This window comes from Electrophorus electricus, chromosome 12, assembly GCF_041902795.1.
Source record: "Electrophorus electricus isolate QZ-2024a chromosome 12, ASM4190279v1, whole genome shotgun sequence".
Taxonomy (NCBI): Eukaryota; Metazoa; Chordata; class Actinopteri; order Gymnotiformes; family Gymnotidae; genus Electrophorus; species Electrophorus electricus.
In genome coordinates this window covers 17,853,027-17,996,559 of record NC_137508.1, presented here as the reverse complement: position 1 = coordinate 17,996,559, position 143,533 = coordinate 17,853,027, and positions in this window count along the sequence as shown.

Genomic DNA, 143,533 nt, shown 5'->3' with positions numbered 1-143,533 from the left:
TGTTTCATAGTGTGAAAAAGGTAAAGAACAGAGTTTCAAAGTAAAGATTCTTCTTATAATGCATTCCCTTTTAGTCTAAACATGATCTCTTGCCCTGCAACAGTGTTTAAGGTGAATACAAAGCTGTTTCATAGTGTGAAAAAGGTAAAGAACAGTTTCAAAGTAAAGATTCTTCTTATAATGCATTCCCTTTTAGTCTAAACATGATCTCTTGCCCTGCAACAGTGTTTAAGGTGAATACAAAGCTGTTTCATAGTGTGAAAAAGGTAAAGAACAGAGTTTCAAAGTAAAGATTCTTCTTATAATGCATTCCCTTTTAGTCTAAAACACAATCTCTTGCCCTGAAACAGTGTTTAAGGTGAATACAAAGCTGTTTCATAGTGTGAAAAAGGTAAAGAACAGAGTTTCAAAGTAAAGATTCTTCTTATAATGCATTCCCTTTTAGTCTAAACATGATCTCTTGCCCTGCAACAGTGTTTAAGGTGAATACAAAGCTGTTTCATTGTGTGACAAAGGTAAAGAACAGAGTTTCAAAGTAAAGATTCTTCTTATAATGCATTCCCTTTTAGTCTAAAACACAATCTCTTGCCCTGAAACAGTGTTTAAGGTGAATACAAAGCTGTTTCATAGTGTGAAAAAGGTAAAGAACAGAGTTTCAAAGTAAAGATTCTTCTTATAATGCATACCCTTTTAGTCTAAACATGATCTCTTGCCCTGCAACAGTGTTTAAGCTGAATACAAAGCTGTTTCATAGTGTGAAAAAGGTAAAGAACAGAGTTTCAAAGTAAAGATTCTTCTTATAATGCATTCCCTTTTAGTCTAAAACACGATCTCTTGCCCTGAAACAGTGTTTAAGGTGAATACAAAGCTGTTTCATAGTGTGAAAAAGGTAAAGAACAGTTTCAAAGTAAAGATTCTTCTTATAATGCATACCCTTTTAGTCTAAACATGATCTCTTGCCCTGCAACAGTGTTTAAGCTGAATACAAAGCTGTTTCATAGTGTGAAAAAGGTAAAGAACAGAGTTTCAAAGTAAAGATTCTTCTTATAATGCATTCCCTTTTAGTCTAAAACACGATCTCTTGCCCTGAAACAGTGTTTAAGGTGAATACAAAGCTGTTTCATAGTGTGAAAAAGGTAAAGAACAGTTTCAAAGTAAAGATTCTTCTTATAATGCATTCCCTTTTAGTCTAAAACACAATCTCTTGCCCTGAAACAGTGTTTAAGGTGAATACAAAGCTGTTTCATAGTGTGAAAAAGGTAAAGAACAGAGTTTCAAAGTAAAGATTCTTCTTCTAATGCATTCCCTTTTAGTCTAAACATGATCTCTTGCCCTGCAACAGTGTTTAAGGTGAATACAAAGCTGTTTCATAGTGTGAAAAAGGTAAAGAACAGAGTTTCAAAGTAAAGATTCTTCTTATAATGCATTCCCTTTTAGTCTAAAACACAATCTCTTGCCCTGAAACAGTGTTTAAGGTGAATACAAAGCTGTTTCATAGTGTGAAAAAGGTAAAGAACAGAGTTTCAAAGTAAAGATTCTTCTTATAATGCATTCCCTTTTAGTCTAAAACACAATCTCTTGCCCTGAAACAGTGTTTAAGGTGAATACAAAGCTGTTTCATAGTGTGAAAAAGGTAAAGAACAGAGTTTCAAAGTAAAGATTCTTCTTATAATGCATTCCCTTTTAGTCTAAACATGATCTCTTGCCCTGCAACAATGTTTAAGGTGAATACAAAGCTGTTTCATTGTGTGAAAAAGGTAAAGAACAGAGTTTCAAAGTAAAGATTCTTCTTATAATGCATTCCCTTTTAGTCTAAAACACAATCTCTTGCCCTGAAACAGTGTTTAAGGTGAATACAAAGCTGTTTCATAGTGTGAAAAAGGTAAAGAACAGAGTTTCAAAGTAAAGATTCTTCTTATAATGCATTCCCTTTTAGTCTAAACATGATCTCTTGCCCTGCAACAGTGTTTAAGGTGAATACAAAGCTGTTTCATAGTGTGAAAAAGGTAAAGAACAGAGTTTCAAAGTAAAGATTCTTCTTATAATGCATTCCCTTTTAGTCTAAACATGATCTCTTGCCCTGCAACAGTGTTTAAGGTGAATACAAAGCTGTTTCATTGTGTGAAAAAGGTAAAGAACAGAGTTTCAAAGTAAAGATTCTTCTTATAATGCATTCCCTTTTAGTCTAAACATGATCTTTTGCCCTGCAACAGTGTTTAAGGTGAATACAAAGCTGTTTCATTGTGTGAAAAAGGTAAAGAACAGAGTTTCAAAGTAAAGATTCTTCTTATAATGCATTCCCTTTTAGTTTAAACATGATCTCTTGCCCTGCAACAGTGTTTAAGGTGAATACAAAGCTGTTTCATAGTGTGAAAAAGGTAAAGAACAGTTTCAAAGTAAAGATTCTTCTTATAATGCATTCCCTTTTAGTCTAAACATGATCTCTTGCCCTGCAACAGTGTTTAAGGTGAATACAAAGCTGTTTCATAGTGTGAAAAAGGTAAAGAACAGAGTTTCAAAGTAAAGATTCTTCTTATAATGCATTCCCTTTTAGTCTAAAACACAATCTCTTGCCCTGAAACAGTGTTTAAGGTGAATACAAAGCTGTTTCATAGTGTGAAAAAGGTAAAGAACAGAGTTTCAAAGTAAAGATTCTTCTTATAATGCATTCCCTTTTAGTCTAAACATGATCTCTTGCCCTGCAACAGTGTTTAAGGTGAATACAAAGCTGTTTCATTGTGTGACAAAGGTAAAGAACAGAGTTTCAAAGTAAAGATTCTTCTTATAATGCATTCCCTTTTAGTCTAAAACACAATCTCTTGCCCTGAAACAGTGTTTAAGGTGAATACAAAGCTGTTTCATAGTGTGAAAAAGGTAAAGAACAGAGTTTCAAAGTAAAGATTCTTCTTATAATGCATACCCTTTTAGTCTAAACATGATCTCTTGCCCTGCAACAGTGTTTAAGCTGAATACAAAGCTGTTTCATAGTGTGAAAAAGGTAAAGAACAGAGTTTCAAAGTAAAGATTCTTCTTATAATGCATTCCCTTTTAGTCTAAAACACGATCTCTTGCCCTGAAACAGTGTTTAAGGTGAATACAAAGCTGTTTCATAGTGTGAAAAAGGTAAAGAACAGTTTCAAAGTAAAGATTCTTCTTATAATGCATACCCTTTTAGTCTAAACATGATCTCTTGCCCTGCAACAGTGTTTAAGCTGAATACAAAGCTGTTTCATAGTGTGAAAAAGGTAAAGAACAGAGTTTCAAAGTAAAGATTCTTCTTATAATGCATTCCCTTTTAGTCTAAAACACGATCTCTTGCCCTGAAACAGTGTTTAAGGTGAATACAAAGCTGTTTCATAGTGTGAAAAAGGTAAAGAACAGTTTCAAAGTAAAGATTCTTCTTATAATGCATTCCCTTTTAGTCTAAAACACAATCTCTTGCCCTGAAACAGTGTTTAAGGTGAATACAAAGCTGTTTCATAGTGTGAAAAAGGTAAAGAACAGAGTTTCAAAGTAAAGATTCTTCTTCTAATGCATTCCCTTTTAGTCTAAACATGATCTCTTGCCCTGCAACAGTGTTTAAGGTGAATACAAAGCTGTTTCATAGTGTGAAAAAGGTAAAGAACAGAGTTTCAAAGTAAAGATTCTTCTTATAATGCATTCCCTTTTAGTCTAAAACACAATCTCTTGCCCTGAAACAGTGTTTAAGGTGAATACAAAGCTGTTTCATAGTGTGAAAAAGGTAAAGAACAGAGTTTCAAAGTAAAGATTCTTCTTATAATGCATTCCCTTTTAGTCTAAAACACAATCTCTTGCCCTGAAACAGTGTTTAAGGTGAATACAAAGCTGTTTCATAGTGTGAAAAAGGTAAAGAACAGAGTTTCAAAGTAAAGATTCTTCTTATAATGCATTCCCTTTTAGTCTAAACATGATCTCTTGCCCTGCAACAATGTTTAAGGTGAATACAAAGCTGTTTCATTGTGTGAAAAAGGTAAAGAACAGAGTTTCAAAGTAAAGATTCTTCTTATAATGCATTCCCTTTTAGTCTAAAACACAATCTCTTGCCCTGAAACAGTGTTTAAGGTGAATACAAAGCTGTTTCATAGTGTGAAAAAGGTAAAGAACAGAGTTTCAAAGTAAAGATTCTTCTTATAATGCATTCCCTTTTAGTCTAAACATGATCTCTTGCCCTGCAACAGTGTTTAAGGTGAATACAAAGCTGTTTCATAGTGTGAAAAAGGTAAAGAACAGAGTTTCAAAGTAAAGATTCTTCTTATAATGCATTCCCTTTTAGTCTAAACATGATCTCTTGCCCTGCAACAGTGTTTAAGGTGAATACAAAGCTGTTTCATTGTGTGAAAAAGGTAAAGAACAGAGTTTCAAAGTAAAGATTCTTCTTATAATGCATTCCCTTTTAGTCTAAACATGATCTCTTGCCCTGCAACAGTGTTTAAGGTGAATACAAAGCTGTTTCATTGTGTGAAAAAGGTAAAGAACAGAGTTTCAAAGTAAAGATTCTTCTTATAATGCATTCCCTTTTAGTCTAAAACACAATCTCTTGCCCTGAAACAGTGTTTAAGGTGAATACAAAGCTGTTTCATTGTGTGAAAAAGGTAAAGAACAGAGTTTCAAAGTAAAGATTCTTCTTATAATGCATTCCCTTTTAGTTTAAACATGATCTCTTGCCCTGCAACAGTGTTTAAGGTGAATACAAAGCTGTTTCATAGTGTGAAAAAGGTAAAGAACAGAGTTTCAAAGTAAAGATTCTTCTTATAATGCATTCCCTTTTAGTTTAAACATGATCTCTTGCCCTGCAACAGTGTTCAAGGTGAATACAAAGCTGTTTCATAGTGTGAAAAAGGTAAAGAACAGAGTTTCAAAGTAAAGATTCTTCTTATAATGCATTCCCTTTTAGTCTAAAACACAATCTCTTGCCCTGAAACAGTGTTTAAGGTGAATACAAAGCTGTTTCATAGTGTGAAAAAGGTAAAGAACAGAGTTTCAAAGTAAAGATTCTTCTTATAATGCATTCCCTTTTAGTCTAAAACACAATCTCTTGCCCTGAAACAGTGTTTAAGGTGAATACAAAGCTGTTTCATAGTGTGAAAAAGGTAAAGAACAGAGTTTCAAAGTAAAGATTCTTCTTATAATGCATTCCCTTTTAGTCTAAACATGATCTCTTGCCCTGCAACAGTGTTTAAGGTGAATACAAAGCTGTTTCATAGTGTGAAAAAGGTAAAGAACAGAGTTTCAAAGTAAAGATTCTTCTTATAATGCATTCCCTTTTAGTCTAAACATGATCTCTTGCCCTGCAACAGTGTTTAAGCTGAATACAAAGCTGTTTCATAGTGTGAAAAAGGTAAAGAACAGAGTTTCAAAGTAAAGATTCTTCTTATAATGCATTCCCTTTTAGTCTAAAACACGATCTCTTGCCCTGAAACAGTGTTTAAGGTGAATACAAAGCTGTTTCATAGTGTGAAAAAGGTAAAGAACAGTTTCAAAGTAAAGATTCTTCTTATAATGCATTCCCTTTTAGTCTAAAACACAATCTCTTGCCCTGAAACAGTGTTTAAGGTGAATACAAAGCTGTTTCATAGTGTGAAAAAGGTAAAGAACAGAGTTTCAAAGTAAAGATTCTTCTTATAATGCATTCCCTTTTAGTCTAAACATGATCTCTTGCCCTGCAACAGTGTTTAAGGTGAATACAAAGCTGTTTCATAGTGTGAAAAAGGTAAAGAACAGAGTTTCAAAGTAAAGATTGTTCTTATAATGCATTCCCTTTTAGTCTAAAACACAATCTCTTGCCCTGAAACAGTGTTTAAGGTGAATACAAAGCTGTTTCATAGTGTGAAAAAGGTAAAGAACAGAGTTTCAAAGTAAAGATTCTTCTTATAATGCATTCCCTTTTAGTCTAAAACACAATCTCTTGCCCTGAAACAGTGTTTAAGGTGAATACAAAGCTGTTTCATAGTGTGAAAAAGGTAAAGAACAGAGTTTCAAAGTAAAGATTCTTCTTATAATGCATTCCCTTTTAGTCTAAACATGATCTCTTGCCCTGCAATAGTGTTTAAGGTGAATACAAAGCTGTTTCATAGTGTGAAAAAGGTAAAGAACAGAGTTTCAAAGTAAAGATTCTTCTTATAATGCATTCCCTTTTAGTCTAAACATGATCTCTTGCCCTGCAACAATGTTTAAGGTGAATACAAAGCTGTTTCATTGTGTGAAAAAGGTAAAGAACAGAGTTTCAAAGTAAAGATTCTTCTTATAATGCATTCCCTTTTAGTCTAAAACACAATCTTTTGCCCTGAAACAGTGTTTAAGGTGAATACAAAGCTGTTTCATAGTGTGAAAAAGGTAAAGAACAGAGTTTCAAAGTAAAGATTCTTCTTATAATGCATTCCCTTTTAGTCTAAAACACAATCTCTTGCCCTGAAACAGTGTTTAAGGTGAATACAAAGCTGTTTCATAGTGTGAAAAAGGTAAAGAACAGAGTTTCAAAGTAAAGATTCTTCTTATAATGCATTCCCTTTTAGTCTAAAACACAATCTCTTGCCCTGAAACAGTGTTTAAGTTGTTCAATTTGGTTAAAAACAATATTTCTTGCTCTGAAACTATGTATAAGCCAATTATAATGCGTGGAAACGTTGCCTCCTTGTGGTTAGAGGTGTAAAAACAGAGTTGCAATTACTTTAATTGGTCATATTACAAACAACTTGATGTCCCCTTGTTATAAACTCTTTTCATTTGAAATATGTGTTTTCTTAACATATTGTAAGTTATTCAGTTTGGTTAAAAACAAGATGTCTAGCTCTGAAACAGTGTTTAAGGTGAATACAAAGCTGTTTCATAGTGTGAAAAAGGTAAAGAACAGAGTTTCTAAGTAAAGATTCTTCTTATAATGCATTCCCTTTTAGTCTAAAACACAATCTCTTACCCTGAAACAGTGTTTAAGGTGAATACAAAGCTGTTTCATTGTGTGAAAAAGGTAAAGAACAGAGTTTCAAAGTAAAGATTCTTCTTATAATGCATTCCCTTTTAGTCTAAACATGATCTCTTGCCCTGAAACAGTGTTTAAGGTGAATACAAAGCTGTTTCATAGTGTGAAAAAGGTAAAGAACAGAGTTTCAAAGTAAAGATTCTTCTTATAATGCATTCCCTTTTAGTCTAAACATGATCTCTTGCCCTGCAACAGTGTTTAAGGTGAATACAAAGCTGTTTCATAGTGTGAAAAAGGTAAAGAACAGAGTTTCAAAGTAAAGATTCTTCTTATAATGCATACCCTTTTAGTCTAAACATGATCTCTTGCCCTGCAACAGTGTTTAAGCTGAATACAAAGCTGTTTCATAGTGTGAAAAAGGTAAAGAACAGAGTTTCAAAGTAAAGATTCTTCTTATAATGCATTCCCTTTTAGTCTAAAACACGATCTCTTGCCCTGAAACAGTGTTTAAGGTGAATACAAAGCTGTTTCATAGTGTGAAAAAGGTAAAGAACAGTTTCAAAGTAAAGATTCTTCTTATAATGCATACCCTTTTAGTCTAAACATGATCTCTTGCCCTGCAACAGTGTTTAAGCTGAATACAAAGCTGTTTCATAGTGTGAAAAAGGTAAAGAACAGAGTTTCAAAGTAAAGATTCTTCTTATAATGCATTCCCTTTTAGTCTAAAACACGATCTCTTGCCCTGAAACAGTGTTTAAGGTGAATACAAAGCTGTTTCATAGTGTGAAAAAGGTAAAGAACAGTTTCAAAGTAAAGATTCTTCTTATAATGCATTCCCTTTTAGTCTAAAACACAATCTCTTGCCCTGAAACAGTGTTTAAGGTGAATACAAAGCTGTTTCATAGTGTGAAAAAGGTAAAGAACAGAGTTTCAAAGTAAAGATTCTTCTTCTAATGCATTCCCTTTTAGTCTAAACATGATCTCTTGCCCTGCAACAGTGTTTAAGGTGAATACAAAGCTGTTTCATAGTGTGAAAAAGGTAAAGAACAGAGTTTCAAAGTAAAGATTCTTCTTATAATGCATTCCCTTTTAGTCTAAAACACAATCTCTTGCCCTGAAACAGTGTTTAAGGTGAATACAAAGCTGTTTCATAGTGTGAAAAAGGTAAAGAACAGAGTTTCAAAGTAAAGATTCTTCTTATAATGCATTCCCTTTTAGTCTAAAACACAATCTCTTGCCCTGAAACAGTGTTTAAGGTGAATACAAAGCTGTTTCATAGTGTGAAAAAGGTAAAGAACAGAGTTTCAAAGTAAAGATTCTTCTTATAATGCATTCCCTTTTAGTCTAAACATGATCTCTTGCCCTGCAACAATGTTTAAGGTGAATACAAAGCTGTTTCATAGTGTGAAAAAGGTAAAGAACAGAGTTTCAAAGTAAAGATTCTTCTTCTAATGCATTCCCTTTTAGTCTAAACATGATCTCTTGCCCTGCAACAGTGTTTAAGGTGAATACAAAGCTGTTTCATAGTGTGAAAAAGGTAAAGAACAGAGTTTCAAAGTAAAGATTCTTCTTATAATGCATTCCCTTTTAGTCTAAAACACAATCTCTTGCCCTGAAACAGTGTTTAAGGTGAATACAAAGCTGTTTCATACTGTGAAAAAGGTAAAGAACAGAGTTTCAAAGTAAAGATTCTTCTTATAATGCATTCCCTTTTAGTCTAAAACACAATCTCTTGCCCTGAAACAGTGTTTAAGGTGAATACAAAGCTGTTTCATAGTGTGAAAAAGGTAAAGAACAGAGTTTCAAAGTAAAGATTCTTCTTATAATGCATTCCCTTTTAGTCTAAACATGATCTCTTGCCCTGCAACAATGTTTAAGGTGAATACAAAGCTGTTTCATTGTGTGAAAAAGGTAAAGAACAGAGTTTCAAAGTAAAGATTCTTCTTATAATGCATTCCCTTTTAGTCTAAAACACAATCTCTTGCCCTGAAACAGTGTTTAAGGTGAATACAAAGCTGTTTCATAGTGTGAAAAAGGTAAAGAACAGAGTTTCAAAGTAAAGATTCTTCTTATAATGCATTCCCTTTTAGTCTAAAACACAATCTCTTGCCCTGAAACAGTGTTTAAGGTGAATACAAAGCTGTTTCATAGTGTGAAAAAGGTAAAGAACAGAGTTTCAAAGTAAAGATTCTTCTTATAATGCATTCCCTTTTAGTTTAAACATGATCTCTTGCCCTGCAACAGTGTTTAAGGTGAATACAAAGCTGTTTCATAGTGTGAAAAAGGTAAAGAACAGAGTTTCAAAGTAAAGATTCTTCTTATAATGCATTCCCTTTTAGTTTAAACATGATCTCTTGCCCTGCAACAGTGTTCAAGGTGAATACAAAGCTGTTTCATAGTGTGAAAAAGGTAAAGAACAGAGTTTCAAAGTAAAGATTCTTCTTATAATGCATTCCCTTTTAGTCTAAAACACAATCTCTTGCCCTGAAACAGTGTTTAAGGTGAATACAAAGCTGTTTCATAGTGTGAAAAAGGTAAAGAACAGAGTTTCAAAGTAAAGATTCTTCTTATAATGCATTCCCTTTTAGTTTAAACATGATCTCTTGCCCTGCAACAGTGTTCAAGGTGAATACAAAGCTGTTTCATAGTGTGAAAAAGGTAAAGAACAGAGTTTCAAAGTAAAGATTCTTCTTATAATGCATTCCCTTTTAGTCTAAAACACAATCTCTTGCCCTGAAACAGTGTTTAAGGTGAATACAAAGCTGTTTCATAGTGTGAAAAAGGTAAAGAACAGAGTTTCAAAGTAAAGATTCTTCTTATAATGCATTCCCTTTTAGTCTAAACATGATCTCTTGCCCTGCAATAGTGTTTAAGGTGAATACAAAGCTGTTTCATAGTGTGAAAAAGGTAAAGAACAGAGTTTCAAAGTAAAGATTCTTCTTATAATGCATTCCCTTTTAGTCTAAACATGATCTCTTGCCCTGCAACAATGTTTAAGGTGAATACAAAGCTGTTTCATTGTGTGAAAAAGGTAAAGAACAGAGTTTCAAAGTAAAGATTCTTCTTATAATGCATTCCCTTTTAGTCTAAAACACAATCTTTTGCCCTGAAACAGTGTTTAAGGTGAATACAAAGCTGTTTCATAGTGTGAAAAAGGTAAAGAACAGAGTTTCAAAGTAAAGATTCTTCTTATAATGCATTCCCTTTTAGTCTAAAACACAATCTCTTGCCCTGAAACAGTGTTTAAGGTGAATACAAAGCTGTTTCATAGTGTGAAAAAGGTAAAGAACAGAGTTTCAAAGTAAAGATTCTTCTTATAATGCATTCCCTTTTAGTCTAAAACACAATCTCTTGCCCTGAAACAGTGTTTAAGTTGTTCAATTTGGTTAAAAACAATATTTCTTGCTCTGAAACTATGTATAAGCCAATTATAATGCGTGGAAACGTTGCCTCCTTGTGGTTAGAGGTGTAAAAACAGAGTTGCAATTACTTTAATTGGTCATATTACAAACAACTTGATGTCCCCTTGTTATAAACTCTTTTCATTTGAAATATGTGTTTTCTTAACATATTGTAAGTTATTCAGTTTGGTTAAAAACAAGATGTCTAGCTCTGAAACAGTGTTTAAGGTGAATACAAAGCTGTTTCATAGTGTGAAAAAGGTAAAGAACAGAGTTTCTAAGTAAAGATTCTTCTTATAATGCATTCCCTTTTAGTCTAAAACACAATCTCTTACCCTGAAACAGTGTTTAAGGTGAATACAAAGCTGTTTCATTGTGTGAAAAAGGTAAAGAACAGAGTTTCAAAGTAAAGATTCTTCTTATAATGCATTCCCTTTTAGTCTAAACATGATCTCTTGCCCTGAAACAGTGTTTAAGGTGAATACAAAGCTGTTTCATAGTGTGAAAAAGGTAAAGAACAGAGTTTCAAAGTAAAGATTCTTCTTATAATGCATTCCCTTTTAGTCTAAACATGATCTCTTGCCCTGCAACAGTGTTTAAGGTGAATACAAAGCTGTTTCATAGTGTGAAAAAGGTAAAGAACAGAGTTTCAAAGTAAAGATTCTTCTTATAATGCATACCCTTTTAGTCTAAACATGATCTCTTGCCCTGCAACAGTGTTTAAGCTGAATACAAAGCTGTTTCATAGTGTGAAAAAGGTAAAGAACAGAGTTTCAAAGTAAAGATTCTTCTTATAATGCATTCCCTTTTAGTCTAAAACACGATCTCTTGCCCTGAAACAGTGTTTAAGGTGAATACAAAGCTGTTTCATAGTGTGAAAAAGGTAAAGAACAGTTTCAAAGTAAAGATTCTTCTTATAATGCATACCCTTTTAGTCTAAACATGATCTCTTGCCCTGCAACAGTGTTTAAGCTGAATACAAAGCTGTTTCATAGTGTGAAAAAGGTAAAGAACAGAGTTTCAAAGTAAAGATTCTTCTTATAATGCATTCCCTTTTAGTCTAAAACACGATCTCTTGCCCTGAAACAGTGTTTAAGGTGAATACAAAGCTGTTTCATAGTGTGAAAAAGGTAAAGAACAGTTTCAAAGTAAAGATTCTTCTTATAATGCATTCCCTTTTAGTCTAAAACACAATCTCTTGCCCTGAAACAGTGTTTAAGGTGAATACAAAGCTGTTTCATAGTGTGAAAAAGGTAAAGAACAGAGTTTCAAAGTAAAGATTCTTCTTCTAATGCATTCCCTTTTAGTCTAAACATGATCTCTTGCCCTGCAACAGTGTTTAAGGTGAATACAAAGCTGTTTCATAGTGTGAAAAAGGTAAAGAACAGAGTTTCAAAGTAAAGATTCTTCTTATAATGCATTCCCTTTTAGTCTAAAACACAATCTCTTGCCCTGAAACAGTGTTTAAGGTGAATACAAAGCTGTTTCATAGTGTGAAAAAGGTAAAGAACAGAGTTTCAAAGTAAAGATTCTTCTTATAATGCATTCCCTTTTAGTCTAAAACACAATCTCTTGCCCTGAAACAGTGTTTAAGGTGAATACAAAGCTGTTTCATAGTGTGAAAAAGGTAAAGAACAGAGTTTCAAAGTAAAGATTCTTCTTATAATGCATTCCCTTTTAGTCTAAACATGATCTCTTGCCCTGCAACAATGTTTAAGGTGAATACAAAGCTGTTTCATTGTGTGAAAAAGGTAAAGAACAGAGTTTCAAAGTAAAGATTCTTCTTATAATGCATTCCCTTTTAGTCTAAAACACAATCTCTTGCCCTGAAACAGTGTTTAAGGTGAATACAAAGCTGTTTCATAGTGTGAAAAAGGTAAAGAACAGAGTTTCAAAGTAAAGATTCTTCTTATAATGCATTCCCTTTTAGTCTAAACATGATCTCTTGCCCTGCAACAGTGTTTAAGGTGAATACAAAGCTGTTTCATAGTGTGAAAAAGGTAAAGAACAGTTTCAAAGTAAAGATTCTTCTTATAATGCATTCCCTTTTAGTCTAAAACACAATCTCTTGCCCTGAAACAGTGTTTAAGGTGAATACAAAGCTGTTTCATAGTGTGAAAAAGGTAAAGAACAGAGTTTCAAAGTAAAGATTCTTCTTATAATGCATTCCCTTTTAGTCTAAAACACAATCTCTTGCCCTGAAACAGTGTTTAAGGTGAATACAAAGCTGTTTCATAGTGTGAAAAAGGTAAAGAACAGAGTTTCAAAGTAAAGATTCTTCTTATAATGCATTCCCTTTTAGTCTAAACATGATCTCTTGCCCTGCAACAATGTTTAAGGTGAATACAAAGCTGTTTCATTGTGTGAAAAAGGTAAAGAACAGAGTTTCAAAGTAAAGATTCTTCTTATAATGCATTCCCTTTTAGTCTAAAACACAATCTCTTGCCCTGAAACAGTGTTTAAGGTGAATACAAAGCTGTTTCATAGTGTGAAAAAGGTAAAGAACAGAGTTTCAAAGTAAAGATTCTTCTTATAATGCATTCCCTTTTAGTCTAAACATGATCTCTTGCCCTGCAACAGTGTTTAAGGTGAATACAAAGCTGTTTCATAGTGTGAAAAAGGTAAAGAACAGAGTTTCAAAGTAAAGATTCTTCTTATAATGCATTCCCTTTTAGTCTAAACATGATCTCTTGCCCTGCAACAGTGTTTAAGGTGAATACAAAGCTGTTTCATTGTGTGAAAAAGGTAAAGAACAGAGTTTCAAAGTAAAGATTCTTCTTATAATGCATTCCCTTTTAGTCTAAACATGATCTCTTGCCCTGCAACAGTGTTTAAGGTGAATACAAAGCTGTTTCATTGTGTGAAAAAGGTAAAGAACAGAGTTTCAAAGTAAAGATTCTTCTTATAATGCATTCCCTTTTAGTCTAAAACACAATCTCTTGCCCTGAAACAGTGTTTAAGGTGAATACAAAGCTGTTTCATAGTGTGAAAAAGGTAAAGAACAGAGTTTCAAAGTAAAGATTCTTCTTATAATGCATTCCCTTTTAGTTTAAACATGATCTCTTGCCCTGCAACAGTGTTTAAGGTGAATACAAAGCTGTTTCATAGTGTGAAAAAGGTAAAGAACAGAGTTTCAAAGTAAAGATTCTTCTTATAATGCATTCCCTTTTAGTTTAAACATGATCTCTTGCCCTGCAACAGTGTTCAAGGTGAATACAAAGCTGTTTCATAGTGTGAAAAAGGTAAAGAACAGAGTTTCAAAGTAAAGATTCTTCTTATAATGCATTCCCTTTTAGTCTAAACATGATCTCTTGCCCTGCAACAGTGTTTAAGGTGAATACAAAGCTGTTTCATAGTGTTAAAAAGGTAAAGAACAGAGTTTCAAAGTAAAGATTCTTCTTATAATGCATTCCCTTTTAGTCTAAAACACAATCTCTTGCCCTGAAACAGTGTTCAAGGTGAATACAAAGCTGTTTCATAGTGTGAAAAAGGTAAAGAACAGAGTTTCAAAGTAAAGATTCTTCTTATAATGCATTCCCTTTTAGTCTAAACATGATCTCTTGCCCTGCAACAGTGTTTAAGGTGAATACAAAGCTGTTTCATAGTGTGAAAAAGGTAAAGAACAGAGTTTCAAAGTAAAGATTCTTCTTATAATGCATTCCCTTTTAGTCTAAAACACAATCTCTTGCCCTGAAACAGTGATTAAGGTGAATACAAAGCTGTTTCATAGTGTGAAAAAGGTAAAGAACAGAGTTTCAAAGTAAAGATTCTTCTTATAATGCATTCCCTTTTTGTCTAAACATGATCTCTTGCCCTGCAACAGTGTTTAAGGTGAATACAAAGCTGTTTCATAGTGTGAAAAAGGTAAAGAACAGAGTTTCAAAGTAAAGATTCTTCTTATAATGCATTCCCTTTTAGTCTAAACATGATCTCTTGCCCTGCAACAGTGTTTAAGGCGAATACAAAGCTGTTTCATTGTGTGAAAAAGGTAAAGAACAGAGTTTCAAAGTAAAGATTCTTCTTATAATGCATTCCCTTTTAGTCTAAAACACAATCTCTTGCCCTGAAACAGTGTTTAAGGTGAATACAAAGCTGTTTCATAGTGTGAAAAAGGTAAAGAACAGAGTTTCAAAGTAAAGATTCTTCTTATAATGCATTCCCTTTTAGTCTAAACATGATCTCTTGCCCTGCAACAGTGTTTAAGCTGAATACAAAGCTGTTTCATAGTGTGAAAAAGGTAAAGAACAGAGTTTCAAAGTAAAGATTCTTCTTATAATGCATTCCCTTTTAGTCTAAAACACGATCTCTTGCCCTGAAACAGTGTTTAAGGTGAATACAAAGCTGTTTCATAGTGTGAAAAAGGTAAAGAACAGAATTTCAAAGTAAAGATTCTTCTTATAATGCATTCCCTTTTAGTCTAAAACACAATCTCTTGCCCTGAAACAGTGTTTAAGGTGAATACAAAGCTGTTTCATAGTGTGAAAAAGGTAAAGAACAGAGTTTCAAAGTAAAGATTCTTCTTATAATGCATTCCCTTTTAGTCTAAACATGATCTCTTGCCCTGCAACAGTGTTTAAGGTGAATACAAAGCTGTTTCATTGTGTGAAAAAGGTAAAGAACAGAGTTTCAAAGTAAAGATTCTTCTTATAATGCATTCCCTTTTAGTCTAAACATGATCTCTTGCCCTGCAACAGTGTTTAAGGTGAATACAAAGCTGTTTCATAGTGTGAAAAAGGTAAAGAACAGAGTTTCAAAGTAAAGATTCTTCTTATAATGCATACCCTTTTAGTCTAAACATGATCTCTTGCCCTGCAACAGTGTTTAATGTGAATACAAAGCTGTTTCATTGTGTGAAAAAGGTAAAGAACAGAGTTTCAAAGTAAAGATTCTTCTTATAATGCATTCCCTTTTAGTCTAAAACACAATCTCTTGCCCTGAAACAGTGTTTAAGGTGAATACAAAGCTGTTTCATAGTGTGAAAAAGGTAAAGAACAGAGTTTCAAAGTAAAGATTCTTCTTATAATGCATACCCTTTTAGTCTAAACATGATCTCTTGCCCTGCAACAGTGTTTAAGCTGAATACAAAGCTGTTTCATAGTGTGAAAAAGGTAAAGAACAGAGTTTCAAAGTAAAGATTCTTCTTATAATGCATTCCCTTTTAGTCTAAAACACGATCTCTTGCCCTGAAACAGTGTTTAAGGTGAATACAAAGCTGTTTCATAGTGTGAAAAAGGTAAAGAACAGTTTCAAAGTAAAGATTCTTCTTATAATGCATACCCTTTTAGTCTAAACATGATCTCTTGCCCTGCAACAGTGTTTAAGCTGAATACAAAGCTGTTTCATAGTGTGAAAAAGGTAAAGAACAGAGTTTCAAAGTAAAGATTCTTCTTATAATGCATTCCCTTTTAGTCTAAAACACGATCTCTTGCCCTGAAACAGTGTTTAAGGTGAATACAAAGCTGTTTCATAGTGTGAAAAAGGTAAAGAACAGTTTCAAAGTAAAGATTCTTCTTATAATGCATTCCCTTTTAGTCTAAAACACAATCTCTTGCCCTGAAACAGTGTTTAAGGTGAATACAAAGCTGTTTCATAGTGTGAAAAAGGTAAAGAACAGAGTTTCAAAGTAAAGATTCTTCTTCTAATGCATTCCCTTTTAGTCTAAACATGATCTCTTGCCCTGCAACAGTGTTTAAGGTGAATACAAAGCTGTTTCATAGTGTGAAAAAGGTAAAGAACAGAGTTTCAAAGTAAAGATTCTTCTTATAATGCATTCCCTTTTAGTCTAAAACACAATCTCTTGCCCTGAAACAGTGTTTAAGGTGAATACAAAGCTGTTTCATAGTGTGAAAAAGGTAAAGAACAGAGTTTCAAAGTAAAGATTCTTCTTATAATGCATTCCCTTTTAGTCTAAACATGATCTCTTGCCCTGCAACAGTGTTTAAGGTGAATACAAAGCTGTTTCATAGTGTGAAAAAGGTAAAGAACAGAGTTTCAAAGTAAAGATTCTTCTTATAATGCATTCCCTTTTAGTCTAAAACACAATCTCTTGCCCTGAAACAGTGATTAAGGTGAATACAAAGCTGTTTCATAGTGTGAAAAAGGTAAAGAACAGAGTTTCAAAGTAAAGATTCTTCTTATAATGCATTCCCTTTTAGTCTAAAACACAATCTCTTGCCCTGAAACAGTGTTTAAGGTGAATACAAAGCTGTTTCATAGTGTGAAAAAGGTAAAGAACAGAGTTTCAAAGTAAAGATTCTTCTTATAATGCATTCCCTTTTAGTCTAAAACACAATCTCTTGCCCTGAAACAGTGTTTAAGTTGTTCAATTTGGTTAAAAACAATATTTCTTGCTCTGAAACTATGTATAAACCAATTATAATGCGTGGAAACGTTGCCTCCTTGTGGTTAGAGGTGTAAAAACAGAGTTGCAATTACTTTCAAGGGTCACATTAGAACCATGTTAAAACAACTTGTTTCTCCCCTGTATAAACTCTTTTCACTTGAAATATGTGTTTTCTTAGGATATTGTAAGTTGTTCAGTTTGGTTAAAAACAATATTTCTTGCTCTGAAACGCTGTATAAGCCGATTACAATGCATAGAAACCCTGTTTCGTTGTGGTGAAACGTGTTCAAACAGAGTTGCAATTACTTTAATTGGTCATATTACAAACAACTTGATGTCCCCTTGTTATAAACTCTTTTCATTTGAAATATGTGTTTTCTTAACATATTGTAAGTTATTCAGTTTGGTTAAAAACAAGATGTCTAGCTCTGAAACAGTGTTTAAGGTGAATACAAAGCTGTTTCATAATGTGAAAAAGGTAAAGAACAGAGTTTCAAAGTAAAGATTCTTCTTAGAATGCATTCCCTTTTAGTCTAAAACACAATCTCTTACCCTGAAACAGTGTTTAAGGTGAATACAAAGCTGTTTCATAGTGTGAAAAAGGTAAAGAACAGTTTCAAAGTAAAGATTCTTCTTATAATGCATTCCCTTTTAGTCTAAAACACAATCTCTTGCCCTGAAACAGTGTTTAAGGTGAATACAAAGCTGTTTCATAGTGTGAAAAAGGTAAAGAACAGAGTTTCAAAGTAAAGATTCTTCTTACAATGCATTCCCTTTTAGTCTAAACATGATCTCTTGCCCTGCAACAGTGTTTAAGGTGAATACAAAGCTGTTTCATTGTGTGGAAAAGGTAAAGAACAGAGTTTCAAAGTAAAGATTCTTCTTATAATGCATTCCCTTTTAGTCTAAACATGATCTCTTGCCCTGCAACAGTGTTTAAGGTGAATACAAAGCTGTTTCATTGTGTGAAAAAGGTAAAGAACAGAGTTTCAAAGTAAATATTCTTCTTATAATGCATTCCCTTTTAGTCTAAAACACAATCTCTTGCCCTGAAACAGTGTTTAAGGTGAATACAAAGCTGTTTCATAGTGTGAAAAAGGTAAAGAACAGAGTTTCAAAGTAAAGATTCTTCTTATAATGCATTCCCTTTTAGTTTAAACATGATCTCTTGCCCTGCAACAGTGTTTAAGGTGAATACAAAGCTGTTTCATAGTGTGAAAAAGGTAAAGAACAGAGTTTCAAAGTAAAGATTCTTCTTATAATGCATTCCCTTTTAGTTTAAACATGATCTCTTGCCCTGCAACAGTGTTCAAGGTGAATACAAAGCTGTTTCATAGTGTGAAAAAGGTAAAGAACAGAGTTTCAAAGTAAAGATTCTTCTTATAATGCATTCCCTTTTAGTCTAAACATGATCTCTTGCCCTGCAACAGTGTTTAAGGTGAATACAAAGCTGTTTCATAGTGTTAAAAAGGTAAAGAACAGAGTTTCAAAGTAAAGATTCTTCTTATAATGCATTCCCTTTTAGTCTAAAACACAATCTCTTGCCCTGAAACAGTGTTCAAGGTGAATACAAAGCTGTTTCTTAGTGTGAAAAAGGTAAAGAACAGAGTTTCAAAGTAAAGATTCTTCTTATAATGCATTCCCTTTTAGTCTAAACATGATCTCTTGCCCTGCAACAGTGTTTAAGGTGAATACAAAGCTGTTTCATAGTGTGAAAAAGGTAAAGAACAGAGTTTCAAAGTAAAGATTCTTCTTATAATGCATTCCCTTTTAGTCTAAAACACAATCTCTTGCCCTGAAACAGTGATTAAGGTGAATACAAAGCTGTTTCATAGTGTGAAAAAGGTAAAGAACAGAGTTTCAAAGTAAAGATTCTTCTTATAATGCATTCCCTTTTTGTCTAAACATGATCTCTTGCCCTGCAACAGTGTTTAAGGTGAATACAAAGCTGTTTCATAGTGTGAAAAAGGTAAAGAACAGAGTTTCAAAGTAAAGATTCTTCTTATAATGCATTCCCTTTTAGTCTAAAACACAATCTCTTGCCCTGAAACAGTGTTTAAGGTGAATACAAAGCTGTTTCATAGTGTGAAAAAGGTAAAGAACAGAGTTTCAAAGTAAAGATTCTTCTTATAATGCATTCCCTTTTAGTCTAAACATGATCTCTTGCCGTGCAACAGTGTTTAAGGTGAATACAAAGCTGTTTCATAGTGTGAAAAAGGTAAAGAACAGAGTTTCAAAGTAAAGATTCTTCTTATAATGCATTCCCTTTTAGTCTAAACATGATCTCTTGCCCTGCAACAGTGTTTAAGGCGAATACAAAGCTGTTTCATTGTGTGAAAAAGGTAAAGAACAGAGTTTCAAAGTAAAGATTCTTCTTATAATGCATTCCCTTTTAGTCTAAAACACAATCTCTTGCCCTGAAACAGTGTTTAAGGTGAATACAAAGCTGTTTCATAGTGTGAAAAAGGTAAAGAACAGTTTCAAAGTAAAGATTCTTCTTATAATGCATTCCCTTTTAGTCTAAACATGATCTCTTGCCCTGCAACAGTGTTTAAGCTGAATACAAAGCTGTTTCATAGTGTGAAAAAGGTAAAGAACAGAGTTTCAAAGTAAAGATTCTTCTTATAATGCATTCCCTTTTAGTCTAAAACACGATCTCTTGCCCTGAAACAGTGTTTAAGGTGAATACAAAGCTGTTTCATAGTGTGAAAAAGGTAAAGAACAGTTTCAAAGTAAAGATTCTTCTTATAATGCATACCCTTTTAGTCTAAACATGATCTCTTGCCCTGCAACAGTGTTTAAGCTGAATACAAAGCTGTTTCATAGTGTGAAAAAGGTATAGAACAGAGTTTCAAAGTAAAGATTCTTCTTATAATGCATTCCCTTTTAGTCTAAAACACGATCTCTTGCCCTGAAACAGTGTTTAAGGTGAATACAAAGCTGTTTCATAGTGTGAAAAAGGTAAAGAACAGTTTCAAAGTAAAGATTCTTCTTATAATGCATTCCCTTTTAGTCTAAACATGATCTCTTGCCCTGCAACAGTGTTTAAGGTGAATACAAAGCTGTTTCATAGTGTGAAAAAGGTAAAGAACAGAGTTTCAAAGTAAAGATTCTTCTTATAATGCATTCCCTTTTAGTCTAAACATGATCTCTTGCCCTGCAACAGTGTTTAAGGTGAATACAAAGCTGTTTCATTGTGTGAAAAAGGTAAAGAATAGAGTTTCAAAGCAAAGATTCTTCTTATAATGCATTCCCTTTTAGTCTAAACATGATCTCTTGCCCTGCAACAGTGTTTAAGGTGAATACAAAGCTGTTTAATTGTGTGAAAAAGGTAAAGAACAGAGTTTCAAAGTAAAGATTCTTCTTATAATGCATTCCCTTTTAGTCTAAAACACAATCTCTTGCCCTGAAACAGTGTTTAAGGTGAATACAAAGCTGTTTCATAGTGTGAAAAAGGTAAAGAACAGAGTTTCAAAGTAAAGATTCTTCTTATAATGCATTCCCTTTTAGTCTAAAACACAATCTCTTGCCCTGAAACAGTGTTTAAGGTGAATACAAAGCTGTTTCATAGTGTGAAAAAGGTAAAGAATAGAGTTTCAAAGCAAAGATTCTTCTTATAATGCATTCCCTTTTAGTCTAAACATGATCTCTTGCCCTGCAACAGTGTTTAAGGTGAATACAAAGCTGTTTAATTGTGTGAAAAAGGTAAAGAACAGAGTTTCAAAGTAAAGATTCTTCTTATAATGCATTCCCTTTTAGTCTAAAACACAATCTCTTGCCCTGAAACAGTGTTTAAGGTGAATACAAAGCTGTTTCATAGTGTGAAAAAGGTAAAGAACAGAGTTTCAAAGTAAAGATTCTTCTTATAATGCATTCCCTTTTAGTCTAAAACACAATCTCTTGCCCTGAAACAGTGTTTAAGGTGAATACAAAGCTGTTTCATAGTGTGAAAAAGGTAAAGAACAGAGTTTCAAAGTAAAGATTCTTCTTATAATGCATTCCCTTTTAGTCTAAACATGATCTCTTGCCCTGCAACAGTGTTTAAGGTGAATACAAAGCTGTTTCATAGTGTGAAAAAGGTAAAGAACAGAGTTTCAAAGTAAAGATTCTTCTTATAATGCATTCCCTTTTAGTCTAAAACACAATCTCTTGCCCTGAAACAGTGATTAAGGTGAATACAAAGCTGTTTCATAGTGTGAAAAAGGTAAAGAACAGAGTTTCAAAGTAAAGATTCTTCTTATAATGCATTCCCTTTTTGTCTAAACATGATCTCTTGCCCTGCAACAGTGTTTAAGGTGAATACAAAGCTGTTTCATAGTGTGAAAAAGGTAAAGAACAGAGTTTCAAAGTAAAGATTCTTCTTATAATGCATTCCCTTTTAGTCTAAAACACAATCTCTTGCCCTGAAACAGTGTTTAAGGTGAATACAAAGCTGTTTCATAGTGTGAAAAAGGTAAAGAACAGAGTTTCAAAGTAAAGATTCTTCTTATAATGCATTCCCTTTTAGTCTAAACATGATCTCTTGCCGTGCAACAGTGTTTAAGGTGAATACAAAGCTGTTTCATAGTGTGAAAAAGGTAAAGAACAGAGTTTCAAAGTAAAGATTCTTCTTATAATGCATTCCCTTTTAGTCTAAACATGATCTCTTGCCCTGCAACAGTGTTTAAGGCGAATACAAAGCTGTTTCATTGTGTGAAAAAGGTAAAGAACAGAGTTTCAAAGTAAAGATTCTTCTTATAATGCATTCCCTTTTAGTCTAAAACACAATCTCTTGCCCTGAAACAGTGTTTAAGGTGAATACAAAGCTGTTTCATAGTGTGAAAAAGGTAAAGAACAGAGTTTCAAAGTAAAGATTCTTCTTATAATGCATTCCCTTTTAGTCTAAACATGATCTCTTGCCCTGCAACAGTGTTTAAGCTGAATACAAAGCTGTTTCATAGTGTGAAAAAGGTAAAGAACAGAGTTTCAAAGTAAAGATTCTTCTTATAATGCATTCCCTTTTAGTCTAAAACACGATCTCTTGCCCTGAAACAGTGTTTAAGGTGAATACAAAGCTGTTTCATAGTGTGAAAAAGGTAAAGAACAGAATTTCAAAGTAAAGATTCTTCTTATAATGCATTCCCTTTTAGTCTAAAACACAATCTCTTGCCCTGAAACAGTGTTTAAGGTGAATACAAAGCTGTTTCATAGTGTGAAAAAGGTAAAGAACAGAGTTTCAAAGTAAAGATTCTTCTTATAATGCATTCCCTTTTAGTCTAAACATGATCTCTTGCCCTGCAACAGTGTTTAAGGTGAATACAAAGCTGTTTCATTGTGTGAAAAAGGTAAAGAACAGAGTTTCAAAGTAAAGATTCTTCTTATAATGCATTCCCTTTTAGTCTAAACATGATCTCTTGCCCTGCAACAGTGTTTAAGGTGAATACAAAGCTGTTTCATAGTGTGAAAAAGGTAAAGAACAGAGTTTCAAAGTAAAGATTCTTCTTATAATGCATACCCTTTTAGTCTAAACATGATCTCTTGCCCTGCAACAGTGTTTAAGGTGAATACAAAGCTGTTTCATTGTGTGAAAAAGGTAAAGAACAGAGTTTCAAAGTAAAGATTCTTCTTATAATGCATTCCCTTTTAGTCTAAAACACAATCTCTTGCCCTGAAACAGTGTTTAAGGTGAATACAAAGCTGTTTCATAGTGTGAAAAAGGTAAAGAACAGAGTTTCAAAGTAAAGATTTTTCTTATAATGCATACCCTTTTAGTCTAAACATGATCTCTTGCCCTGCAACAGTGTTTAAGCTGAATACAAAGTTGTTTCATAGTGTGAAAAAGGTAAAGAACAGAGTTTCAAAGTAAAGATTCTTCTTATAATGCATTCCCTTTTAGTCTAAAACACGATCTCTTGCCCTGAAACAGTGTTTAAGGTGAATACAAAGCTGTTTCATAGTGTGAAAAAGGTAAAGAACAGTTTCAAAGTAAAGATTCTTCTTATAATGCATACCCTTTTAGTCTAAACATGATCTCTTGCCCTGCAACAGTGTTTAAGCTGAATACAAAGCTGTTTCATAGTGTGAAAAAGGTAAAGAACAGAGTTTCAAAGTAAAGATTCTTCTTATAATGCATTCCCTTTTAGTCTAAAACACGATCTCTTGCCCGGAAACAGTGTTTAAGGTGAATACAAAGCTGTTTCATAGTGTGAAAAAGGTAAAGAACAGTTTCAAAGTAAAGATTCTTCTTATAATGCATTCCCTTTTAGTCTAAAACACAATCTCTTGCCCTGAAACAGTGTTTAAGGTGAATACAAAGCTGTTTCATAGTGTGAAAAAGGTAAAGAACAGAGTTTCAAAGTAAAGATTCTTCTTCTAATGCATTCCCTTTTAGTCTAAACATGATCTCTTGCCCTGCAACAGTGTTTAAGGTGAATACAAAGCTGTTTCATAGTGTGAAAAAGGTAAAGAACAGAGTTTCAAAGTAAAGATTCTTCTTATAATGCATTCCCTTTTAGTCTAAAACACAATCTCTTGCCCTGAAACAGTGTTTAAGGTGAATACAAAGCTGTTTCATAGTGTGAAAAAGGTAAAGAACAGAGTTTCAAAGTAAAGATTCTTCTTATAATGCATTCCCTTTTAGTCTAAACATGATCTCTTGCCCTGCAACAGTGTTTAAGGTGAATACAAAGCTGTTTCATAGTGTGAAAAAGGTAAAGAACAGAGTTTCAAAGTAAAGATTCTTCTTATAATGCATTCCCTTTTAGTCTAAAACACAATCTCTTGCCCTGAAACAGTGATTAAGGTGAATACAAAGCTGTTTCATAGTGTGAAAAAGGTAAAGAACAGAGTTTCAAAGTAAAGATTCTTCTTATAATGCATTCCCTTTTAGTCTAAAACACAATCTCTTGCCCTGAAACAGTGTTTAAGGTGAATACAAAGCTGTTTCATAGTGTGAAAAAGGTAAAGAACAGAGTTTCAAAGTAAAGATTCTTCTTATAATGCATTCCCTTTTAGTCTAAAACACAATCTCTTGCCCTGAAACAGTGTTTAAGTTGTTCAATTTGTTTAAAAACAATATTTCTTGCTCTGAAACTATGTATAAGCCAATTATAATGCGTGGAAACGTTGCCTCCTTGTGGTTAGAGGTGTAAAAACAGAGTTGCAATTACTTTCAAGGGTCACATTAGAACCATGTTAAAACAACTTGTTTCTCCCCTGTATAAACTCTTTTCACTTGAAATATGTGTTTTCTTAGGATATTGTAAGTTGTTCAGTTTGGTTAAAAACAATATTTCTTGCTCTGAAACGCTGTATAAGCCGATTACAATGCATAGAAACCCTGTTTCGTTGTGGTGAAACGTGTTCAAACAGAGTTGCAATTACTTTAATTGGTCATATTACAAACAACTTGATGTCCCCTTGTTATAAACTCTTTTCATTTGAAATATGTGTTTTCTTAACATATTGTAAGTTATTCAGTTTGGTTAAAAACAAGATGTCTAGCTCTGAAACAGTGTTTAAGGTGAATACAAAGCTGTTTCATAATGTGAAAAAGGTAAAGAACAGAGTTTCAAAGTAAAGATTCTTCTTAGAATGCATTCCCTTTTAGTCTAAAACACAATCTCTTACCCTGAAACAGTGTTTAAGGTGAATACAAAGCTGTTTCATAGTGTGAAAAAGGTAAAGAACAGTTTCAAAGTAAAGATTCTTCTTATAATGCATTCCCTTTTAGTCTAAAACACAATCTCTTGCCCTGAAACAGTGTTTAAGGTGAATACAAAGCTGTTTCATAGTGTGAAAAAGGTAAAGAACAGAGTTTCAAAGTAAAGATTCTTCTTACAATGCATTCCCTTTTAGTCTAAACATGATCTCTTGCCCTGCAACAGTGTTTAAGGTGAATACAAAGCTGTTTCATTGTGTGGAAAAGGTAAAGAACAGAGTTTCAAAGTAAAGATTCTTCTTATAATGCATACCCTTTTAGTCTAAACATGATCTCTTGCCCTGCAACAGTGTTTAAGGTGAATACAAAGCTGTTTCATTGTGTGAAAAAGGTAAAGAACAGAGTTTCAAAGTAAATATTCTTCTTATAATGCATTCCCTTTTAGTCTAAAACACAATCTCTTGCCCTGAAACAGTGTTTAAGGTGAATACAAAGCTGTTTCATAGTGTGAAAAAGGTAAAGAACAGAGTTTCAAAGTAAAGATTCTTCTTATAATGCATTCCCTTTTAGTTTAAACATGATCTCTTGCCCTGCAACAGTGTTTAAGGTGAATACAAAGCTGTTTCATAGTGTGAAAAAGGTAAAGAACAGAGTTTCAAAGTAAAGATTCTTCTTATAATGCATTCCCTTTTAGTTTAAACATGATCTCTTGCCCTGCAACAGTGTTCAAGGTGAATACAAAGCTGTTTCATAGTGTGAAAAAGGTAAAGAACAGAGTTTCAAAGTAAAGATTCTTCTTATAATGCATTCCCTTTTAGTCTAAACATGATCTCTTGCCCTGCAACAGTGTTTAAGGTGAATACAAAGCTGTTTCATAGTGTTAAAAAGGTAAAGAACAGAGTTTCAAAGTAAAGATTCTTCTTATAATGCATTCCCTTTTAGTCTAAAACACAATCTCTTGCCCTGAAACAGTGTTCAAGGTGAATACAAAGCTGTTTCATAGTGTGAAAAAGGTAAAGAACAGAGTTTCAAAGTAAAGATTCTTCTTATAATGCATTCCCTTTTAGTCTAAACATGATCTCTTGCCCTGCAACAGTGTTTAAGGTGAATACAAAGCTGTTTCATAGTGTGAAAAAGGTAAAGAACAGAGTTTCAAAGTAAAGATTCTTCTTATAATGCATTCCCTTTTAGTCTAAAACACAATCTCTTGCCCTGAAACAGTGATTAAGGTGAATACAAAGCTGTTTCATAGTGTGAAAAAGGTAAAGAACAGAGTTTCAAAGTAAAGATTCTTCTTATAATGCATTCCCTTTTTGTCTAAACATGATCTCTTGCCCTGCAACAGTGTTTAAGGTGAATACAAAGCTGTTTCATAGTGTGAAAAAGGTAAAGAACAGAGTTTCAAAGTAAAGATTCTTCTTATAATGCATTCCCTTTTAGTCTAAAACACAATCTCTTGCCCTGAAACAGTGTTTAAGGTGAATACAAAGCTGTTTCATAGTGTGAAAAAGGTAAAGAACAGAGTTTCAAAGTAAAGATTCTTCTTATAATGCATTCCCTTTTAGTCTAAACATGATCTCTTGCCGTGCAACAGTGTTTAAGGTGAATACAAAGCTGTTTCATAGTGTGAAAAAGGTAAAGAACAGAGTTTCAAAGTAAAGATTCTTCTTATAATGCATTCCCTTTTAGTCTAAACATGATCTCTTGCCCTGCAACAGTGTTTAAGGCGAATACAAAGCTGTTTCATTGTGTGAAAAAGGTAAAGAACAGAGTTTCAAAGTAAAGATTCTTCTTATAATGCATTCCCTTTTAGTCTAAAACACAATCTCTTGCCCTGAAACAGTGTTTAAGGTGAATACAAAGCTGTTTCATAGTGTGAAAAAGGTAAAGAACAGAGTTTCAAAGTAAAGATTCTTCTTATAATGCATTCCCTTTTAGTCTAAACATGATCTCTTGCCCTGCAACAGTGTTTAAGCTGAATACAAAGCTGTTTCATAGTGTGAAAAAGGTAAAGAACAGAGTTTCAAAGTAAAGATTCTTCTTATAATGCATTCCCTTTTAGTCTAAAACACGATCTCTTGCCCTGAAACAGTGTTTAAGGTGAATACAAAGCTGTTTCATAGTGTGAAAAAGGTAAAGAACAGTTTCAAAGTAAAGATTCTTCTTATAATGCATACCCTTTTAGTCTAAACATGATCTCTTGCCCTGCAACAGTGTTTAAGCTGAATACAAAGCTGTTTCATAGTGTGAAAAAGGTATAGAACAGAGTTTCAAAGTAAAGATTCTTCTTATAATGCATTCCCTTTTAGTCTAAAACACGATCTCTTGCCCTGAAACAGTGTTTAAGGTGAATACAAAGCTGTTTCATAGTGTGAAAAAGGTAAAGAACAGTTTCAAAGTAAAGATTCTTCTTATAATGCATTCCCTTTTAGTCTAAACATGATCTCTTGCCCTGCAACAGTGTTTAAGGTGAATACAAAGCTGTTTCATAGTGTGAAAAAGGTAAAGAACAGAGTTTCAAAGTAAAGATTCTTCTTATAATGCATTCCCTTTTAGTCTAAAACACAATCTCTTGCCCTGAAACAGTGTTTAAGGTGAATACAAAGCTGTTTCATAGTGTGAAAAAGGTAAAGAACAGAGTTTCAAAGTAAAGATTCTTCTTATAATGCATTCCCTTTTAGTCTAAACATGATCTCTTGCCCTGCAACAGTGTTTAAGGTGAATACAAAGCTGTTTCATTGTGTGAAAAAGGTAAAGAATAGAGTTTCAAAGCAAAGATTCTTCTTATAATGCATTCCCTTTTAGTCTAAACATGATCTCTTGCCCTGCAACAGTGTTTAAGGTGAATACAAAGCTGTTTAATTGTGTGAAAAAGGTAAAGAACAGAGTTTCAAAGTAAAGATTCTTCTTATAATGCATTCCCTTTTAGTCTAAAACACAATCTCTTGCCCTGAAACAGTGTTTAAGGTGAATACAAAGCTGTTTCATAGTGTGAAAAAGGTAAAGAACAGAGTTTCAAAGTAAAGATTCTTCTTATAATGCATTCCCTTTTAGTCTAAAACACAATCTCTTGCCCTGAAACAGTGTTTAAGGTGAATACAAAGCTGTTTCATAGTGTGAAAAAGGTAAAGAATAGAGTTTCAAAGCAAAGATTCTTCTTATAATGCATTCCCTTTTAGTCTAAACATGATCTCTTGCCCTGCAACAGTGTTTAAGGTGAATACAAAGCTGTTTAATTGTGTGAAAAAGGTAAAGAACAGAGTTTCAAAGTAAAGATTCTTCTTATAATGCATTCCCTTTTAGTCTAAAACACAATCTCTTGCCCTGAAACAGTGTTTAAGGTGAATACAAAGCTGTTTCATAGTGTGAAAAAGGTAAAGAACAGAGTTTCAAAGTAAAGATTCTTCTTATAATGCATTCCCTTTTAGTCTAAAACACAATCTCTTGCCCTGAAACAGTGTTTAAGGTGAATACAAAGCTGTTTCATAGTGTGAAAAAGGTAAAGAACAGAGTTTCAAAGTAAAGATTCTTCTTATAATGCATTCCCTTTTAGTCTAAAACACAATCTCTTGCCCTGAAACAGTGTTTAAGGTGAATACAAAGCTGTTTCATAGTGTGAAAAAGGTAAAGAACAGAGTTTCAAAGTAAAGATTCTTCTTATAATGCATTCCCTTTTAGTCTAAACATGATCTCTTGCCCTGCAACAGTGTTTAAGGTGAATACAAAGCTGTTTCATAGTGTGAAAAAGGTAAAGAACAGAGTTTCAAAGTAAAGATTCTTCTTATAATGCATTCCCTTTTAGTCTAAACATGATCTCTTGCCCTGCAACAGTGTTACAAAGTGAATACAAAGCTGTTTCATTGTGTGAAAAAGGTAAAGAACAGAGTTTCAAAGTAAAGATTCTTCTTATAATGCATTCCCTTTTAGTCTAAAACACAATCTCTTGCCCTGAAACAGTGTTTAAGGTGAATACAAAGCTGTTTCATAGTGTGAAAAAGGTAAAGAACAGAGTTTCAAAGTAAAGATTCTTCTTATAATGCATTCCCTTTTAGTCTAAACATGATCTCTTGCCCTGCAACAGTGTTTAAGGTGAATACAAAGCTGTTTCATTGTGTGAAAAAGGTAAAGAACAGAGTTTCAAAGTAAAGATTCTTCTTATAATGCATTCCCTTTTAGTCTAAAACACAATCTCTTGCCCTGAAACAGTGTTTAAGGTGAATACAAAGCTGTTTCATAGTGTGAAAAAGGTAAAGAACAGAGTTTCAAAGTAAAGATTCTTCTTATAATGCATACCCTTTTAGTCTAAAGATGATCTCTTGCCCTGCAACAGTGTTTAAGCTGAATACAAAGCTGTTTCATAGTGTGAAAAAGGTAAAGAACAGAGTTTCAAAGTAAAGATTCTTCTTATAATGCATTCCCTTTTAGTCTAAAACACGATCTCTTGCCCTGAAACAGTGTTTAAGGTGAATACAAAGCTGTTTCATAGTGTGAAAAAGGTAAAGAACAGTTTCAAAGTAAAGATTCTTCTTATAATGCATTCCCTTTTAGTCTAAAACACAATCTCTTGCCCTGAAACAGTGTTTAAGGTGAATACAAAGCTGTTTCATAGTGTGAAAAAGGTAAAGAACAGAGTTTCAAAGTAAAGATTCTTCTTATAATGCATTCCCTTTTAGTCTAAACATGATCTCTTGCCCTGCAACAGTGTTTAAGGTGAATACAAAGCTGTTTCATAGTGTGAAAAAGGTAAAGAACAGAGTTTCAAAGTAAAGATTCTTCTTATAATGCATTCCCTTTTAGTCTAAAACACAATCTCTTGCCCTGAAACAGTGTTTAAGGTGAATACAAAGCTGTTTCATAGTGTGAAAAAGGTAAAGAACAGAGTTTCAAAGTAAAGATTCTTCTTATAATGCATTCCCTTTTAGTCTAAAACACAATCTCTTGCCCTGAAACAGTGTTTAAGGTGAATACAAAGCTGTTTCATAGTGTGAAAAAGGTAAAGAACAGAGTTTCAAAGTAAAGATTCTTCTTATAATGCATTCCCTTTTAGTCTAAACATGATCTCTTGCCCTGCAATAGTGTTTAAGGTGAATACAAAGCTGTTTCATAGTGTGAAAAAGGTAAAGAACAGAGTTTCAAAGTAAAGATTCTTCTTATAATGCATTCCCTTTTAGTCTAAACATGATCTCTTGCCCTGCAACAATGTTTAAGGTGAATACAAAGCTGTTTCATTGTGTGAAAAAGGTAAAGAACAGAGTTTCAAAGTAAAGATTCTTCTTATAATGCATTCCCTTTTAGTCTAAAACACAATCTTTTGCCCTGAAACAGTGTTTAAGGTGAATACACAGCTGTTTCATAGTGTGAAAAAGGTAAAGAACAGAGTTTCAAAGTAAAGATTCTTCTTATAATGCATTCCCTTTTAGTCTAAAACACAATCTCTTGCCCTGAAACAGTGTTTAAGGTGAATACAAAGCTGTTTCATAGTGTGAAAAAGGTAAAGAACAGAGTTTCAAAGTAAAGATTCTTCTTCTAATGCATTCCCTTTTAGTCTAAACATGATCTCTTGCCCTGCAACAGTGTTTAAGGTGAATACAAAGCTGTTTCATAGTGTGAAAAAGGTAAAGAACAGAGTTTCAAAGTAAAGATTCTTCTTATAATGCATTCCCTTTTAGTCTAAAACACAATCTCTTGCCCTGAAACAGTGTTTAAGGTGAATACAAAGCTGTTTCATAGTGTGAAAAAGGTAAAGAACAGAGTTTCAAAGTAAAGATTCTTCTTATAATGCATTCCCTTTTAGTCTAAAACACAATCTCTTGCCCTGAAACAGTGTTTAAGGTGAATACAAAGCTGTTTCATAGTGTGAAAAAGGTAAAGAACAGAGTTTCAAAGTAAAGATTCTTCTTATAATGCATTCCCTTTTAGTCTAAACATGATCTCTTGCCCTGCAACAATGTTTAAGGTGAATACAAAGCTGTTTCATTGTGTGAAAAAGGTAAAGAACAGAGTTTCAAAGTAAAGATTCTTCTTATAATGCATTCCCTTTTAGTCTAAAACACAATCTCTTGCCCTGAAACAGTGTTTAAGGTGAATACAAAGCTGTTTCATAGTGTGAAAAAGGTAAAGAACAGAGTTTCAAAGTAAAGATTCTTCTTATAATGCATTCCCTTTTAGTCTAAACATGATCTCTTGCCCTGCAACAGTGTTTAAGGTGAATACAAAGCTGTTTCATAGTGTGAAAAAGGTAAAGAACAGAGTTTCAAAGTAAAGATTCTTCTTATAATGCATTCCCTTTTAGTCTAAACATGATCTCTTGCCCTGCAACAGTGTTACAAAGTGAATACAAAGCTGTTTCATAGTGTGAAAAAGGTAAAGAACAGAGTTTCAAAGTAAAGATTCTTCTTATAATGCATTCCCTTTTAGTCTAAAACACATTCTCTTGCCCTGAAACAGTGTTTAAGGTGAATACAAAGCTGTTTCATAGTGTGAAAAAGGTAAAGAACAGAGTTTCAAAGTAAAGATTCTTCTTATAATGCATTCCCTTTTAGTCTAAAACACAATCTCTTGCCCTGAAACAGTGTTTAAGGTGAATACAAAGCTGTTTCATAGTGTGAAAAAGGTAAAGAACAGAGTTTCAAAGTAAAGATTCTTCTTATAATGCATTCCCTTTTAGTCTAAACATGATCTCTTGCCCTGCAACAATGTTTAAGGTGAATACAAAGCTGTTTCATTGTGTGAAAAAGGTAAAGAACAGAGTTTCAAAGTAAAGATTCTTCTTATAATGCATTCCCTTTTAGTCTAAAACACAATCTCTTGCCCTGAAACAGTGTTTAAGGTGAATACAAAGCTGTTTCATAGTGTGAAAAAGGTAAAGAACAGAGTTTCAAAGTAAAGATTCTTCTTATAATGCATTCCCTTTTAGTCTAAACATGATCTCTTGCCCTGCAACAGTGTTTAAGGTGAATACAAAGCTGTTTCATAGTGTGAAAAAGGTAAAGAACAGTTTCAAAGTAAAGATTCTTCTTATAATGCATTCCCTTTTAGTCTAAACATGATCTCTTGCCCTGCAACAGTGTTACAAAGTGAATACAAAGCTGTTTCATTGTGTGAAAAAGGTAAAGAACAGAGTTTCAAAGTAAAGATTCTTCTTATAATGCATTCCGTTTTAGTCTAAAACACAATCTCTTGCCCTGAAACAGTGTTTAAGGTGAATACAAAGCTGTTTCATAGTGTGAAAAAGGTAAAGAACAGAGTTTCAAAGTAAAGATTCTTCTTATAATGCATTCCCTTTTAGTCTAAACATGATCTCTTGCCCTGCAACAGTGTTTAAGGTGAATACAAAGCTGTTTCATTGTGTGAAAAAGGTAAAGAATAGAGTTTCAAAGCAAAGATTCTTCTTATAATGCATTCCCTTTTAGTCTAAACATGATCTCTTGCCCTGCAACAGTGTTTAAGGTGAATACAAAGCTGTTTAATTGTGTGAAAAAGGTAAAGAACAGAGTTTCAAAGTAAAGATTCTTCTTATAATGCATTCCCTTTTAGTCTAAAACACAATCTCTTGCCCTGAAACAGTGTTTAAGGTGAATACAAAGCTGTTTCATAGTGTGAAAAAGGTAAAGAACAGAGTTTCAAAGTAAAGATTCTTCTTATAATGCATTCCCTTTTAGTCTAAAACACAATCTCTTGCCCTGAAACAGTGTTTAAGGTGAATACAAAGCTGTTTCATAGTGTGAAAAAGGTAAAGAACAGAGTTTCAAAGTAAAGATTCTTCTTATAATGCATTCCCTTTTAGTCTAAACATGATCTCTTGCCCTGCAACAGTGTTTAAGGTGAATACAAAGCTGTTTCATAGTGTGAAAAAGGTAAAGAACAGAGTTTCAAAGTAAAGATTCTTCTTATAATGCATTCCCTTTTAGTCTAAACATGATCTCTTGCCCTGCAACAGTGTTACAAAGTGAATACAAAGCTGTTTCATTGTGTGAAAAAGGTAAAGAACAGAGTTTCAAAGTAAAGATTCTTCTTATAATGCATTCCCTTTTAGTCTAAACATGATCTCTTGCCCTGCAACAGTGTTTAAGGTGAATACAAAGCTGTTTCATTGTGTGAAAAAGGTAAAGAACAGAGTTTCAAAGTAAAGATTCTTCTTATAATGCATTCCCTTTTAGTCTAAAACACAATCTCTTGCCCTGAAACAGTGTTTAAGGTGAATACAAAGCTGTTTCATAGTGTGAAAAAGGTAAAGAACAGAGTTTCAAAGTAAAGATTCTTCTTATAATGCATACCCTTTTAGTCTAAACATGATCTCTTGCCCTGCAACAGTGTTTAAGCTGAATACAAAGCTGTTTCATAGTGTGAAAAAGGTAAAGAACAGAGTTTCAAAGTAAAGATTCTTCTTATAATGCATTCCCTTTTAGTCTAAAACACGATCTCTTGCCCTGAAACAGTGTTTAAGGTGAATACAAAGCTGTTTCATAGTGTGAAAAAGGTAAAGAACAGTTTCAAAGTAAAGATTCTTCTTATAATGCATTCCCTTTTAGTCTAAAACACAATCTCTTGCCCTGAAACAGTGTTTAAGGTGAATACAAAGCTGTTTCATAGTGTGAAAAAGGTAAAGAACAGAGTTTCAAAGTAAAGATTCTTCTTATAATGCATTCCCTTTTAGTCTAAACATGATCTCTTGCCCTGCAACAGTGTTTAAGGTGAATACAAAGCTGTTTCATAGTGTGAAAAAGGTAAAGAACAGAGTTTCAAAGTAAAGATTCTTCTTATAATGCATTCCCTTTTAGTCTAAAACACAATCTCTTGCCCTGAAACAGTGTTTAAGGTGAATACAAAGCTGTTTCATAGTGTGAAAAAGGTAAAGAACAGAGTTTCAAAGTAAAGATTCTTCTTATAATGCATTCCCTTTTAGTCTAAAACACAATCTCTTGCCCTGAAACAGTGTTTAAGGTGAATACAAAGCTGTTTCATAGTGTGAAAAAGGTAAAGAACAGAGTTTCAAAGTAAAGATTCTTCTTATAATGCATTCCCTTTTAGTCTAAAACACAATCTTTTGCCCTGAAACAGTGTTTAAGGTGAATACAAAGCTGTTTCATAGTGTGAAAAAGGTAAAGAACAGAGTTTCAAAGTATAGATTCTTCTTATAATGCATTCCCTTTTAGTCTAAAACACAATCTCTTGCCCTGAAACAGTGTTTAAGGTGAATACAAAGCTGTTTCATAGTGTGAAAAAGGTAAAGAACAGAGTTTCAAAGTAAAGATTCTTCTTATAATGCATTCCCTTTTAGTCTAAACATGATCTCTTGCCCTGCAACAGTGTTTAAGGTGAATACAAAGCTGTTTCATAGTGTGAAAAAGGTAAAGAACAGAGTTTCAAAGTAAAGATTCTTCTTATAATGCATTCCCTTTTAGTCTAAACATGATCTCTTGCCCTGCAACAGTGTTACAAAGTGAATACAAAGCTGTTTCATTGTGTGAAAAAGGTAAAGAACAGAGTTTCAAAGTAAAGATTCTTCTTATAATACATTCCCTTTTAGTCTAAAACACAATCTCTTGCCCTGAAACAGTGTTTAAGGTGAATACAAAGCTGTTTCATAGTGTGAAAAAGGTAAAGAACAGAGTTTCAAAGTAAAGATTCTTCTTATAATGCATTCCCTTTTAGTCTAAACATGATCTCTTGCCCTGCAACAGTGTTTAAGGTGAATACAAAGCTGTTTCATAGTGTGAAAAAGGTAAAGAACAGAGTTTCAAAGTAAAGATTCTTCTTATAATGCATTCCCTTTTAGTCTAAAACACAATCTCTTGCCCTGAAACAGTGTTTAAGTTGTTCAATTTGGTTAAAAACAATATTTCTTGCTCTGAAACTATGTATAAGCCAATTATAATGCGTGGAAACGTTGCCTCCTTGTGGTTAGAGGTGTAAAAACAGAGTTGCAATTACTTTAATTGGTCATATTACAAACAACTTGATGTCCCCTTGTTATAAACTCTTTTCATTTGAAATATGTGTTTTCTTAACATATTGTAAGTTATTCAGTTTGGTTAAAAATAAGATGTCTAGCTCTGAAACAGTGTTTAAGGTGAATACAAAGCTGTTTCATAGTGTGAAAAAGGTAAAGAACAGAGTTTCAAAGTAAAGATTCTTCTTATAATGCATTCCCTTTTAGTCTAAAACACAATCTCTTGCCCTGCAACAGTGTTTAAGGTGAATACAAAGCTGTTTCATAGTGTGAAAAAGGTAAAGAACAGAGTTTCAAAGTAAAGATTCTTCTTATAATGCATTCCCTTTTAGTCTAAAACACAATCTCTTGCCCTGAAACAGTGTTTAAGGTGAATACAAAGCTGTTTCATAGTGTGAAAAAGGTAAAGAACAGAGTTTCAAAGTAAAGATTCTTCTTATAATGCATTCCCTTTTAGTCTAAACATGATCTCTTGCCCTGCAACAGTGTTTAAGCTGAATACAAAGCTGTTTCATAGTGTGAAAAAGGTAAAGAACAGAGTTTCAAAGTAAAGATTCTTCTTATAATGCATTCCCTTTTAGTCTAAAACACGATCTCTTGCCCTGAAACAGTGTTTAAGGTGAATACAAAGCTGTTTCATAGTGTGAAAAAGGTAAAGAACAGTTTCAAAGTAAAGATTCTTCTAATAATGCATACCCTTTTAGTCTAAACATGATCTCTTGCCCTGCAACAGTGTTTAAGCTGAATACAAAGCTGTTTCATAGTGTGAAAAAGGTATAGAACAGAGTTTCAAAGTAAAGATTCTTCTTATAATGCATTCCCTTTTAGTCTAAAACACGATCTCTTGCCCTGAAACAGTGTTTAAGGTGAATACAAAGCTGTTTCATAGTGTGAAAAAGGTAAAGAACAGTTTCAAAGTAAAGATTCTTCTTATAATGCATTCCCTTTTAGTCTAAACATGATCTCTTGCCCTGCAACAGTGTTTAAGGTGAATACAAAGCTGTTTCATAGTGTGAAAAAGGTAAAGAACAGAGTTTCAAAGTAAAGATTCTTCTTATAATGCATTCCCTTTTAGTCTAAAACACAATCTCTTGCCCTGAAACAGTGTTTAAGGTGAATACAAAGCTGTTTCATAGTGTGAAAAAGGTAAAGAACAGAGTTTCAAAGCAAAGATTCTTCTTATAATGCATTCCCTTTTAGTCTAAACATGATCTCTTGCCCTGCAACAGTGTTTAAGGTGAATACAAAGCTGTTTAATTGTGTGAAAAAGGTAAAGAACAGAGTTTCAAAGTAAAGATTCTTCTTATAATGCATTCCCTTTTAGTCTAAAACACAATCTCTTGCCCTGAAACAGTGTTTAAGGTGAATACAAAGCTGTTTCATAGTGTGAAAAAGGTAAAGAACAGAGTTTCAAAGTAAAGATTCTTCTTATAATGCATTCCCTTTTAGTCTAAAACACAATCTCTTGCCCTGAAACAGTGTTTAAGGTGAATACAAAGCTGTTTCATAGTGTGAAAAAGGTAAAGAACAGAGTTTCAAAGTAAAGATTCTTCTTATAATGCATTCCCTTTTAGTCTAAAACACAATCTCTTGCCCTGAAACAGTGTTTAAGGTGAATACAAAGCTGTTTCATAGTGTGAAAAAGGTAAAGAACAGAGTTTCAAAGTAAAGATTCTTCTTTTAATGCATTCCCTTTTAGTCTAAACATGATCTCTTGCCCTGCAACAGTGTTTAAGGTGAATACAAAGCTGTTTCATAGTGTGAAAAAGGTAAAGAACAGAGTTTCAAAGTAAAGATTCTTCTTATAATGCATTCCCTTTTAGTCTAAACATGATCTCTTGCCCTGCAACAGTGTTACAAAGTGAATACAAAGCTGTTTCATTGTGTGAAAAAGGTAAAGAACAGAGTTTCAAAGTAAAGATTCTTCTTATAATGCATTCCCTTTTAGTCTAAAACACAATCTCTTGCCCTGAAACAGTGTTTAAGGTGAATACAAAGCTGTTTCATAGTGTGAAAAAGGTAAAGAACAGAGTTTCAAAGTAAAGATTCTTCTTATAATGCATTCCCTTTTAGTCTAAACATGATCTCTTGCCCTGCAACAGTGTTTAAGGTGAATACAAAGCTGTTTCATTGTGTGAAAAAGGTAAAGAACAGAGTTTCAAAGTAAAGATTCTTCTTATAATGCATTCCCTTTTAGTCTAAAACACAATCTCTTGCCCTGAAACAGTGTTTAAGGTGAATACAAAGCTGTTTCATAGTGTGAAAAAGGTAAAGAACAGAGTTTCAAAGTAAAGATTCTTCTTATAATGCATACCCTTTTAGTCTAAACATGATCTCTTGCCCTGCAACAGTGTTTAAGCTGAATACAAAGCTGTTTCATAGTGTGAAAAAGGTAAAGAACAGAGTTTCAAAGTAAAGATTCTTCTTATAATGCATTCCCTTTTAGTCTAAAACACGATCTCTTGCCCTGAAACAGTGTTTAAGGTGAATACAAAGCTGTTTCATAGTGTGAAAAAGGTAAAGAACAGTTTCAAAGTAAAGATTCTTCTTATAATGCATTCCCTTTTAGTCTAAAACACAATCTCTTGCCCTGAAACAGTGTTTAAGGTGAATACAAAGCTGTTTCATAGTGTGAAAAAGGTAAAGAACAGAGTTTCAAAGTAAAGATTCTTCTTATAATGCATTCCCTTTTAGTCTAAACATGATCTCTTGCCCTGCAACAGTGTTTAAGGTGAATACAAAGCTGTTTCATAGTGTGAAAAAGGTAAAGAACAGAGTTTCAAAGTAAAGATTCTTCTTATAATGCATTCCCTTTTAGTCTAAAACACAATCTCTTGCCCTGAAACAGTGTTTAAGGTGAATACAAAGCTGTTTCATAGTGTGAAAAAGGTAAAGAACAGAGTTTCAAAGTAAAGATTCTTCTTATAATGCATTCCCTTTTAGTCTAAAACACAATCTCTTGCCCTGAAACAGTGTTTAAGGTGAATACAAAGCTGTTTCATAGTGTGAAAAAGGTAAAGAACAGAGTTTCAAAGTAAAGATTCTTCTTATAATGCATACCCTTTTAGTCTAAACATGATCTCTTGCCATGCAACAGTGTTTAAGCTGAATACAAAGCTGTTTCATAGTGTGAAAAAGGTAAAGAACAGAGTTTCAAAGTAAAGATTCTTCTTATAATGCATTCCCTTTTAGTCTAAAACATGATCTCTTGCCCTGAAACAGTGTTTAAGGTGAATACAAAGCTGTTTCATAGTGTGAAAAAGGTAAAGAACAGTTTCAAAGTAAAGATTCTTCTTATAATGCATTCCCTTTTAGTCTAAAACACAATCTCTTGCCCTGAAACAGTGTTTAAGGTGAATACAAAGCTGTTTCATAGTGTGAAAAAGGTAAAGAACAGAGTTTCAAAGTAAAGATTCTTCTTATAATGCATTCCCTTTTAGTCTAAACATGATCTCTTGCCCTGCAACAGTGTTTAAGGTGAATACAAAGCTGTTTCATAGTGTGAAAAAGGTAAAGAACAGAGTTTCAAAGTAAAGATTCTTCTTATAATGCATTCCCTTTTAGTCTAAAACACAATCTCTTGCCCTGAAACAGTGTTTAAGGTGAATACAAAGCTGTTTCATAGTGTGAAAAAGGTAAAGAACAGAGTTTCAAAGTAAAGATTCTTCTTATAATGCATTCCCTTTTAGTCTAAAACACAATCTCTTGCCCTGAAACAGTGTTTAAGGTGAATACAAAGCTGTTTCATAGTGTGAAAAAGGTAAAGAACAGAGTTTCAAAGTAAAGATTCTTCTTATAATGCATTCCCTTTTAGTCTAAACATGATCTCTTGCCCTGCAACAATGTTTAAGGTGAATACAAAGCTGTTTCATTGTGTGAAAAAGGTAAAGAACAGAGTTTCAAAGTAAAGATTCTTCTTATAATGCATTCCCTTTTAGTCTAAAACACAATCTCTTGCCCTGAAACAGTGTTTAAGGTGAATACAAAGCTGTTTCATAGTGTGAAAAAGGTAAAGAACAGAGTTTCAAAGTAAAGATTCTTCTTATAATGCATTCCCTTTTAGTCTAAACATGATCTCTTGCCCTGCAACAGTGTTTAAGGTGAATACAAAGCTGTTTCATAGTGTGAAAAAGGTAAAGAACAGAGTTTCAAAGTAAAGATTCTTCTTATAATGCATTCCCTTTTAGTCTAAACATGATCTCTTGCCCTGCAACAGTGTTACAAAGTGAATACAAAGCTGTTTCATAGTGTGAAAAAGGTAAAGAACAGAGTTTCAAAGTAAAGATTCTTCTTATAATGCATTCCCTTTTAGTCTAAAACACATTCTCTTGCCCTGAAACAGTGTTTAAGGTGAATACAAAGCTGTTTCATAGTGTGAAAAAGGTAAAGAACAGAGTTTCAAAGTAAAGATTCTTCTTATAATGCATTCCCTTTTAGTCTAAAACACAATCTCTTGCCCTGAAACAGTGTTTAAGGTGAATACAAAGCTGTTTCATAGTGTGAAAAAGGTAAAGAACAGAGTTTCAAAGTAAAGATTCTTCTTATAATGCATTCCCTTTTAGTCTAAACATGATCTCTTGCCCTGCAACAATGTTTAAGGTGAATACAAAGCTGTTTCATTGTGTGAAAAAGGTAAAGAACAGAGTTTCAAAGTAAAGATTCTTCTTATAATGCATTCCCTTTTAGTCTAAAACACAATCTCTTGCCCTGAAACAGTGTTTAAGGTGAATACAAAGCTGTTTCATAGTGTGAAAAAGGTAAAGAACAGAGTTTCAAAGTAAAGATTCTTCTTATAATGCATTCCCTTTTAGTCTAAACATGATCTCTTGCCCTGCAACAGTGTTTAAGGTGAATACAAAGCTGTTTCATAGTGTGAAAAAGGTAAAGAACAGAGTTTCAAAGTAAAGATTCTTCTTATAATGCATTCCCTTTTAGTCTAAACATGATCTCTTGCCCTGCAACAGTGTTACAAAGTGAATACAAAGCTGTTTCATAGTGTGAAAAAGGTAAAGAACAGAGTTTCAAAGTAAAGATTCTTCTTATAATGCATTCCCTTTTAGTCTAAAACACAATCTCTTGCCCTGAAACAGTGTTTAAGGTGAATACAAAGCTGTTTCATAGTGTGAAAAAGGTAAAGAACAGAGTTTCAAAGTAAAGATTCTTCTTATAATGCATTCCCTTTTAGTCTAAACATGATCTCTTGCCCTGCAACAGTGTTTAAGGTGAATACAAAGCTGTTTCATTGTGTGAAAAAGGTAAAGAATAGAGTTTCAAAGCAAAGATTCTTCTTATAATGCATTCCCTTTTAGTCTAAACATGATCTCTTGCCCTGCAACAGTGTTTAAGGTGAATACAAAGCTGTTTAATTGTGTGAAAAAGGTAAAGAACAGAGTTTCAAAGTAAAGATTCTTCTTATAATGCATTCCCTTTTAGTCTAAAACACAATCTCTTGCCCTGAAACAGTGTTTAAGGTGAATACAAAGCTGTTTCATAGTGTGAAAAAGGTAAAGAACAGAGTTTCAAAGTAAAGATTCTTCTTATAATGCATTCCCTTTTAGTCAAAAACACAATCTCTTGCCCTGAAACAGTGTTTAAGGTGAATACAAAGCTGTTTCATAGTGTGAAAAAGGTAAAGAACAGAGTTTCAAAGTAAAGATTCTTCTTATAATGCATTCCCTTTTAGTCTAAACATGATCTCTTGCCCTGCAACAGTGTTTAAGGTGAATACAAAGCTGTTTCATAGTGTGAAAAAGGTAAAGAACAGAGTTTCAAAGTAAAGATTCTTCTTATAATGCATTCCCTTTTAGTCTAAACATGATCTCTTGCCCTGCAACAGTGTTACAAAGTGAATACAAAGCTGTTTCATTGTGTGAAAAAGGTAAAGAACAGAGTTTCAAAGTAAAGATTCTTCTTATAATGCATTCCCTTTTAGTCTAAAACACAATCTCTTGCCCTGAAACAGTGTTTAAGGTGAATACAAAGCTGTTTCATAGTGTGAAAAAGGTAAAGAACAGAGTTTCAAAGTAAAGATTCTTCTTATAATGCATTCCCTTTTAGTCTAAACATGATCTCTTGCCCTGCAACAGTGTTTAAGGTGAATACAAAGCTGTTTCATAGTGTGAAAAAGGTAAAGAACAGAGTTTCAAAGTAAAGATTCTTCTTATAATGCATTCCCTTTTAGTCTAAAACACAATCTCTTGCCCTGAAACAGTGTTTAAGGTGAATACAAAGCTGTTTCATAGTGTGAAAAAGGTAAAGAACAGAGTTTCAAAGTAAAGATTCTTCTTATAATGCATACCCTTTTAGTCTAAACATGATCTCTTGCCCTGCAACAGTGTTTAAGCTGAATACAAAGCTGTTTCATAGTGTGAAAAAGGTAAAGAACAGAGTTTCAAAGTAAAGATTCTTCTTATAATGCATTCCCTTTTAGTCTAAAACACGATCTCTTGCCCTGAAACAGTGTTTAAGGTGAATACAAAGCTGTTTCATAGTGTGAAAAAGGTAAAGAACAGTTTCAAAGTAAAGATTCTTCTTATAATGCATTCCCTTTTAGTCTAAAACACAATCTCTTGCCCTGAAACAGTGTTTAAGGTGAATACAAAGCTGTTTCATAGTGTGAAAAAGGTAAAGAACAGAGTTTCAAAGTAAAGATTCTTCTTATAATGCATTCCCTTTTAGTCTAAACATGATCTCTTGCCCTGCAACAGTGTTTAAGGTGAATACAAAGCTGTTTCATTGTGTGAAAAAGGTAAAGAACAGAGTTTCAAAGTAAAGATTCTTCTTATAATGCATTCCCTTTTAGTCTAAACATGATCTCTTGCCCTGCAACAGTGTTTAAGGTGAATACAAAGCTGTTTCATAGTGTGAAAAAGGTAAAGAACAGAGTTTCAAAGTATAGATTCTTCTTATAATGCATTCCCTTTTAGTCTAAAACACAATCTCTTGCCCTGAAACAGTGTTTAAGGTGAATACAAAGCTGTTTCATAGTGTGAAAAAGGTAAAGAACAGAGTTTCAAAGTAAAGATTCTTCTTATAATGCATTCCCTTTTAGTCTAAACATGATCTCTTGCCCTGCAACAGTGTTTAAGGTGAATACAAAGCTGTTTCATAGTGTGAAAAAGGTAAAGAACAGAGTTTCAAAGTAAAGATTCTTCTTATAATGCATTCCCTTTTAGTCTAAACATGATCTCTTGCCCTGCAACAGTGTTACAAAGTGAATACAAAGCTGTTTCATTGTGTGAAAAAGGTAAAGAATAGAGTTTCAAAGCAAAGATTCTTCTTATAATGCATTCCCTTTTAGTCTAAACATGATCTCTTGCCCTGCAACAGTGTTTAAGGTGAATACAAAGCTGTTTAATTGTGTGAAAAAGGTAAAGAACAGAGTTTCAAAGTAAAGATTCTTCTTATAATGCATTCCCTTTTAGTCTAAAACACAATCTCTTGCCCTGAAACAGTGTTTAAGGTGAATACAAAGCTGTTTCATAGTGTGAAAAAGGTAAAGAACAGAGTTTCAAAGTAAAGATTCTTCTTATAATGCATTCCCTTTTAGTCAAAAACACAATCTCTTGCCCTGAAACAGTGTTTAAGGTGAATACAAAGCTGTTTCATAGTGTGAAAAAGGTAAAGAACAGAGTTTCAAAGTAAAGATTCTTCTTATAATGCATTCCCTTTTAGTCTAAACATGATCTCTTGCCCTGCAACAGTGTTTAAGGTGAATACAAAGCTGTTTCATAGTGTGAAAAAGGTAAAGAACAGAGTTTCAAAGTAAAGATTCTTCTTATAATGCATTCCCTTTTAGTCTAAACATGATCTCTTGCCCTGCAACAGTGTTACAAAGTGAATACAAAGCTGTTTCATTGTGTGAAAAAGGTAAAGAACAGAGTTTCAAAGTAAAGATTCTTCTTATAATGCATTCCCTTTTAGTCTAAAACACAATCTCTTGCCCTGAAACAGTGTTTAAGGTGAATACAAAGCTGTTTCATAGTGTGAAAAAGGTAAAGAACAGAGTTTCAAAGTAAAGATTCTTCTTATAATGCATTCCCTTTTAGTCTAAACATGATCTCTTGCCCTGCAACAGTGTTTAAGGTGAATACAAAGCTGTTTCATAGTGTGAAAAAGGTAAAGAACAGAGTTTCAAAGTAAAGATTCTTCTTATAATGCATTCCCTTTTAGTCTAAAACACAATCTCTTGCCCTGAAACAGTGTTTAAGGTGAATACAAAGCTGTTTCATAGTGTGAAAAAGGTAAAGAACAGAGTTTCAAAGTAAAGATTCTTCTTATAATGCATACCCTTTTAGTCTAAACATGATCTCTTGCCCTGCAACAGTGTTTAAGCTGAATACAAAGCTGTTTCATAGTGTGAAAAAGGTAAAGAACAGAGTTTCAAAGTAAAGATTCTTCTTATAATGCATTCCCTTTTAGTCTATAACACGATCTCTTGCCCTGAAACAGTGTTTAAGGTGAATACAAAGCTGTTTCATAGTGTGAAAAAGGTAAAGAACAGTTTCAAAGTAAAGATTCTTCTTATAATGCATTCCCTTTTAGTCTAAAACACAATCTCTTGCCCTGAAACAGTGTTTAAGGTGAATACAAAGCTGTTTCATAGTGTGAAAAAGGTAAAGAACAGAGTTTCAAAGTAAAGATTCTTCTTATAATGCATTCCCTTTTAGTCTAAACATGATCTCTTGCCCTGCAACAGTGTTTAAGGTGAATACAAAGCTGTTTCATTGTGTGAAAAAGGTAAAGAACAGAGTTTCAAAGTAAAGATTCTTCTTATAATGCATTCCCTTTTAGTCTAAACATGATCTCTTGCCCTGCAACAGTGTTTAAGGTGAATACAAAGCTGTTTCATAGTGTGAAAAAGGTAAAGAACAGAGTTTCAAAGTAAAGATTCTTCTTATAATGCATTCCCTTTTAGTCTAAAACACAATCTCTTGCCCTGAAACAGTGTTTAAGGTGAATACAAAGCTGTTTCATAGTGTGAAAAAGGTAAAGAACAGAGTTTCAAAGTAAAGATTCTTCTTATAATGCATTCCCTTTTAGTCTAAAACACAATCTCTTGCCCTGAAACAGTGTTTAAGGTGAATACAAAGCTGTTTCATAGTGTGAAAAAGGTAAAGAACAGAGTTTCAAAGTAAAGATTCTTCTTATAATGCATTCCCTTTTAGTCTAAAACACAATCTTTTGCCCTGAAACAGTGTTTAAGGTGAATACAAAGCTGTTTCATAGTGTGAAAAAGGTAAAGAACAGAGTTTCAAAGTATAGATTCTTCTTATAATGCATTCCCTTTTAGTCTAAAACACAATCTCTTGCCCTGAAACAGTGTTTAAGGTGAATACAAAGCTGTTTCATAGTGTGAAAAAGGTAAAGAACAGAGTTTCAAAGTAAAGATTCTTCTTATAATGCATTCCCTTTTAGTCTAAACATGATCTCTTGCCCTGCAACAGTGTTTAAGGTGAATACAAAGCTGTTTCATAGTGTGAAAAAGGTAAAGAACAGAGTTTCAAAGTAAAGATTCTTCTTATAATGCATTCCCTTTTAGTCTAAACATGATCTCTTGCCCTGCAACAGTGTTACAAAGTGAATACAAAGCTGTTTCATTGTGTGAAAAAGGTAAAGAATAGAGTTTCAAAGCAAAGATTCTTCTTATAATGCATTCCCTTTTAGTCTAAACATGATCTCTTGCCCTGCAACAGTGTTTAAGGTGAATACAAAGCTGTTTAATTGTGTGAAAAAGGTAAAGAACAGAGTTTCAAAGTAAAGATTCTTCTTATAATGCATTCCCTTTTAGTCTAAAACACAATCTCTTGCCCTGAAACAGTGTTTAAGGTGAATACAAAGCTGTTTCATAGTGTGAAAAAGGTAAAGAACAGAGTTTCAAAGTAAAGATTCTTCTTATAATGCATTCCCTTTTAGTCAAAAACACAATCTCTTGCCCTGAAACAGTGTTTAAGGTGAATACAAAGCTGTTTCATAGTGTGAAAAAGGTAAAGAACAGAGTTTCAAAGTAAAGATTCTTCTTATAATGCATTCCCTTTTAGTCTAAACATGATCTCTTGCCCTGCAACAGTGTTTAAGGTGAATACAAAGCTGTTTCATAGTGTGAAAAAGGTAAAGAACAGAGTTTCAAAGTAAAGATTCTTCTTATAATGCATTCCCTTTTAGTCTAAACATGATCTCTTGCCCTGCAACAGTGTTTAAGGTGAATACAAAGCTGTTTCATTGTGTGAAAAAGGTAAAGAATAGAGTTTCAAAGCAAAGATTCTTCTTATAATGGATTCCCTTTTAGTCTAAACATGATCTCTTGCCCTGCAACAGTGTTTAAGGTGAATACAAAGCTGTTTAATTGTGTGAAAAAGGTAAAGAACAGAGTTTCAAAGTAAAGATTCTTCTTATAATGCATTCCCTTTTAGTCTAAAACACAATCTCTTGCCCTGAAACAGTGTTTAAGGTGAATACAAAGCTGTTTCATAGTGTGAAAAAGGTAAAGAACAGAGTTTCAAAGTAAAGATTCTTCTTATAATGCATTCCCTTTTAGTCAAAAACACAATCTCTTGCCCTGAAACAGTGTTTAAGGTGAATACAAAGCTGTTTCATAGTGTGAAAAAGGTAAAGAACAGAGTTTCAAAGTAAAGATTCTTCTTATAATGCATTCCCTTTTAGTCTAAACATGATCTCTTGCCCTGCAACAGTGTTTAAGGTGAATACAAAGCTGTTTCATAGTGTGAAAAAGGTAAAGAACAGAGTTTCAAAGTAAAGATTCTTCTTATAATGCATTCCCTTTTAGTCTAAACATGATCTCTTGCCCTGCAACAGTGTTACAAAGTGAATACAAAGCTGTTTCATTGTGTGAAAAAGGTAAAGAACAGAGTTTCAAAGTAAAGATTCTTCTTATAATGCATTCCCTTTTAGTCTAAAACACAATCTCTTGCCCTGAAACAGTGTTTAAGGTGAATACAAAGCTGTTTCATAGTGTGAAAAAGGTAAAGAACAGAGTTTCAAAGTAAAGATTCTTCTTATAATGCATTCCCTTTTAGTCTAAACATGATCTCTTGCCCTGCAACAGTGTTTAAGGTGAATACAAAGCTGTTTCATAGTGTGAAAAAGGTAAAGAACAGAGTTTCAAAGTAAAGATTCTTCTTATAATGCATACCCTTTTAGTCTAAACATGATCTCTTGCCCTGCAACAGTGTTTAAGCTGAATACAAAGCTGTTTCATAGTGTGAAAAAGGTAAAGAACAGAGTTTCAAAGTAAAGATTCTTCTTATAATGCATTCCCTTTTAGTCTAAAACACGATCTCTTGCCCTGAAACAGTGTTTAAGGTGAATACAAAGCTGTTTCATAGTGTGAAAAAGCTAAAGAACAGAGTTTCAAAGTAAAGATTCTTCTTATAATGCATACCCTTTTAGTCTAAACATGATCTCTTGCCCTGCAACAGTGTTTAAGCTGAATACAAAGCTGTTTCATAGTGTGAAAAAGGTAAAGAACAGAGTTTCAAAGTAAAGATTCTTCTTATAATGCATTCCCTTTTAGTCTAAAACACGATCTCTTGCCCTGAAACAGTGTTTAAGGTGAATACAAAGCTGTTTCATAGTGTGAAAAAGGTAAAGAACAGTTTCAAAGTAAAGATTCTTCTTATAATGCATTCCCTTTTAGTCTAAAACACAATCTCTTGCCCTGAAACAGTGTTTAAGGTGAATACAAAGCTGTTTCATAGTGTGAAAAAGGTAAAGAACAGAGTTTCAAAGTAAAGATTCTTCTTATAATGCATTCCCTTTTAGTCTAAACATGATCTCTTGCCCTGCAACAGTGTTTAAGGTGAATACAAAGCTGTTTCATAGTGTGAAAAAGGTAAAGAACAGAGTTTCAAAGTAAAGATTCTTCTTATAATGCATTCCCTTTTAGTCTAAAACACAATCTCTTGCCCTGAAACAGTGTTTAAGGTGAATACAAAGCTGTTTCATAGTGTGAAAAAGGTAAAGAACAGAGTTTCAAAGTAAAGATTCTTCTTATAATGCATTCCCTTTTAGTCTAAAACACAATCTCTTGCCCTGAAACAGTGTTTAAGGTGAATACAAAGCTGTTTCATAGTGTGAAAAAGGTAAAGAACAGAGTTTCAAAGTAAAGATTCTTCTTATAATGCATACCCTTTTAGTCTAAACATGATCTCTTGCCATGCAACAGTGTTTAAGCTGAATACAAAGCTGTTTCATAGTGTGAAAAAGGTAAAGAACAGAGTTTCAAAGTAAAGATTCTTCTTATAATGCATTCCCTTTTAGTCTAAAACACGATCTCTTGCCCTGAAACAGTGTTTAAGGTGAATACAAAGCTGTTTCATAGTGTGAAAAAGGTAAAGAACAGTTTCAAAGTAAAGTTTCTTCTTATAATGCATTCCCTTTTAGTCTAAAACACAATCTCTTGCCCTGAAACAGTGTTTAAGGTGAATACAAAGCTGTTTCATAGTGTGAAAAAGGTAAAGAACAGAGTTTCAAAGTAAAGATTCTTCTTATAATGCATTCCCTTTTAGTCTAAACATGATCTCTTGCCCTGCAACAGTGTTTAAGGTGAATACAAAGCTGTTTCATAGTGTGAAAAAGGTAAAGAACAGAGTTTCAAAGTAAAGATTCTTCTTATAATGCATTCCCTTTTAGTCTAAAACACAATCTCTTGCCCTGAAACAGTGTTTAAGGTGAATACAAAGCTGTTTCATAGTGTGAAAAAGGTAAAGAACAGAGTTTCAAAGTAAAGATTCTTCTTATAATGCATTCCCTTTTAGTCTAAAACACAATCTCTTGCCCTGAAACAGTGTTTAAGGTGAATACAAAGCTGTTTCATAGTGTGAAAAAGGTAAAGAACAGAGTTTCAAAGTAAAGATTCTTCTTATAATGCATTCCCTTTTAGTCTAAACATGATCTCTTGCCCTGCAATAGTGTTTAAGGTGAATACAAAGCTGTTTCATAGTGTGAAAAAGGTAAAGAACAGAGTTTCAAAGTAAAGATTCTTCTTATAATGCATTCCCTTTTAGTCTAAACATGATCTCTTGCCCTGCAACAATGTTTAAGGTGAATACAAAGCTGTTTCATTGTGTGAAAAAGGTAAAGAACAGAGTTTCAAAGTAAAGATTCTTCTTATAATGCATTCCCTTTTAGTCTAATGCACAATCTTTTGCCCTGAAACAGTGTTTAAGGTGAATACACAGCTGTTTCATAGTGTGAAAAAGGTAAAGAACAGAGTTTCAAAGTAAAGATTCTTCTTATAATGCATTCCCTTTTAGTCTAAAACACAATCTCTTGCCCTGAAACAGTGTTTAAGGTGAATACAAAGCTGTTTCATAGTGTGAAAAAGGTAAAGAACAGAGTTTCAAAGTAAAGATTCTTCTTCTAATGCATTCCCTTTTAGTCTAAACATGATCTCTTGCCCTGCAACAGTGTTTAAGGTGAATACAAAGCTGTTTCATAGTGTGAAAAAGGTAAAGAACAGAGTTTCAAAGTAAAGATTCTTCTTATAATGCATTCCCTTTTAGTCTAAAACACAATCTCTTGCCCTGAAACAGTGTTTAAGGTGAATACAAAGCTGTTTCATAGTGTGAAAAAGGTAAAGAACAGAGTTTCAAAGTAAAGATTCTTCTTATAATGCATTCCCTTTTAGTCTAAACATGATCTCTTGCCCTGCAACAATGTTTAAGGTGAATACAAAGCTGTTTCATTGTGTGAAAAAGGTAAAGAACAGAGTTTCAAAGTAAAGATTCTTCTTATAATGCATTCCCTTTTAGTCTAAAACACAATCTCTTGCCCTGAAACAGTGTTTAAGGTGAATACAAAGCTGTTTCATAGTGTGAAAAAGGTAAAGAACAGAGTTTCAAAGTAAAGATTCTTCTTATAATGCATTCCCTTTTAGTCTAAACATGATCTCTTGCCCTGCAACAGTGTTTAAGGTGAATACAAAGCTGTTTCATAGTGTGAAAAAGGTAAAGAACAGAGTTTCAAAGTAAAGATTCTTCTTATAATGCATTCCCTTTTAGTCTAAACATGATCTCTTGCCCTGCAACAGTGTTACAAAGTGAATACAAAGCTGTTTCATAGTGTGAAAAAGGTAAAGAACAGAGTTTCAAAGTAAAGATTCTTCTTATAATGCATTCCCTTTTAGTCTAAAACACATTCTCTTGCCCTGAAACAGTGTTTAAGGTGAATACAAAGCTGTTTCATAGTGTGAAAAAGGTAAAGAACAGAGTTTCAAAGTAAAGATTCTTCTTATAATGCATTCCCTTTTAGTCTAAAACACAATCTCTTGCCCTGAAACAGTGTTTAAGGTGAATACAAAGCTGTTTCATAGTGTGAAAAAGGTAAAGAACAGAGTTTCAAAGTAAAGATTCTTCTTATAATGCATTCCCTTTTAGTCTAAACATGATCTCTTGCCCTGCAACAATGTTTAAGGTGAATACAAAGCTGTTTCATAGTGTGAAAAAGGTAAAGAACAGAGTTTCAAAGTAAAGATTCTTCTTATAATGCATTCCCTTTTAGTCTAAAACACGATCTCTTGCCCTGAAACAGTGTTTAAGGTGAATACAAAGCTGTTTCATAGTGTGAAAAAGGTAAAGAACAGTTTCAAAGTAAAGATTCTTCTTATAATGCATTCCCTTTTAGTCTAAAACACAATCTCTTGCCCTGAAACAGTGTTTAAGGTGAATACAAAGCTGTTTCATAGTGTGAAAAAGGTAAAGAACAGAGTTTCAAAGTAAAGATTCTTCTTATAATGCATTCCCTTTTAGTCTAAACATGATCTCTTGCCCTGCAACAGTGTTTAAGGTGAATACAAAGCTGTTTCATAGTGTGAAAAAGGTAAAGAACAGAGTTTCAAAGTAAAGATTCTTCTTATAATGCATTCCCTTTTAGTCTAAAACACAATCTCTTGCCCTGAAACAATGTTTAAGGTGAATACAAAGCTGTTTCATAGTGTGAAAAAGGTAAAGAACAGAGTTTCAAAGTAAAGATTCTTCTTATAATGCATTCCCTTTTAGTCTAAAACACAATCTCTTGCCCTGAAACAGTGTTTAAGGTGAATACAAAGCTGTTTCATAGTGTGAAAAAGGTAAAGAACAGAGTTTCAAAGTAAAGATTCTTCTTATAATGCATTCCCTTTTAGTCTAAACATGATCTCTTGCCCTGCAATAGTGTTTAAGGTGAATACAAAGCTGTTTCATAGTGTGAAAAAGGTAAAGAACAGAGTTTCAAAGTAAAGATTCTTCTTATAATGCATTCCCTTTTAGTCTAAACATGATCTCTTGCCCTGCAACAATGTTTAAGGTGAATACAAAGCTGTTTCATTGTGTGAAAAAGGTAAAGAACAGAGTTTCAAAGTAAAGATTCTTCTTATAATGCATTCCCTTTTAGTCTAAAACACAATCTTTTGCCCTGAAACAGTGTTTAAGGTGAATACACAGCTGTTTCATAGTGTGAAAAAGGTAAAGAACAGAGTTTCAAAGTAAAGATTCTTCTTATAATGCATTCCCTTTTAGTCTAAAACACAATCTCTTGCCCTGAAACAGTGTTTAAGGTGAATACAAAGCTGTTTCATAGTGTGAAAAAGGTAAAGAACAGAGTTTCAAAGTAAAGATTCTTCTTCTAATGCATTCCCTTTTAGTCTAAACATGATCTCTTGCCCTGCAACAGTGTTTAAGGTGAATACAAAGCTGTTTCATAGTGTGAAAAAGGTAAAGAACAGAGTTTCAAAGTAAAGATTCTTCTTATAATGCATTCCCTTTTAGTCTAAAACACAATCTCTTGCCCTGAAACAGTGTTTAAGGTGAATACAAAGCTGTTTCATAGTGTGAAAAAGGTAAAGAACAGAGTTTCAAAGTAAAGATTCTTCTTATAATGCATTCCCTTTTAGTCTAAACATGATCTCTTGCCCTGCAACAATGTTTAAGGTGAATACAAAGCTGTTTCATTGTGTGAAAAAGGTAAAGAACAGAGTTTCAAAGTAAAGATTCTTCTTATAATGCATTCCCTTTTAGTCTAAAACACAATCTCTTGCCCTGAAACAGTGTTTAAGGTGAATACAAAGCTGTTTCATAGTGTGAAAAAGGTAAAGAACAGAGTTTCAAAGTAAAGATTCTTCTTATAATGCATTCCCTTTTAGTCTAAACATGATCTCTTGCCCTGCAACAGTGTTTAAGGTGAATACAAAGCTGTTTCATAGTGTGAAAAAGGTAAAGAACAGAGTTTCAAAGTAAAGATTCTTCTTATAATGCATTCCCTTTTAGTCTAAACATGATCTCTTGCCCTGCAACAGTGTTACAAAGTGAATACAAAGCTGTTTCATAGTGTGAAAAAGGTAAAGAACAGAGTTTCAAAGTAAAGATTCTTCTTATAATGCATTCCCTTTTAGTCTAAAACACATTCTCTTGCCCTGAAACAGTGTTTAAGGTGAATACAAAGCTGTTTCATAGTGTGAAAAAGGTAAAGAACAGAGTTTCAAAGTAAAGATTCTTCTTATAATGCATTCCCTTTTAGTCTAAAACACAATCTCTTGCCCTGAAACAGTGTTTAAGGTGAATACAAAGCTGTTTCATAGTGTGAAAAAGGTAAAGAACAGAGTTTCAAAGTAAAGATTCTTCTTATAATGCATTCCCTTTTAGTCTAAACATGATCTCTTGCCCTGCAACAATGTTTAAGGTGAATACAAAGCTGTTTCATTGTGTGAAAAAGGTAAAGAACAGAGTTTCAAAGTAAAGATTCTTCTTATAATGCATTCCCTTTTAGTCTAAAACACAATCTCTTGCCCTGAAACAGTGTTTAAGGTGAATACAAAGCTGTTTCATAGTGTGAAAAAGGTAAAGAACAGAGTTTCAAAGTAAAGATTCTTCTTATAATGCATTCCCTTTTAGTCTAAACATGATCTCTTGCCCTGCAACAGTGTTTAAGGTGAATACAAAGCTGTTTCATAGTGTGAAAAAGGTAAAGAACAGTTTCAAAGTAAAGATTCTTCTTATAATGCATTCCCTTTTAGTCTAAACATGATCTCTTGCCCTGCAACAGTGTTACAAAGTGAATACAAAGCTGTTTCATTGTGTGAAAAAGGTAAAGAACAGAGTTTCAAAGTAAAGATTCTTCTTATAATGCATTCCCTTTTAGTCTAAAACACAATCTCTTGCCCTGAAACAGTGTTTAAGGTGAATACAAAGCTGTTTCATAGTGTGAAAAAGGTAAAGAACAGAGTTTCAAAGTAAAGATTCTTCTTATAATGCATTCCCTTTTAGTCTAAACATGATCTCTTGCCCTGCAACAGTGTTTAAGGTGAATACAAAGCTGTTTCATTGTGTGAAAAAGGTAAAGAACAGAGTTTCAAAGCAAAGATTCTTCTTATAATGCATTCCCTTTTAGTCTAAACATGATCTCTTGCCCTGCAACAGTGTTTAAGGTGAATACAAAGCTGTTTAATTGTGTGAAAAAGGTAAAGAACAGAGTTTCAAAGTAAAGATTCTTCTTATAATGCATTCCCTTTTAGTCTAAAACACAATCTCTTGCCCTGAAACAGTGTTTAAGGTGAATACAAAGCTGTTTCATAGTGTGAAAAAGGTAAAGAACAGAGTTTCAAAGTAAAGATTCTTCTTATAATGCATTCCCTTTTAGTCAAAAACACAATCTCTTGCCCTGAAACAGTGTTTAAGGTGAATACAAAGCTGTTTCATAGTGTGAAAAAGGTAAAGAACAGAGTTTCAAAGTAAAGATTCTTCTTATAATGCATTCCCTTTTAGTCTAAACATGATCTCTTGCCCTGCAACAGTGTTTAAGGTGAATACAAAGCTGTTTCATAGTGTGAAAAAGGTAAAGAACAGAGTTTCAAAGTAAAGATTCTTCTTATAATGCATTCCCTTTTAGTCTAAACATGATCTCTTGCCCTGCAACAGTGTTACAAAGTGAATACAAAGCTGTTTCATTGTGTGAAAAAGGTAAAGAACAGAGTTTCAAAGTAAAGATTCTTCTTATAATGCATTCCCTTTTAGTCTAAAACACAATCTCTTGCCCTGAAACAGTGTTTAAGGTGAATACAAAGCTGTTTCATAGTGTGAAAAAGGTAAAGAACAGAGTTTCAAAGTAAAGATTCTTCTTATAATGCATTCCCTTTTAGTCTAAACATGATCTCTTGCCCTGCAACAGTGTTTAAGGTGAATACAAAGCTGTTTCATAGTGTGAAAAAGGTAAAGAACAGAGTTTCAAAGTAAAGATTCTTCTTATAATGCATTCCCTTTTAATCTAAAACACAATCTCTTGCCCTGAAACAGTGTTTAAGGTGAATACAAAGCTGTTTCATAGTGTGAAAAAGGTAAAGAACAGAGTTTCAAAGTAAAGATTCTTCTTATAATGCATACCCTTTTAGTCTAAACATGATCTCTTGCCCTGCAACAGTGTTTAAGCTGAATACAAAGCTGTTTCATAGTGTGAAAAAGGTAAAGAACAGAGTTTCAAAGTAAAGATTCTTCTTATAATGCATTCCCTTTTAGTCTAAAACACGATCTCTTGCCCTGAAACAGTGTTTAAGGTGAATACAAAGCTGTTTCATAGTGTGAAAAAGGTAAAGAACAGTTTCAAAGTAAAGATTCTTCTTATAATGCATTCCCTTTTAGTCTAAAACACAATCTCTTGCCCTGAAACAGTGTTTAAGGTGAATACAAAGCTGTTTCATAGTGTGAAAAAGGTAAAGAACAGAGTTTCAAAGTAAAGATTCTTCTTATAATGCATTCCCTTTTAGTCTAAACATGATCTCTTGCCCTGCAACAGTGTTTAAGGTGAATACAAAGCTGTTTCATTGTGTGAAAAAGGTAAAGAACAGAGTTTCAAAGTAAAGATTCTTCTTATAATGCATTCCCTTTTAGTCTAAACATGATCTCTTGCCCTGCAACAGTGTTTAAGGTGAATACAAAGCTGTTTCATAGTGTGAAAAAGGTAAAGAACAGAGTTTCAAAGTAAAGATTCTTCTTATAATGCATTCCCTTTTAGTCTAAAACACAATCTCTTGCCCTGAAACAGTGTTTAAGGTTAATACAAAGCTGTTTCATAGTGTGAAAAAGGTAAAGAACAGAGTTTCAAAGTAAAGATTCTTCTTATAATGCATTCCCTTTTAGTCTAAAACACAATCTCTTGCCCTGAAACAGTGTTTAAGGTGAATACAAAGCTGTTTCATAGTGTGAAAAAGGTAAAGAACAGAGTTTCAAAGTAAAGATTCTTCTTATAATGCATTCCCTTTTAGTCTAAAACACAATCTTTTGCCCTGAAACAGTGTTTAAGGTGAATACAAAGCTGTTTCATAGTGTGAAAAAGGTAAAGAACAGAGTTTCAAAGTATAGATTCTTCTTATAATGCATTCCCTTTTAGTCTAAAACACAATCTCTTGCCCTGAAACAGTGTTTAAGGTGAATACAAAGCTGTTTCATAGTGTGAAAAAGGTAAAGAACAGAGTTTCAAAGTAAAGATTCTTCTTATAATGCATTCCCTTTTAGTCTAAACATGATCTCTTGCCCTGCAACAGTGTTTAAGGTGAATACAAAGCTGTTTCATAGTGTGAAAAAGGTAAAGAACAGAGTTTCAAAGTAAAGATTCTTCTTATAATGCATTCCCTTTTAGTCTAAACTTGATCTCTTGCCCTGCAACAGTGTTACAAAGTGAATACAAAGCTGTTTCATTGTGTGAAAAAGGTAAAGAATAGAGTTTCAAAGCAAAGATTCTTCTTATAATGCATTCCCTTTTAGTCTAAACATGATCTCTTGCCCTGCAACAGTGTTTAAGGTGAATACAAAGCTGTTTAATTGTGTGAAAAAGGTAAAGAACAGAGTTTCAAAGTAAAGATTCTTCTTATAATGCATTCCCTTTTAGTCTAAAACACAATCTCTTGCCCTGAAACAGTGTTTAAGGTGAAAACAAAGCTGTTTCATAGTGTGAAAAAGGTAAAGAACAGAGTTTCAAAGTAAAGATTCTTCTTATAATGCATTCCCTTTTAGTCAAAAACACAATCTCTTGCCCTGAAACAGTGTTTAAGGTGAATACAAAGCTGTTTCATAGTGTGAAAAAGGTAAAGAACAGAGTTTCAAAGTAAAGATTCTTCTTATAATGCATTCCCTTTTAGTCTAAACATGATCTCTTGCCCTGCAACAGTGTTTAAGGTGAATACAAAGCTGTTTCATAGTGTGAAAAAGGTATAGAACAGAGTTTCAAAGTAAAGATTCTTCTTATAATGCATTCCCTTTTAGTCTAAACATGATCTCTTGCCCTGCAACAGTGTTTAAGGTGAATACAAAGCTGTTTCATTGTGTGAAAAAGGTAAAGAATAGAGTTTCAAAGCAAAGATTCTTCTTATAATGCATTCCCTTTTAGTCTAAACATGATCTCTTGCCCTGCAACAGTGTTTAAGGTGAATACAAAGCTGTTTAATTGTGTGAAAAAGGTAAAGAACAGAGTTTCAAAGTAAAGATTCTTCTTATAATGCATTCCCTTTTAGTCTAAAACACAATCTCTTGCCCTGAAACAGTTTTTAAGGTGAATACAAAGCTGTTTCATAGTGTGAAAAAGGTAAAGAACAGAGTTTCAAAGTAAAGATTCTTCTTATAATGCATTCCCTTTTAGTCTAAACATGATCTCTTGCCCTGCAACAGTGTTTAAGGTGAATACAAAGCTGTTTCATAGTGTGAAAAAGGTAAAGAACAGAGTTTCAAAGTAAAGATTCTTCTTATAATGCATTCCCTTTTAGTCTAAACATGATCTCTTGCCCTGCAACAGTGTTACAAAGTGAATACAAAGCTGTTTCATTGTGTGAAAAAGGTAAAGAACAGAGTTTCAAAGTAAAGATTCTTCTTATAATGCATTCCCTTTTAGTCTAAAACACAATCTCTTGCCCTGAAACAGTGTTTAAGGTGAATACAAAGCTGTTTCATAGTGTGAAAAAGGTAAAGAACAGAGTTTCAAAGTAAAGATTCTTCTTATAATGCATTCCCTTTTAGTCTAAACATGATCTCTTGCCCTGCAACAGTGTTTAAGGTGAATACAAAGCTGTTTCATTGTGTGAAAAAGGTAAAGAACAGAGTTTCAAAGTAAAGATTCTTCTTATAATGCATTCCCTTTTAGTCTAAAACACAATCTCTTGCCCTGAAACAGTGTTTAAGGTGAATACAAAGCTGTTTCATAGTGTGAAAAAGGTAAAGAACAGAGTTTCAAAGTAAAGATTCTTCTTATAATGCATACCCTTTTAGTCTAAACATGATCTCTTGCCCTGCAACAGTGTTTAAGCTGAATACAAAGCTGTTTCATAGTGTGAAAAAGGTAAAGAACAGAGTTTCAAAGTAAAGATTCTTCTTATAATGCATTCCCTTTTAGTCTAAAACACGATCTCTTGCCCTGAAACAGTGTTTAAGGTGAATACAAAGCTGTTTCATAGTGTGAAAAAGGTAAAGAACAGTTTCAAAGTAAAGATTCTTCTTATAATGCATTCCCTTTTAGTCTAAAACACAATCTCTTGCCCTGAAACAGTGTTTAAGGTGAATACAAAGCTGTTTCATAGTGTGAAAAAGGTAAAGAACAGAGTTTCAAAGTAAAGATTCTTCTTATAATGCATTCCCTTTTAGTCTAAACATGATCTCTTGCCCTGCAACAGTGTTTAAGGTGAATACAAAGCTGTTTCATTGTGTGAAAAAGGTAAAGAACAGAGTTTCAAAGTAAAGATTCTTCTTATAATGCATTCCCTTTTAGTCTAAACATGATCTCTTGCCCTGCAACAGTGTTTAAGGTGAATACAAAGCTGTTTCATAGTGTGAAAAAGGTAAAGAACAGAGTTTCAAAGTAAAGATTCTTCTTATAATGCATTCCCTTTTAGTCTAAAACACAATCTCTTGCCCTGAAACAGTGTTTAAGGTGAATACAAAGCTGTTTCATAGTGTGAAAAAGGTAAAGAACAGAGTTTCAAAGTAAAGATTCTTCTTATAATGCATTCCCTTTTAGTCTAAAACACAATCTCTTGCCCTGAAACAGTGTTTAAGGTGAATACAAAGCTGTTTCATAGTGTGAAAAAGGTAAAGAACAGAGTTTCAAAGTAAAGATTCTTCTTATAATGCATTCCCTTTTAGTCTAAAACACAATCTTTTGCCCTGAAACAGTGTTTAAGGTGAATACAAAGCTGTTTCATAGTGTGAAAAAGGTAAAGAACAGAGTTTCAAAGTATAGATTCTTCTTATAATGCATTCCCTTTTAGTCTAAAACACAATCTCTTGCCCTGAAACAGTGTTTAAGGTGAATACAAAGCTGTTTCATAGTGTGAAAAAGGTAAAGAACAGAGTTTCAAAGTAAAGATTCTTCTTATAATGCATTCCCTTTTAGTCTAAACATGATCTCTTGCCCTGCAACAGTGTTTAAGGTGAATACAAAGCTGTTTCATAGTGTGAAAAAGGTAAAGAACAGAGTTTCAAAGTAAAGATTCTTCTTATAATGCATTCCCTTTTAGTCTAAACATGATCTCTTGCCCTGCAACAGTGTTACAAAGTGAATACAAAGCTGTTTCATTGTGTGAAAAAGGTAAAGAATAGAGTTTCAAAGCAAAGATTCTTCTTATAATGCATTCCCTTTTAGTCTAAACATGATCTCTTGCCCTGCAACAGTGTTTAAGGTGAATACAAAGCTGTTTAATTGTGTGAAAAAGGTAAAGAACAGAGTTTCAAAGTAAAGATTCTTCTTATAATGCATTCCCTTTTAGTCTAAAACACAATCTCTTGCCCTGAAACAGTGTTTAAGGTGAATACAAAGCTGTTTCATAGTGTGAAAAAGGTAAAGAACAGAGTTTCAAAGTAAAGATTCTTCTTATAATGCATTCCCTTTTAGTCAAAAACACAATCTCTTGCCCTGAAACAGTGTTTAAGGTGAATACAAAGCTGTTTCATAGTGTGAAAAAGGTAAAGAACAGAGTTTCAAAGTAAAGATTCTTCTTATAATGCATTCCCTTTTAGTCTAAACATGATCTCTTGCCCTGCAACAGTGTTTAAGGTGAATACAAAGCTGTTTCATAGTGTGAAAAAGGTAAAGAACAGAGTTTCAAAGTAAAGATTCTTCTTATAATGCATTCCCTTTTAGTCTAAAACACAATCTCTTGCCCTGAAACAGTGTTTAAGGTGAATACAAAGCTGTTTCATAGTGTGAAAAAGGTAAAGAACAGAGTTTCAAAGTAAAGATTCTTCTTATAATGCATTCCCTTTTAGTCTAAACATGATCTCTTGCCCTGCAACAGTGTTTAAGGTGAATACAAAGCTGTTTCATAGTGTGAAAAAGGTAAAGAACAGAGTTTCAAAGTAAAGATTCTTCTTATAATGCATTCCCTTTTAGTCTAAAACACAATCTCTTGCCCTGAAACAGTGTTTAAGGTGAATACAAAGCTGTTTCATAGTGTGAAAAAGGTAAAGAACAGAGTTTCAAAGTAAAGATTCTTCTTATAATGCATTCCCTTTTAGTCTAAAACACAATCTCTTGCCCTGAAAGAGTGTTTAAGGTGAATACAAAGCTGTTTCATAGTGTGAAAAAGGTAAAGAACAGAGTTTCAAAGTAAAGATTCTTCTTATAATGCATTCCCTTTTAGTCTAAAACACAATCTTTTGCCCTGAAACAGTGTTTAAGGTGAATACAAAGCTGTTTCATAGTGTGAAAAAGGTAAAGAACAGAGTTTCAAAGTATAGATTCTTCTTATAATGCATTCCCTTTTAGTCTAAAACACAATCTCTTGCCCTGAAACAGTGTTTAAGGTGAATACAAAGCTGTTTCATAGTGTGAAAAAGGTAAAGAACAGAGTTTCAAAGTAAAGATTCTTCTTATAATGCATTCCCTTTTAGTCTAAACATGATCTCTTGCCCTGCAACAGTGTTTAAGGTGAATACAAAGCTGTTTCATAGTGTGAAAAAGGTAAAGAACAGAGTTTCAAAGTAAAGATTCTTCTTATAATGCATTCCCTTTTAGTCTAAACTTGATCTCTTGCCCTGCAACAGTGTTACAAAGTGAATACAAAGCTGTTTCATTGTGTGAAAAAGGTAAAGAATAGAGTTTCAAAGCAAAGATTCTTCTTATAATGCATTCCCTTTTAGTCTAAACATGATCTCTTGCCCTGCAACAGTGTTTAAGGTGAATACAAAGCTGTTTAATTGTGTGAAAAAGGTAAAGAACAGAGTTTCAAAGTAAAGATTCTTCTTATAATGCATTCCCTTTTAGTCTAAAACACAATCTTTTGCCCTGAAACAGTGTTTAAGGTGAATACAAAGCTGTTTCATAGTGTGAAAAAGGTAAAGAACAGAGTTTCAAAGTATAGATTCTTCTTATAATGCATTCCCTTTTAGTCTAAAACACAATCTCTTGCCCTGAAACAGTGTTTAAGGTGAATACAAAGCTGTTTCATAGTGTGAAAAAGGTAAAGAACAGAGTTTCAAAGTAAAGATTCTTCTTATAATGCATTCCCTTTTAGTCTAAACATGATCTCTTGCCCTGCAACAGTGTTTAAGGTGAATACAAAGCTGTTTCATAGTGTGAAAAAGGTAAAGAACAGAGTTTCAAAGTAAAGATTCTTCTTATAATGCATTCCCTTTTAGTCTAAACTTGATCTCTTGCCCTGCAACAGTGTTACAAAGTGAATACAAAGCTGTTTCATTGTGTGAAAAAGGTAAAGAATAGAGTTTCAAAGCAAAGATTCTTCTTATAATGCATTCCCTTTTAGTCTAAACATGATCTCTTGCCCTGCAACAGTGTTTAAGGTGAATACAAAGCTGTTTAATTGTGTGAAAAAGGTAAAGAACAGAGTTTCAAAGTAAAGATTCTTCTTATAATGCATTCCCTTTTAGTCTAAAACACAATCTCTTGCCCTGAAACAGTGTTTAAGGTGAAAACAAAGCTGTTTCATAGTGTGAAAAAGGTAAAGAACAGAGTTTCAAAGTAAAGATTCTTCTTATAATGCATTCCCTTTTAGTCTAAACATGATCTCTTGCCCTGCAACAGTGTTTAAGGTGAATACAAAGCTGTTTCATAGTGTGAAAAAGGTAAAGAACAGAGTTTCAAAGTAAAGATTCTTCTTATAATGCATTCCCTTTTAGTCTAAAACACAATCTCTTGCCCTGAAACAGTGTTTAAGGTGAATACAAAGCTGTTTCATAGTGTGAAAAAGGTAAAGAACAGAGTTTCAAAGTAAAGATTCTTCTTATAATGCATTCCCTTTTAGTCTAAAACACAATCTCTTGCCCTGAAACAGTGTTTAAGGTGAATACAAAGCTGTTTCATAGTGTGAAAAAGGTAAAGAACAGAGTTTCAAAGTAAAGATTCTTCTTATAATGCATTCCCTTTTAGTCTAAAACACAATCTTTTGCCCTGAAACAGTGTTTAAGGTGAATACAAAGCTGTTTCATAGTGTGAAAAAGGTAAAGAACAGAGTTTCAAAGTATAGATTCTTCTTATAATGCATTCCCTTTTAGTCTAAAACACAATCTCTTGCCCTGAAACAGTGTTTAAGGTGAATACAAAGCTGTTTCATAGTGTGAAAAAGGTAAAGAACAGAGTTTCAAAGTAAAGATTCTTCTTATAATGCATTCCCTTTTAGTCTAAACATGATCTCTTGCCCTGCAACAGTGTTTAAGGTGAATACAAAGCTGTTTCATAGTGTGAAAAAGGTAAAGAACAGAGTTTCAAAGTAAAGATTCTTCTTATAATGCATTCCCTTTTAGTCTAAACATGATCTCTTGCCCTGCAACAGTGTTACAAAGTGAATACAAAGCTGTTTCATTGTGTGAAAAAGGTAAAGAATAGAGTTTCAAAGCAAAGATTCTTCTTATAATGCATTCCCTTTTAGTCTAAACATGATCTCTTGCCCTGAAACAGTGTTTAAGGTGAATACAAAGCTGTTTCATAGTGTGAAAAAGGTAAAGAACAGTTTCAAAGTAAAGATTCTTCTTATAATGCATTCCCTTTTAGTCTAAAACACAATCTCTTGCCCTGAAACAGTGTTTAAGGTGAATACAAAGCTGTTTCATAGTGTGAAAAAGGTAAAGAACAGAGTTTCAAAGTAAAGATTCTTCTTATAATGCATTCCCTTTTAGTCTAAACATGATCTCTTGCCCTGCAACAGTGTTTAAGGTGAATACAAAGCTGTTTCATTGTGTGAAAAAGGTAAAGAACAGAGTTTCAAAGTAAAGATTCTTCTTATAATGCATTCCCTTTTAGTCTAAACATGATCTCTTGCCCTGCAACAGTGTTTAAGGTGAATACAAAGCTGTTTCATAGTGTGAAAAAGGTAAAGAACAGAGTTTCAAAGTAAAGATTCTTCTTATAATGCATTCCCTTTTAGTCTAAAACACAATCTCTTGCCCTGAAACAGTGTTTAAGGTGAATACAAAGCTGTTTCATAGTGTGAAAAAGGTAAAGAACAGAGTTTCAAAGTAAAGATTCTTCTTATAATGCATTCCCTTTTAGTCTAAAACACAATCTCTTGCCCTGAAACAGTGTTTAAGGTGAATACAAAGCTGTTTCATAGTGTGAAAAAGGTAAAGAACAGAGTTTCAAAGTAAAGATTCTTCTTATAATGCATTCCCTTTTAGTCTAAAACACAATCTTTTGCCCTGAAACAGTGTTTAAGGTGAATACAAAGCTGTTTCATAGTGTGAAAAAGGTAAAGAACAGAGTTTCAAAGTATAGATTCTTCTTATAATGCATTCCCTTTTAGTCTAAAACACAATCTCTTGCCCTGAAACAGTGTTTAAGGTGAATACAAAGCTGTTTCATAGTGTGAAAAAGGTAAAGAACAGAGTTTCAAAGTAAAGATTCTTCTTATAATGCATTCCCTTTTAGTCTAAACATGATCTCTTGCCCTGCAACAGTGTTTAAGGTGAATACAAAGCTGTTTCATAGTGTGAAAAAGGTAAAGAACAGAGTTTCAAAGTAAAGATTCTTCTTATAATGCATTCCCTTTTAGTCTAAACATGATCTCTTGCCCTGCAACAGTGTTACAAAGTGAATACAAAGCTGTTTCATTGTGTGAAAAAGGTAAAGAATAGAGTTTCAAAGCAAAGATTCTTCTTATAATGCATTCCCTTTTAGTCTAAACATGATCTCTTGCCCTGCAACAGTGTTTAAGGTGAATACAAAGCTGTTTAATTGTGTGAAAAAGGTAAAGAACAGAGTTTCAAAGTAAAGATTCTTCTTATAATGCATTCCCTTTTAGTCTAAAACACAATCTCTTGCCCTGAAACAGTGTTTAAGGTGAATACAAAGCTGTTTCATAGTGTGAAAAAGGTAAAGAACAGAGTTTCAAAGTAAAGATTCTTCTTATAATGCATTCCCTTTTAGTCAAAAACACAATCTCTTGCCCTGAAACAGTGTTTAAGGTGAATACAAAGCTGTTTCATAGTGTGAAAAAGGTAAAGAACAGAGTTTCAAAGTAAAGATTCTTCTTATAATGCATTCCCTTTTAGTCTAAACATGATCTCTTGCCCTGCAACAGTGTTTAAGGTGAATACAAAGCTGTTTCATAGTGTGAAAAAGGTAAAGAACAGAGTTTCAAAGTAAAGATTCTTCTTATAATGCATTCCCTTTTAGTCTAAAACACAATCTCTTGCCCTGAAACAGTGTTTAAGGTGAATACAAAGCTGTTTCATAGTGTGAAAAAGGTAAAGAACAGAGTTTCAAAGTAAAGATTCTTCTTATAATGCATTCCCTTTTAGTCTAAACATGATCTCTTGCCCTGCAACAGTGTTTAAGGTGAATACAAAGCTGTTTCATTGTGTGAAAAAGGTAAAGAACAGAGTTTCAAAGTAAAGATTCTTCTTATAATGCATTCCCTTTTAGTCTAAAACACAATCTCTTGCCCTGAAACAGTGTTTAAGGTGAATACAAAGCTGTTTCATAGTGTGAAAAAGGTAAAGAACAGAGTTTCAAAGTAAAGATTCTTCTTATAATGCATACCCTTTTAGTCTAAACATGATCTCTTGCCCTGCAACAGTGTTTAAGCTGAATACAAAGCTGTTTCATAGTGTGAAAAAGGTAAAGAACAGAGTTTCAAAGTAAAGATTCTTCTTATAATGCATTCCCTTTTAGTCTAAAACACGATCTCTTGCCCTGAAACAGTGTTTAAGGTGAATACAAAGCTGTTTCATAGTGTGAAAAAGGTAAAGAACAGTTTCAAAGTAAAGATTCTTCTTATAATGCATTCCCTTTTAGTCGAAAACACAATCTCTTGCCCTGAAACAGTGTTTAAGGTGAATACAAAGCTGTTTCATAGTGTGAAAAAGGTAAAGAACAGAGTTTCAAAGTAAAGATTCTTCTTATAATGCATTCCCTTTTAGTCTAAACATGATCTCTTGCCCTGCAACAGTGTTTAAGGTGAATACAAAGCTGTTTCATTGTGTGAAAAAGGTAAAGAACAGAGTTTCAAAGTAAAGATTCTTCTTATAATGCATTCCCTTTTAGTCTAAACATGATCTCTTGCCCTGCAACAGTGTTTAAGGTGAATACAAAGCTGTTTCATAGTGTGAAAAAGGTAAAGAACAGAGTTTCAAAGTAAAGATTCTTCTTATAATGCATTCCCTTTTAGTCTAAAACACAATCTCTTGCCCTGAAACAGTGTTTAAGGTGAATACAAAGCTGTTTCATAGTGTGAAAAAGGTAAAGAACAGAGTTTCAAAGTAAAGATTCTTCTTATAATGCATTCCCTTTTAGTCTAAAACACAATCTCTTGCCCTGAAACAGTGTTTAAGGTGAATACAAAGCTGTTTCATAGTGTGAAAAAGGTAAAGAACAGAGTTTCAAAGTAAAGATTCTTCTTATAATGCATTCCCTTTTAGTCTAAAACACAATCTTTTGCCCTGAAACAGTGTTTAAGGTGAATACAAAGCTGTTTCATAGTGTGAAAAAGGTAAAGAACAGAGTTTCAAAGTATAGATTCTTCTTATAATGCATTCCCTTTTAGTCTAAAACACAATCTCTTGCCCTGAAACAGTGTTTAAGGTGAATACAAAGCTGTTTCATAGTGTGAAAAAGGTAAAGAACAGAGTTTCAAAGTAAAGATTCTTCTTATAATGCATTCCCTTTTAGTCTAAACATGATCTCTTGCCCTGCAACAGTGTTTAAGGTGAATACAAAGCTGTTTCATAGTGTGAAAAAGGTAAAGAACAGAGTTTCAAAGTAAAGATTCTTCTTATAATGCATTCCCTTTTAGTCTAAACATGATCTCTTGCCCTGCAACAGTGTTACAAAGTGAATACAAAGCTGTTTCATTGTGTGAAAAAGGTAAAGAACAGAGTTTCAAAGTAAAGATTCTTCTTATAATGCATTCCCTTTTAGTCTAAAACACAATCTCTTGCCCTGAAACAGTGTTTAAGGTGAATACAAAGCTGTTTCATAGTGTGAAAAAGGTAAAGAACAGAGTTTCAAAGTAAAGATTCTTCTTATAATGCATTCCCTTTTAGTCTAAACATGATCTCTTGCCCTGCAACAGTGTTTAAGGTGAATACAAAGCTGTTTCATAGTGTGAAAAAGGTAAAGAACAGAGTTTCAAAGTAAAGATTCTTCTTATAATGCATTCCCTTTTAGTCTAAAACACAATCTCTTGCCCTGAAACAGTGTTTAAGTTGTTCAATTTGGTTAAAAACAATATTTCTTGCTCTGAAACTATGTATAAGCCAATTATAATGCGTGGAAACGTTGCCTCCTTGTGGTTAGAGGTGTAAAAACAGAGTTGCAATTACTTTAATTGGTCATATTACAAACAACTTGATGTCCCCTTGTTATAAACTCTTTTCATTTGAAATATGTGTTTTCTTAACATATTGTAAGTTATTCAGTTTGGTTAAAAACAAGATGTCTAGCTCTGAAACAGTGTTTAAGGTGAATACAAAGCTGTTTCATAGTGTGAAAAAGGTAAAGAACAGAGTTTCTAAGTAAAGATTCTTCTTATAATGCATTCCCTTTTAGTCTAAAACACAATCTCTTACCCTGAAACAGTGTTTAAGGTGAATACAAAGCTGTTTCATTGTGTGAAAAAGGTAAAGAACAGAGTTTCAAAGTAAAGATTCTTCTTATAATGCATTCCCTTTTAGTCTAAACATGATCTCTTGCCCTGCAACAGTGTTTAAGGTGAATACAAAGCTGTTTCATAGTGTGAAAAAGGTAAAGAACAGAGTTTCAAAGTAAAGATTCTTCTTATAATGCATTCCCTTTTAGTCTAAACATGATCTCTTGCCCTGCAACAGTGTTTAAGGTGAATACAAAGCTGTTTCATAGTGTGAAAAAGGTAAAGAACAGAGTTTCAAAGTAAAGATTCTTCTTATAATGCATTCCCTTTTAGTCTAAAACACAATCTCTTGCCCTGAAACAGTGTTTAAGGTGAATACAAAGCTGTTTCATAGTGTGAAAAAGGTAAAGAACAGAGTTTCAAAGTAAAGATTCTTCTTATAATGCATTCCCTTTTAGTCTAAACATGATCTCTTGCCCTGCAACAGTGTTTAAGGTGAATACAAAGCTGTTTCATTGTGTGAAAAAGGTAAAGAATAGAGTTTCAAAGCAAAGATTCTTCTTATAATGCATTCCCTTTTAGTCTAAACATGATCTCTTGCCCTGCAACAGTGTTTAAGGTGAATACAAAGCTGTTTAATTGTGTGAAAAAGGTAAAGCACAGAGTTTCAAAGTAAAGATTCTTCTTATAATGCATTCCCTTTTATTCTAAAACACAATCTCTTGCCCTGAAACAGTGTTTAAGGTGAATACAAAGCTGTTTCATAGTGTGAAAAAGGTAAAGAACAGAGTTTCAAAGTAAAGATTCTTCTTATAATGCATTCCCTTTTAGTCTAAAACACAATCTCTTGCCCTGAAACAGTGTTTAAGGTGAATACAAAGCTGTTTCATAGTGTGAAAAAGGTAAAGAACAGAGTTTCAAAGTAAAGATTCTTCTTATAATGCATTCCCTTTTAGTCTAAAACACAATCTCTTGCCCTGAAACAGTGTTTAAGGTGAATACAAAGCTGTTTCATAGTGTGAAAAAGGTAAAGAACAGAGTTTCAAAGTAAAGATTCTTCTTATAATGCATTCCCTTTTAGTCTAAACATGATCTCTTGCCCTGCAACAGTGTTTAAGGTGAATACAAAGCTGTTTCATAGTGTGAAAAAGGTAAAGAACAGAGTTTCAAAGTAAAGATTCTTCTTATAATGCATTCCCTTTTAGTCTAAACATGATCTCTTGCCCTGCAACAGTGTTTAAGCTGAATACAAAGCTGTTTCATAGTGTGAAAAAGGTAAAGAACAGAGTTTCAAAGTAAAGATTCTTCTTATAATGCATTCCCTTTTAGTCTAAAACACGATCTCTTGCCCTGAAACAGTGTTTAAGGTGAATACAAAGCTGTTTCATAGTGTGAAAAAGGTAAAGAACAGTTTCAAAGTAAAGATTCTTCTTATAATGCATTCCCTTTTAGTCTAAAACACAATCTCTTGCCCTGAAACAGTGTTTAAGGTGAATACAAAGCTGTTTCATAGTGTGAAAAAGGTAAAGAACAGAGTTTCAAAGTAAAGATTCTTCTTATAATGCATTCCCTTTTAGTCTAAACATGATCTCTTGCCCTGCAACAGTGTTTAAGGTGAATACAAAGCTGTTTCATAGTGTGAAAAAGGTAAAGAACAGAGTTTCAAAGTAAAGATTCTTCTTATAATGCATTCCCTTTTAGTCTAAAACACAATCTCTTGCCCTGAAACAGTGTTTAAGGTGAATACAAAGCTGTTTCATAGTGTGAAAAAGGTAAAGAACAGAGTTTCAAAGTAAAGATTCTTCTTATAATGCATTCCCTTTTAGTCTAAAACACAATCTCTTGCCCTGAAACAGTGTTTAAGGTGAATACAAAGCTGTTTCATAGTGTGAAAAAGGTAAAGAACAGAGTTTCAAAGTAAAGATTCTTCTTATAATGCATTCCCTTTTAGTCTAAACATGATCTCTTGCCCTGCAATAGTGTTTAAGGTGAATACAAAGCTGTTTCATAGTGTGAAAAAGGTAAAGAACAGAGTTTCAAAGTAAAGATTCTTCTTATAATGCATTCCCTTTTAGTCTAAACATGATCTCTTGCCCTGCAACAATGTTTAAGGTGAATACAAAGCTGTTTCATTGTGTGAAAAAGGTAAAGAACAGAGTTTCAAAGTAAAGATTCTTCTTATAATGCATTCCCTTTTAGTCTAAAACACAATCTTTTGCCCTGAAACAGTGTTTAAGGTGAATACAAAGCTGTTTCATAGTGTGAAAAAGGTAAAGAACAGAGTTTCAAAGTAAAGATTCTTCTTATAATGCATTCCCTTTTAGTCTAAAACACAATCTCTTGCCCTGAAACAGTGTTTAAGGTGAATACAAAGCTGTTTCATAGTGTGAAAAAGGTAAAGAACAGAGTTTCAAAGTAAAGATTCTTCTTATAATGCATTCCCTTTTAGTCTAAACATGATCTCTTGCCCTGCAACAGTGTTTAAGGTGAATACAAAGCTGTTTCATAGTGTGAAAAAGGTAAAGAACAGAGTTTCAAAGTAAAGATTCTTCTTATAATGCATTCCCTTTTAGTCTAAACATGATCTCTTGCCCTGCAACAGTGTTACAAAGTGAATACAAAGCTGTTTCATTGTGTGAAAAAGGTAAAGAACAGAGTTTCAAAGTAAAGATTCTTCTTATAATGCATTCCCTTTTAGTCTAAACATGATCTCTTGCCCTGCAACAGTGTTTAAGGTGAATACAAAGCTGTTTCATAGTGTGAAAAAGGTAAAGAACAGAGTTTCAAAGTAAAGATTCTTCTTATAATGCATTCCCTTTTAGTCTAAAACACAATCTCTTGCCCTGAAACAGTGTTTAAGTTGTTCAATTTGGTTAAAAACAATATTTCTTGCTCTGAAACTATGTATAAGCCAATTATAATGCGTGGAAACGTTGCCTCCTTGTGGTTAGAGGTGTAAAAACAGAGTTGCAATTACTTTAATTGGTCATATTACAAACAACTTGATGTCCCCTTGTTATAAACTCTTTTCATTTGAAATATGTGTTTTCTTAACATATTGTAAGTTATTCAGTTTGGTTAAAAACAAGATGTCTAGCTCTGAAACAGTGTTTAAGGTGAATACAAAGCTGTTTCATAGTGTGAAAAAGGTAAAGAACAGAGTTTCTAAGTAAAGATTCTTCTTATAATGCATTCCCTTTTAGTCTAAAACACAATCTCTTACCCTGAAACAGTGTTTAAGGTGAATACAAAGCTGTTTCATTGTGTGAAAAAGGTAAAGAACAGAGTTTCAAAGTAAAGATTCTTCTTATAATGCATTCCCTTTTAGTCTAAACATGATCTCTTGCCCTGCAACAGTGTTTAAGGTGAATACAAAGCTGTTTCATAGTGTGAAAAAGGTAAAGAACAGAGTTTCAAAGTAAAGATTCTTCTTATAATGCATTCCCTTTTAGTCTAAACATGATCTCTTGCCCTGCAACAGTGTTTAAGGTGAATACAAAGCTGTTTCATTGTGTGAAAAAGGTAAAGAACAGAGTTTCAAAGTAAAGATTCTTCTTATAATGCATTCCCTTTTAGTCTAAAACACAATCTCTTGCCCTGAAACAGTGTTTAAGGTGAATACAAAGCTGTTTCATAGTGTGAAAAAGGTAAAGAACAGAGTTTCAAAGTAAAGATTCTTCTTATAATGCATTCCCTTTTAGTCTAAACATGATCTCTTGCCCTGCAACAGTGTTTAAGGTGAATACAAAGCTGTTTCATTGTGTGAAAAAGGTAAAGAACAGAGTTTCAAAGTAAAGATTCTTCTTATAATGCATTCCCTTTTAGTCTAAAACACAATCTCTTGCCCTGAAACAGTGTTTAAGGTGAATACAAAGCTGTTTCATAGTGTGAAAAAGGTAAAGAACAGAGTTTCAAAGTAAAGATTCTTCTTATAATGCATTCCCTTTTAGTCTAAACATGATCTCTTGCCCTGCAACAGTGTTTAAGGTGAATACAAAGCTGTTTAATTGTGTGAAAAAGGTAAAGAACAGAGTTTCAAAGTGAAGATTCTTCTTATAATGCATTCCCTTTTAGTCTAAAACACAATCTCTTGCCCTGAAACAGTGTTTAAGGTGAATACAAAGCTGTTTCATAGTGTGAAAAAGGTAAAGAACAGAGTTTCAAAGTAAAGATTCTTCTTATAATGCATTCCCTTTTAGTCTAAAACACAATCTCTTGCCCTGAAACAGTGTTTAAGGTGAATACAAAGCTGTTTCATAGTGTGAAAAAGGTAAAGAACAGAGTTTCAAAGTAAAGATTCTTCTTATAATGCATTCCCTTTTAGTCTAAAACACAATCTCTTGCCCTGAAACAGTGTTTAAGGTGAATACAAAGCTGTTTCATAGTGTGAAAAAGGTAAAGAACAGAGTTTCAAAGTAAAGATTCTTCTTATAATGCATTCCCTTTTAGTCTAAACATGATCTCTTGCCCTGCAACAGTGTTTAAGGTGAATACAAAGCTGTTTCATAGTGTGAAAAAGGTAAAGAACAGAGTTTCAAAGTAAAGATTCTTCTTATAATGCATTCCCTTTTAGTCTAAACATGATCTCTTGCCCTGCAACAGTGTTTAAGGTGAATACAAAGCTGTTTCATTGTGTGAAAAAGGTAAAGAACAGAGTTTCAAAGTAAAGATTCTTCTTATAATGCATTCCCTTTTAGTCTAAACATGATCTCTTGCCCTGCAACAGTGTTTAAGGTGAATACAAAGCTGTTTCATAGTGTGAAAAAGGTAAAGAACAGAGTTTCAAAGTAAAGATTCTTCTTATAATGCATTCCCTTTTAGTCTAAAACACAATCTCTTGCCCTGAAACAGTGTTTAAGGTGAATACAAAGCTGTTTCATAGTGTGAAAAAGGTAAAGAACAGAGTTTCAAAGTAAAGATTCTTCTTATAATGCATTCCCTTTTAGTCTAAAACACAATCTCTTGCCCTGAAACAGTGTTTAAGGTGAATACAAAGCTGTTTCATAGTGTGAAAAAGGTAAAGAACAGAGTTTCAAAGTAAAGATTCTTCTTATAATGCATTCCCTTTTAGTCTAAAACACAATCTTTTGCCCTGAAACAGTGTTTAAGGTGAATACAAAGCTGTTTCATAGTGTGAAAAAGGTAAAGAACAGAGTTTCAAAGTATAGATTCTTCTTATAATGCATTCCCTTTTAGTCTAAAACACAATCTCTTGCCCTGAAACAGTGTTTAAGGTGAATACAAAGCTGTTTCATAGTGTGAAAAAGGTAAAGAACAGAGTTTCAAAGTAAAGATTCTTCTTATAATGCATTCCCTTTTAGTCTAAACATGATCTCTTGCCCTGCAACAGTGTTTAAGGTGAATACAAAGCTGTTTCATAGTGTGAAAAAGGTAAAGAACAGAGTTTCAAAGTAAAGATTCTTCTTATAATGCATTCCCTTTTAGTCTAAACATGATCTCTTGCCCTGCAACAGTGTTACAAAGTGAATACAAAGCTGTTTCATTGTGTGAAAAAGGTAAAGAATAGAGTTTCAAAGCAAAGATTCTTCTTATAATGCATTCCCTTTTAGTCTAAACATGATCTCTTGCCCTGCAACAGTGTTTAAGGTGAATACAAAGCTGTTTAATTGTGTGAAAAAGGTAAAGAACAGAGTTTCAAAGTAAAGATTCTTCTTATAATGCATTCCCTTTTAGTCTAAAACACAATCTCTTGCCCTGAAACAGTGTTTAAGGTGAATACAAAGCTGTTTCATAGTGTGAAAAAGGTAAAGAACAGAGTTTCAAAGTAAAGATTCTTCTTATAATGCATTCCCTTTTAGTCAAAAACACAATCTCTTGCCCTGAAACAGTGTTTAAGGTGAATACAAAGCTGTTTCATAGTGTGAAAAAGGTAAAGAACAGAGTTTCAAAGTAAAGATTCTTCTTATAATGCATTCCCTTTTAGTCTAAACATGATCTCTTGCCCTGCAACAGTGTTTAAGGTGAATACAAAGCTGTTTCATAGTGTGAAAAAGGTAAAGAACAGAGTTTCAAAGTAAAGATTCTTCTTATAATGCATTCCCTTTTAGTCTAAAACACAATCTCTTGCCCTGAAACAGTGTTTAAGGTGAATACAAAGCTGTTTCATAGTGTGAAAAAGGTAAAGAACAGAGTTTCAAAGTAAAGATTCTTCTTATAATGCATTCCCTTTTAGTCTAAACATGATCTCTTGCCCTGCAACAGTGTTTAAGGTGAATACAAAGCTGTTTCATTGTGTGAAAAAGGTAAAGAACAGAGTTTCAAAGTAAAGATTCTTCTTATAATGCATTCCCTTTTAGTCTAAAACACAATCTCTTGCCCTGAAACAGTGTTTAAGGTGAATACAAAGCTGTTTCATAGTGTGAAAAAGGTAAAGAACAGAGTTTCAAAGTAAAGATTCTTCTTATAATGCATACCCTTTTAGTCTAAACATGATCTCTTGCCCTGCAACAGTGTTTAAGCTGAATACAAAGCTGTTTCATAGTGTGAAAAAGGTAAAGAACAGAGTTTCAAAGTAAAGATTCTTCTTATAATGCATTCCCTTTTAGTCTAAAACACGATCTCTTGCCCTGAAACAGTGTTTAAGGTGAATACAAAGCTGTTTCATAGTGTGAAAAAGGTAAAGAACAGTTTCAAAGTAAAGATTCTTCTTATAATGCATTCCCTTTTAGTCTAAAACACAATCTCTTGCCCTGAAACAGTGTTTAAGGTGAATACAAAGCTGTTTCATAGTGTGAAAAAGGTAAAGAACAGAGTTTCAAAGTAAAGATTCTTCTTATAATGCATTCCCTTTTAGTCTAAACATGATCTCTTGCCCTGCAACAGTGTTTAAGGTGAATACAAAGCTGTTTCATTGTGTGAAAAAGGTAAAGAACAGAGTTTCAAAGTAAAGATTCTTCTTATAATGCATTCCCTTTTAGTCTAAACATGATCTCTTGCCCTGCAACAGTGTTTAAGGTGAATACAAAGCTGTTTCATAGTGTGAAAAAGGTAAAGAACAGAGTTTCAAAGTAAAGATTCTTCTTATAATGCATTCCCTTTTAGTCTAAAACACAATCTCTTGCCCTGAAACAGTGTTTAAGGTGAATACAAAGCTGTTTCATAGTGTGAAAAAGGTAAAGAACAGAGTTTCAAAGTAAAGATTCTTCTTATAATGCATTCCCTTTTAGTCTAAAACACAATCTCTTGCCCTGAAACAGTGTTTAAGGTGAATACAAAGCTGTTTCATAGTGTGAAAAAGGTAAAGAACAGAGTTTCAAAGTAAAGATTCTTCTTATAATGCATTCCCTTTTAGTCTAAAACACAATCTTTTGCCCTGAAACAGTGTTTAAGGTGAATACAAAGCTGTTTCATAGTGTGAAAAAGGTAAAGAACAGAGTTTCAAAGTATAGATTCTTCTTATAATGCATTCCCTTTTAGTCTAAAACACAATCTCTTGCCCTGAAACAGTGTTTAAGGTGAATACAAAGCTGTTTCATAGTGTGAAAAAGGTAAAGAACAGAGTTTCAAAGTAAAGATTCTTCTTATAATGCATTCCCTTTTAGTCTAAACATGATCTCTTGCCCTGCAACAGTGTTTAAGGTGAATACAAAGCTGTTTCATAGTGTGAAAAAGGTAAAGAACAGAGTTTCAAAGTAAAGATTCTTCTTATAATGCATTCCCTTTTAGTCTAAACATGATCTCTTGCCCTGCAACAGTGTTACAAAGTGAATACAAAGCTGTTTCATTGTGTGAAAAAGGTAAAGAACAGAGTTTCAAAGTAAAGATTCTTCTTATAATGCATTCCCTTTTAGTCTAAAACACAATCTCTTGCCCTGAAACAGTGTTTAAGGTGAATACAAAGCTGTTTCATAGTGTGAAAAAGGTAAAGAACAGAGTTTCAAAGTAAAGATTCTTCTTATAATGCATTCCCTTTTAGTCTAAACATGATCTCTTGCCCTGCAACAGTGTTTAAGGTGAATACAAAGCTGTTTCATAGTGTGAAAAAGGTAAAGAACAGAGTTTCAAAGTAAAGATTCTTCTTATAATGCATTCCCTTTTAGTCTAAAACACAATCTCTTGCCCTGAAACGGTGTTTAAGTTGTTCAATTTGGTTAAAAACAATATTTCTTGCTCTGAAACTATGTATAAGCCAATTATAATGCGTGGAAACGTTGCCTCCTTGTGGTTAGAGGTGTAAAAACAGAGTTGCAATTACTTTAATTGGTCATATTACAAACAACTTGATGTCCCCTTGTTATAAACTCTTTTCATTTGAAATATGTGTTTTCTTAACATATTGTAAGTTATTCAGTTTGGTTAAAAACAAGATGTCTAGCTCTGAAACAGTGTTTAAGGTGAATACAAAGCTGTTTCATAGTGTGAAAAAGGTAAAGAACAGAGTTTCTAAGTAAAGATTCTTCTTATAATGCATTCCCTTTTAGTCTAAAACACAATCTCTTACCCTGAAACAGTGTTTAAGGTGAATACAAAGCTGTTTCATTGTGTGAAAAAGGTAAAGAACAGAGTTTCAAAGTAAAGATTCTTCTTATAATGCATTCCCTTTTAGTCTAAACATGATCTCTTGCCCTGCAACAGTGTTTAAGGTGAATACAAAGCTGTTTCATAGTGTGAAAAAGGTAAAGAACAGAGTTTCAAAGTAAAGATTCTTCTTATAATGCATTCCCTTTTAGTCTAAACATGATCTCTTGCCCTGCAACAGTGTTTAAGGTGAATACAAAGCTGTTTCATAGTGTGAAAAAGGTAAAGAACAGAGTTTCAAAGTAAAGATTCTTCTTATAATGCATTCCCTTTTAGTCTAAAACACAATCTCTTGCCCTGAAACAGTGTTTAAGGTGAATACAAAGCTGTTTCATAGTGTGAAAAAGGTAAAGAACAGAGTTTCAAAGTAAAGATTCTTCTTATAATGCATTCCCTTTTAGTCTAAACATGATCTCTTGCCCTGCAACAGTGTTTAAGGTGAATACAAAGCTGTTTCATTGTGTGAAAAAGGTAAAGAATAGAGTTTCAAAGCAAAGATTCTTCTTATAATGCATTCCCTTTTAGTCTAAACATGATCTCTTGCCCTGCAACAGTGTTTAAGGTGAATACAAAGCTGTTTAATTGTGTGAAAAAGGTAAAGCACAGAGTTTCAAAGTAAAGATTCTTCTTATAATGCATTCCCTTTTATTCTAAAACACAATCTCTTGCCCTGAAACAGTGTTTAAGGTGAATACAAAGCTGTTTCATAGTGTGAAAAAGGTAAAGAACAGAGTTTCAAAGTAAAGATTCTTCTTATAATGCATTCCCTTTTAGTCTAAAACACAATCTCTTGCCCTGAAACAGTGTTTAAGGTGAATACAAAGCTGTTTCATAGTGTGAAAAAGGTAAAGAACAGAGTTTCAAAGTAAAGATTCTTCTTATAATGCATTCCCTTTTAGTCTAAAACACAATCTCTTGCCCTGAAACAGTGTTTAAGGTGAATACAAAGCTGTTTCATAGTGTGAAAAAGGTAAAGAACAGAGTTTCAAAGTAAAGATTCTTCTTATAATGCATTCCCTTTTAGTCTAAACATGATCTCTTGCCCTGCAACAGTGTTTAAGGTGAATACAAAGCTGTTTCATAGTGTGAAAAAGGTAAAGAACAGAGTTTCAAAGTAAAGATTCTTCTTATAATGCATTCCCTTTTAGTCTAAACATGATCTCTTGCCCTGCAACAGTGTTTAAGCTGAATACAAAGCTGTTTCATAGTGTGAAAAAGGTAAAGAACAGAGTTTCAAAGTAAAGATTCTTCTTATAATGCATTCCCTTTTAGTCTAAACATGATCTCTTGCCCTGCAACAGTGTTTAAGGTGAATACAAAGCTGTTTCATAGTGTGAAAAAGGTAAAGAACAGAGTTTCAAAGTAAAGATTCTTCTTATAATGCATTCCCTTTTAGTCTAAAACACAATCTCTTGCCCTGAAACAGTGTTTAAGGTGAATACAAAGCTGTTTCATAGTGTGAAAAAGGTAAAGAACAGAGTTTCAAAGTAAAGATTCTTCTTATAATGCATTCCCTTTTAGTCTAAACATGATCTCTTGCCCTGCAACAGTGTTTAAGGTGAATACAAAGCTGTTTCATTGTGTGAAAAAGGTAAAGAATAGAGTTTCAAAGCAAAGATTCTTCTTATAATGCATTCCCTTTTAGTCTAAACATGATCTCTTGCCCTGCAACAGTGTTTAAGGTGAATACAAAGCTGTTTAATTGTGTGAAAAAGGTAAAGCACAGAGTTTCAAAGTAAAGATTCTTCTTATAATGCATTCCCTTTTATTCTAAAACACAATCTCTTGCCCTGAAACAGTGTTTAAGGTGAATACAAAGCTGTTTCATAGTGTGAAAAAGGTAAAGAACAGAGTTTCAAAGTAAAGATTCTTCTTATAATGCATTCCCTTTTAGTCTAAAACACAATCTCTTGCCCTGAAACAGTGTTTAAGGTGAATACAAAGCTGTTTCATAGTGTGAAAAAGGTAAAGAACAGAGTTTCAAAGTAAAGATTCTTCTTATAATGCATTCCCTTTTAGTCTAAAACACAATCTCTTGCCCTGAAACAGTGTTTAAGGTGAATACAAAGCTGTTTCATAGTGTGAAAAAGGTAAAGAACAGAGTTTCAAAGTAAAGATTCTTCTTATAATGCATTCCCTTTTAGTCTAAACATGATCTCTTGCCCTGCAACAGTGTTTAAGGTGAATACAAAGCTGTTTCATAGTGTGAAAAAGGTAAAGAACAGAGTTTCAAAGTAAAGATTCTTCTTATAATGCATTCCCTTTTAGTCTAAACATGATCTCTTGCCCTGCAACAGTGTTTAAGCTGAATACAAAGCTGTTTCATAGTGTGAAAAAGGTAAAGAACAGAGTTTCAAAGTAAAGATTCTTCTTATAATGCATTCCCTTTTAGTCTAAAACACGATCTCTTGCCCTGAAACAGTGTTTAAGGTGAATACAAAGCTGTTTCATAGTGTGAAAAAGGTAAAGAACAGTTTCAAAGTAAAGATTCTTCTTATAATGCATTCCCTTTTAGTCTAAAACACAATCTCTTGCCCTGAAACAGTGTTTAAGGTGAATACAAAGCTGTTTCATAGTGTGAAAAAGGTAAAGAACAGAGTTTCAAAGTAAAGATTCTTCTTATAATGCATTCCCTTTTAGTCTAAACATGATCTCTTGCCCTGCAACAGTGTTTAAGGTGAATACAAAGCTGTTTCATAGTGTGAAAAAGGTAAAGAACAGAGTTTCAAAGTAAAGATTCTTCTTATAATGCATTCCCTTTTAGTCTAAAACACAATCTCTTGCCCTGAAACAGTGTTTAAGGTGAATACAAAGCTGTTTCATAGTGTGAAAAAGGTAAAGAACAGAGTTTCAAAGTAAAGATTCTTCTTATAATGCATTCCCTTTTAGTCTAAAACACAATCTCTTGCCCTGAAACAGTGTTTAAGGTGAATACAAAGCTGTTTCATAGTGTGAAAAAGGTAAAGAACAGAGTTTCAAAGTAAAGATTCTTCTTATAATGCATTCCCTTTTAGTCTAAACATGATCTCTTGCCCTGCAACAGTGTTTAAGGTGAATACAAAGCTGTTTCATAGTGTGAAAAAGGTAAAGAACAGAGTTTCAAAGTAAAGATTCTTCTTATAATGCATTCCCTTTTAGTCTAAACATGATCTCTTGCCCTGCAACAGTGTTTAAGCTGAATACAAAGCTGTTTCATAGTGTGAAAAAGGTAAAGAACAGAGTTTCAAAGTAAAGATTCTTCTTATAATGCATTCCCTTTTAGTCTAAAACACAATCTTTTGCCCTGAAACAGTGTTTAAGGTGAATACAAAGCTGTTTCATAGTGTGAAAAAGGTAAAGAACAGAGTTTCAAAGTAAAGATTCTTCTTATAATGCATTCCCTTTTAGTCTAAAACACAATCTCTTGCCCTGAAACAGTGTTTAAGGTGAATACAAAGCTGTTTCATAGTGTGAAAAAGGTAAAGAACAGAGTTTCAAAGTAAAGATTCTTCTTATAATGCATTCCCTTTTAGTCTAAACATGATCTCTTGCCCTGCAACAGTGTTTAAGGTGAATACAAAGCTGTTTCATAGTGTGAAAAAGGTAAAGAACAGAGTTTCAAAGTAAAGATTCTTCTTATAATGCATTCCCTTTTAGTCTAAACATGATCTCTTGCCCTGCAACAGTGTTACAAAGTGAATACAAAGCTGTTTCATTGTGTGAAAAAGGTAAAGAACAGAGTTTCAAAGTAAAGATTCTTCTTATAATGCATTCCCTTTTAGTCTAAACATGATCTCTTGCCCTGCAACAGTGTTTAAGGTGAATACAAAGCTGTTTCATAGTGTGAAAAAGGTAAAGAACAGAGTTTCAAAGTAAAGATTCTTCTTATAATGCATTCCCTTTTAGTCTAAAACACAATCTCTTGCCCTGAAACAGTGTTTAAGTTGTTCAATTTGGTTAAAAACAATATTTCTTGCTCTGAAACTATGTATAAGCCAATTATAATGCGTGGAAACGTTGCCTCCTTGTGGTTAGAGGTGTAAAAACAGAGTTGCAATTACTTTAATTGGTCATATTACAAACAACTTGATGTCCCCTTGTTATAAACTCTTTTCATTTGAAATATGTGTTTTCTTAACATATTGTAAGTTATTCAGTTTGGTTAAAAACAAGATGTCTAGCTCTGAAACAGTGTTTAAGGTGAATACAAAGCTGTTTCATAGTGTGAAAAAGGTAAAGAACAGAGTTTCTAAGTAAAGATTCTTCTTATAATGCATTCCCTTTTAGTCTAAAACACAATCTCTTACCCTGAAACAGTGTTTAAGGTGAATACAAAGCTGTTTCATTGTGTGAAAAAGGTAAAGAACAGAGTTTCAAAGTAAAGATTCTTCTTATAATGCATTCCCTTTTAGTCTAAACATGATCTCTTGCCCTGCAACAGTGTTTAAGGTGAATACAAAGCTGTTTCATAGTGTGAAAAAGGTAAAGAACAGAGTTTCAAAGTAAAGATTCTTCTTATAATGCATTCCCTTTTAGTCTAAACATGATCTCTTGCCCTGCAACAGTGTTTAAGGTGAATACAAAGCTGTTTCATTGTGTGAAAAAGGTAAAGAACAGAGTTTCAAAGTAAAGATTCTTCTTATAATGCATTCCCTTTTAGTCTAAAACACAATCTCTTGCCCTGAAACAGTGTTTAAGGTGAATACAAAGCTGTTTCATAGTGTGAAAAAGGTAAAGAACAGAGTTTCAAAGTAAAGATTCTTCTTATAATGCATTCCCTTTTAGTCTAAACATGATCTCTTGCCCTGCAACAGTGTTTAAGGTGAATACAAAGCTGTTTCATTGTGTGAAAAAGGTAAAGAACAGAGTTTCAAAGTAAAGATTCTTCTTATAATGCATTCCCTTTTAGTCTAAAACACAATCTCTTGCCCTGAAACAGTGTTTAAGGTGAATACAAAGCTGTTTCATAGTGTGAAAAAGGTAAAGAACAGAGTTTCAAAGTAAAGATTCTTCTTATAATGCATTCCCTTTTAGTCTAAACATGATCTCTTGCCCTGCAACAGTGTTTAAGGTGAATACAAAGCTGTTTAATTGTGTGAAAAAGGTAAAGAACAGAGTTTCAAAGTGAAGATTCTTCTTATAATGCATTCCCTTTTAGTCTAAAACACAATCTCTTGCCCTGAAACAGTGTTTAAGGTGAATACAAAGCTGTTTCATAGTGTGAAAAAGGTAAAGAACAGAGTTTCAAAGTAAAGATTCTTCTTATAATGCATTCCCTTTTAGTCTAAAACACAATCTCTTGCCCTGAAACAGTGTTTAAGGTGAATACAAAGCTGTTTCATAGTGTGAAAAAGGTAAAGAACAGAGTTTCAAAGTAAAGATTCTTCTTATAATGCATTCCCTTTTAGTCTAAAACACAATCTCTTGCCCTGAAACAGTGTTTAAGGTGAATACAAAGCTGTTTCATAGTGTGAAAAAGGTAAAGAACAGAGTTTCAAAGTAAAGATTCTTCTTATAATGCATTCCCTTTTAGTCTAAACATGATCTCTTGCCCTGCAACAGTGTTTAAGGTGAATACAAAGCTGTTTCATAGTGTGAAAAAGGTAAAGAACAGAGTTTCAAAGTAAAGATTCTTCTTATAATGCATTCCCTTTTAGTCTAAACATGATCTCTTGCCCTGCAATAGTGTTTAAGGTGAATACAAAGCTGTTTCATAGTGTGAAAAAGGTAAAGAACAGAGTTTCAAAGTAAAGATTCTTCTTATAATGCATTCCCTTTTAGTCTAAACATGATCTCTTGCCCTGCAACAATGTTTAAGGTGAATACAAAGCTGTTTCATTGTGTGAAAAAGGTAAAGAACAGAGTTTCAAAGTAAAGATTCTTCTTATAATGCATTCCCTTTTAGTCTAAAACACAATCTTTTGCCCTGAAACAGTGTTTAAGGTGAATACACAGCTGTTTCATAGTGTGAAAAAGGTAAAGAACAGAGTTTCAAAGTAAAGATTCTTCTTATAATGCATTCCCTTTTAGTCTAAAACACAATCTCTTGCCCTGAAACAGTGTTTAAGGTGAATACAAAGCTGTTTCATAGTGTGAAAAAGGTAAAGAACAGAGTTTCAAAGTAAAGATTCTTCTTATAATGCATTCCCTTTTAGTCTAAACATGATCTCTTGCCCTGCAACAGTGTTTAAGGTGAATACAAAGCTGTTTCATAGTGTGAAAAAGGTAAAGAACAGAGTTTCAAAGTAAAGATTCTTCTTATAATGCATTCCCTTTTAGTCTAAACATGATCTCTTGCCCTGCAACAGTGTTACAAAGTGAATACAAAGCTGTTTCATTGTGTGAAAAAGGTAAAGAACAGAGTTTCAAAGTAAAGATTCTTCTTATAATGCATTCCCTTTTAGTCTAAACATGATCTCTTGCCCTGCAACAGTGTTTAAGGTGAATACAAAGCTGTTTCATAGTGTGAAAAAGGTAAAGAACAGAGTTTCAAAGTAAAGATTCTTCTTATAATGCATTCCCTTTTAGTCTAAAACACAATCTCTTGCCCTGAAACAGTGTTTAAGTTGTTCAATTTGGTTAAAAACAATATTTCTTGCTCTGAAACTATGTATAAGCCAATTATAATGCGTGGAAACGTTGCCTCCTTGTGGTTAGAGGTGTAAAAACAGAGTTGCAATTACTTTAATTGGTCATATTACAAACAACTTGATGTCCCCTTGTTATAAACTCTTTTCATTTGAAATATGTGTTTTCTTAACATATTGTAAGTTATTCAGTTTGGTTAAAAACAAGATGTCTAGCTCTGAAACAGTGTTTAAGGTGAATACAAAGCTGTTTCATAGTGTGAAAAAGGTAAAGAACAGAGTTTCTAAGTAAAGATTCTTCTTATAATGCATTCCCTTTTAGTCTAAAACACAATCTCTTACCCTGAAACAGTGTTTAAGGTGAATACAAAGCTGTTTCATTGTGTGAAAAAGGTAAAGAACAGAGTTTCAAAGTAAAGATTCTTCTTATAATGCATTCCCTTTTAGTCTAAACATGATCTCTTGCCCTGCAACAGTGTTTAAGGTGAATACAAAGCTGTTTCATAGTGTGAAAAAGGTAAAGAACAGAGTTTCAAAGTAAAGATTCTTCTTATAATGCATTCCCTTTTAGTCTAAACATGATCTCTTGCCCTGCAACAGTGTTTAAGGTGAATACAAAGCTGTTTCATTGTGTGAAAAAGGTAAAGAACAGAGTTTCAAAGTAAAGATTCTTCTTATAATGCATTCCCTTTTAGTCTAAAACACAATCTCTTGCCCTGAAACAGTGTTTAAGGTGAATACAAAGCTGTTTCATAGTGTGAAAAAGGTAAAGAACAGAGTTTCAAAGTAAAGATTCTTCTTATAATGCATTCCCTTTTAGTCTAAACATGATCTCTTGCCCTGCAACAGTGTTTAAGGTGAATACAAAGCTGTTTCATTGTGTGAAAAAGGTAAAGAACAGAGTTTCAAAGTAAAGATTCTTCTTATAATGCATTCCCTTTTAGTCTAAAACACAATCTCTTGCCCTGAAACAGTGTTTAAGGTGAATACAAAGCTGTTTCATAGTGTGAAAAAGGTAAAGAACAGAGTTTCAAAGTAAAGATTCTTCTTATAATGCATTCCCTTTTAGTCTAAACATGATCTCTTGCCCTGCAACAGTGTTTAAGGTGAATACAAAGCTGTTTAATTGTGTGAAAAAGGTAAAGAACAGAGTTTCAAAGTGAAGATTCTTCTTATAATGCATTCCCTTTTAGTCTAAAACACAATCTCTTGCCCTGAAACAGTGTTTAAGGTGAATACAAAGCTGTTTCATAGTGTGAAAAAGGTAAAGAACAGAGTTTCAAAGTAAAGATTCTTCTTATAATGCATTCCCTTTTAGTCTAAAACACAATCTCTTGCCCTGAAACAGTGTTTAAGGTGAATACAAAGCTGTTTCATAGTGTGAAAAAGGTAAAGAACAGAGTTTCAAAGTAAAGATTCTTCTTATAATGCATTCCCTTTTAGTCTAAAACACAATCTCTTGCCCTGAAACAGTGTTTAAGGTGAATACAAAGCTGTTTCATAGTGTGAAAAAGGTAAAGAACAGAGTTTCAAAGTAAAGATTCTTCTTATAATGCATTCCCTTTTAGTCTAAACATGATCTCTTGCCCTGCAACAGTGTTTAAGGTGAATACAAAGCTGTTTCATAGTGTGAAAAAGGTAAAGAACAGAGTTTCAAAGTAAAGATTCTTCTTATAATGCATTCCCTTTTAGTCTAAACATGATCTCTTGCCCTGCAACAGTGTTACAAAGTGAATACAAAGCTGTTTCATTGTGTGAAAAAGGTAAAGAACAGAGTTTCAAAGTAAAGATTCTTCTTATAATGCATTCCCTTTTAGTCTAAAACACAATCTCTTGCCCTGAAACAGTGTTTAAGGTGAATACAAAGCTGTTTCATAGTGTGAAAAAGGTAAAGAACAGAGTTTCAAAGTAAAGATTCTTCTTATAATGCATTCCCTTTTAGTCTAAACATGATCTCTTGCCCTGCAACAGTGTTTAAGGTGAATACAAAGCTGTTTCATTGTGTGAAAAAGGTAAAGAACAGAGTTTCAAAGTAAAGATTCTTCTTATAATGCATTCCCTTTTAGTCTAAAACACAATCTCTTGCCCTGAAACAGTGTTTAAGGTGAATACAAAGCTGTTTCATAGTGTGAAAAAGGTAAAGAACAGAGTTTCAAAGTAAAGATTCTTCTTATAATGCATACCCTTTTAGTCTAAACATGATCTCTTGCCCTGCAACAGTGTTTAAGCTGAATACAAAGCTGTTTCATAGTGTGAAAAAGGTAAAGAACAGAGTTTCAAAGTAAAGATTCTTCTTATAATGCATTCCCTTTTAGTCTAAACATGATCTCTTGCCCTGCAACAGTGTTTAAGGTGAATACAAAGCTGTTTCATAGTGTGAAAAAGGTAAAGAACAGAGTTTCAAAGTAAAGATTCTTCTTATAATGCATTCCCTTTTAGTCTAAACATGATCTCTTGCCCTGCAACAGTGTTTAAGGTGAATACAAAGCTGTTTCATAGTGTGAAAAAGGTAAAGAACAGAGTTTCAAAGTAAAGATTCTTCTTATAATGCATTCCCTTTTAGTCTAAACATGATCTCTTGCCCTGCAACAGTGTTTAAGCTGAATACAAAGCTGTTTCATAGTGTGAAAAAGGTAAAGAACAGAGTTTCAAAGTAAAGATTCTTCTTATAATGCATTCCCTTTTAGTCTAAAACACGATCTCTTGCCCTGAAACAGTGTTTAAGGTGAATACAAAGCTGTTTCATAGTGTGAAAAAGGTAAAGAACAGTTTCAAAGTAAAGATTCTTCTTATAATGCATTCCCTTTTAGTCTAAAACACAATCTCTTGCCCTGAAACAGTGTTTAAGGTGAATACAAAGCTGTTTCATAGTGTGAAAAAGGTAAAGAACAGAGTTTCAAAGTAAAGATTCTTCTTATAATGCATTCCCTTTTAGTCTAAACATGATCTCTTGCCCTGCAACAGTGTTTAAGGTGAATACAAAGCTGTTTCATAGTGTGAAAAAGGTAAAGAACAGAGTTTCAAAGTAAAGATTCTTCTTATAATGCATTCCCTTTTAGTCTAAAACACAATCTCTTGCCCTGAAACAGTGTTTAAGGTGAATACAAAGCTGTTTCATAGTGTGAAAAAGGTAAAGAACAGAGTTTCAAAGTAAAGATTCTTCTTATAATGCATTCCCTTTTAGTCTAAAACACAATCTCTTGCCCTGAAACAGTGTTTAAGGTGAATACAAAGCTGTTTCATAGTGTGAAAAAGGTAAAGAACAGAGTTTCAAAGTAAAGATTCTTCTTATAATGCATTCCCTTTTAGTCTAAACATGATCTCTTGCCCTGCAATAGTGTTTAAGGTGAATACAAAGCTGTTTCATAGTGTGAAAAAGGTAAAGAACAGAGTTTCAAAGTAAAGATTCTTCTTATAATGCATTCCCTTTTAGTCTAAACATGATCTCTTGCCCTGCAACAATGTTTAAGGTGAATACAAAGCTGTTTCATTGTGTGAAAAAGGTAAAGAACAGAGTTTCAAAGTAAAGATTCTTCTTATAATGCATTCCCTTTTAGTCTAAAACACAATCTTTTGCCCTGAAACAGTGTTTAAGGTGAATACAAAGCTGTTTCATAGTGTGAAAAAGGTAAAGAACAGAGTTTCAAAGTAAAGATTCTTCTTATAATGCATTCCCTTTTAGTCTAAAACACAATCTCTTGCCCTGAAACAGTGTTTAAGGTGAATACAAAGCTGTTTCATAGTGTGAAAAAGGTAAAGAACAGAGTTTCAAAGTAAAGATTCTTCTTATAATGCATTCCCTTTTAGTCTAAACATGATCTCTTGCCCTGCAACAGTGTTTAAGGTGAATACAAAGCTGTTTCATAGTGTGAAAAAGGTAAAGAACAGAGTTTCAAAGTAAAGATTCTTCTTATAATGCATTCCCTTTTAGTCTAAACATGATCTCTTGCCCTGCAACAGTGTTACAAAGTGAATACAAAGCTGTTTCATTGTGTGAAAAAGGTAAAGAACAGAGTTTCAAAGTAAAGATTCTTCTTATAATGCATTCCCTTTTAGTCTAAACATGATCTCTTGCCCTGCAACAGTGTTTAAGGTGAATACAAAGCTGTTTCATAGTGTGAAAAAGGTAAAGAACAGAGTTTCAAAGTAAAGATTCTTCTTATAATGCATTCCCTTTTAGTCTAAAACACAATCTCTTGCCCTGAAACAGTGTTTAAGTTGTTCAATTTGGTTAAAAACAATATTTCTTGCTCTGAAACTATGTATAAGCCAATTATAATGCGTGGAAACGTTGCCTCCTTGTGGTTAGAGGTGTAAAAACAGAGTTGCAATTACTTTAATTGGTCATATTACAAACAACTTGATGTCCCCTTGTTATAAACTCTTTTCATTTGAAATATGTGTTTTCTTAACATATTGTAAGTTATTCAGTTTGGTTAAAAACAAGATGTCTAGCTCTGAAACAGTGTTTAAGGTGAATACAAAGCTGTTTCATAGTGTGAAAAAGGTAAAGAACAGAGTTTCTAAGTAAAGATTCTTCTTATAATGCATTCCCTTTTAGTCTAAAACACAATCTCTTACCCTGAAACAGTGTTTAAGGTGAATACAAAGCTGTTTCATTGTGTGAAAAAGGTAAAGAACAGAGTTTCAAAGTAAAGATTCTTCTTATAATGCATTCCCTTTTAGTCTAAACATGATCTCTTGCCCTGCAACAGTGTTTAAGGTGAATACAAAGCTGTTTCATAGTGTGAAAAAGGTAAAGAACAGAGTTTCAAAGTAAAGATTCTTCTTATAATGCATTCCCTTTTAGTCTAAACATGATCTCTTGCCCTGCAACAGTGTTTAAGGTGAATACAAAGCTGTTTCATTGTGTGAAAAAGGTAAAGAACAGAGTTTCAAAGTAAAGATTCTTCTTATAATGCATTCCCTTTTAGTCTAAAACACAATCTCTTGCCCTGAAACAGTGTTTAAGGTGAATACAAAGCTGTTTCATAGTGTGAAAAAGGTAAAGAACAGAGTTTCAAAGTAAAGATTCTTCTTATAATGCATTCCCTTTTAGTCTAAACATGATCTCTTGCCCTGCAACAGTGTTTAAGGTGAATACAAAGCTGTTTCATTGTGTGAAAAAGGTAAAGAACAGTTTCAAAGTAAAGATTCTTCTTATAATGCATTCCCTTTTAGTCTAAAACACAATCTCTTGCCCTGAAACAGTGTTTAAGGTGAATACAAAGCTGTTTCATAGTGTGAAAAAGGTAAAGAACAGAGTTTCAAAGTAAAGATTCTTCTTATAATGCATTCCCTTTTAGTCTAAACATGATCTCTTGCCCTGCAACAGTGTTTAAGGTGAATACAAAGCTGTTTAATTGTGTGAAAAAGGTAAAGAACAGAGTTTCAAAGTGAAGATTCTTCTTATAATGCATTCCCTTTTAGTCTAAAACACAATCTCTTGCCCTGAAACAGTGTTTAAGGTGAATACAAAGCTGTTTCATAGTGTGAAAAAGGTAAAGAACAGAGTTTCAAAGTAAAGATTCTTCTTATAATGCATTCCCTTTTAGTCTAAAACACAATCTTTTGCCCTGAAACAGTGTTTAAGGTGAATACACAGCTGTTTCATAGTGTGAAAAAGGTAAAGAACAGAGTTTCAAAGTAAAGATTCTTCTTATAATGCATTCCCTTTTAGTCTAAAACACAATCTCTTGCCCTGAAACAGTGTTTAAGGTGAATACAAAGCTGTTTCATAGTGTGAAAAAGGTAAAGAACAGAGTTTCAAAGTAAAGATTCTTCTTATAATGCATTCCCTTTAGTCTAAACATGATCTCTTGCCCTGCAACAGTGTTTAAGGTGAATACAAAGCTGTTTCATAGTGTGAAAAAGGTAAAGAACAGAGTTTCAAAGTAAAGATTCTTCTTATAATGCATTCCCTTTTAGTCTAAACATGATCTCTTGCCCTGCAACAGTGTTACAAAGTGAATACAAAGCTGTTTCATTGTGTGAAAAAGGTAAAGAACAGAGTTTCAAAGTAAAGATTCTTCTTATAATGCATTCCCTTTTAGTCTAAACATGATCTCTTGCCCTGCAACAGTGTTTAAGGTGAATACAAAGCTGTTTCATAGTGTGAAAAAGGTAAAGAACAGAGTTTCAAAGTAAAGATTCTTCTTATAATGCATTCCCTTTTAGTCTAAAACACAATCTCTTGCCCTGAAACAGTGTTTAAGTTGTTCAATTTGGTTAAAAACAATATTTCTTGCTCTGAAACTATGTATAAGCCAATTATAATGCGTGGAAACGTTGCCTCCTTGTGGTTAGAGGTGTAAAAACAGAGTTGCAATTACTTTAATTGGTCATATTACAAACAACTTGATGTCCCCTTGTTATAAACTCTTTTCATTTGAAATATGTGTTTTCTTAACATATTGTAAGTTATTCAGTTTGGTTAAAAACAAGATGTCTAGCTCTGAAACAGTGTTTAAGGTGAATACAAAGCTGTTTCATAGTGTGAAAAAGGTAAAGAACAGAGTTTCTAAGTAAAGATTCTTCTTATAATGCATTCCCTTTTAGTCTAAAACACAATCTCTTACCCTGAAACAGTGTTTAAGGTGAATACAAAGCTGTTTCATTGTGTGAAAAAGGTAAAGAACAGAGTTTCAAAGTAAAGATTCTTCTTATAATGCATTCCCTTTTAGTCTAAACATGATCTCTTGCCCTGCAACAGTGTTTAAGGTGAATACAAAGCTGTTTCATAGTGTGAAAAAGGTAAAGAACAGAGTTTCAAAGTAAAGATTCTTCTTATAATGCATTCCCTTTTAGTCTAAACATGATCTCTTGCCCTGCAACAGTGTTTAAGGTGAATACAAAGCTGTTTCATTGTGTGAAAAAGGTAAAGAACAGAGTTTCAAAGTAAAGATTCTTCTTATAATGCATTCCCTTTTAGTCTAAAACACAATCTCTTGCCCTGAAACAGTGTTTAAGGTGAATACAAAGCTGTTTCATAGTGTGAAAAAGGTAAAGAACAGAGTTTCAAAGTAAAGATTCTTCTTATAATGCATTCCCTTTTAGTCTAAACATGATCTCTTGCCCTGCAACAGTGTTTAAGGTGAATACAAAGCTGTTTCATTGTGTGAAAAAGGTAAAGAACAGAGTTTCAAAGTAAAGATTCTTCTTATAATGCATTCCCTTTTAGTCTAAAACACAATCTCTTGCCCTGAAACAGTGTTTAAGGTGAATACAAAGCTGTTTCATAGTGTGAAAAAGGTAAAGAACAGAGTTTCAAAGTAAAGATTCTTCTTATAATGCATTCCCTTTTAGTCTAAACATGATCTCTTGCCCTGCAACAGTGTTTAAGGTGAATACAAAGCTGTTTAATTGTGTGAAAAAGGTAAAGAACAGAGTTTCAAAGTGAAGATTCTTCTTATAATGCATTCCCTTTTAGTCTAAAACACAATCTCTTGCCCTGAAACAGTGTTTAAGGTGAATACAAAGCTGTTTCATAGTGTGAAAAAGGTAAAGAACAGAGTTTCAAAGTAAAGATTCTTCTTATAATGCATTCCCTTTTAGTCTAAACATGATCTCTTGCCCTGCAACAGTGTTTAAGGTGAATACAAAGCTGTTTCATAGTGTGAAAAAGGTAAAGAACAGAGTTTCAAAGTAAAGATTCTTCTTATAATGCATTCCCTTTTAGTCTAAACATGATCTCTTGCCCTGCAACAGTGTTACAAAGTGAATACAAAGCTGTTTCATTGTGTGAAAAAGGTAAAGAACAGAGTTTCAAAGTAAAGATTCTTCTTATAATGCATTCCCTTTTAGTCTAAAACACAATCTCTTGCCCTGAAACAGTGTTTAAGGTGAATACAAAGCTGTTTCATAGTGTGAAAAAGGTAAAGAACAGAGTTTCAAAGTAAAGATTCTTCTTATAATGCATTCCCTTTTAGTCTAAACATGATCTCTTGCCCTGCAACAGTGTTTAAGGTGAATATAAAGCTGTTTCATTGTGTGAAAAAGGTAAAGAACAGAGTTTCAAAGTAAAGATTCTTCTTATAATGCATTCCCTTTTAGTCTAAAACACAATCTCTTGCCCTGAAACAGTGTTTAAGGTGAATACAAAGCTGTTTCATAGTGTGAAAAAGGTAAAGAACAGAGTTTCAAAGTAAAGATTCTTCTTATAATGCATACCCTTTTAGTCTAAACATGATCTCTTGCCCTGCAACAGTGTTTAAGCTGAATACAAAGCTGTTTCATAGTGTGAAAAAGGTAAAGAACAGAGTTTCAAAGTAAAGATTCTTCTTATAATGCATTCCCTTTTAGTCTAAACATGATCTCTTGCCCTGCAACAGTGTTTAAGGTGAATACAAAGCTGTTTCATAGTGTGAAAAAGGTAAAGAACAGAGTTTCAAAGTAAAGATTCTTCTTATAATGCATTCCCTTTTAGTCTAAAACACAATCTCTTGCCCTGAAACAGTGTTTAAGGTGAATACAAAGCTGTTTCATAGTGTGAAAAAGGTAAAGAACAGAGTTTCAAAGTAAAGATTCTTCTTATAATGCATTCCCTTTTAGTCTAAAACACAATCTCTTGCCCTGAAACAGTGTTTAAGGTGAATACAAAGCTGTTTCATAGTGTGAAAAAGGTAAAGAACAGAGTTTCAAAGTAAAGATTCTTCTTATAATGCATTCCCTTTTAGTCTAAACATGATCTCTTGCCCTGCAATAGTGTTTAAGGTGAATACAAAGCTGTTTCATAGTGTGAAAAAGGTAAAGAACAGAGTTTCAAAGTAAAGATTCTTCTTATAATGCATTCCCTTTTAGTCTAAACATGATCTCTTGCCCTGCAACAATGTTTAAGGTGAATACAAAGCTGTTTCATTGTGTGAAAAAGGTAAAGAACAGAGTTTCAAAGTAAAGATTCTTCTTATAATGCATTCCCTTTTAGTCTAAAACACAATCTTTTGCCCTGAAACAGTGTTTAAGGTGAATACAAAGCTGTTTCATAGTGTGAAAAAGGTAAAGAACAGAGTTTCAAAGTAAAGATTCTTCTTATAATGCATTCCCTTTTAGTCTAAACATGATCTCTTGCCCTGAAACAGTGTTTAAGGTGAATACAAAGCTGTTTCATAGTGTGAAAAAGGTAAAGAACAGAGTTTCAAAGTAAAGATTCTTCTTATAATGCATTCCCTTTTAGTCTAAAACATGATCTCTTGCCCTGCAACAGTGTTACAAAGTGAATACAAAGCTGTTTCATTGTGTGAAAAAGGTAAAGAACAGAGTTTCAAAGTAAAGATTCTTCTTATAATGCATTCCCTTTTAGTCTAAAACACAATCTCTTGCCCTGAAACAGTGTTTAAGGTGAATACAAAGCTGTTTCATAGTGTGAAAAAGGTAAAGAACAGAGTTTCAAAGTAAAGATTCTTCTTATAATGCATTCCCTTTTAGTCTAAACATGATCTCTTGCCCTGCAACAGTGTTTAAGGTGAATACAAAGCTGTTTCATTGTGTGAAAAAGGTAAAGAACAGAGTTTCAAAGTAAAGATTCTTCTTATAATGCATTCCCTTTTAGTCTAAAACACAATCTCTTGCCCTGAAACAGTGTTTAAGGTGAATACAAAGCTGTTTCATAGTGTGAAAAAGGTAAAGAACAGAGTTTCAAAGTAAAGATTCTTCTTATAATGCATTCCCTTTTAGTCTAAACATGATCTCTTGCCCTGCAACAGTGTTTATGGTGAATACAAAGCTGTTTAATTGTGTGAAAAAGGTAAAGAACAGAGTTTCAAAGTGAAGATTCTTCTTATAATGCATTCCCTTTTAGTCTAAAACACAATCTCTTGCCCTGAAACAGTGTTTAAGGTGAATACAAAGCTGTTTCATAGTGTGAAAAAGGTAAAGAACAGAGTTTCAAAGTAAAGATTCTTCTTATAATGCATTCCCTTTTAGTCTAAAACACAATCTCTTGCCCTGAAACAGTGTTTAAGGTGAATACAAAGCTGTTTCATAGTGTGAAAAAGGTAAAGAACAGAGTTTCAAAGTAAAGATTCTTCTTATAATGCATTCCCTTTTAGTCTAAAACACAATCTCTTGCCCTGAAACAGTGTTTAAGGTGAATACAAAGCTGTTTCATAGTGTGAAAAAGGTAAAGAACAGAGTTTCAAAGTAAAGATTCTTCTTATAATGCATTCCCTTTTAGTCTAAACATGATCTCTTGCCCTGCAACAGTGTTTAAGGTGAATACAAAGCTGTTTCATAGTGTGAAAAAGGTAAAGAACAGAGTTTCAAAGTAAAGATTCTTCTTATAATGCATTCCCTTTTAGTCTAAACATGATCTCTTGCCCTGCAACAGTGTTACAAAGTGAATACAAAGCTGTTTCATTGTGTGAAAAAGGTAAAGAACAGAGTTTCAAAGTAAAGATTCTTCTTATAATGCATTCCCTTTTAGTCTAAAACACAATCTCTTGCCCTGAAACAGTGTTTAAGGTGAATACAAAGCTGTTTCATAGTGTGAAAAAGGTAAAGAACAGAGTTTCAAAGTAAAGATTCTTCTTATAATGCATTCCCTTTTAGTCTAAACATGATCTCTTGCCCTGCAACAGTGTTTAAGGTGAATACAAAGCTGTTTCATTGTGTGAAAAAGGTAAAGAACAGAGTTTCAAAGTAAAGATTCTTCTTATAATGCATTCCCTTTTAGTCTAAAACACAATCTCTTGCCCTGAAACAGTGTTTAAGGTGAATACAAAGCTGTTTCATAGTGTGAAAAAGGTAAAGAACAGAGTTTCAAAGTAAAGATTCTTCTTATAATGCATACCCTTTTAGTCTAAACATGATCTCTTGCCCTGCAACAGTGTTTAAGCTGAATACAAAGCTGTTTCATAGTGTGAAAAAGGTAAAGAACAGAGTTTCAAAGTAAAGATTCTTCTTATAATGCATTCCCTTTTAGTCTAAACATGATCTCTTGCCCTGCAACAGTGTTTAAGGTGAATACAAAGCTGTTTCATAGTGTGAAAAAGGTAAAGAACAGAGTTTCAAAGTAAAGATTCTTCTTATAATGCATTCCCTTTTAGTCTAAAACACAATCTCTTGCCCTGAAACAGTGTTTAAGGTGAATACAAAGCTGTTTCATAGTGTGAAAAAGGTAAAGAACAGAGTTTCAAAGTAAAGATTCTTCTTATAATGCATTCCCTTTTAGTCTAAAACACAATCTCTTGCCCTGAAACAGTGTTTAAGGTGAATACAAAGCTGTTTCATAGTGTGAAAAAGGTAAAGAACAGAGTTTCAAAGTAAAGATTCTTCTTATAATGCATTCCCTTTTAGTCTAAAACACAATCTCTTGCCCTGAAACAGTGTTTAAGGTGAATACAAAGCTGTTTCATAGTGTGAAAAAGGTAAAGAACAGAGTTTCAAAGTAAAGATTCTTCTTATAATGCATTCCCTTTTAGTCTAAACATGATCTCTTGCCCTGCAATAGTGTTTAAGGTGAATACAAAGCTGTTTCATAGTGTGAAAAAGGTAAAGAACAGAGTTTCAAAGTAAAGATTCTTCTTATAATGCATTCCCTTTTAGTCTAAACATGATCTCTTGCCCTGCAACAATGTTTAAGGTGAATACAAAGCTGTTTCATTGTGTGAAAAAGGTAAAGAACAGAGTTTCAAAGTAAAGATTCTTCTTATAATGCATTCCCTTTTAGTCTAAAACACAATCTTTTGCCCTGAAACAGTGTTTAAGGTGAATACAAAGCTGTTTCATAGTGTGAAAAAGGTAAAGAACAGAGTTTCAAAGTAAAGATTCTTCTTATAATGCATTCCCTTTTAGTCTAAACATGATCTCTTGCCCTGAAACAGTGTTTAAGGTGAATACAAAGCTGTTTCATAGTGTGAAAAAGGTAAAGAACAGAGTTTCAAAGTAAAGATTCTTCTTATAATGCATTCCCTTTTAGTCTAAACATGATCTCTTGCCCTGCAACAGTGTTACAAAGTGAATACAAAGCTGTTTCATTGTGTGAAAAAGGTAAAGAACAGAGTTTCAAAGTAAAGATTCTTCTTATAATGCATTCCCTTTTAGTCTAAAACACAATCTCTTGCCCTGAAACAGTGTTTAAGGTGAATACAAAGCTGTTTCATAGTGTGAAAAAGGTAAAGAACAGAGTTTCAAAGTAAAGATTCTTCTTATAATGCATTCCCTTTTAGTCTAAACATGATCTCTTGCCCTGCAACAGTGTTTAAGGTGAATACAAAGCTGTTTCATTGTGTGAAAAAGGTAAAGAACAGAGTTTCAAAGTAAAGATTCTTCTTATAATGCATTCCCTTTTAGTCTAAAACACAATCTCTTGCCCTGAAACAGTGTTTAAGGTGAATACAAAGCTGTTTCATAGTGTGAAAAAGGTAAAGAACAGAGTTTCAAAGTAAAGATTCTTCTTATAATGCATTCCCTTTTAGTCTAAACATGATCTCTTGCCCTGCAACAGTGTTTAAGGTGAATACAAAGCTGTTTAATTGTGTGAAAAAGGTAAAGAACAGAGTTTCAAAGTGAAGATTCTTCTTATAATGCATTCCCTTTTAGTCTAAAACACAATCTCTTGCCCTGAAACAGTGTTTAAGGTGAATACAAAGCTGTTTCATAGTGTGAAAAAGGTAAAGAACAGAGTTTCAAAGTAAAGATTCTTCTTATAATGCATTCCCTTTTAGTCTAAAACACAATCTCTTGCCCTGAAACAGTGTTTAAGGTGAATACAAAGCTGTTTCATAGTGTGAAAAAGGTAAAGAACAGAGTTTCAAAGTAAAGATTCTTCTTATAATGCATTCCCTTTTAGTCTAAAACACAATCTCTTGCCCTGAAACAGTGTTTAAGGTGAATACAAAGCTGTTTCATAGTGTGAAAAAGGTAAAGAACAGAGTTTCAAAGTAAAGATTCTTCTTATAATGCATTCCCTTTTAGTCTAAACATGATCTCTTGCCCTGCAACAGTGTTTAAGGTGAATACAAAGCTGTTTCATAGTGTGAAAAAGGTAAAGAACAGAGTTTCAAAGTAAAGATTCTTCTTATAATGCATTCCCTTTTAGTCTAAACATGATCTCTTGCCCTGCAACAGTGTTACAAAGTGAATACAAAGCTGTTTCATTGTGTGAAAAAGGTAAAGAACAGAGTTTCAAAGTAAAGATTCTTCTTATAATGCATTCCCTTTTAGTCTAAAACACAATCTCTTGCCCTGAAACAGTGTTTAAGGTGAATACAAAGCTGTTTCATAGTGTGAAAAAGGTAAAGAACAGAGTTTCAAAGTAAAGATTCTTCTTATAATGCATTCCCTTTTAGTCTAAACATGATCTCTTGCCCTGCAACAGTGTTTAAGGTGAATACAAAGCTGTTTCATTGTGTGAAAAAGGTAAAGAACAGAGTTTCAAAGTAAAGATTCTTCTTATAATGCATTCCCTTTTAGTCTAAAACACAATCTCTTGCCCTGAAACAGTGTTTAAGGTGAATACAAAGCTGTTTCATAGTGTGAAAAAGGTAAAGAACAGTTTCAAAGTAAAGATTCTTCTTATAATGCATTCCCTTTTAGTCTAAACATGATCTCTTGCCCTGCAACAGTGTTTAAGGTGAATACAAAGCTGTTTCATAGTGTGAAAAAGGTAAAGAACAGAGTTTCAAAGTAAAGATTCTTCTTATAATGCATTCCCTTTTAGTCTAAAACACAATCTCTTGCCCTGAAACAGTGTTTAAGGTGAATACAAAGCTGTTTCATAGTGTGAAAAAGGTAAAGAACAGAGTTTCAAAGTAAAGATTCTTCTTATAATGCATTCCCTTTTAGTCTAAACATGATCTCTTGCCCTGCAACAGTGTTTAAGGTGAATACAAAGCTGTTTCATTGTGTGAAAAAGGTAAAGAATAGAGTTTCAAAGCAAAGATTCTTCTTATAATGCATTCCCTTTTAGTCTAAACATGATCTCTTGCCCTGCAACAGTGTTTAAGGTGAATACAAAGCTGTTTAATTGTGTGAAAAAGGTAAAGAACAGAGTTTCAAAGTAAAGATTCTTCTTATAATGCATTCCCTTTTAGTCTAAAACACAATCTCTTGCCCTGAAACAGTGTTTAAGGTGAATACAAAGCTGTTTCATAGTGTGAAAAAGGTAAAGAACAGAGTTTCAAAGTAAAGATTCTTCTTATAATGCATTCCCTTTTAGTCTAAAACACAATCTCTTGCCCTGAAACAGTGTTTAAGGTGAATACAAAGCTGTTTCATAGTGTGAAAAAGGTAAAGAACAGAGTTTCAAAGTAAAGATTCTTCTTATAATGCATTCCCTTTTAGTCTAAAACACAATCTCTTGCCCTGAAACAGTGTTTAAGGTGAATACAAAGCTGTTTCATAGTGTGAAAAAGGTAAAGAACAGAGTTTCAAAGTAAAGATTCTTCTTATAATGCATTCCCTTTTAGTCTAAACATGATCTCTTGCCCTGCAACAGTGTTTAAGGTGAATACAAAGCTGTTTCATAGTGTGAAAAAGGTAAAGAACAGAGTTTCAAAGTAAAGATTCTTCTTATAATGCATTCCCTTTTAGTCTAAACATGATCTCTTGCCCTGCAACAGTGTTACAAAGTGAATACAAAGCTGTTTCATTGTGTGAAAAAGGTAAAGAACAGAGTTTCAAAGTAAAGATTCTTCTTATAATGCATTCCCTTTTAGTCTAAAACACAATCTCTTGCCCTGAAACAGTGTTTAAGGTGAATACAAAGCTGTTTCATAGTGTGAAAAAGGTAAAGAACAGAGTTTCAAAGTAAAGATTCTTCTTATAATGCATTCCCTTTTAGTCTAAACATGATCTCTTGCCCTGCAACAGTGTTTAAGGTGAATACAAAGCTGTTTCATTGTGTGAAAAAGGTAAAGAACAGAGTTTCAAAGTAAAGATTCTTCTTATAATGCATTCCCTTTTAGTCTAAAACACAATCTCTTGCCCTGAAACAGTGTTTAAGGTGAATACAAAGCTGTTTCATAGTGTGAAAAAGGTAAAGAACAGAGTTTCAAAGTAAAGATTCTTCTTATAATGCATACCCTTTTAGTCTAAACATGATCTCTTGCCCTGCAACAGTGTTTAAGCTGAATACAAAGCTGTTTCATAGTGTGAAAAAGGTAAAGAACAGAGTTTCAAAGTAAAGATTCTTCTTATAATGCATTCCCTTTTAGTCTAAAACACGATCTCTTGCCCTGAAACAGTGTTTAAGGTGAATACAAAGCTGTTTCATAGTGTGAAAAAGGTAAAGAACAGTTTCAAAGTAAAGATTCTTCTTATAATGCATTCCCTTTTAGTCTAAAACACAATCTCTTGCCCTGAAACAGTGTTTAAGGTGAATACAAAGCTGTTTCATAGTGTGAAAAAGGTAAAGAACAGAGTTTCAAAGTAAAGATTCTTCTTATAATGCATTCCCTTTTAGTCTAAACATGATCTCTTGCCCTGCAACAGTGTTTAAGGTGAATACAAAGCTGTTTCATAGTGTGAAAAAGGTAAAGAACAGAGTTTCAAAGTAAAGATTCTTCTTATAATGCATTCCCTTTTAGTCTAAAACACAATCTCTTGCCCTGAAACAGTGTTTAAGGTGAATACAAAGCTGTTTCATAGTGTGAAAAAGGTAAAGAACAGAGTTTCAAAGTAAAGATTCTTCTTATAATGCATTCCCTTTTAGTCTAAAACACAATCTCTTGCCCTGAAACAGTGTTTAAGGTGAATACAAAGCTGTTTCATAGTGTGAAAAAGGTAAAGAACAGTTTCAAAGTAAAGATTCTTCTTATAATGCATTCCCTTTTAGTCTAAACATGATCTCTTGCCCTGCAATAGTGTTTAAGGTGAATACAAAGCTGTTTCATAGTGTGAAAAAGGTAAAGAACAGAGTTTCAAAGTAAAGATTCTTCTTATAATGCATTCCCTTTTAGTCTAAACATGATCTCTTGCCCTGCAACAATGTTTAAGGTGAATACAAAGCTGTTTCATTGTGTGAAAAAGGTAAAGAACAGAGTTTCAAAGTAAAGATTCTTCTTATAATGCATTCCCTTTTAGTCTAAAACACAATCTTTTGCCCTGAAACAGTGTTTAAGGTGAATACACAGCTGTTTCATAGTGTGAAAAAGGTAAAGAACAGAGTTTCAAAGTAAAGATTCTTCTTATAATGCATTCCCTTTTAGTCTAAAACACAATCTCTTGCCCTGAAACAGTGTTTAAGGTGAATACAAAGCTGTTTCATAGTGTGAAAAAGGTAAAGAACAGAGTTTCAAAGTAAAGATTCTTCTTCTAATGCATTCCCTTTTAGTCTAAACATGATCTCTTGCCCTGCAACAGTGTTTAAGGTGAATACAAAGCTGTTTCATAGTGTGAAAAAGGTAAAGAACAGAGTTTCAAAGTAAAGATTCTTCTTATAATGCATTCCCTTTTAGTCTAAAACACAATCTCTTGCCCTGAAACAGTGTTTAAGGTAAATACAAAGCTGTTTCATAGTGTGAAAAAGGTAAAGAACAGAGTTTCAAAGTAAAGATTCTTCTTATAATGCATTCCCTTTTAGTCTAAAACACAATCTCTTGCCCTGAAACAGTGTTTAAGGTGAATACAAAGCTGTTTCATAGTGTGAAAAAGGTAAAGAACAGAGTTTCAAAGTAAAGATTCTTCTTATAATGCATTCCCTTTTAGTCTAAACATGATCTCTTGCCCTGCAACAATGTTTAAGGTGAATACAAAGCTGTTTCATTGTGTGAAAAAGGTAAAGAACAGAGTTTCAAAGTAAAGATTCTTCTTATAATGCATTCCCTTTTAGTCTAAAACACAATCTCTTGCCCTGAAACAGTGTTTAAGGTGAATACAAAGCTGTTTCATAGTGTGAAAAAGGTAAAGAACAGAGTTTCAAAGTAAAGATTCTTCTTATAATGCATTCCCTTTTAGTCTAAACATGATCTCTTGCCCTGCAACAGTGTTTAAGGTGAATACAAAGCTGTTTCATAGTGTGAAAAAGGTAAAGAACAGAGTTTCAAAGTAAAGATTCTTCTTATAATGCATTCCCTTTTAGTCTAAACATGATCTCTTGCCCTGCAACAGTGTTACAAAGTGAATACAAAGCTGTTTCATAGTGTGAAAAAGGTAAAGAACAGAGTTTCAAAGTAAAGATTCTTCTTATAATGCATTCCCTTTTAGTCTAAAACACATTCTCTTGCCCTGAAACAGTGTTTAAGGTGAATACAAAGCTGTTTCATAGTGTGAAAAAGGTAAAGAACAGAGTTTCAAAGTAAAGATTCTTCTTATAATGCATTCCCTTTTAGTCTAAAACACAATCTCTTGCCCTGAAACAGTGTTTAAGGTGAATACAAAGCTGTTTCATAGTGTGAAAAAGGTAAAGAACAGAGTTTCAAAGTAAAGATTCTTCTTATAATGCATTCCCTTTTAGTCTAAACATGATCTCTTGCCCTGCAACAATGTTTAAGGTGAATACAAAGCTGTTTCATTGTGTGAAAAAGGTAAAGAACAGAGTTTCAAAGTAAAGATTCTTCTTATAATGCATTCCCTTTTAGTCTAAAACACAATCTCTTGCCCTGAAACAGTGTTTAAGGTGAATACAAAGCTGTTTCATAGTGTGAAAAAGGTAAAGAACAGAGTTTCAAAGTAAAGATTCTTCTTATAATGCATTCCCTTTTAGTCTAAACATGATCTCTTGCCCTGCAACAGTGTTTAAGGTGAATACAAAGCTGTTTCATAGTGTGAAAAAGGTAAAGAACAGTTTCAAAGTAAAGATTCTTCTTATAATGCATTCCCTTTTAGTCTAAACATGATCTCTTGCCCTGCAACAGTGTTACAAAGTGAATACAAAGCTGTTTCATTGTGTGAAAAAGGTAAAGAACAGAGTTTCAAAGTAAAGATTCTTCTTATAATGCATTCCCTTTTAGTCTAAAACACAATCTCTTGCCCTGAAACAGTGTTTAAGGTGAATACAAAGCTGTTTCATAGTGTGAAAAAGGTAAAGAACAGAGTTTCAAAGTAAAGATTCTTCTTATAATGCATTCCCTTTTAGTCTAAACATGATCTCTTGCCCTGCAACAGTGTTTAAGGTGAATACAAAGCTGTTTCATTGTGTGAAAAAGGTAAAGAATAGAGTTTCAAAGCAAAGATTCTTCTTATAATGCATTCCCTTTTAGTCTAAACATGATCTCTTGCCCTGCAACAGTGTTTAAGGTGAATACAAAGCTGTTTAATTGTGTGAAAAAGGTAAAGAACAGAGTTTCAAAGTAAAGATTCTTCTTATAATGCATTCCCTTTTAGTCTAAAACACAATCTCTTGCCCTGAAACAGTGTTTAAGGTGAATACAAAGCTGTTTCATAGTGTGAAAAAGGTAAAGAACAGAGTTTCAAAGTAAAGATTCTTCTTATAATGCATTCCCTTTTAGTCTAAAACACAATCTCTTGCCCTGAAACAGTGTTTAAGGTGAATACAAAGCTGTTTCATAGTGTGAAAAAGGTAAAGAACAGAGTTTCAAAGTAAAGATTCTTCTTATAATGCATTCCCTTTTAGTCTAAACATGATCTCTTGCCCTGCAACAGTGTTTAAGGTGAATACAAAGCTGTTTCATAGTGTGAAAAAGGTAAAGAACAGAGTTTCAAAGTAAAGATTCTTCTTATAATGCATTCCCTTTTAGTCTAAACATGATCTCTTGCCCTGCAACAGTGTTACAAAGTGAATACAAAGCTGTTTCATAGTGTGAAAAAGGTAAAGAACAGAGTTTCAAAGTAAAGATTCTTCTTCTAATGCATTCCCTTTTAGTCTAAACATGATCTCTTGCCCTGCAACAGTGTTTAAGGTGAATACAAAGCTGTTTCATAGTGTGAAAAAGGTAAAGAACAGAGTTTCAAAGTAAAGATTCTTCTTATAATGCATTCCCTTTTAGTCTAAAACACAATCTCTTGCCCTGAAACAGTGTTTAAGGTAAATACAAAGCTGTTTCATAGTGTGAAAAAGGTAAAGAACAGAGTTTCAAAGTAAAGATTCTTCTTATAATGCATTCCCTTTTAGTCTAAAACACAATCTCTTGCCCTGAAACAGTGTTTAAGGTGAATACAAAGCTGTTTCATAGTGTGAAAAAGGTAAAGAACAGAGTTTCAAAGTAAAGATTCTTCTTATAATGCATTCCCTTTTAGTCTAAACATGATCTCTTGCCCTGCAACAATGTTTAAGGTGAATACAAAGCTGTTTCATTGTGTGAAAAAGGTAAAGAACAGAGTTTCAAAGTAAAGATTCTTCTTATAATGCATTCCCTTTTAGTCTAAAACACAATCTCTTGCCCTGAAACAGTGTTTAAGGTGAATACAAAGCTGTTTCATAGTGTGAAAAAGGTAAAGAACAGAGTTTCAAAGTAAAGATTCTTCTTATAATGCATTCCCTTTTAGTCTAAACATGATCTCTTGCCCTGCAACAGTGTTTAAGGTGAATACAAAGCTGTTTCATAGTGTGAAAAAGGTAAAGAACAGAGTTTCAAAGTAAAGATTCTTCTTATAATGCATTCCCTTTTAGTCTAAACATGATCTCTTGCCCTGCAACAGTGTTACAAAGTGAATACAAAGCTGTTTCATAGTGTGAAAAAGGTAAAGAACAGAGTTTCAAAGTAAAGATTCTTCTTATAATGCATTCCCTTTTAGTCTAAAACACCTTCTCTTGCCCTGAAACAGTGTTTAAGGTGAATACAAAGCTGTTTCATAGTGTGAAAAAGGTAAAGAACAGAGTTTCAAAGTAAAGATTCTTCTTATAATGCATTCCCTTTTAGTCTAAAACACAATCTCTTGCCCTGAAACAGTGTTTAAGGTGAATACAAAGCTGTTTCATAGTGTGAAAAAGGTAAAGAACAGAGTTTCAAAGTAAAGATTCTTCTTATAATGCATTCCCTTTTAGTCTAAACATGATCTCTTGCCCTGCAACAATGTTTAAGGTGAATACAAAGCTGTTTCATTGTGTGAAAAAGGTAAAGAACAGAGTTTCAAAGTAAAGATTCTTCTTATAATGCATTCCCTTTTAGTCTAAAACACAATCTCTTGCCCTGAAACAGTGTTTAAGGTGAATACAAAGCTGTTTCATAGTGTGAAAAAGGTAAAGAACAGAGTTTCAAAGTAAAGATTCTTCTTATAATGCATTCCCTTTTAGTCTAAACATGATCTCTTGCCCTGCAACAGTGTTTAAGGTGAATACAAAGCTGTTTCATTGTGTGAAAAAGGTAAAGAATAGAGTTTCAAAGCAAAGATTCTTCTTATAATGCATTCCCTTTTAGTCTAAACATGATCTCTTGCCCTGCAACAGTGTTTAAGGTGAATACAAAGCTGTTTAATTGTGTGAAAAAGGTAAAGAACAGAGTTTCAAAGTAAAGATTCTTCTTATAATGCATTCCCTTTTAGTCTAAAACACAATCTCTTGCCCTGAAACAGTGTTTAAGGTGAATACAAAGCTGTTTCATAGTGTGAAAAAGGTAAAGAACAGAGTTTCAAAGTAAAGATTCTTCTTATAATGCATTCCCTTTTAGTCTAAAACACAATCTCTTGCCCTGAAACAGTGTTTAAGGTGAATACAAAGCTGTTTCATAGTGTGAAAAAGGTAAAGAACAGAGTTTCAAAGTAAAGATTCTTCTTATAATGCATTCCCTTTTAGTCTAAACATGATCTCTTGCCCTGCAACAGTGTTTAAGGTGAATACAAAGCTGTTTCATAGTGTGAAAAAGGTAAAGAACAGAGTTTCAAAGTAAAGATTCTTCTTATAATGCATTCCCTTTTAGTCTAAACATGATCTCTTGCCCTGCAACAGTGTTACAAAGTGAATACAAAGCTGTTTCATTGTGTGAAAAAGGTAAAGAACAGAGTTTCAAAGTAAAGATTCTTCTTATAATGCATTCCCTTTTAGTCTAAAACACAATCTCTTGACCTGAAACAGTGTTTAAGGTGAATACAAAGCTGTTTCATAGTGTGAAAAAGGTAAAGAACAGAGTTTCAAAGTAAAGATTCTTCTTATAATGCATTCCCTTTTAGTCTAAAACACAATCTCTTGCCCTGAAACAGTGTTTAAGGTGAATACAAAGCTGTTTCATAGTGTGAAAAAGGTAAAGAACAGAGTTTCAAAGTAAAGATTCTTCTTATAATGCATTCCCTTTTAGTCTAAACATGATCTCTTGCCCTGCAACAGTGTTTAAGGTGAATACAAAGCTGTTTCATTGTGTGAAAAAGGTAAAGAACAGAGTTTCAAAGTAAAGATTCTTCTTATAATGCATTCCCTTTTAGTCTAAAACACAATCTCTTGCCCTGAAACAGTGTTTAAGGTGAATACAAAGCTGTTTCATAGTGTGAAAAAGGTAAAGAACAGAGTTTCAAAGTAAAGATTCTTCTTATAATGCATTCCCTTTTAGTCTAAACATGATCTCTTGCCCTGCAACAGTGTTTAAGGTGAATACAAAGCTGTTTAATTGTGTGAAAAAGGTAAAGAACAGAGTTTCAAAGTGAAGATTCTTCTTATAATGCATTCCCTTTTAGTCTAAAACACAATCTCTTGCCCTGAAACAGTGTTTAAGGTGAATACAAAGCTGTTTCATAGTGTGAAAAAGGTAAAGAACAGAGTTTCAAAGTAAAGATTCTTCTTATAATGCATTCCCTTTTAGTCTAAAACACAATCTCTTGCCCTGAAACAGTGTTTAAGGTGAATACAAAGCTGTTTCATAGTGTGAAAAAGGTAAAGAACAGAGTTTCAAAGTAAAGATTCTTCTTATAATGCATTCCCTTTTAGTCTAAAACACAATCTCTTGCCCTGAAACAGTGTTTAAGGTGAATACAAAGCTGTTTCATAGTGTGAAAAAGGTAAAGAACAGAGTTTCAAAGTAAAGATTCTTCTTATAATGCATTCCCTTTTAGTCTAAACATGATCTCTTGCCCTGCAACAGTGTTTAAGGTGAATACAAAGCTGTTTCATAGTGTGAAAAAGGTAAAGAACAGAGTTTCAAAGTAAAGATTCTTCTTATAATGCATTCCCTTTTAGTCTAAACATGATCTCTTGCCCTGCAACAGTGTTACAAAGTGAATACAAAGCTGTTTCATTGTGTGAAAAAGGTAAAGAACAGAGTTTCAAAGTAAAGATTCTTCTTATAATGCATTCCCTTTTAGTCTAAAACACAATCTCTTGCCCTGAAACAGTGTTTAAGGTGAATACAAAGCTGTTTCATAGTGTGAAAAAGGTAAAGAACAGAGTTTCAAAGTAAAGATTCTTCTTATAATGCATTCCCTTTTAGTCTAAACATGATCTCTTGCCCTGCAACAGTGTTTAAGGTGAATACAAAGCTGTTTCATTGTGTGAAAAAGGTAAAGAACAGAGTTTCAAAGTAAAGATTCTTCTTATAATGCATTCCCTTTTAGTCTAAAACACAATCTCTTGCCCTGAAACAGTGTTTAAGGTGAATACAAAGCTGTTTCATAGTGTGAAAAAGGTAAAGAACAGTTTCAAAGTAAAGATTCTTCTTATAATGCATTCCCTTTTAGTCTAAACATGATCTCTTGCCCTGCAACAGTGTTTAAGGTGAATACAAAGCTGTTTCATAGTGTGAAAAAGGTAAAGAACAGAGTTTCAAAGTAAAGATTCTTCTTATAATGCATTCCCTTTTAGTCTAAAACACAATCTCTTGCCCTGAAACAGTGTTTAAGGTGAATACAAAGCTGTTTCATAGTGTGAAAAAGGTAAAGAACAGAGTTTCAAAGTAAAGATTCTTCTTATAATGCATTCCCTTTTAGTCTAAACATGATCTCTTGCCCTGCAACAGTGTTTAAGGTGAATACAAAGCTGTTTCATTGTGTGAAAAAGGTAAAGAATAGAGTTTCAAAGCAAAGATTCTTCTTATAATGCATTCCCTTTTAGTCTAAACATGATCTCTTGCCCTGCAACAGTGTTTAAGGTGAATACAAAGCTGTTTAATTGTGTGAAAAAGGTAAAGAACAGAGTTTCAAAGTAAAGATTCTTCTTATAATGCATTCCCTTTTAGTCTAAAACACAATCTCTTGCCCTGAAACAGTGTTTAAGGTGAATACAAAGCTGTTTCATAGTGTGAAAAAGGTAAAGAACAGAGTTTCAAAGTAAAGATTCTTCTTATAATGCATTCCCTTTTAGTCTAAAACACAATCTCTTGCCCTGAAACAGTGTTTAAGGTGAATACAAAGCTGTTTCATAGTGTGAAAAAGGTAAAGAACAGAGTTTCAAAGTAAAGATTCTTCTTATAATGCATTCCCTTTTAGTCTAAAACACAATCTCTTGCCCTGAAACAGTGTTTAAGGTGAATACAAAGCTGTTTCATAGTGTGAAAAAGGTAAAGAACAGAGTTTCAAAGTAAAGATTCTTCTTATAATGCATTCCCTTTTAGTCTAAACATGATCTCTTGCCCTGCAACAGTGTTTAAGGTGAATACAAAGCTGTTTCATAGTGTGAAAAAGGTAAAGAACAGAGTTTCAAAGTAAAGATTCTTCTTATAATGCATTCCCTTTTAGTCTAAACATGATCTCTTGCCCTGCAACAGTGTTTAAGCTGAATACAAAGCTGTTTCATAGTGTGAAAAAGGTAAAGAACAGAGTTTCAAAGTAAAGATTCTTCTTATAATGCATTCCCTTTTAGTCTAAAACACGATCTCTTGCCCTGAAACAGTGTTTAAGGTGAATACAAAGCTGTTTCATAGTGTGAAAAAGGTAAAGAACAGTTTCAAAGTAAAGATTCTTCTTATAATGCATTCCCTTTTAGTCTAAAACACAATCTCTTGCCCTGAAACAGTGTTTAAGGTGAATACAAAGCTGTTTCATAGTGTGAAAAAGGTAAAGAACAGAGTTTCAAAGTAAAGATTCTTCTTATAATGCATTCCCTTTTAGTCTAAACATGATCTCTTGCCCTGCAACAGTGTTTAAGGTGAATACAAAGCTGTTTCATAGTGTGAAAAAGGTAAAGAACAGAGTTTCAAAGTAAAGATTCTTCTTATAATGCATTCCCTTTTAGTCTAAAACACAATCTCTTGCCCTGAAACAGTGTTTAAGTTGTTCAATTTGGTTAAAAACAATATTTCTTGCTCTGAAACTATGTATAAGCCAATTATAATGCGTGGAAACGTTGCCTCCTTGTGGTTAGAGGTGTAAAAACAGAGTTGCAATTACTTTAATTGGTCATATTACAAACAACTTGATGTCCCCTTGTTATAAACTCTTTTCATTTGAAATATGTGTTTTCTTAACATATTGTAAGTTATTCAGTTTGGTTAAAAACAAGATGTCTAGCTCTGAAACAGTGTTTAAGGTGAATACAAAGCTGTTTCATAGTGTGAAAAAGGTAAAGAACAGAGTTTCTAAGTAAAGATTCTTCTTATAATGCATTCCCTTTTAGTCTAAAACACAATCTCTTACCCTGAAACAGTGTTTAAGGTGAATACAAAGCTGTTTCATTGTGTGAAAAAGGTAAAGAACAGAGTTTCAAAGTAAAGATTCTTCTTATAATGCATTCCCTTTTAGTCTAAACATGATCTCTTGCCCTGCAACAGTGTTTAAGGTGAATACAAAGCTGTTTCATAGTGTGAAAAAGGTAAAGAACAGAGTTTCAAAGTAAAGATTCTTCTTATAATGCATTCCCTTTTAGTCTAAACATGATCTCTTGCCCTGCAACAGTGTTTAAGGTGAATACAAAGCTGTTTCATTGTGTGAAAAAGGTAAAGAACAGAGTTTCAAAGTAAAGATTCTTCTTATAATGCATTCCCTTTTAGTCTAAAACACAATCTCTTGCCCTGAAACAGTGTTTAAGGTGAATACAAAGCTGTTTCATAGTGTGAAAAAGGTAAAGAACAGAGTTTCAAAGTAAAGATTCTTCTTATAATGCATACCCTTTTAGTCTAAACATGATCTCTTGCCCTGCAACAGTGTTTAAGCTGAATACAAAGCTGTTTCATAGTGTGAAAAAGGTAAAGAACAGAGTTTCAAAGTAAAGATTCTTCTTATAATGCATTCCCTTTTAGTCTAAAACACGATCTCTTGCCCTGAAACAGTGTTTAAGGTGAATACAAAGCTGTTTCATAGTGTGAAAAAGGTAAAGAACAGTTTCAAAGTAAAGATTCTTCTTATAATGCATTCCCTTTTAGTCTAAAACACAATCTCTTGCCCTGAAACAGTGTTTAAGGTGAATACAAAGCTGTTTCATAGTGTGAAAAAGGTAAAGAACAGAGTTTCAAAGTAAAGATTCTTCTTATAATGCATTCCCTTTTAGTCTAAACATGATCTCTTGCCCTGCAACAGTGTTTAAGGTGAATACAAAGCTGTTTCATAGTGTGAAAAAGGTAAAGAACAGAGTTTCAAAGTAAAGATTCTTCTTATAATGCATTCCCTTTTAGTCTAAAACACAATCTCTTGCCCTGAAACAGTGTTTAAGGTGAATACAAAGCTGTTTCATAGTGTGAAAAAGGTAAAGAACAGAGTTTCAAAGTAAAGATTCTTCTTATAATGCATTCCCTTTTAGTCTAAACATGATCTCTTGCCCTGCAACAGTGTTTAAGGTGAATACAAAGCTGTTTCATTGTGTGAAAAAGGTAAAGAATAGAGTTTCAAAGCAAAGATTCTTCTTATAATGCATTCCCTTTTAGTCTAAACATGATCTCTTGCCCTGCAACAGTGTTTAAGGTGAATACAAAGCTGTTTAATTGTGTGAAAAAGGTAAAGAACAGAGTTTCAAAGTAAAGATTCTTCTTATAATGCATTCCCTTTTAGTCTAAAACACAATCTCTTGCCCTGAAACAGTGTTTAAGGTGAATACAAAGCTGTTTCATAGTGTGAAAAAGGTAAAGAACAGAGTTTCAAAGTAAAGATTCTTCTTATAATGCATTCCCTTTTAGTCTAAAACACAATCTCTTGCCCTGAAACAGTGTTTAAGGTGAATACAAAGCTGTTTCATAGTGTGAAAAAGGTAAAGAACAGAGTTTCAAAGTAAAGATTCTTCTTATAATGCATTCCCTTTTAGTCTAAAACACAATCTCTTGCCCTGAAACAGTGTTTAAGGTGAATACAAAGCTGTTTCATAGTGTGAAAAAGGTAAAGAACAGAGTTTCAAAGTAAAGATTCTTCTTATAATGCATTCCCTTTTAGTCTAAACATGATCTCTTGCCCTGCAACAGTGTTTAAGGTGAATACAAAGCTGTTTCATAGTGTGAAAAAGGTAAAGAACAGAGTTTCAAAGTAAAGATTCTTCTTATAATGCATTCCCTTTTAGTCTAAACATGATCTCTTGCCCTGCAACAGTGTTTAAGCTGAATACAAAGCTGTTTCATAGTGTGAAAAAGGTAAAGAACAGAGTTTCAAAGTAAAGATTCTTCTTATAATGCATTCCCTTTTAGTCTAAAACACGATCTCTTGCCCTGAAACAGTGTTTAAGGTGAATACAAAGCTGTTTCATAGTGTGAAAAAGGTAAAGAACAGAGTTTCAAAGTAAAGATTCTTCTTATAATGCATTCCCTTTTAGTCTAAAACACAATCTCTTGCCCTGAAACAGTGTTTAAGGTGAATACAAAGCTGTTTCATAGTGTGAAAAAGGTAAAGAACAGAGTTTCAAAGTAAAGATTCTTCTTATAATGCATTCCCTTTTAGTCTAAAACACAATCTCTTGCCCTGAAACAGTGTTTAAGGTGAATACAAAGCTGTTTCATAGTGTGAAAAAGGTAAAGAACAGAGTTTCAAAGTAAAGATTCTTCTTATAATGCATTCCCTTTTAGTCTAAACATGATCTCTTGCCCTGCAATAGTGTTTAAGGTGAATACAAAGCTGTTTCATAGTGTGAAAAAGGTAAAGAACAGAGTTTCAAAGTAAAGATTCTTCTTATAATGCATTCCCTTTTAGTCTAAACATGATCTCTTGCCCTGCAACAATGTTTAAGGTGAATACAAAGCTGTTTCATTGTGTGAAAAAGGTAAAGAACAGAGTTTCAAAGTAAAGATTCTTCTTATAATGCATTCCCTTTTAGTCTAAAACACAATCTTTTGCCCTGAAACAGTGTTTAAGGTGAATACAAAGCTGTTTCATAGTGTGAAAAAGGTAAAGAACAGAGTTTCAAAGTAAAGATTCTTCTTATAATGCATTCCCTTTTAGTCTAAAACACAATCTCTTGCCCTGAAACAGTGTTTAAGGTGAATACAAAGCTGTTTCATAGTGTGAAAAAGGTAAAGAACAGAGTTTCAAAGTAAAGATTCTTCTTATAATGCATTCCCTTTTAGTCTAAACATGATCTCTTGCCCTGCAACAGTGTTTAAGGTGAATACAAAGCTGTTTCATAGTGTGAAAAAGGTAAAGAACAGAGTTTCAAAGTAAAGATTCTTCTTATAATGCATTCCCTTTTAGTCTAAACATGATCTCTTGCCCTGCAACAGTGTTACAAAGTGAATACAAAGCTGTTTCATTGTGTGAAAAAGGTAAAGAACAGAGTTTCAAAGTAAAGATTCTTCTTATAATGCATTCCCTTTTAGTCTAAACATGATCTCTTGCCCTGCAACATTGTTTAAGGTGAATACAAAGCTGTTTCATAGTGTGAAAAAGGTAAAGAACAGAGTTTCAAAGTAAAGATTCTTCTTATAATGCATTCCCTTTTAGTCTAAAACACAATCTCTTGCCCTGAAACAGTGTTTAAGTTGTTCAATTTGGTTAAAAACAATATTTCTTGCTCTGAAACTATGTATAAGCCAATTATAATGCGTGGAAACGTTGCCTCCTTGTGGTTAGAGGTGTAAAAACAGAGTTGCAATTACTTTAATTGGTCATATTACAAACAACTTGATGTCCCCTTGTTATAAACTCTTTTCATTTGAAATATGTGTTTTCTTAACATATTGTAAGTTATTCAGTTTGGTTAAAAACAAGATGTCTAGCTCTGAAACAGTGTTTAAGGTGAATACAAAGCTGTTTCATAGTGTGAAAAAGGTAAAGAACAGAGTTTCTAAGTAAAGATTCTTCTTATAATGCATTCCCTTTTAGTCTAAAACACAATCTCTTACCCTGAAACAGTGTTTAAGGTGAATACAAAGCTGTTTCATTGTGTGAAAAAGGTAAAGAACAGAGTTTCAAAGTAAAGATTCTTCTTATAATGCATTCCCTTTTAGTCTAAACATGATCTCTTGCCCTGCAACAGTTTTTAAGGTGAATACAAAGCTGTTTCATAGTGTGAAAAAGGTAAAGAACAGAGTTTCAAAGTAAAGATTCTTCTTATAATGCATTCCCTTTTAGTCTAAACATGATCTCTTGCCCTGCAACAGTGTTTAAGGTGAATACAAAGCTGTTTCATTGTGTGAAAAAGGTAAAGAACAGAGTTTCAAAGTAAAGATTCTTCTTATAATGCATTCCCTTTTAGTCTAAAACACAATCTCTTGCCCTGAAACAGTGTTTAAGGTGAATACAAAGCTGTTTCATAGTGTGAAAAAGGTAAAGAACAGAGTTTCAAAGTAAAGATTCTTCTTATAATGCATTCCCTTTTAGTCTAAACATGATCTCTTGCCCTGCAACAGTGTTTAAGGTGAATACAAAGCTGTTTCATTGTGTGAAAAAGGTAAAGAACAGAGTTTCAAAGTAAAGATTCTTCTTATAATGCATTCCCTTTAAGTCTAAACATGATCTCTTGCCCTGCAACAGTGTTTAAGGTGAATACAAAGCTGTTTAATTGTGTGAAAAAGGTAAAGAACAGAGTTTCAAAGTGAAGATTCTTCTTATAATGCATTCCCTTTTAGTCTAAATCACAATCTCTTGCCCTGAAACAGTGTTTAAGGTGAATACAAAGCTGTTTCATAGTGTGAAAAAGGTAAAGAACAGAGTTTCAAAGTAAAGATTCTTCTTATAATGCATTCCCTTTTAGTCTAAAACACAATCTCTTGCCCTGAAACAGTGTTTAAGGTGAATACAAAGCTGTTTCATAGTGTGAAAAAGGTAAAGAACAGAGTTTCAAAGTAAAGATTCTTCTTATAATGCATTCCCTTTTAGTCTAAAACACAATCTCTTGCCCTGAAACAGTGTTTAAGGTGAATACAAAGCTGTTTCATAGTGTGAAAAAGGTAAAGAACAGAGTTTCAAAGTAAAGATTCTTCTTATAATGCATTCCCTTTTAGTCTAAACATGATCTCTTGCCCTGCAACAGTGTTTAAGGTGAATACAAAGCTGTTTCATAGTGTGAAAAAGGTAAAGAACAGAGTTTCAAAGTAAAGATTCTTCTTATAATGCATTCCCTTTTAGTCTAAACATGATCTCTTGCCCTGCAATAGTGTTTAAGGTGAATACAAAGCTGTTTCATAGTGTGAAAAAGGTAAAGAACAGAGTTTCAAAGTAAAGATTCTTCTTATAATGCATTCCCTTTTAGTCTAAACATGATCTCTTGCCCTGCAACAATGTTTAAGGTGAATACAAAGCTGTTTCATTGTGTGAAAAAGGTAAAGAACAGAGTTTCAAAGTAAAGATTCTTCTTATAATGCATTCCCTTTTAGTCTAAAACACAATCTTTTGCCCTGAAACAGTGTTTAAGGTGAATACACAGCTGTTTCATAGTGTGAAAAAGGTAAAGAACAGAGTTTCAAAGTAAAGATTCTTCTTATAATGCATTCCCTTTTAGTCTAAAACACAATCTCTTGCCCTGAAACAGTGTTTAAGGTGAATACAAAGCTGTTTCATAGTGTGAAAAAGGTAAAGAACAGAGTTTCAAAGTAAAGATTCTTCTTATAATGCATTCCCTTTTAGTCTAAACATGATCTCTTGCCCTGCAACAGTGTTTAAGGTGAATACAAAGCTGTTTCATAGTGTGAAAAAGGTAAAGAACAGAGTTTCAAAGTAAAGATTCTTCTTATAATGCATTCCCTTTTAGTCTAAACATGATCTCTTGCCCTGCAACAGTGTTACAAAGTGAATACAAAGCTGTTTCATTGTGTGAAAAAGGTAAAGAACAGAGTTTCAAAGTAAAGATTCTTCTTATAATGCATTCCCTTTTAGTCTAAACATGATCTCTTGCCCTGCAACAGTGTTTAAGGTGAATACAAAGCTGTTTCATAGTGTGAAAAAGGTAAAGAACAGAGTTTCAAAGTAAAGATTCTTCTTATAATGCATTCCCTTTTAGTCTAAAACACAATCTCTTGCCCTGAAACAGTGTTTAAGTTGTTCAATTTGGTTAAAAACAATATTTCTTGCTCTGAAACTATGTATAAGCCAATTATAATGCGTGGAAACGTTGCCTCCTTGTGGTTAGAGGTGTAAAAACAGAGTTGCAATTACTTTAATTGGTCATATTACAAACAACTTGATGTCCCCTTGTTATAAACTCTTTTCATTTGAAATATGTGTTTTCTTAACATATTGTAAGTTATTCAGTTTGGTTAAAAACAAGATGTCTAGCTCTGAAACAGTGTTTAAGGTGAATACAAAGCTGTTTCATAGTGTGAAAAAGGTAAAGAACAGAGTTTCAAAGTAAAGATTCTTCTTATAATGCATTCCCTTTTAGTCTAAAACACAATCTCTTGCCCTGAAACAGTGTTTAAGGTGAATACAAAGCTGTTTCATAGTGTGAAAAAGGTAAAGAACAGAGTTTCAAAGTAAAGATTCTTCTTATAATGCATTCCCTTTTAGTCTAAACATGATCTCTTGCCCTGCAACAGTGTTTAAGGTGAATACAAAGCTGTTTCATAGTGTGAAAAAGGTAAAGAACAGAGTTTCAAAGTAAAGATTCTTCTTATAATGCATTCCCTTTTAGTCTAAACATGATCTCTTGCCCTGCAACAGTGTTACAAAGTGAATACAAAGCTGTTTCATTGTGTGAAAAAGGTAAAGAACAGAGTTTCAAAGTAAAGATTCTTCTTATAATGCATTCCCTTTTAGTCTAAACATGATCTCTTGCCCTGCAACAGTGTTTAAGGTGAATACAAAGCTGTTTCATAGTGTGAAAAAGGTAAAGAACAGAGTTTCAAAGTAAAGATTCTTCTTATAATGCATTCCCTTTTAGTCTAAAACACAATCTCTTGCCCTGAAACAGTGTTTAAGTTGTTCAATTTGGTTAAAAACAATATTTCTTGCTCTGAAACTATGTATAAGCCAATTATAATGCGTGGAAACGTTGCCTCCTTGTGGTTAGAGGTGTAAAAACAGAGTTGCAATTACTTTAATTGGTCATATTACAAACAACTTGATGTCCCCTTGTTATAAACTCTTTTCATTTGAAATATGTGTTTTCTTAACATATTGTAAGTTATTCAGTTTGGTTAAAAACAAGATGTCTAGCTCTGAAACAGTGTTTAAGGTGAATACAAAGCTGTTTCATAGTGTGAAAAAGGTAAAGAACAGAGTTTCTAAGTAAAGATTCTTCTTATAATGCATTCCCTTTTAGTCTAAAACACAATCTCTTACCCTGAAACAGTGTTTAAGGTGAATACAAAGCTATTTCATTGTGTGAAAAAGGTAAAGAACAGAGTTTCAAAGTAAAGATTCTTCTTATAATGCATTCCCTTTTAGTCTAAACATGATCTCTTGCCCTGCAACAGTGTTTAAGGTGAATACAAAGCTGTTTCATAGTGTGAAAAAGGTAAAGAACAGAGTTTCAAAGTAAAGATTCTTCTTATAATGCATTCCCTTTTAGTCTAAACATGATCTCTTGCCCTGCAACAGTGTTTAAGGTGAATACAAAGCTGTTTCATTGTGTGAAAAAGGTAAAGAACAGAGTTTCAAAGTAAAGATTCTTCTTATAATGCATTCCCTTTTAGTCTAAAACACAATCTCTTGCCCTGAAACAGTGTTTAAGGTGAATACAAAGCTGTTTCATAGTGTGAAAAAGGTAAAGAACAGAGTTTCAAAGTAAAGATTCTTCTTATAATGCATTCCCTTTTAGTCTAAACATGATCTCTTGCCCTGCAACAGTGTTTAAGGTGAATACAAAGCTGTTTCATTGTGTGAAAAAGGTAAAGAACAGAGTTTCAAAGTAAAGATTCTTCTTATAATGCATTCCCTTTTAGTCTAAAACACAATCTCTTGCCCTGAAACAGTGTTTAAGGTGAATACAAAGCTGTTTCATAGTGTGAAAAAGGTAAAGAACAGAGTTTCAAAGTAAAGATTCTTCTTATAATGCATTCCCTTTTAGTCTAAACATGATCTCTTGCCCTGCAACAGTGTTTAAGGTGAATACAAAGCTGTTTAATTGTGTGAAAAAGGTAAAGAACAGAGTTTCAAAGTGAAGATTCTTCTTATAATGCATTCCCTTTTAGTCTAAAACACAATCTCTTGCCCTGAAACAGTGTTTAAGGTGAATACAAAGCTGTTTCATAGTGTGAAAAAGGTAAAGAACAGAGTTTCAAAGTAAAGATTCTTCTTATAATGCATTCCCTTTTAGTCTAAAACACAATCTCTTGCCCTGAAACAGTGTTTAAGTTGTTCAATTTGGTTAAAAACAATATTTCTTGCTCTGAAACTATGTATAAGCCAATTATAATGCGTGGAAACGTTGCCTCCTTGTGGTTAGAGGTGTAAAAACAGAGTTGCAATTACTTTAATTGGTCATATTACAAACAACTTGATGTCCCCTTGTTATAAACTCTTTTCATTTGAAATATGTGTTTTCTTAACATATTGTAAGTTATTCAGTTTGGTTAAAAACAAGATGTCTAGCTCTGAAACAGTGTTTAAGGTGAATACAAAGCTGTTTCATAGTGTGAAAAAGGTAAAGAACAGAGTTTCTAAGTAAAGATTCTTCTTATAATGCATTCCCTTTTAGTCTAAAACACAATCTCTTACCCTGAAACAGTGTTTAAGGTGAATACAAAGCTATTTCATTGTGTGAAAAAGGTAAAGAACAGAGTTTCAAAGTAAAGATTCTTCTTATAATGCATTCCCTTTTAGTCTAAACATGATCTCTTGCCCTGCAACAGTGTTTAAGGTGAATACAAAGCTGTTTCATAGTGTGAAAAAGGTAAAGAACAGAGTTTCAAAGTAAAGATTCTTCTTATAATGCATTCCCTTTTAGTCTAAACATGATCTCTTGCCCTGCAACAGTGTTTAAGGTGAATACAAAGCTGTTTCATTGTGTGAAAAAGGTAAAGAACAGAGTTTCAAAGTAAAGATTCTTCTTATAATGCATTCCCTTTTAGTCTAAAACACAATCTCTTGCCCTGAAACAGTGTTTAAGGTGAATACAAAGCTGTTTCATAGTGTGAAAAAGGTAAAGAACAGAGTTTCAAAGTAAAGATTCTTCTTATAATGCATTCCCTTTTAGTCTAAACATGATCTCTTGCCCTGCAACAGTGTTTAAGGTGAATACAAAGCTGTTTCATTGTGTGAAAAAGGTAAAGAACAGAGTTTCAAAGTAAAGATTCTTCTTATAATGCATTCCCTTTTAGTCTAAAACACAATCTCTTGCCCTGAAACAGTGTTTAAGGTGAATACAAAGCTGTTTCATAGTGTGAAAAAGGTAAAGAACAGAGTTTCAAAGTAAAGATTCTTCTTATAATGCATTCCCTTTTAGTCTAAACATGATCTCTTGCCCTGCAACAGTGTTTAAGGTGAATACAAAGCTGTTTAATTGTGTGAAAAAGGTAAAGAACAGAGTTTCAAAGTGAAGATTCTTCTTATAATGCATTCCCTTTTAGTCTAAAACACAATCTCTTGCCCTGAAACAGTGTTTAAGGTGAATACAAAGCTGTTTCATAGTGTGAAAAAGGTAAAGAACAGAGTTTCAAAGTAAAGATTCTTCTTATAATGCATTCCCTTTTAGTCTAAAACACAATCTCTTGCCCTGAAACAGTGTTTAAGGTGAATACAAAGCTGTTTCATAGTGTGAAAAAGGTAAAGAACAGAGTTTCAAAGTAAAGATTCTTCTTATAATGCATTCCCTTTTAGTCTAAAACACAATCTCTTGCCCTGAAACAGTGTTTAAGGTGAATACAAAGCTGTTTCATAGTGTGAAAAAGGTAAAGAACAGAGTTTCAAAGTAAAGATTCTTCTTATAATGCATTCCCTTTTAGTCTAAACATGATCTCTTGCCCTGCAACAGTGTTTAAGGTGAATACAAAGCTGTTTCATAGTGTGAAAAAGGTAAAGAACAGAGTTTCAAAGTAAAGATTCTTCTTATAATGCATTCCCTTTTAGTCTAAACATGATCTCTTGCCCTGCAACAGTGTTTAAGGTGAATACAAAGCTGTTTCATTGTGTGAAAAAGGTAAAGAACAGAGTTTCAAAGTAAAGATTCTTCTTATAATGCATTCCCTTTTAGTCTAAAACACAATCTCTTGCCCTGAAACAGTGTTTAAGGTGAATACAAAGCTGTTTCATAGTGTGAAAAAGGTAAAGAACAGAGTTTCAAAGTAAAGATTCTTCTTATAATGCATACCCTTTTAGTCTAAACATGATCTCTTGCCCTGCAACAGTGTTTAAGCTGAATACAAAGCTGTTTCATAGTGTGAAAAAGGTAAAGAACAGAGTTTCAAAGTAAAGATTCTTCTTATAATGCATTCCCTTTTAGTCTAAACATGATCTCTTGCCCTGCAACAGTGTTTAAGGTGAATACAAAGCTGTTTCATTGTGTGAAAAAGGTAAAGAACAGAGTTTCAAAGTAAAGATTCTTCTTATAATGCATTCCTTTTTAGTCTAAACATGATCTCTTGCCCTGCAACAGTGTTTAAGGTGAATACAAAGCTGTTTAATTGTGTGAAAAAGGTAAAGAACAGAGTTTCAAAGTGAAGATTCTTCTTATAATGCATTCCCTTTTAGTCTAAAACACAATCTCTTGCCCTGAAACAGTGTTTAAGGTGAATACAAAGCTGTTTCATAGTGTGAAAAAGGTAAAGAACAGAGTTTCAAAGTAAAGATTCTTCTTATAATGCATTCCCTTTTAGTCTAAAACACAATCTCTTGCCCTGAAACAGTGTTTAAGGTGAATACAAAGCTGTTTCATAGTGTGAAAAAGGTAAAGAACAGAGTTTCAAAGTAAAGATTCTTCTTATAATGCATTCCCTTTTAGTCTAAAACACAATCTTTTGCCCTGAAACAGTGTTTAAGGTGAATACAAAGCTGTTTCATAGTGTGAAAAAGGTAAAGAACAGAGTTTCAAAGTAAAGATTCTTCTTATAATGCATTCCCTTTTAGTCTAAAACACAATCTCTTGCCCTGAAACAGTGTTTAAGGTGAATACAAAGCTGTTTCATAGTGTGAAAAAGGTAAAGAACAGAGTTTCAAAGTAAAGATTCTTCTTATAATGCATTCCCTTTTAGTCTAAACATGATCTCTTGCCCTGAAACAGTGTTTAAGGTGAATACAAAGCTGTTTCATAGTGTGAAAAAGGTAAAGAACAGAGTTTCAAAGTAAAGATTCTTCTTATAATGCATTCCCTTTTAGTCTAAACATGATCTCTTGCCCTGCAACAGTGTTACAAAGTGAATACAAAGCTGTTTCATTGTGTGAAAAAGGTAAAGAACAGAGTTTCAAAGTAAAGATTCTTCTTATAATGCATTCCCTTTTAGTCTAAAACACAATCTCTTGCCCTGAAACAGTGTTTAAGGTGAATACAAAGCTGTTTCATAGTGTGAAAAAGGTAAAGAACAGAGTTTCAAAGTAAAGATTCTTCTTATAATGCATTCCCTTTTAGTCTAAAACACAATCTCTTGCCCTGAAACAGTGTTTAAGTTGTTCAATTTGGTTAAAAACAATATTTCTTGCTCTGAAACTATGTATAAGCCAATTATAATGCGTGGAAACGTTGCCTCCTTGTGGTTAGAGGTGTAAAAACAGAGTTGCAATTACTTTAATTGGTCATATTACAAACAACTTGATGTCCCCTTGTTATAAACTCTTTTCATTTGAAATATGTGTTTTCTTAACATATTGTAAGTTATTCAGTTTGGTTAAAAACAAGATGTCTAGCTCTGAAACAGTGTTTAAGGTGAATACAAAGCTGTTTCATAGTGTGAAAAAGGTAAAGAACAGAGTTTCTAAGTAAAGATTCTTCTTATAATGCATTCCCTTTTAGTCTAAAACACAATCTCTTACCCTGAAACAGTGTTTAAGGTGAATACAAAGCTATTTCATTGTGTGAAAAAGGTAAAGAACAGAGTTTCAAAGTAAAGATTCTTCTTATAATGCATTCCCTTTTAGTCTAAACATGATCTCTTGCCCTGCAACAGTGTTTAAGGTGAATACAAAGCTGTTTCATAGTGTGAAAAAGGTAAAGAACAGAGTTTCAAAGTAAAGATTCTTCTTATAATGCATTCCCTTTTAGTCTAAACATGATCTCTTGCCCTGCAACAGTGTTTAAGGTGAATACAAAGCTGTTTCATTGTGTGAAAAAGGTAAAGAACAGAGTTTCAAAGTAAAGATTCTTCTTATAATGCATTCCCTTTTAGTCTAAAACACAATCTCTTGCCCTGAAACAGTGTTTAAGGTGAATACAAAGCTGTTTCATAGTGTGAAAAAGGTAAAGAACAGAGTTTCAAAGTAAAGATTCTTCTTATAATGCATTCCCTTTTAGTCTAAACATGATCTCTTGCCCTGCAACAGTGTTTAAGGTGAATACAAAGCTGTTTCATTGTGTGAAAAAGGTAAAGAACAGAGTTTCAAAGTAAAGATTCTTCTTATAATGCATTCCCTTTTAGTCTAAAACACAATCTCTTGCCCTGAAACAGTGTTTAAGGTGAATACAAAGCTGTTTCATAGTGTGAAAAAGGTAAAGAACAGAGTTTCAAAGTAAAGATTCTTCTTATAATGCATTCCCTTTTAGTCTAAACATGATCTCTTGCCCTGCAACAGTGTTTAAGGTGAATACAAAGCTGTTTAATTGTGTGAAAAAGGTAAAGAACAGAGTTTCAAAGTGAAGATTCTTCTTATAATGCATTCCCTTTTAGTCTAAAACACAATCTCTTGCCCTGAAACAGTGTTTAAGGTGAATACAAAGCTGTTTCATAGTGTGAAAAAGGTAAAGAACAGAGTTTCAAAGTAAAGATTCTTCTTATAATGCATTCCCTTTTAGTCTAAAACACAATCTCTTGCCCTGAAACAGTGTTTAAGGTGAATACAAAGCTGTTTCATAGTGTGAAAAAGGTAAAGAACAGAGTTTCAAAGTAAAGATTCTTCTTATAATGCATTCCCTTTTAGTCTAAAACACAATCTCTTGCCCTGAAACAGTGTTTAAGGTGAATACAAAGCTGTTTCATAGTGTGAAAAAGGTAAAGAACAGAGTTTCAAAGTAAAGATTCTTCTTATAATGCATTCCCTTTTAGTCTAAACATGATCTCTTGCCCTGCAACAGTGTTTAAGGTGAATACAAAGCTGTTTCATAGTGTGAAAAAGGTAAAGAACAGAGTTTCAAAGTAAAGATTCTTCTTATAATGCATTCCCTTTTAGTCTAAACATGATCTCTTGCCCTGCAACAGTGTTTAAGGTGAATACAAAGCTGTTTCATTGTGTGAAAAAGGTAAAGAACAGAGTTTCAAAGTAAAGATTCTTCTTATAATGCATTCCCTTTTAGTCTAAAACACAATCTCTTGCCCTGAAACAGTGTTTAAGGTGAATACAAAGCTGTTTCATAGTGTGAAAAAGGTAAAGAACAGAGTTTCAAAGTAAAGATTCTTCTTATAATGCATACCCTTTTAGTCTAAACATGATCTCTTGCCCTGCAACAGTGTTTAAGCTGAATACAAAGCTGTTTCATAGTGTGAAAAAGGTAAAGAACAGAGTTTCAAAGTAAAGATTCTTCTTATAATGCATTCCCTTTTAGTCTAAACATGATCTCTTGCCCTGCAACAGTGTTTAAGGTGAATACAAAGCTGTTTCATTGTGTGAAAAAGGTAAAGAACAGAGTTTCAAAGTAAAGATTCTTCTTATAATGCATTCCCTTTTAGTCTAAACATGATCTCTTGCCCTGCAACAGTGTTTAAGGTGAATACAAAGCTGTTTAATTGTGTGAAAAAGGTAAAGAACAGAGTTTCAAAGTGAAGATTCTTCTTATAATGCATTCCCTTTTAGTCTAAAACACAATCTCTTGCCCTGAAACAGTGTTTAAGGTGAATACAAAGCTGTTTCATAGTGTGAAAAAGGTAAAGAACAGAGTTTCAAAGTAAAGATTCTTCTTATAATGCATTCCCTTTTAGTCTAAAACACAATCTCTTGCCCTGAAACAGTGTTTAAGGTGAATACAAAGCTGTTTCATAGTGTGAAAAAGGTAAAGAACAGAGTTTCAAAGTAAAGATTCTTCTTATAATGCATTCCCTTTTAGTCTAAAACACAATCTTTTGCCCTGAAACAGTGTTTAAGGTGAATACAAAGCTGTTTCATAGTGTGAAAAAGGTAAAGAACAGAGTTTCAAAGTAAAGATTCTTCTTATAATGCATTCCCTTTTAGTCTAAAACACAATCTCTTGCCCTGAAACAGTGTTTAAGGTGAATACAAAGCTGTTTCATAGTGTGAAAAAGGTAAAGAACAGAGTTTCAAAGTAAAGATTCTTCTTATAATGCATTCCCTTTTAGTCTAAACATGATCTCTTGCCCTGAAACAGTGTTTAAGGTGAATACAAAGCTGTTTCATAGTGTGAAAAAGGTAAAGAACAGAGTTTCAAAGTAAAGATTCTTCTTATAATGCATTCCCTTTTAGTCTAAACATGATCTCTTGCCCTGCAACAGTGTTACAAAGTGAATACAAAGCTGTTTCATTGTGTGAAAAAGGTAAAGAACAGAGTTTCAAAGTAAAGATTCTTCTTATAATGCATTCCCTTTTAGTCTAAAACACAATCTCTTGCCCTGAAACAGTGTTTAAGGTGAATACAAAGCTGTTTCATAGTGTGAAAAAGGTAAAGAACAGAGTTTCAAAGTAAAGATTCTTCTTATAATGCATTCCCTTTTAGTCTAAACATGATCTCTTGCCCTGCAACAGTGTTTAAGGTGAATACAAAGCTGTTTCATTGTGTGAAAAAGGTAAAGAACAGAGTTTCAAAGTAAAGATTCTTCTTATAATGCATTCCCTTTTAGTCTAAAACACAATCTCTTGCCCTGAAACAGTGTTTAAGGTGAATACAAAGCTGTTTCATAGTGTGAAAAAGGTAAAGAACAGAGTTTCAAAGTAAAGATTCTTCTTATAATGCATTCCCTTTTAGTCTAAACATGATCTCTTGCCCTGCAACAGTGTTTAAGGTGAATACAAAGCTGTTTAATTGTGTGAAAAAGGTAAAGAACAGAGTTTCAAAGTGAAGATTCTTCTTATAATGCATTCCCTTTTAGTCTAAAACACAATCTCTTGCCCTGAAACAGTGTTTAAGGTGAATACAAAGCTGTTTCATAGTGTGAAAAAGGTAAAGAACAGAGTTTCAAAGTAAAGATTCTTCTTATAATGCATTCCCTTTTAGTCTAAAACACAATCTCTTGCCCTGAAACAGTGTTTAAGGTGAATACAAAGCTGTTTCATAGTGTGAAAAAGGTAAAGAACAGAGTTTCAAAGTAAAGATTCTTCTTATAATGCATTCCCTTTTAGTCTAAAACACAATCTCTTGCCCTGAAACAGTGTTTAAGGTGAATACAAAGCTGTTTCATAGTGTGAAAAAGGTAAAGAACAGAGTTTCAAAGTAAAGATTCTTCTTATAATGCATTCCCTTTTAGTCTAAACATGATCTCTTGCCCTGCAACAGTGTTTAAGGTGAATACAAAGCTGTTTCATAGTGTGAAAAAGGTAAAGAACAGAGTTTCAAAGTAAAGATTCTTCTTATAATGCATTCCCTTTTAGTCTAAACATGATCTCTTGCCCTGCAACAGTGTTACAAAGTGAATACAAAGCTGTTTCATTGTGTGAAAAAGGTAAAGAACAGAGTTTCAAAGTAAAGATTCTTCTTATAATGCATTCCCTTTTAGTCTAAAACACAATCTCTTGCCCTGAAACAGTGTTTAAGGTGAATACAAAGCTGTTTCATAGTGTGAAAAAGGTAAAGAACAGAGTTTCAAAGTAAAGATTCTTCTTATAATGCATTCCCTTTTAGTCTAAACATGATCTCTTGCCCTGCAACAGTGTTTAAGGTGAATACAAAGCTGTTTCATTGTGTGAAAAAGGTAAAGAACAGAGTTTCAAAGTAAAGATTCTTCTTATAATGCATTCCCTTTTAGTCTAAAACACAATCTCTTGCCCTGAAACAGTGTTTAAGGTGAATACAAAGCTGTTTCATAGTGTGAAAAAGGTAAAGAACAGAGTTTCAAAGTAAAGATTCTTCTTATAATGCATACCCTTTTAGTCTAAACATGATCTCTTGCCCTGCAACAGTGTTTAAGCTGAATACAAAGCTGTTTCATAGTGTGAAAAAGGTAAAGAACAGAGTTTCAAAGTAAAGATTCTTCTTATAATGCATTCACTTTTAGTCTAAACATGATCTCTTGCCCTGCAACAGTGTTTAAGGTGAATACAAAGCTGTTTCATAGTGTGAAAAAGGTAAAGAACAGAGTTTCAAAGTAAAGATTCTTCTTATAATGCATTCCCTTTTAGTCTAAACATGATCTCTTGCCCTGCAACAGTGTTTAAGGTGAATACAAAGCTGTTTCATTGTGTGAAAAAGGTAAAGAACAGAGTTTCAAAGTAAAGATTCTTCTTATAATGCATTCCCTTTTAGTCTAAACATGATCTCTTGCCCTGCAACAGTGTTTAAGGTGAATACAAAGCTGTTTCATAGTGTGAAAAAGGTAAAGAACAGAGTTTCAAAGTAAAGATTCTTCTTATAATGCATTCCCTTTTAGTCTAAAACACAATCTCTTGCCCTGAAACAGTGTTTAAGGTGAATACAAAGCTGTTTCATAGTGTGAAAAAGGTAAAGAACAGAGTTTCAAAGTAAAGATTCTTCTTATAATGCATTCCCTTTTAGTCTAAAACACAATCTCTTGCCCTGAAACAGTGTTTAAGGTGAATACAAAGCTGTTTCATAGTGTGAAAAAGGTAAAGAACAGAGTTTCAAAGTAAAGATTCTTCTTATAATGCATTCCCTTTTAGTCTAAACATGATCTCTTGCCCTGCAATAGTGTTTAAGGTGAATACAAAGCTGTTTCATAGTGTGAAAAAGGTAAAGAACAGAGTTTCAAAGTAAAGATTCTTCTTATAATGCATTCCCTTTTAGTCTAAACATGATCTCTTGCCCTGCAACAATGTTTAAGGTGAATACAAAGCTGTTTCATTGTGTGAAAAAGGTAAAGAACAGAGTTTCAAAGTAAAGATTCTTCTTATAATGCATTCCCTTTTAGTCTAAAACACAATCTTTTGCCCTGAAACAGTGTTTAAGGTGAATACAAAGCTGTTTCATAGTGTGAAAAAGGTAAAGAACAGAGTTTCAAAGTAAAGATTCTTCTTATAATGCATTCCCTTTTAGTCTAAAACATAATCTCTTGCCCTGAAACAGTGTTTAAGGTGAATACAAAGCTGTTTCATAGTGTGAAAAAGGTAAAGAACAGAGTTTCAAAGTAAAGATTCTTCTTATAATGCATTCCCTTTTAGTCTAAACATGATCTCTTGCCCTGAAACAGTGTTTAAGGTGAATACAAAGCTGTTTCATAGTGTGAAAAAGGTAAACAACAGAGTTTCAAAGTAAAGATTCTTCTTATAATGCATTCCCTTTTAGTCTAAACATGATCTCTTGCCCTGCAACAGTGTTACAAAGTGAATACAAAGCTGTTTCATTGTGTGAAAAAGGTAAAGAACAGAGTTTCAAAGTAAAGATTCTTCTTATAATGCATTCCCTTTTAGTCTAAAACACAATCTCTTGCCCTGAAACAGTGTTTAAGGTGAATACAAAGCTGTTTCATAGTGTGAAAAAGGTAAAGAACAGAGTTTCAAAGTAAAGATTCTTCTTATAATGCATTCCCTTTTAGTCTAAACATGATCTCTTGCCCTGCAACAGTGTTTAAGGTGAATACAAAGCTGTTTCATTGTGTGAAAAAGGTAAAGAACAGAGTTTCAAAGTAAAGATTCTTCTTATAATGCATTCCCTTTTAGTCTAAACATGATCTCTTGCCCTGCAACAGTGTTTAAGGTGAATACAAAGCTGTTTCATAGTGTGAAAAAGGTAAAGAACAGAGTTTCAAAGTAAAGATTCTTCTTATAATGCATTCCCTTTTAGTCTAAAACACAATCTCTTGCCCTGAAACAGTGTTTAAGGTGAATACAAAGCTGTTTCATAGTGTGAAAAAGGTAAAGAACAGAGTTTCAAAGTAAAGATTCTTCTTATAATGCATTCCCTTTTAGTCTAAACATGATCTCTTGCCCTGCAACAGTGTTTAAGGTGAATACAAAGCTGTTTCATTGTGTGAAAAAGGTAAAGAACAGAGTTTCAAAGTAAAGATTCTTCTTATAATGCATTCCCTTTTAGTCTAAACATGATCTCTTGCCCTGCAACAGTGTTTAAGGTGAATACAAAGCTGTTTCATAGTGTGAAAAAGGTAAAGAACAGAGTTTCAAAGTAAAGATTCTTCTTATAATGCATTCCCTTTTAGTCTAAAACACAATCTCTTGCCCTGAAACAGTGTTTAAGGTGAATACAAAGCTGTTTCATAGTGTGAAAAAGGTAAAGAACAGAGTTTCAAAGTAAAGATTCTTCTTATAATGCATTACCTTTTAGTCTAAAACACAATCTCTTGCCCTGAAACAGTGTTTAAGGTGAATACAAAGCTGTTTCATAGTGTGAAAAAGGTAAAGAACAGAGTTTCAAAGTAAAGATTCTTCTTATAATGCATTCCCTTTTAGTCTAAACATGATCTCTTGCCCTGCAATAGTGTTTAAGGTGAATACAAAGCTGTTTCATAGTGTGAAAAAGGTAAAGAACAGAGTTTCAAAGTAAAGATTCTTCTTATAATGCATTCCCTTTTAGTCTAAACATGATCTCTTGCCCTGCAACAATGTTTAAGGTGAATACAAAGCTGTTTCATTGTGTGAAAAAGGTAAAGAACAGAGTTTCAAAGTAAAGATTCTTCTTATAATGCATTCCCTTTTAGTCTAAAACACAATCTTTTGCCCTGAAACAGTGTTTAAGGTGAATACAAAGCTGTTTCATAGTGTGAAAAAGGTAAAGAACAGAGTTTCAAAGTAAAGATTCTTCTTATAATGCATTCCCTTTTAGTCTAAAACATAATCTCTTGCCCTGAAACAGTGTTTAAGGTGAATACAAAGCTGTTTCATAGTGTGAAAAAGGTAAAGAACAGAGTTTCAAAGTAAAGATTCTTCTTATAATGCATTCCCTTTTAGTCTAAACATGATCTCTTGCCCTGAAACAGTGTTTAAGGTGAATACAAAGCTGTTTCATAGTGTGAAAAAGGTAAACAACAGAGTTTCAAAGTAAAGATTCTTCTTATAATGCATTCCCTTTTAGTCTAAACATGATCTCTTGCCCTGCAACAGTGTTACAAAGTGAATACAAAGCTGTTTCATTGTGTGAAAAAGGTAAAGAACAGAGTTTCAAAGTAAAGATTCTTCTTATAATGCATTCCCTTTTAGTCTAAAACACAATCTCTTGCCCTGAAACAGTGTTTAAGGTGAATACAAAGCTGTTTCATAGTGTGAAAAAGGTAAAGAACAGAGTTTCAAAGTAAAGATTCTTCTTATAATGCATTCCCTTTTAGTCTAAACATGATCTCTTGCCCTGCAACAGTGTTTAAGGTGAATACAAAGCTGTTTCATTGTGTGAAAAAGGTAAAGAACAGAGTTTCAAAGTAAAGATTCTTCTTATAATGCATTCCCTTTTAGTCTAAACATGATCTCTTGCCCTGCAACAGTGTTTAAGGTGAATACAAAGCTGTTTCATAGTGTGAAAAAGGTAAAGAACAGAGTTTCAAAGTAAAGATTCTTCTTATAATGCATTCCCTTTTAGTCTAAAACACAATCTCTTGCCCTGAAACAGTGTTTAAGTTGTTCAATTTGGTTAAAAACAATATTTCTTGCTCTGAAACTATGTATAAGCCAATTATAATGCGTGGAAACGTTGCCTCCTTGTGGTTAGAGGTGTAAAAACAGAGTTGCAATTACTTTAATTGGTCATATTACAAACAACTTGATGTCCCCTTGTTATAAACTCTTTTCATTTGAAATATGTGTTTTCTTAACATATTGTAAGTTATTCAGTTTGGTTAAAAACAAGATGTCTAGCTCTGAAACAGTGTTTAAGGTGAATACAAAGCTGTTTCATAGTGTGAAAAAGGTAAAGAACAGAGTTTCTAAGTAAAGATTCTTCTTAGAATGCATTCCCTTTTAGTCTAAAACACAATCTCTTACCCTGAAACAGTGTTTAAGGTGAATACAAAGCTGTTTCATAGTGTGAAAAAGGTAAAGAACAGAGTTTCAAAGTAAAGATTCTTCTTATAATGCATTCCCTTTTAGTCTAAACATGATCTCTTGCCCTGCAACAGTGTTTAAGGTGAATACAAAGCTGTTTCATAGTGTGAAAAAGGTAAAGAACAGAGTTTCAAAGTAAAGATTCTTCTTATAATGCATTCCCTTTTAGTCTAAAACACGATCTCTTGCCCTGAAACAGTGTTTAAGGTGAATACAAAGCTGTTTCATAGTGTGAAAAAGGTAAAGAACAGTTTCAAAGTAAAGATTCTTCTTATAATGCATTCCCTTTTAGTCTAAAACACAATCTCTTGCCCTGAAACAGTGTTTAAGGTGAATACAAAGCTGTTTCATAGTGTGAAAAAGGTAAAGAACAGAGTTTCAAAGTAAAGATTCTTCTTATAATGCATTCCCTTTTAGTCTAAACATGATCTCTTGCCCTGCAATAGTGTTTAAGGTGAAAACAAAGCTGTTTCATAGTGTGAAAAAGGTAAAGAACAGAGTTTCAAAGTAAAGATTCTTCTTATAATGCATTCCCTTTTAGTCTAAACATGATCTCTTGCCCTGCAACAATGTTTAAGGTGAATACAAAGCTGTTTCATTGTGTGAAAAAGGTAAAGAACAGAGTTTCAAAGTAAAGATTCTTCTTATAATGCATTCCCTTTTAGTCTAAAACACAATCTTTTGCCCTGAAACAGTGTTTAAGGTGAATACAAAGCTGTTTCATAGTGTGAAAAAGGTAAAGAACAGAGTTTCAAAGTAAAGATTCTTCTTATAATGCATTCCCTTTTAGTCTAAAACATAATCTCTTGCCCTGAAACAGTGTTTAAGGTGAATACAAAGCTGTTTCATAGTGTGAAAAAGGTAAAGAACAGAGTTTCAAAGTAAAGATTCTTCTTATAATGCATTCCCTTTTAGTCTAAACATGATCTCTTGCCCTGAAACAGTGTTTAAGGTGAATACAAAGCTGTTTCATAGTGTGAAAAAGGTAAACAACAGAGTTTCAAAGTAAAGATTCTTCTTATAATGCATTCCCTTTTAGTCTAAACATGATCTCTTGCCCTGCAACAGTGTTACAAAGTGAATACAAAGCTGTTTCATTGTGTGAAAAAGGTAAAGAACAGAGTTTCAAAGTAAAGATTCTTCTTATAATGCATTCCCTTTTAGTCTAAAACACAATCTCTTGCCCTGAAACAGTGTTTAAGGTGAATACAAAGCTGTTTCATAGTGTGAAAAAGGTAAAGAACAGAGTTTCAAAGTAAAGATTCTTCTTATAATGCATTCCCTTTTAGTCTAAACATGATCTCTTGCCCTGCAACAGTGTTTAAGGTGAATACAAAGCTGTTTCATTGTGTGAAAAAGGTAAAGAACAGAGTTTCAAAGTAAAGATTCTTCTTATAATGCATTCCCTTTTAGTCTAAACATGATCTCTTGCCCTGCAACAGTGTTTAAGGTGAATACAAAGCTGTTTCATAGTGTGAAAAAGGTAAAGAACAGAGTTTCAAAGTAAAGATTCTTCTTATAATGCATTCCCTTTTAGTCTAAAACACAATCTCTTGCCCTGAAACAGTGTTTAAGTTGTTCAATTTGGTTAAAAACAATATTTCTTGCTCTGAAACTATGTATAAGCCAATTATAATGCGTGGAAACGTTGCCTCCTTGTGGTTAGAGGTGTAAAAACAGAGTTGCAATTACTTTAATTGGTCATATTACAAACAACTTGATGTCCCCTTGTTATAAACTCTTTTCATTTGAAATATGTGTTTTCTTAACATATTGTAAGTTATTCAGTTTGGTTAAAAACAAGATGTCTAGCTCTGAAACAGTGTTTAAGGTGAATACAAAGCTGTTTCATAGTGTGAAAAAGGTAAAGAACAGAGTTTCTAAGTAAAGATTCTTCTTAGAATGCATTCCCTTTTAGTCTAAAACACAATCTCTTACCCTGAAACAGTGTTTAAGGTGAATACAAAGCTGTTTCATAGTGTGAAAAAGGTAAAGAACAGAGTTTCAAAGTAAAGATTCTTCTTATAATGCATTCCCTTTTAGTCTAAACATGATCTCTTGCCCTGCAACAGTGTTTAAGGTGAATACAAAGCTGTTTCATAGTGTGAAAAAGGTAAAGAACAGAGTTTCAAAGTAAAGATTCTTCTTATAATGCATTCCCTTTTAGTCTAAAACACGATCTCTTGCCCTGAAACAGTGTTTAAGGTGAATACAAAGCTGTTTCATAGTGTGAAAAAGGTAAAGAACAGTTTCAAAGTAAAGATTCTTCTTAAAATGCATTCCCTTTTAGTCTAAAACACAATCTCTTGCCCTGAAACAGTGTTTAAGGTGAATACAAAGCTGTTTCATAGTGTGAAAAAGGTAAAGAACAGAGTTTCAAAGTAAAGATTCTTCTTCTAATGCATTCCCTTTTAGTCTAAACATGATCTCTTGCCCTGCAACAGTGTTTAAGGTGAATACAAAGCTGTTTCATAGTGTGAAAAAGGTAAAGAACAGAGTTTCAAAGTAAAGATTCTTCTTATAATGCATTCCCTTTTAGTCTAAAACACAATCTCTTGCCCTGAAACAGTGTTTAAGGTGAATACAAAGCTGTTTCATAGTGTGAAAAAGGTAAAGAACAGAGTTTCAAAGTAAAGATTCTTCTTATAATGCATTCCCTTTTAGTCTAAAACACAATCTCTTGCCCTGAAACAGTGTTTAAGGTGAATACAAAGCTGTTTCATAGTGTGAAAAAGGTAAAGAACAGAGTTTCAAAGTAAAGATTCTTCTTATAATGCATTCCCTTTTAGTCTAAACATGATCTCTTGCCCTGCAACAGTGTTTAAGGTGAATACAAAGCTGTTTCATAGTGTGAAAAAGGTAAAGAACAGAGTTTCAAAGTAAAGATTCTTCTTATAATGCATTCCCTTTTAGTCTAAACATGATCTCTTGCCCTGCAACAATGTTTAAGGTGAATACAAAGCTGTTTCATTGTGTGAAAAAGGTAAAGAACAGAGTTTCAAAGTAAAGATTCTTCTTATAATGCATTCCCTTTTAGTCTAAAACACGATCTCTTGCCCTGAAACAGTGTTTAAGGTGAATACAAAGCTGTTTCATAGTGTGAAAAAGGTAAAGAACAGAGTTTCAAAGTAAAGATTCTTCTTATAATGCATTCCCTTTTAGTCTAAACATGATCTCTTGCCCTGCAACAGTGTTTAAGGTGAATACAAAGCTGTTTCATAGTGTGAAAAAGGTAAAGAACAGAGTTTCAAAGTAAAGATTCTTCTTATAATGCATTCCCTTTTAGTCTAAACATGATCTCTTGCCCTGCAACAGTGTTACAAAGTGAATACAAAGCTGTTTCATAGTGTGAAAAAGGTAAAGAACAGAGTTTCAAAGTAAAGATTCTTCTTATAATGCATTCCCTTTTAGTCTAAAACACAATCTCTTGCCCTGAAACAGTGTTTAAGGTGAATACAAAGCTGTTTCATAGTGTGAAAAAGGTAAAGAACAGAGTTTCAAAGTAAAGATTCTTCTTATAATGCATTCCCTTTTAGTCTAAAACACAATCTCTTGCCCTGAAACAGTGTTTAAGGTGAATACAAAGCTGTTTCATAGTGTGAAAAAGGTAAAGAACAGAGTTTCAAAGTAAAGATTCTTCTTATAATGCATTCCCTTTTAGTCTAAACATGATCTCTTGCCCTGCAACAATGTTTAAGGTGAATACAAAGCTGTTTCATTGTGTGAAAAAGGTAAAGAACAGAGTTTCAAAGTAAAGATTCTTCTTATAATGCATTCCCTTTTAGTCTAAAACACAATCTCTTGCCCTGAAACAGTGTTTAAGGTGAATACAAAGCTGTTTCATAGTGTGAAAAAGGTAAAGAACAGAGTTTCAAAGTAAAGATTCTTCTTATAATGCATTCCCTTTTAGTCTAAACATGATCTCTTGCCCTGCAACAGTGTTTAAGGTGAATACAAAGCTGTTTCATAGTGTGAAAAAGGTAAAGAACAGTTTCAAAGTAAAGATTCTTCTTATAATGCATTCCCTTTTAGTCTAAACATGATCTCTTGCCCTGCAACAGTGTTACAAAGTGAATACAAAGCTGTTTCATTGTGTGAAAAAGGTAAAGAACAGAGTTTCAAAGTAAAGATTCTTCTTATAATGCATTCCCTTTTAGTCTAAAACACAATCTCTTGCCCTGAAACAGTGTTTAAGGTGAATACAAAGCTGTTTCATAGTGTGAAAAAGGTAAAGAACAGAGTTTCAAAGTAAAGATTCTTCTTATAATGCATTCCCTTTTAGTCTAAACATGATCTCTTGCCCTGCAACAGTGTTTAAGGTGAATACAAAGCTGTTTCATTGTGTGAAAAAGGTAAAGAACAGAGTTTCAAAGTAAAGATTCTTCTTATAATGCATTCCCTTTTAGTCTAAACATGATCTCTTGCCCTGCAACAGTGTTTAAGGTGAATACAAGGCTGTTTCATAGTGTGAAAAAGGTAAAGAACAGAGTTTCAAAGTAAAGATTCTTCTTATAATGCATTCCCTTTTAGTCTAAAACACAATCTCTTGCCCTGAAACAGTGTTTAAGTTGTTCAATTTGGTTAAAAACAATATTTCTTGCTCTGAAACTATGTATAAGCCAATTATAATGCGTGGAAACGTTGCCTCCTTGTGGTTAGAGGTGTAAAAACAGAGTTGCAATTACTTTAATTGGTCATATTACAAACAACTTGATGTCCCCTTGTTATAAACTCTTTTCATTTGAAATATGTGTTTTCTTAACATATTGTAAGTTATTCAGTTTGGTTAAAAACAAGATGTCTAGCTCTGAAACAGTGTTTAAGGTGAATACAAAGCTGTTTCATAGTGTGAAAAAGGTAAAGAACAGAGTTTCTAAGTAAAGATTCTTCTTAGAATGCATTCCCTTTTAGTCTAAAACACAATCTCTTACCCTGAAACAGTGTTTAAGGTGAATACAAAGCTGTTTCATAGTGTGAAAAAGGTAAAGAACAGAGTTTCAAAGTAAAGATTCTTCTTATAATGCATTCCCTTTTAGTCTAAACATGATCTCTTGCCCTGCAACAGTGTTTAAGGTGAATACAAAGCTGTTTCATAGTGTGAAAAAGGTAAAGAACAGAGTTTCAAAGTAAAGATTCTTCTTATAATGCATTCCCTTTTAGTCTAAAACACGATCTCTTGCCCTGAAACAGTGTTTAAGGTGAATACAAAGCTGTTTCATAGTGTGAAAAAGGTAAAGAACAGTTTCAAAGTAAAGATTCTTCTTATAATGCATTCCCTTTTAGTCTAAAACACAATCTCTTGCCCTGAAACAGTGTTTAAGGTGAATACAAAGCTGTTTCATAGTGTGAAAAAGGTAAAGAACAGAGTTTCAAAGTAAAGATTCTTCTTCTAATGCATTCCCTTTTAGTCTAAACATGATCTCTTGCCCTGCAACAGTGTTTAAGGTGAATACAAAGCTGTTTCATAGTGTGAAAAAGGTAAAGAACAGAGTTTCAAAGTAAAGATTCTTCTTATAATGCATTCCCTTTTAGTCTAAAACACAATCTCTTGCCCTGAAACAGTGTTTAAGGTGAATACAAAGCTGTTTCATAGTGTGAAAAAGGTAAAGAACAGAGTTTCAAAGTAAAGATTCTTCTTATAATGCATTCCCATTTAGTCTAAAACACAATCTCTTGCCCTGAAACAGTGTTTAAGGTGAATACAAAGCTGTTTCATAGTGTGAAAAAGGTAAAGAACAGAGTTTCAAAGTAAAGATTCTTCTTATAATGCATTCCCTTTTAGTCTAAACATGATCTCTTGCCCTGCAACAGTGTTTAAGGTGAATACAAAGCTGTTTCATAGTGTGAAAAAGGTAAAGAACAGAGTTTCAAAGTAAAGATTCTTCTTATAATGCATTCCCTTTTAGTCTAAACATGATCTCTTGCCCTGCAACAATGTTTAAGGTGAATACAAAGCTGTTTCATTGTGTGAAAAAGGTAAAGAACAGAGTTTCAAAGTAAAGATTCTTCTTATAATGCATTCCCTTTTAGTCTAAAACACAATCTCTTGCCCTGAAACAGTGTTTAAGGTGAATACAAAGCTGTTTCATAGTGTGAAAAAGGTAAAGAACAGAGTTTCAAAGTAAAGATTCTTCTTATAATGCATTCCCTTTTAGTCTAAAACACAATCTCTTGCCCTGAAACAGTGTTTAAGGTGAATACAAAGCTGTTTCATAGTGTGAAAAAGGTAAAGAACAGAGTTTCAAAGTAAAGATTCTTCTTATAATGCATTCCCTTTTAGTCTAAACATGATCTCTTGCCCTGCAACAGTGTTTAAGGTGAATACAAAGCTGTTTCATAGTGTGAAAAAGGTAAAGAACAGAGTTTCAAAGTAAAGATTCTTCTTATAATGCATTCCCTTTTAGTCTAAACATGATCTCTTGCCCTGCAACAGTGTTACAAAGTGAATACAAAGCTGTTTCATAGTGTGAAAAAGGTAAAGAACAGAGTTTCAAAGTAAAGATTCTTCTTATAATGCATTCCCTTTTAGTCTAAAACACAATCTCTTGCCCTGAAACAGTGTTTAAGGTGAATACAAAGCTGTTTCATAGTGTGAAAAAGGTAAAGAACAGAGTTTCAAAGTAAAGATTCTTCTTATAATGCATTCCCTTTTAGTCTAAAACACAATCTCTTGCCCTGAAACAGTGTTTAAGGTGAATACAAAGCTGTTTCATAGTGTGAAAAAGGTAAAGAACAGAGTTTCAAAGTAAAGATTCTTCTTATAATGCATTCCCTTTTAGTCTAAACATGATCTCTTGCCCTGCAACAATGTTTAAGGTGAATACAAAGCTGTTTCATTGTGTGAAAAAGGTAAAGAACAGAGTTTCAAAGTAAAGATTCTTCTTATAATGCATTCCCTTTTAGTCTAAAACACAATCTCTTGCCCTGAAACAGTGTTTAAGGTGAATACAAAGCTGTTTCATAGTGTGAAAAAGGTAAAGAACAGAGTTTCAAAGTAAAGATTCTTCTTATAATGCATTCCCTTTTAGTCTAAACATGATCTCTTGCCCTGCAACAGTGTTTAAGGTGAATACAAAGCTGTTTCATAGTGTGAAAAAGGTAAAGAACAGTTTCAAAGTAAAGATTCTTCTTATAATGCATACCCTTTTAGTCTAAACATGATCTCTTGCCCTGCAACAGTGTTACAAAGTGAATACAAAGCTGTTTCATTGTGTGAAAAAGGTAAAGAACAGAGTTTCAAAGTAAAGATTCTTCTTATAATGCATTCCCTTTTAGTCTAAAACACAATCTCTTGCCCTGAAACAGTGTTTAAGGTGAATACAAAGCTGTTTCATAGTGTGAAAAAGGTAAAGAACAGAGTTTCAAAGTAAAGATTCTTCTTATAATGCATTCCCTTTTAGTCTAAACATGATCTCTTGCCCTGCAACAGTGTTTAAGGTGAATACAAAGCTGTTTCATAGTGTGACAAAGGTAAAGAACAGAGTTTCAAAGTAAAGATTCTTCTTATAATGCATTCCCTTTTAGTCTAAACATGATCTCTTGCCCTGCAACAGTGTTTAAGGTGAATACAAAGCTGTTTCATTGTGTGAAAAAGGTAAAGAACAGAGTTTCAAAGTAAAGATTCTTCTTATAATGCATTCCCTTTTAGTCTAAAACACAATCTCTTGCCCTGAAACAGTGTTTAAGGTGAATACAAAGCTGTTTCATAGTGTGAAAAAGGTAAAGAACAGAGTTTCAAAGTAAAGATTCTTCTTATAATGCATTCCCTTTTAGTCTAAAACACAATCTCTTGCCCTGAAACAGTGTTTAAGGTGAATACAAAGCTGTTTCATAGTGTGAAAAAGGTAAAGAACAGAGTTTCAAAGTAAAGATTCTTCTTATAATGCATTCCCTTTTAGTCTAAACATGATCTCTTGCCCTGCAACAGTGTTACAAAGTGAATACAAAGCTGTTTCATAGTGTGAAAAAGGTAAAGAACAGAGTTTCAAAGTAAAGATTCTTCTTATAATGCATTCCCTTTTAGTCTAAAACACAATCTCTTGCCCTGAAACAGTGTTTAAGGTGAATACAAAGCTGTTTCATAGTGTGAAAAAGGTAAAGAACAGAGTTTCAAAGTAAAGATTCTTCTTATAATGCATTCCCTTTTAGTCTAAAACACAATCTCTTGCCCTGAAACAGTGTTTAAGGTGAATACAAAGCTGTTTCATAGTGTGAAAAAGGTAAAGAACAGAGTTTCAAAGTAAAGATTCTTCTTATAATGCATTCCCTTTTAGTCTAAACATGATCTCTTGCCCTGCAACAATGTTTAAGGTGAATACAAAGCTGTTTCATTGTGTGAAAAAGGTAAAGAACAGAGTTTCAAAGTAAAGATTCTTCTTATAATGCATTCCCTTTTAGTCTAAAACACAATCTCTTGCCCTGAAACAGTGTTTAAGGTGAATACAAAGCTGTTTCATAGTGTGAAAAAGGTAAAGAACAGAGTTTCAAAGTAAAGATTCTTCTTATAATGCATTCCCTTTTAGTCTAAACATGATCTCTTGCCCTGCAACAGTGTTTAAGGTGAATACAAAGCTGTTTCATAGTGTGAAAAAGGTAAAGAACAGTTTCAAAGTAAAGATTCTTCTTATAATGCATTCCCTTTTAGTCTAAACATGATCTCTTGCCCTGCAACAGTGTTACAAAGTGAATACAAAGCTGTTTCATTGTGTGAAAAAGGTAAAGAACAGAGTTTCAAAGTAAAGATTCTTCTTATAATGCATTCCCTTTTAGTCTAAAACACAATCTCTTGCCCTGAAACAGTGTTTAAGGTGAATACAAAGCTGTTTCATAGTGTGAAAAAGGTAAAGAACAGAGTTTCAAAGTAAAGATTCTTCTTATAATGCATTCCCTTTTAGTCTAAACATGATCTCTTGCCCTGTAACAGTGTTTAAGGTGAATACAAAGCTGTTTCATTGTGTGAAAAAGGTAAAGAACAGAGTTTCAAAGTAAAGATTCTTCTTATAATGCATTCCCTTTTAGTCTAAACATGATCTCTTGCCCTGCAACAGTGTTTAAGGTGAATACAAAGCTGTTTCATAGTGTGAAAAAGGTAAAGAACAGAGTTTCAAAGTAAAGATTCTTCTTATAATGCATTCCCTTTTAGTCTAAACATGATCTCTTGCCCTGCAACAGTGTTTAAGGTGAATACAAAGCTGTTTCATTGTGTGAAAAAGGTAAAGAACAGAGTTTCAAAGTAAAGATTCTTCTTATAATGCATTCCCTTTTAGTCTAAAACACAATCTCTTGCCCTGAAACAGTGTTTAAGTTGTTCAATTTGGTTAAAAACAATATTTCTTGCTCTGAAACTATGTATAAGCCAATTATAATGCGTGGAAACGTTGCCTCCTTGTGGTTAGAGGTGTAAAAACAGAGTTGCAATTACTTTAATTGGTCATATTACAAACAACTTGATGTCCCCTTGTTATAAACTCTTTTCATTTGAAATATGTGTTTTCTTAACATATTGTAAGTTATTCAGTTTGGTTAAAAACAAGATGTCTAGCTCTGAAACAGTGTTTAAGGTGAATACAAAGCTGTTTCATAGTGTGAAAAAGGTAAAGAACAGAGTTTCTAAGTAAAGATTCTTCTTATAATGCATTCCCTTTTAGTCTAAAACACAATCTCTTACCCTGAAACAGTGTTTAAGGTGAATACAAAGCTGTTTCATTGTGTGAAAAAGGTAAAGAACAGAGTTTCAAAGTAAAGATTCTTCTTATAATGCATTCCCTTTTAGTCTAAACATGATCTCTTGCCCTGCAACAGTGTTACAAAGTGAATACAAAGCTGTTTCATAGTGTGAAAAAGGTAAAGAACAGAGTTTCAAAGTAAAGATTCTTCTTATAATGCATTCCCTTTTAGTCTAAAACACAATCTCTTGCCCTGAAACAGTGTTTAAGGTGAATACAAAGCTGTTTCATAGTGTGAAAAAGGTAAAGAACAGAGTTTCAAAGTAAAGATTCTTCTTATAATGCATTCCCTTTTAGTCTAAAACACAATCTCTTGCCCTGAAACAGTGTTTAAGGTGAATACAAAGCTGTTTCATAGTGTGAAAAAGGTAAAGAACAGAGTTTCAAAGTAAAGATTCTTCTTATAATGCATTCCCTTTTAGTCTAAACATGATCTCTTGCCCTGCAACAATGTTTAAGGTGAATACAAAGCTGTTTCATTGTGTGAAAAAGGTAAAGAACAGAGTTTCAAAGTAAAGATTCTTCTTATAATGCATTCCCTTTTAGTCTAAAACACAATCTCTTGCCCTGAAACAGTGTTTAAGGTGAATACAAAGCTGTTTCATAGTGTGAAAAAGGTAAAGAACAGAGTTTCAAAGTAAAGATTCTTCTTATAATGCATTCCCTTTTAGTCTAAACATGATCTCTTGCCCTGCAACAGTGTTTAAGGTGAATACAAAGCTGTTTCATAGTGTGAAAAAGGTAAAGAACAGTTTCAAAGTAAAGATTCTTCTTATAATGCATTCCCTTTTAGTCTAAACATGATCTCTTGCCCTGCAACAGTGTTACAAAGTGAATACAAAGCTGTTTCATTGTGTGAAAAAGGTAAAGAACAGAGTTTCAAAGTAAAGATTCTTCTTATAATGCATTCCCTTTTAGTCTAAAACACAATCTCTTGCCCTGAAACAGTGTTTAAGGTGAATACAAAGCTGTTTCATAGTGTGAAAAAGGTAAAGAACAGAGTTTCAAAGTAAAGATTCTTCTTATAATGCATTCCCTTTTAGTCTAAACATGATCTCTTGCCCTGCAACAGTGTTTAAGGTGAATACAAAGCTGTTTCATAGTGTGAAAAAGGTAAAGAACAGAGTTTCAAAGTAAAGATTCTTCTTATAATGCATTCCCTTTTAGTCTAAACATGATCTCTTGCCCTGCAACAGTGTTTAAGGTGAATACAAAGCTGTTTCATTGTGTGAAAAAGGTAAAGAACAGAGTTTCAAAGTAAAGATTCTTCTTATAATGCATTCCCTTTTAGTCTAAAACACAATCTCTTGCCCTGAAACAGTGTTTAAGTTGTTCAATTTGGTTAAAAACAATATTTCTTGCTCTGAAACTATGTATAAGCCAATTATAATGCGTGGAAACGTTGCCTCCTTGTGGTTAGAGGTGTAAAAACAGAGTTGCAATTACTTTAATTGGTCATATTACAAACAACTTGATGTCCCCTTGTTATAAACTCTTTTCATTTGAAATATGTGTTTTCTTAACATATTGTAAGTTATTCAGTTTGGTTAAAAACAAGATGTCTAGCTCTGAAACAGTGTTTAAGGTGAATACAAAGCTGTTTCATAGTGTGAAAAAGGTAAAGAACAGAGTTTCTAAGTAAAGATTCTTCTTAGAATGCATTCCCTTTTAGTCTAAAACACAATCTCTTACCCTGAAACAGTGTTTAAGGTGAATACAAAGCTGTTTCATAGTGTGAAAAAGGTAAAGAACAGAGTTTCAAAGTAAAGATTCTTCTTATAATGCATTCCCTTTTAGTCTAAACATGATCTCTTGCCCTGCAACAGTGTTTAAGGTGAATACAAAGCTGTTTCATAGTGTGAAAAAGGTAAAGAACAGAGTTTCAAAGTAAAGATTCTTCTTATAATGCATTCCCTTTTAGTCTAAAACACGATCTCTTGCCCTGAAACAGTGTTTAAGGTGAATACAAAGCTGTTTCATAGTGTGAAAAAGGTAAAGAACAGTTTCAAAGTAAAGATTCTTCTTATAATGCATTCCCTTTTAGTCTAAAACACAATCTCTTGCCCTGAAACAGTGTTTAAGGTGAATACAAAGCTGTTTCATAGTGTGAAAAAGGTAAAGAACAGAGTTTCAAAGTAAAGATTCTTCTTCTAATGCATTCCCTTTTAGTCTAAACATGATCTCTTGCCCTGCAACAGTGTTTAAGGTGAATACAAAGCTGTTTCATAGTGTGAAAAAGGTAAAGAACAGAGTTTCAAAGTAAAGATTCTTCTTATAATGCATTCCCTTTTAGTCTAAAACACAATCTCTTGCCCTGAAACAGTGTTTAAGGTGAATACAAAGCTGTTTCATAGTGTGAAAAAGGTAAAGAACAGAGTTTCAAAGTAAAGATTCTTCTTATAATGCATTCCCTTTTAGTCTAAACATGATCTCTTGCCCTGCAACAGTGTTTAAGGTGAATACAAAGCTGTTTCATAGTGTGAAAAAGGTAAAGAACAGTTTCAAAGTAAAGATTCTTCTTATAATGCATTCCCTTTTAGTCTAAACATGATCTCTTGCCCTGCAACAGTGTTACAAAGTGAATACAAAGCTGTTTCATTGTGTGAAAAAGGTAAAGAACAGAGTTTCAAAGTAAAGATTCTTCTTATAATGCATTCCCTTTTAGTCTAAAACACAATCTCTTGCCCTGAAACAGTGTTTAAGGTGAATACAAAGCTGTTTCATAGTGTGAAAAAGGTAAAGAACAGAGTTTCAAAGTAAAGATTCTTCTTATAATGCATTCCCTTTTAGTCTAAACATGATCTCTTGCCCTGTAACAGTGTTTAAGGTGAATACAAAGCTGTTTCATTGTGTGAAAAAGGTAAAGAACAGAGTTTCAAAGTAAAGATTCTTCTTATAATGCATTCCCTTTTAGTCTAAACATGATCTCTTGCCCTGCAACAGTGTTTAAGGTGAATACAAAGCTGTTTCATAGTGTGAAAAAGGTAAAGAACAGAGTTTCAAAGTAAAGATTCTTCTTATAATGCATTCCCTTTTAGTCTAAACATGATCTCTTGCCCTGCAACAGTGTTTAAGGTGAATACAAAGCTGTTTCATTGTGTGAAAAAGGTAAAGAACAGAGTTTCAAAGTAAAGATTCTTCTTATAATGCATTCCCTTTTAGTCTAAAACACAATCTCTTGCCCTGAAACAGTGTTTAAGTTGTTCAATTTGGTTAAAAACAATATTTCTTGCTCTGAAACTATGTATAAGCCAATTATAATGCGTGGAAACGTTGCCTCCTTGTGGTTAGAGGTGTAAAAACAGAGTTGCAATTACTTTAATTGGTCATATTACAAACAACTTGATGTCCCCTTGTTATAAACTCTTTTCATTTGAAATATGTGTTTTCTTAACATATTGTAAGTTATTCAGTTTGGTTAAAAACAAGATGTCTAGCTCTGAAACAGTGTTTAAGGTGAATACAAAGCTGTTTCATAGTGTGAAAAAGGTAAAGAACAGAGTTTCTAAGTAAAGATTCTTCTTAGAATGCATTCCCTTTTAGTCTAAAACACAATCTCTTACCCTGAAACAGTGTTTAAGGTGAATACAAAGCTGTTTCATAGTGTGAAAAAGGTAAAGAACAGAGTTTCAAAGTAAAGATTCTTCTTATAATGCATTCCCTTTTAGTCTAAACATGATCTCTTGCCCTGCAACAGTGTTTAAGGTGAATACAAAGCTGTTTCATAGTGTGAAAAAGGTAAAGAACAGAGTTTCAAAGTAAAGATTCTTCTTATAATGCATTCCCTTTTAGTCTAAAACACGATCTCTTGCCCTGAAACAGTGTTTAAGGTGAATACAAAGCTGTTTCATAGTGTGAAAAAGGTAAAGAACAGTTTCAAAGTAAAGATTCTTCTTATAATGCATTCCCTTTTAGTCTAAAACACAATCTCTTGCCCTGAAACAGTGTTTAAGGTGAATACAAAGCTGTTTCATAGTGTGAAAAAGGTAAAGAACAGAGTTTCAAAGTAAAGATTCTTCTTCTAATGCATTCCCTTTTAGTCTAAACATGATCTCTTGCCCTGCAACAGTGTTTAAGGTGAATACAAAGCTGTTTCATAGTGTGAAAAAGGTAAAGAACAGAGTTTCAAAGTAAAGATTCTTCTTATAATGCATTCCCTTTTAGTCTAAACATGATCTCTTGCCCTGCAATAGTGTTTAAGGTGAAAACAAAGCTGTTTCATAGTGTGAAAAAGGTAAAGAACAGAGTTTCAAAGTAAAGATTCTTCTTATAATGCATTCCCTTTTAGTCTAAACATGATCTCTTGCCCTGCAACAATGTTTAAGGTGAATACAAAGCTGTTTCATTGTGTGAAAAAGGTAAAGAACAGAGTTTCAAAGTAAAGATTCTTCTTATAATGCATTCCCTTTTAGTCTAAAACACAATCTTTTGCCCTGAAACAGTGTTTAAGGTGAATACAAAGCTGTTTCATAGTGTGAAAAAGGTAAAGAACAGAGTTTCAAAGTAAAGATTCTTCTTATAATGCATTCCCTTTTAGTCTAAAACATAATCTCTTGCCCTGAAACAGTGTTTAAGGTGAATACAAAGCTGTTTCATAGTGTGAAAAAGGTAAAGAACAGAGTTTCAAAGTAAAGATTCTTCTTATAATGCATTCCCTTTTAGTCTAAACATGATCTCTTGCCCTGAAACAGTGTTTAAGGTGAATACAAAGCTGTTTCATAGTGTGAAAAAGGTAAACAACAGAGTTTCAAAGTAAAGATTCTTCTTATAATGCATTCCCTTTTAGTCTAAACATGATCTCTTGCCCTGCAACAGTGTTACAAAGTGAATACAAAGCTGTTTCATTGTGTGAAAAAGGTAAAGAACAGAGTTTCAAAGTAAAGATTCTTCTTATAATGCATTCCCTTTTAGTCTAAAACACAATCTCTTGCCCTGAAACAGTGTTTAAGGTGAATACAAAGCTGTTTCATAGTGTGAAAAAGGTAAAGAACAGAGTTTCAAAGTAAAGATTCTTCTTATAATGCATTCCCTTTTAGTCTAAACATGATCTCTTGCCCTGCAACAGTGTTTAAGGTGAATACAAAGCTGTTTCATTGTGTGAAAAAGGTAAAGAACAGAGTTTCAAAGTAAAGATTCTTCTTATAATGCATTCCCTTTTAGTCTAAACATGATCTCTTGCCCTGCAACAGTGTTTAAGGTGAATACAAAGCTGTTTCATAGTGTGAAAAAGGTAAAGAACAGAGTTTCAAAGTAAAGATTCTTCTTATAATGCATTCCCTTTTAGTCTAAAACACAATCTCTTGCCCTGAAACAGTGTTTAAGTTGTTCAATTTGGTTAAAAACAATATTTCTTGCTCTGAAACTATGTATAAGCCAATTATAATGCGTGGAAACGTTGCCTCCTTGTGGTTAGAGGTGTAAAAACAGAGTTGCAATTACTTTAATTGGTCATATTACAAACAACTTGATGTCCCCTTGTTATAAACTCTTTTCATTTGAAATATGTGTTTTCTTAACATATTGTAAGTTATTCAGTTTGGTTAAAAACAAGATGTCTAGCTCTGAAACAGTGTTTAAGGTGAATACAAAGCTGTTTCATAGTGTGAAAAAGGTAAAGAACAGAGTTTCTAAGTAAAGATTCTTCTTAGAATGCATTCCCTTTTAGTCTAAAACACAATCTCTTACCCTGAAACAGTGTTTAAGGTGAATACAAAGCTGTTTCATAGTGTGAAAAAGGTAAAGAACAGAGTTTCAAAGTAAAGATTCTTCTTATAATGCATTCCCTTTTAGTCTAAACATGATCTCTTGCCCTGCAACAGTGTTTAAGGTGAATACAAAGCTGTTTCATAGTGTGAAAAAGGTAAAGAACAGAGTTTCAAAGTAAAGATTCTTCTTATAATGCATTCCCTTTTAGTCTAAAACACGATCTCTTGCCCTGAAACAGTGTTTAAGGTGAATACAAAGCTGTTTCATAGTGTGAAAAAGGTAAAGAACAGTTTCAAAGTAAAGATTCTTCTTATAATGCATTCCCTTTTAGTCTAAAACACAATCTCTTGCCCTGAAACAGTGTTTAAGGTGAATACAAAGCTGTTTCATAGTGTGAAAAAGGTAAAGAACAGAGTTTCAAAGTAAAGATTCTTCTTCTAATGCATTCCCTTTTAGTCTAAACATGATCTCTTGCCCTGCAACAGTGTTTAAGGTGAATACAAAGCTGTTTCATAGTGTGAAAAAGGTAAAGAACAGAGTTTCAAAGTAAAGATTCTTCTTATAATGCATTCCCTTTTAGTCTAAAACACAATCTCTTGCCCTGAAACAGTGTTTAAGGTGAATACAAAGCTGTTTCATAGTGTGAAAAAGGTAAAGAACAGAGTTTCAAAGTAAAGATTCTTCTTATAATGCATTCCCTTTTAGTCTAAAACACAATCTCTTGCCCTGAAACAGTGTTTAAGGTGAATACAAAGCTGTTTCATAGTGTGAAAAAGGTAAAGAACAGAGTTTCAAAGTAAAGATTCTTCTTATAATGCATTCCCTTTTAGTCTAAACATGATCTCTTGCCCTGCAACAGTGTTTAAGGTGAATACAAAGCTGTTTCATAGTGTGAAAAAGGTAAAGAACAGAGTTTCAAAGTAAAGATTCTTCTTATAATGCATTCCCTTTTAGTCTAAACATGATCTCTTGCCCTGCAACAATGTTTAAGGTGAATACAAAGCTGTTTCATTGTGTGAAAAAGGTAAAGAACAGAGTTTCAAAGTAAAGATTCTTCTTATAATGCATTCCCTTTTAGTCTAAAACACGATCTCTTGCCCTGAAACAGTGTTTAAGGTGAATACAAAGCTGTTTCATAGTGTGAAAAAGGTAAAGAACAGAGTTTCAAAGTAAAGATTCTTCTTATAATGCATTCCCTTTTAGTCTAAACATGATCTCTTGCCCTGCAACAGTGTTTAAGGTGAATACAAAGCTGTTTCATAGTGTGAAAAAGGTAAAGAACAGAGTTTCAAAGTAAAGATTCTTCTTATAATGCATTCCCTTTTAGTCTAAACATGATCTCTTGCCCTGCAACAGTGTTACAAAGTGAATACAAAGCTGTTTCATAGTGTGAAAAAGGTAAAGAACAGAGTTTCAAAGTAAAGATTCTTCTTATAATGCATTCCCTTTTAGTCTAAAACACAATCTCTTGCCCTGAAACAGTGTTTAAGGTGAATACAAAGCTGTTTCATTGTGTGAAAAAGGTAAAGAACAGAGTTTCAAAGTAAAGATTCTTCTTATAATGCATTCCCTTTTAGTCTAAAACACAATCTCTTGCCCTGAAACAGTGTTTAAGGTGAATACAAAGCTGTTTCATAGTGTGAAAAAGGTAAAGAACAGAGTTTCAAAGTAAAGATTCTTCTTATAATGCATTCCCTTTTAGTCTAAACATGATCTCTTGCCCTGCAACAGTGTTTAAGGTGAATACAAAGCTGTTTCATAGTGTGAAAAAGGTAAAGAACAGTTTCAAAGTAAAGATTCTTCTTATAATGCATTCCCTTTTAGTCTAAACATGATCTCTTGCCCTGCAACAGTGTTACAAAGTGAATACAAAGCTGTTTCATTGTGTGAAAAAGGTAAAGAACAGAGTTTCAAAGTAAAGATTCTTCTTATAATGCATTCCCTTTTAGTCTAAAACACAATCTCTTGCCCTGAAACAGTGTTTAAGGTGAATACAAAGCTGTTTCATAGTGTGAAAAAGGTAAAGAACAGAGTTTCAAAGTAAAGATTCTTCTTATAATGCATTCCCTTTTAGTCTAAACATGATCTCTTGCCCTGCAACAGTGTTTAAGGTGAATACAAAGCTGTTTCATAGTGTGACAAAGGTAAAGAACAGAGTTTCAAAGTAAAGATTCTTCTTATAATGCATTCCCTTTTAGTCTAAACATGATCTCTTGCCCTGCAACAGTGTTTAAGGTGAATACAAAGCTGTTTCATTGTGTGAAAAAGGTAAAGAACAGAGTTTCAAAGTAAAGATTCTTCTTATAATGCATTCCCTTTTAGTCTAAAACACAATCTCTTGCCCTGAAACAGTGTTTAAGGTGAATACAAAGCTGTTTCATAGTGTGAAAAAGGTAAAGAACAGAGTTTCAAAGTAAAGATTCTTCTTATAATGCATTCCCTTTTAGTCTAAAACACAATCTCTTGCCCTGAAACAGTGTTTAAGGTGAATACAAAGCTGTTTCATAGTGTGAAAAAGGTAAAGAACAGAGTTTCAAAGTAAAGATTCTTCTTATAATGCATTCCCTTTTAGTCTAAACATGATCTCTTGCCCTGCAACAGTGTTACAAAGTGAATACAAAGCTGTTTCATAGTGTGAAAAAGGTAAAGAACAGAGTTTCAAAGTAAAGATTCTTCTTATAATGCATTCCCTTTTAGTCTAAAACACAATCTCTTGCCCTGAAACAGTGTTTAAGGTGAATACAAAGCTGTTTCATAGTGTGAAAAAGGTAAAGAACAGAGTTTCAAAGTAAAGATTCTTCTTATAATGCATTCCCTTTTAGTCTAAAACACAATCTCTTGCCCTGAAACAGTGTTTAAGGTGAATACAAAGCTGTTTCATAGTGTGAAAAAGGTAAAGAACAGAGTTTCAAAGTAAAGATTCTTCTTATAATGCATTCCCTTTTAGTCTAAACATGATCTCTTGCCCTGCAACAATGTTTAAGGTGAATACAAAGCTGTTTCATTGTGTGAAAAAGGTAAAGAACAGAGTTTCAAAGTAAAGATTCTTCTTATAATGCATTCCCTTTTAGTCTAAAACACAATCTCTTGCCCTGAAACAGTGTTTAAGGTGAATACAAAGCTGTTTCATAGTGTGAAAAAGGTAAAGAACAGAGTTTCAAAGTAAAGATTCTTCTTATAATGCATTCCCTTTTAGTCTAAACATGATCTCTTGCCCTGCAACAGTGTTTAAGGTGAATACAAAGCTGTTTCATAGTGTGAAAAAGGTAAAGAACAGTTTCAAAGTAAAGATTCTTCTTATAATGCATTCCCTTTTAGTCTAAACATGATCTCTTGCCCTGCAACAGTGTTACAAAGTGAATACAAAGCTGTTTCATTGTGTGAAAAAGGTAAAGAACAGAGTTTCAAAGTAAAGATTCTTCTTATAATGCATTCCCTTTTAGTCTAAAACACAATCTCTTGCCCTGAAACAGTGTTTAAGGTGAATACAAAGCTGTTTCATAGTGTGAAAAAGGTAAAGAACAGAGTTTCAAAGTAAAGATTCTTCTTATAATGCATTCCCTTTTAGTCTAAACATGATCTCTTGCCCTGTAACAGTGTTTAAGGTGAATACAAAGCTGTTTCATTGTGTGAAAAAGGTAAAGAACAGAGTTTCAAAGTAAAGATTCTTCTTATAATGCATTCCCTTTTAGTCTAAACATGATCTCTTGCCCTGCAACAGTGTTTAAGGTGAATACAAAGCTGTTTCATAGTGTGAAAAAGGTAAAGAACAGAGTTTCAAAGTAAAGATTCTTCTTATAATGCATTCCCTTTTAGTCTAAACATGATCTCTTGCCCTGCAACAGTGTTTAAGGTGAATACAAAGCTGTTTCATTGTGTGAAAAAGGTAAAGAACAGAGTTTCAAAGTAAAGATTCTTCTTATAATGCATTCCCTTTTAGTCTAAAACACAATCTCTTGCCCTGAAACAGTGTTTAAGTTGTTCAATTTGGTTAAAAACAATATTTCTTGCTCTGAAACTATGTATAAGCCAATTATAATGCGTGGAAACGTTGCCTCCTTGTGGTTAGAGGTGTAAAAACAGAGTTGCAATTACTTTAATTGGTCATATTACAAACAACTTGATGTCCCCTTGTTATAAACTCTTTTCATTTGAAATATGTGTTTTCTTAACATATTGTAAGTTATTCAGTTTGGTTAAAAACAAGATGTCTAGCTCTGAAACAGTGTTTAAGGTGAATACAAAGCTGTTTCATAGTGTGAAAAAGGTAAAGAACAGAGTTTCTAAGTAAAGATTCTTCTTAGAATGCATTCCCTTTTAGTCTAAAACACAATCTCTTACCCTGAAACAGTGTTTAAGGTGAATACAAAGCTGTTTCATAGTGTGAAAAAGGTAAAGAACAGAGTTTCAAAGTAAAGATTCTTCTT